Source organism: Jaculus jaculus, chromosome 20 (genome assembly GCF_020740685.1).
Source record: "Jaculus jaculus isolate mJacJac1 chromosome 20, mJacJac1.mat.Y.cur, whole genome shotgun sequence".
Lineage (NCBI taxonomy): Eukaryota > Metazoa > Chordata > Mammalia > Rodentia > Dipodidae > Jaculus > Jaculus jaculus.
Window position 1 is genome coordinate 28,108,377 of NC_059121.1, and position 127,138 is coordinate 28,235,514.

At 41.5% G+C, this 127,138-nt stretch overlaps 1 protein-coding gene across 3 annotated transcripts; it reads right to left on the reverse strand.

Moving 5' to 3' along the window:
• Nucleotides 1–2,039: 2,039 nt before the first annotated feature.
• Nucleotides 2,040–99,106, reverse strand: Nnt (nicotinamide nucleotide transhydrogenase). Of its 3 annotated transcripts, none has more exons than XM_004664954.2 (22): nt 98,804–99,106; nt 92,448–92,647; nt 85,839–86,068; nt 81,257–81,474; nt 80,175–80,262; nt 74,813–74,901; nt 68,909–69,096; nt 52,943–53,076; nt 52,317–52,508; nt 51,582–51,735; nt 48,193–48,354; nt 47,146–47,256; nt 46,092–46,237; nt 44,361–44,556; nt 41,847–42,080; nt 40,096–40,256; nt 37,568–37,747; nt 27,590–27,749; nt 26,748–26,829; nt 6,428–6,546; nt 5,041–5,156; nt 2,040–3,006 (listed from the first exon to the last, which is right to left on the reverse strand). In XM_004664954.2, exons 2-22 carry the CDS (start codon nt 92,596–92,598, stop codon nt 2,857–2,859), a joined length of 3,261 nt encoding a protein of 1,086 aa, XP_004665011.1. In that variant the 5' UTR covers nt 92,599–92,647; nt 98,804–99,106; the 3' UTR covers nt 2,040–2,856. The 3 variants fall into 3 exon arrangements, with proteins under 3 accessions (XP_004665011.1, XP_044994847.1, XP_044994846.1); XM_045138912.1 differs by lacking the exon at nt 98,804–99,106 and adding an exon at nt 98,708–98,727; XM_045138911.1 differs by lacking the exon at nt 98,804–99,106 and adding an exon at nt 95,600–95,857.
• Between the last annotated feature and the right edge of the window lie 28,032 nt (nt 99,107–127,138).

Sequence of the window (127,138 nt, forward strand, 5' to 3'; positions counted from 1 at the left end):
TCAGCTGTGTGAATTATCAGAAAAGAAGGAATAAAATAGGACGTGTGGAAGATCATTTTGTGGCTTCTAGATTTTGCCATAATTAATAATTGAAGACCATCAACCTTTTGAAGTACTTTTGTTGTTGCTGTTGCTGCTGCTGCTGTTATTTAGAAGGGGTTGTTGTATGTTTTGCTTATTTTGTTGAATGAGTCTCATTTAGCTCAGGTTAGCCTCAGATTTGTTAGGTAGCTGAGGCTACCTTGGACTCCTGATCTTCCTACCTTCACCTCCCAAGTGCTGGGCTTACACACATGAACCACTACTCCATGCTCCTTTTGGAGTAAGTAATCTATGGAATTATACACCTGAAAATTGTGTAAATAAATCTTCCAACTATCCTAAGAAATGAAGTTAAATAAAACCAACTATAGCATAAAATGTTGTTGCAGTTAACACAACTGGGTGGTTAAGGATGATAAGTTCTAAAGATTCAGTTAAGCTCAATAAAAAATTACATATAAGTTTACTAAAATGACAGAAATAAATAAACCCAAGTAAGATGATTTATTTGGCTTTTTCTAACTTAAAAAAATGATACCTTTTAAATTTTTTGAGAGTGTTACTTTGTAACCCAGGTTGGCTTGGAATTTATAATTGTATTGCCTCAGCCTTCTGGGTACTGGGATTACACCATGCACCATCAAGTCTGATATTGTGTAGCTGTGGCTCATTTTTCACACTGAAAGGAATACTGAAAGGTAGCTTAGTGGCCACAGCCCAATCTTGGGGTCCAGCTGCCCTCTTTGGATGAATACTAGGCATGGCCCTCAAGGTTAGCTTGAACAATTGCACCATCCTTTTACCCTTCGTAGAACTAAAAAGGAGCCAGACCCCTGTATCCCTTTCAGCCAAGTGAGTCCCCTATTCCATCTGGAAACTCCACAGCCAGTGAGGACACAGAGACAACTCCGGGTGTGTGAACAGTCGAACAATTTTATTTCTGCTGCTTTTGTGGCTCTCTGGAAGTGAGTTATATACAGCAGCAAAAGCATTTTCAAAGTCCTTGCTTCAATCTTTAACAATCCACTATCATTGATCAATTCACTGGGAAATAAAAAAGGATCACTACTGAACTATGTATGTCCAGATCTGCAATCTCCCCAGATTCAGAAAAATAAAGCTCCAACATTTGATTAGGCAAACAACAAAAATTTTCTTTTCAGCCTTGGTACTACTGACATCTCGAGCCTGTCACTCTGTGTTGGAAGCAGGAGTTTCCCAGTGCACTGTAGGGTGTTTCCTCTGCTGCCTTCCAGACATATCTGCTACTAACTCGAGAGAAGGAAACCAGCATACGTACACTGTTTAACTTCTCCTAACAGAGTTTCTGAGATATACTTCAACCCTGAGGTTACTAGCGACCATTACAAATTACATTTGTTATGTCTTATAAATGTAAATATTAATCTCTCTCATACAACAAAGCAAAAATTACTTAACAATTCACAGATATAGTGCACTATAAGTGCATTAAAAACTTGATAAAACATGAAATATTGTTGTAACTTAAAGACTTTGTATGAGTTAATAATTGTGTGTTTGGTTTTGTAGTAGTGGGGATGTAGCCCAGGGGCCCATGCATGTAAGCAATCATTCTACCAACAACTAGATCCCCAGTCGTCACCTGAGTTAATAATTGTTTTGAGAACTTAGCACCAAATTGATTATATATAGAGACAGATGCTCTAATTCTGCATCACCTGCAGGTATATTTAGAGCTTTGGGCACGGTAATAAAGTCACAAAGAAAATCTAGGCTTCTAGAAAAGGTACAATATTTTTACTAGTATAAAAGAGATAACTGAAAAAAACTATCAACATGTCTCTCAAACATCATAAAATTATATATTACCTCAAAACACACTGTGTTTTGAAAAAATATCAGTTCTTATAAATAACTATGACAGATCAATTCCATCTATCACATACCTCTCCTGCTGCTGAAGAGCAGAGCCACTCAGCTTTACCTCTTTGACACCACAGACAACTGCTACACCATTTGTGATCATCATAAGCTTGTTTATTAGTCAAAAGGCTGGTTCCATTCAAGTGTTTTGAATACAGGCCTACACATTATCAACTTTAAGAAGCTCTCCAATTAGAAACAGGGCTTTCAAAAATACAACTAATATTAATTTCCAGAACATGTTTCATTGAACATATGAAGCAAGTTATTGTCTCCAGCACCTCTGAAGTTTACCTACTCCTTCTATGTAAAATTGCTTCCAGCATCTCCTTTATGTATCAAAATAGAAGTGAGAAAATATATTCTTGAAATCTAAAATCTGAAGTACAGTCTGAAAAACGGAAACATATTTGATATGATCAACTCAGACTATTCTCAGAATGCAAGGGGACAGGTCAGGATTTGAGAAAAGTTTCAAATCAGTCAGATTTGCTTTTTCAGAGAAGAACTAAATGCAAGTGCCTGCAATGTTTATGCTATGTAATGTTTTTAGACCAAGGAAATAATATAAATCCTGAGATCCTAAACAGTAACCCCTGAAGTCATTTCTGGCTACTGAAAGGGAACTTAAAAATCCAATAGGATCACAACTAAAATAAGGCACTTTTTTCAGCTTTTGTAAAATACTTTCGCTTTTTGACACAAAAAATATACACAGATATTTAAATTTTTCAATTACTTTTTTAAATTGATGGCTCATTGCTTTTGAAAATCTCCCTTGAATTCCCAGGTTCTCTTTAGTGCTCCTCTTCTTCCAAGAACTTCCCTGTGGCACATGCACTCATACAATACTTGCATGTCCTACAACTGAAGAAGGCCTCCACGAGACACCAGATGGAGCGTCAGCATTTAGTTGGAATAAGACTCCCTAACTTTTGCCTGCAGGGCATCACATGTCTTCTTGGCATCCCCCAGGAGCATGGCTGTGTTAGGTTTGTAGAAGATTGGATTGTCCACTGCAGCATAGCCAACACCCAAGGATCTCTTCATGACAATGACCTAAGATCCAAAGATTAAACAGAATGTATTCAGCAGAACCAATCAAGACCTGTTTAGCATACAAACATTGCCCCTCCTTACTTTTGCTGTTGTTGTTTAACTTTACATACTTCTGTTTTTACTCTATTTGTATGATGTGTGAAAATATAAAAATTGTACATACTTATGGAGTGAAACATGATATCTTGATACATGTCTATACTCTACAATGTTTAAATCAGTTTAAACATGTCTTTTGCCTTCAATATATCATTTGTTTATGATGAAAATCGTCAAGCTACTTCCTCCTAGCTCTGTGAAATGCACAGAATTGACATACAGTCACTCAATTACACAATAGCACACCAGAACGTCTTTAACTGTGAACAAGGCATTTCCCACTACTAATTATTAAGCTCACACTTTAAATATAGCAGGAGTATTTTAAATGTATCATTATATTAGATTCATGTTCATTTTTAATCTGCATTCATGCCCTTAAGTCCATTAGAGAAAAGTTCATGTAACAAGTTTATCTTTACACAACGAAATTATAGTGACTCTTCATTGCACTTTACAATGACTATGATAATCAGAAAATAGCACCATTGGCTTATTTACCTTTCTATGAACAAGTTAACAAAAGTACAATTAGTGCATAAGCTTCCACAAATTCTAAAATAAACGTAGATAAGTGGGGAAGTGATATGATCCTTTTCTATCACTTAAAAATAGATCAGGGCTGGAGAGATGGCTTAGAGGTTAAGGCATTTGCCTGCAAAGCCTAAGGAACCAGATTTCATTCCCCAGTGCCCATATAAGCCAGATGCACAAGGTGGCACATGCATCTGGAGTTTGTTTGCAGTGGCTGGAGGCCCTGGTGTTCCCATTCACTCTACCTCTCTGTCTGTTTTTCTCTCTCTCTCTGACTCCCTCTCAAATAAATAAATAAAAATAATTTATATATATGTGTGTGTGTGTGTGTGTGTACATATATATATATCAGAAAGTTTTAGAACAAAACTGTGAGAAAAGCAATACAGATTTTCTCAAAACTCTAGCTAAGAACTAATAGGATGAATCTGCCAAGCACAATGAAAGGGGTAAACTGACCTAATAATAGTGATGTAATATGCATATATAATGACATTTATCATAGATACTGCTATCACACAAAAATGTCAAGTCAGTGCTTAATGAAATAAAAAGCCTTTGTGTAGTCTTCTAGAACATAGAATCAGTCTAAAAATGGAAGCAATGAAAATGTATTATTGCATCATTAGTTGAATAATGTATCCTGCATCCTTTCATACACTGACTACCGGTACTGTAATATCCATATACACATGAGCAAGCATAGTTCAAATCTACTTAGTCACCTCAAATAATTAGTTTTAAGCTCATAATTAAGGGGGAACGTTCCATACATTATGCCATTATAATTCTTAACAGGCAGACATGACTTGGGTGTGGTCAAGAGATGTGCCCTATTCTGGAGCTAAGCAGCATTTACAAGCCTTTGGCTTCTCCAAAATCTAGAAACTGGACTTTCTTAAGGGCAATATACATGAGCAAGGCCTCCTTTCTTGTGCTGTGTTATTATCTGGGTTTCTAAATCACCTTTCTGCTAGACACTCCATAACAAATACAAATACTCCTTCAAAAAACCTAAATTGAAAAAATGTGCTGGTCTTGGTATATGAAGGCGATGATACTGACTCACTGTCCCAGAGGGAAGCCATCTGCTTCCCTGGACTCCATCTGGAATTTGGCCAGACTCATTCCAAATGCTTGCAGCTCTTTTTTCAGCTGTGGTTACAGATTTTGTTAATCCATCTACATAATCTCATCTGGTTCTACTCATGACACGGCATTCACTCAGGTTCTCTTGTGGCCAGAGAAGAGACAGAAGCTGGGCACAGAGACCTGGCCCTTACCATGCTCCTACTTCTGGGCCTCCTAAAGGCATTTTTCTGCAAGTGACCGAAGAAAGTGGTATGCAACTGTTTCAGGATACTGATGACCATCAGATTAAAACACAAGTCTTAACTGTACCTGCTTGGATTTCCAGACCTCAAGGACAGGCATGCCTGCAATGATAGAGTTGGGATCTTCTTGAGCAGCTGAATTAACAGTGTCATTAGCACCAATTACAAGGACCAAATCTGTGTCTACAATTGAAAAAAAAAAAAAACAAGAAAAACAGAAGCATGATATACAATGGATCACTTTCACTTCTTTTTAAGAAAATTATAGTGACCTGACTATAAAAGTCAAAGCAAATGTTCATACAGTGCACACTTGTAACTTGTAAGTATAGCAGATAGGTTTATCAAAGATGTTAGCTCAGACAATGTCACACAGCTAAACACAAAACAAGTGCAGTAGATCCTGCACTGACCATCACCACCCTGACTGAAGTCTGCTTTGCTATGTTTCCCCACCCAATGGGTCTACCTAATCTGACTTTATAATTCTTTTATTAGCTCCAAATTATCTTACTATTCACATAACTTTATAAGATTTGCATCCATTTTCAACTCTTAAAATGACCAATTTAGATGCAATCTGATGTCTAAAAGACAATGGTCTCAAAGTCTGTACTGTATTAAAGTTGTGTCCATAATTCCTGGAACTGGCTGGTTTTACACATAATTTAACAACAGTAAAACTCAAAAAGAAGCATAAAATTAAAATGGCCCCAATTCTCTCTTTAAGGACTATAATTTAAATTAACTAAGGATGTTGCCAAAAATGCCATGTGCATCTAGACATACACACAGTTCCATTACTTTTTTTTCTAATAAACAGTGGGGGTTTTTTTGTTTTGTTTTGTTTTCAGTTTACAGTGGATAGTTGCCAAAGGGAATGGTCTAATTTTAACAAGCACGATCCTGGGCCAACACATCCACCCAAGTACAGCACCTTACCTTGTAAAGTCCCAGTACAGAAAGAGAGAGACTCATGAGGTGGGGAAGACAAGGAGAGAAGATGGAGAAGAACAAGAAGGAAAACAGAGAAGCTGGAAAACTGCCTCAAGACCGTGATTTGGTACAGTGTAAAACCGTAAGAACTCCAACAATGGCAAGAAACTGGCAACAAGAACTCATCAGAAGAAGCACTGCTAGTTCAAGGCTACAGGCCACTGCGAGTCAGGACCTGAAATCCAAAGGTAAATGTGCCCAGGCCTTGGGTTCACCTGTGCTCTAACCCCCAGGACCTCCACCACCCTTCCCTTCTCACAGAGGGACAAAATGAAACATGGTGCAGCTTATTCAGTAACAATATTCATTCACTCAATGTGGCAATATACCTACTGTGCACAGATCACTCTTCATCCTACCTGCCAGTCTTCACTAATCCCACAACTTATACTCTTAAGTTTGACATCATTTATACTCACTGAGAAGAGTTAAACTTTGCTGTCATCCCCATCACTTGCCTGGGAAATCCTGGTTGATTTCATCCATTTCCAGCACAACATCGTAGGGCACCCCTGCCTCAGCCAGAAGTACGTTGAGCTGACCAGGCATTCGGCCTGCAACTGGATGAATTCCAAACCTGGACATGAAACAAATGAACAGCTGGCCTTACTTGACAGGCCATAGCATACAGAGACCCCAGAATCCCCTCAAGGCCTGCACGCCTTGTTCTTGGCACCTCTGCTTTCTCCTAGCACGATCTGATCCCGCAAGCAGAATGGGAGCTAGTCAAGATGTACAGCCATTCTACAAAGGCTGAAGCTGCGATTCAGTGCCTCAGCACGCATACTCCACAGCTTCGTCATAAAAATAACCGTGCCATTTTGAAGCCTGACTCTTCCACATGTGTCTCAAGTAAGCTTTCAATAATATTAATAAATAATATCTCCTTACATTTAAAAGCATTGTGTTTTCTCATGACACTCTCGAATGAATCCTAATTAAAAAAAATTAACTAGGTGTTTCCCATGGAAAAACATAAACATTATTCCACTGAAAGTTGACTTTACATTCACCCTTAGCCTGTATATTAAAAGGTGGGGAAGTAAAATATTGTTATGTACATTATATTAAAGGTCTAACAGCCTTTCAGAGACTGACAGGAACATGACGCCACAGCTCAGAAACATTGAGTAGCACACGGAGCACTGGAAAGATAAGCTGCGCAGTAAAGTTCTGTCCTGGAGGCAGAGAAAACTGAAGCATCAAAATCTTTGCTCAACCACCAATATGCCATCTTTAGTTTGTTAACCCTATGTCTATTTATTGTTTGGTCTCTCAGCAATGGGCACAGCATGTGGTCCAAGGGAAAAGTTCATAAAAAGCGAGTGAGTGAATGAATTCAATGAAGAAATGCAATTTCTAGTATTTACGGGTTCATCCAAGCTCAGATTTAATATAATTGAAGCAGGATATAAAGACAGGAAAATTTATGATAACACAAAAAAGGGAAAGAGTCCTTCAGCCCATTGCCAGGTGAGACTCAAGAATTCCAACACAGAGCTACAAGAGACGGCTCAGTGGTTAAAGGCATTGGCTTGCAAAGCCTGCCTCCGCAGGTTCGATTCCCCAGCACCCATGTAAAACCAGGTGCACAAAGTGGTGCATGTGTCTGGAGTGTTCATTTTCATTGGCAACGGGCGCTGGCATACCCATCCCCCCCCTCTCTCTCATTCTCTCTCTCTCCCCCTTCCTCCCTTCCTTCTAGTTCCCTCCCTCCTCCCCTCCCTTCCTCCTTCTCTCCCTTCCTTTTTCTCTCCCTCCCTCATAAATAAATTTTTAAAAAGACTTCCACACAGCCATGTTTGCTGTGAAGGTTACCTACAGAGACAATATTACTTCTAGACAGAGATATTTCAAGTAAGAATGTTAAAATAGCAATGAACTCTCTTTAAGGCCTAAGTGTGTATATGGCCCTTCTCCTTTCCCAGGGGTAAGCCTGCAGTTTTCCAGAAATCTCACAAGAAACTCTTTTCACAATAAAAGACATGTCTAGACCCCCTTGTACAAATATTGTGGCGCATGGACTTATCTTACCATATTGCAATTCCATCCAAGGCACCATCAGAGCCATCCTATAATCTCATATATCAAAAAGAGAGGGGAAAGGAAAAACATTCTTACCAACTCTCTGAGATGTAACTTGAGAGCCACCAAAAGGGCATGGTTGTCTACTGTTAAGACAGGTAAGGGCAACTCCTTTGAGAAGTTCACATCCACACCAGGAATGTTTTATTCTTACCCTCTGTGCCTCTTTCTATTCACCTGCAAGCTTAAATCTTTATTAACTTTCTTCCTAAATTCCAACTGTGCCTCAAACTTCCCTGTCCTTGTATATTCTTTTCTGTAGCAAAATCAAGAACTCATCTTTATCTGAATGGAGGTCTTTGAAAGGAATTCCTCAGGCTGCTGCACTGTCCGTGGCATAATAACTAGAAACTTTCTCCTTTTGATCAGAAACTTTTAAAGTCTAGCCATTGGTGTATATGTGAATGTGTATCTCCACAGGCATGCTTGTGTGTCTATTCATTCATATATTGTATGTATCCACCTATATTAAGCCATATATACACATACATATTCAAAAACACATATTAAGTAAAATAAAAATCCCATCTCATTATTTTCCAAGAGTTGTTGCTTTGCCACCCAGAATCATGAGTCTACTCTCACATTCATAAGTAGACTCCCTTAAGCTGTCTCAAGGATGCCTGCTGAGCAAAACATCCTCTGTTCCTCAAACACTCCCCTGAATGACAGCACTCCTTGATCCATTGCCATCCCCATCCTTCTTTCTTTATTTTTTACTAAGTAGACAGTTTGTATGGACACATCATGTGTTAGTACCATCATGTCCCTCCTCCTTCCCCCATTCCACTGGGGCCATCCTCCGTGGGATTGCTGGGCTCGTGGGCTAGGAGGTGTGAGAGCATCAACCTGGTCTTTCTTGCTCATTGTCAATGTCTAGCGCAAGCCTTGGTCACCTAAAGTAAATACAATGTGCACTGGACGTCATCGACAGGCATAAGGCACAGTAAGAAAATCACATCCTCAGGACTGTCAGTGTATTAGCACGTACGGCTGCTGCAAAATGTTAATGGGGGTCACACAAGACTTCTGGTCTTTTGAGTCACCTTACTTTTTACATGAACTACAGCCAAGCCAGACTCTTGACTTTAAACCCCGGCCCTGTTAGAAAGGGACTAAAGAGCGAGGAACTGACTCCTTCCCAAAAGACATTAACGTGAGAGCCACAAAATGGCCATTTATTTAGCCCAGATAAGTGATATTGGTTTTCTACATCCTGTTAATAAAAAGCCTAAATTATTGGAGAACTTGTCCTTGAAAGGAGAAGACATCAAATGACAGGTCTTCCCTTTTATCAATCTCCCACTTAAACAATTTTCCACCAGACTTCACTGAATCTTCCAACAAAACCAATTTACACTTAAGAAAAACAGAAACCCTAGGATTACAAGAATAAAAACATTTTCTCTAACTAAAGGTTCAGTAGATAATCACTTTGTTTCATATTTTATCGAAACTTCTAAGAGAATGAATAGTTTTTATTATGAGAAAAAAATTAACTTTTCACTTCAACTTAATTAGTACATTATGTTTTTATATTAGAATAGGGTCTACAATCTTACCAATTATTTCACCTTATCCCTAATAATCTCCATCTAGAATTAGAATTTAGGGTAGCTGATTCAAACTTAGTACTAAGCTTTAGACGGAACTCATATTTAACAAAGAAGAGAGTGTGCATGAAAAAGACTACTGCATGTGTTTTATAATACTAACACTGGCTTTCTGTTTTTTAATATATCTTAATGATTTATTTATATTTATATTTATTTATACAGAGAAAGAGAGAATGGACACACCAGGGCCTCTAGCCATTGGAAGTACACTCTGTATCTGGCTTACCTGTGTACTGGGGAATCCAACCAGAGTACTTAAGTTTCACAGGCAAGTGTCTTAACTGCTAATCCATCTTTCCAGCCCCATGGCTTTCTTTTGAAGGAAGTCTACTACGCATCCCAGACTGGCCTCAAGCTCACAACCCTTCTGTCTCTGCCTCGTAAATGTCAGGATTACAGGTAGAAGCTATCATGCCCAGCCTAATACTAACTCTTTAAGACGTGTTTTATAGAGCATACAATATTATTCTGGTGAGTACTGAAGACAGGATTTTGTTGTCTGACTGACATGTAACCATGCATAATTTTGGATACAGTAAAAATACAAGTCTTCCCATCTTCAACAGTCTGATTTCTTAACTCCTCCCTCTCTCTCTCTCTCTCTTTCTCTCTTTCTCTCTCTCCATATATATATTATAAACATATATATTATATATGTATATATAATATGAATATATTATATACATATACAATATTATATATATACACATATATATATATAATTAAGTAGTTTGGTCCTGCATTTTAAGAGGTCATTTTGCTAATAGTTCAGGTTAACTATTAGCATGTGATGTTGGGCAAGTTATTTTCTCTACCTCAGCTTTCCCAAAGAATATCAATTAGCTAGGATTATAAGCCTATATCATACTAAGAGATATGGAATTTTTTTTTTTTAGCAAAAGCAAGCAACAGAGTGAGAGAATTGGCATACCAGGGCCTCAGCCTCTAAAATCAAACTCCAGATGCTTGTGCCACCTAGTAGGAAAGTGTAACCTTATACTTCTCTCACCTTTGTGTGTCTGGCTTACATGGGATCTGGAGAGTTGAACATGGGTCCTAAGGCTTCACAGGCAAGCACCTTAACTGCTAAGCCATCTCTCCAGTCCAGAATATAGAAAATTATATGTTAAAAATAATAGAGCTGGGCATGGTGGTGCACGCCTTTAATCCCAGCACTTGGGAGGCAGAGCTAGGCAGATCGCCATGAGTTCAAGGCCACCCTGAGACTACAGAGTTAATTCCAGGTCAGCCTGGACCAGAGTGAGACCCTACCTCAAAAATCCACAAAATAAAAAGTAAAAAAATAATAATAATAGGACCTGGAGTTGGGGATTTAGATCAGTGGATGAGCACTTGCCTAGCAAGCACAAGGCCTGAGGTTTGGTCCTCAGCACCAAAATAGAGAGAGAGAGAGAGAGAGAGCTGGGGAAATGGCCTAGTGGTTAAGGTGCTTGCCTGTGAAGTCTAAGGATCCTGGTTTGACTCCCCAGGACCCAAGTAAGCCAGGATCACAGGGAAGTGCATGCATCTGGAGTTCATTTGCAGTGACTAGAGGCCCTGGCATGCCTATTCTCTCTATCTGCCTCTTCCTCCCTCCCTTGCTCCCCCCATCTCAAATAAATAAAATAAAGTAAAATAAAAAGGAACTATTTATCTCTGTTGAAGGGATTAAATAAGGTGACAGGATGGGCATTTTGCTTTAAAAATGTATAATATTCTTTACAAGTAATTGAGAGCCTCAGAAAGTTTCTGTAGTGCTGCAAGCTATAATATTAAGTGATTTAATACTTCCATGGATGAATACATAAGGGGAAAGATACCTCTCATTATTCATCTAATCCACAAGGAAGTGAAGCATTTGCTTTATTAAGTGTCCTATAAGCCAGTTTGGTACCCATGCTCCAGAAGAAGGAGGAAGAAGAGGAAACACATTCTAAATTAAAAGAAAATTGGCATCAACTGGCTAGAAAATAAAATGGCAAAACTGTGATGTTTTTCAAATAAGACAGTGGCAAAAAATTTGGATAGCTTCTCTGTGAACCAGGGAAAGAAAGCTCATTAGCTAGAAGCATACCACCAGTCAGTACAAACAGATTCAAGAGTATTTTCTTTATAATGACTAAGGATGGCTGTCAGTGGATGATCAAGAAAGACATGACAGGTGAAAAAGCTTTTCTTCTATTTGCTTCTCAAATTATTCATGTGTGTTCTTTTGAGATGATGATAATAGTTTAGTCCTTTAATTTAAAATGGAAACCAAAATTTCTCCTAACATCTCCCAATTTTTCTAGTCATCAATAATTGTTTCTCATTTCTCCAAGGTCCTTCTTCCCACAACCTGATAGATGAGATTTAATACCAAGTACATGTATTAAACAACTCTTAGGTTCTTAGTTCCATATTGCTACTGTAACAAACTACCACAAATTCCATGCCTTCATACAACAAAAATTTGACACCATACAGTTCTGAAGGTCAGAAATCTAAAAGTCAGTCTCCCTAGAATAAGATGTCAAGGTACTGACAAGGCTTCATTCCTTCTGGAGACTCAAGGGGGAAATGCATTCCTTACCCTTTCTACCTTCTGTAGTAGGACAACCACTTCTGACAATGTGTCCACATCATTCCAGAGGCCGCCTTCCACTGTCACACTGCCTCCCTTGGCTCGAGTTTCCTGAACTTCAGGACCTTAGTGATTTTCTTGGATGAGCACAAATAACCCAGGGTCATTCTCCCTAGCTCTGAAACTCTCCCCAAAATCAAATCTACATAGTCTCTTTTCCTACAGAAAGCAGCATCTAATACATCCAGGATTTGACGGTAGGGGGCATGTACTATGCAGTCTACCACAAAACTCTCTTTCCAGTCCATGAATTAGGGTTTGTATTTTAGCTGATAGCCCAGTATGTACTCTGATTTACTTTTGGATTTTGATTTTATGTTCCTGGATTCCAGTACAGTATGCCTATGTGTGCATTCCTGTGTATGCGCCTGTTTGTGTGAGGTGCACTGTAGAGGGGGGGTGTATGCGGACCAGAGGACAACATTAGGTGATGATGTTTCTCAGGAACATTGTGCATCTCTTCAGCAATGATCTTACTGCCCTAGAGATCACCAAGGGACAAGAGTAGCTGACCAGTGACTCCGAAAGATGTACCCGTCTCTGCCTCCCCAGCACAGGGATTACAGGCATGCACCACCTGCCCAGGTTTCCCATTGGTTCTGGTATGGAACCCAATCCTCGTGTTTATACAGAAATCACTTGACCAGCTGAGCTATCTCCTCAGTCCACCAGCATTTTTTAAATTTAATCTTAATTTGCCTTTTTGTATTTAATACTGCCCTTGAAATCCTTAAATTAATTTATCTGGCTACAATCTTTATTCTTTAACAGAGAGGTTTGGGGCCAAGTTTAAAATCAAAGATCTCTAAATATGTTAGTTCTTATTCTAAAGTCTTGATTAGCTACAGACTGCATAAAGACAATGTTTCTGTTTGGCCAGTTATGAGGGATATATAATCACCAAGCTAAGCATTATTTTATACTGACTCTCCCAAAGGACAGATCATTTTATATCTGTTTGCATAATTATTCACTCCACCAAACTTAAAGGCTTTATGTTTGGAGTTAAATACATGTACGATTATTAAAAGAGAATACCAATGTTTTGAGAGAAATAACAGAACACACTCAAATTTGTAGAATACATATATATGCACAGTGTTGAGTCAACATGAGTTTATAACAATTCTGGCTCATGTAACTGGCTCATCTCCAAAGCATTTATTTAAATTAATTATATTAGACACAGGTTGGCCATGAGCAGCAATTTCCAAGAACTGACTGGCCAAAGCTCATCAAATGTTCCATCATCACATGAAGACTATCCAGAATTCTAACATGCAAAGACCACCAACCTTTTAGTTCTTCCCTTAAACCATGAAAATAATCCTCTACTATGTACATGCTTGAAAAACAGCCACTTATCCTTGACCACCAGCTTCAGCAGAAAGAAAATAACTACTAAACAGACCGCGGAGAAGATCTCTGGCCTCCCAGAACTCTACCTGCTCCTTATCACACCGCATCACCGCAAGCGGATGACAGGTCTGTGCTCCTCCACCAGGGAGCTTTCTGAAGATAAAAGCCTTTTCTTCTTAATCAGTTCCTATGGTCCCTGAAACTCTACATCAGTCCCGCAGTTAAGGGAAGAGAGAAAAGAAAGGAGTTTTAACAACACAGTGTTCCCATTAGGAAAACTAATTCATAAATATCCAATGTCTCATTCTATTCAAATATATTTTGGTAATATAAATGTTTTTCTGCATTTTTCAATTTAATGTATACTTTATAATGCTCATAGAATTCAAAGAAGTATGTAGTTTCACATTAAAACAAGTGTCAGTTTTATGGCAAAACGCTAGGTTGTTTTTCTAATTTTTACCTTGAAATTCCTGAAAGTATCAATCTAGCTCAACAAAAGCCAGAAGGTCTATGGACCTGCCCAGCATCAAAAAGGTAGAGAAATTAAACAGTCATGGTAGACTAAGGTCAATATTAATGAACACTGGATTCGCTGGGCATTTACTTGGTCATGACTAATACCCAAGCTCACATTTATACTGATAGAGTCAAATTTCATAAGGCTACTTTTAACCATTTAATAGATAATATTAGGCAAAAGGGTATTTGTGGCTTTACTTAACAGATATAACAAATCCTATCATTCAAGACAGGGTAATCTCTTCAATATTTTTTTCTTTTGTTTTCTTTTGCTAGTTTTCAACATAGGGTCTCATTCTAGCCCAGGTTGACCTGGAATTCACTATGTAGTCTCAGGATAACCTTGAGCTCATGGCGATCCTCCCACCTCTGCTGGGATTAAAGGCATGTGCCATCATGCCCAGCAAGTTCTTCAATATCATGAAGCAAGAAATCCTCCAGCACTTTGAGCTATTTCCATCTTTCAAATGTAAATATAATAGTCTTTTATGAAACATTATATAATAAAAAAGTGCAAGGCCCAGTTGCCAATTAAAATTGAACCCAGGCTTTTTGGAAATACAGAAGAGGGATAATCTACTCTAAAAAGGCAACCTGCTCTTCTAAGCATGTTTAACTAACAAAGAAAGACTGAAAACAAATGACAATACATGGAGCACCAAGTAACTGGTAGAATTAGAGAAAGGATAATTCAAAAGTATTTTTAAACCTTCTTTTACAACCAATGATGACATAAGCCCCATTCTTACAGTTTTTGAACCCTCACATTAGATTTCTAATACCACAGTTTTAAAGAGGGCACAGAAACATGAATTCCTATACTCACAGGCTCAGAGAAAATAGATCCTGGCCAGGGTGTAGTGCTGTGGCTATTCTTGGGCATGTAGGGCATTTAAACAATACAAAACACTCACCACTTGGGTCCTACCACAACTGTCCAAATATACTACATCTTCCTTTTGACACCGTGGAAATGTCCAGATCCAGTCCAACCATAACTGTTCTTAATGGCTTATGGAATTGTGTGTTCTAGTTCAGTGATTAGACAAAGAAACATCAGGGACGTTTGGGCCCCTTTCTAAAGCATTTACTGTTTTTCCCCCCATTTTGCACCTTCTTGCTATCTTACATACTAAAAAACCTCTAGACTTAAAAAAAATATATACCAACCATTGAGTTTTAAGTCCTTTGAGTCACTGTGTAAAACCTGTTTCTGTATTCAATACCTTTAGAAGAATATGAGGCAATGTATATTGGTAGCATTTTGGAATTCTCCCTTCAAACCCATTACTTTACATCTTCCTAAATATCCCTATTCTAACCTCTTAAGGGATTGATAAATTAAGAAAAAGAGGGCTGGAGAGATGGCTTAGGGATTAAAGCACTTACATGCAAAGCCTAAGGACCCAGGTTCAAATCCCCAGGACCCACATAAAGCCAGATACACAAGGTGACACATGTGACTGGAGTTCATTTGCAGCAGCTGGAAGCCCTGGCATGCCCATTCTCTCTCTCTCTCTCTCCTCTCTCTGCCTCTTTCTCAAATAAATAAATATTAAAAAGAAAGACACAGAAAAAATACAGTTGATTTGTTGACAGCCTACTTACTCCTCATGTTTGTAAACCATAAATATTTGTAAAACAATAAAAGTGTTGTTATGAACACTTGTAATTTGATGTTATCTCAGTATCTACTTTGTACATAGGGCTAACTGACAAATTCTAGAAGAAAAGTATAGTCATTTCCAACAGTTTCCAGCTTTCTGCCTCCTCTTCCCTCTGGTTAATCCAGTTACAGTGCTACACAGTGGCTCTTCAATACCCTTGTAGCCCCTACATTTCCGCTGGCTTTCTCTAAACTCACACATGAGAACACCTCATAGGATAACAGAGTTCTGCCCTGGATCTCAATAAAAATCTGGTCTTATTGGGCACAATGGTGCACGCCTTTAATCCCAGTACTCAGGGAACAGAGGTAGGAGCATCACTGTGCATTTGAGGCAACCCTGAGACTACAGAGTGAATCTCAGATAAGCCTGGGCTAGAGTGAGACACTACCTCAAAGAAAATGGGGGGAATCCGGACTTAGAGGCCTTCTCTTTCTGGAGCTCTTATGCTCCCCACCACCTCTACTCACTAGGACATTCCTCCCATCCAGTCCTCCTATTGCCCTTAATCTGCACCTCTCTCCTCCTCTTCTATGACGTGTGCATCCTGTCAAGCTGCCTGCTCCATCTGCTCTAACCAACACCCCAAAGCAAACTCTCCTTCCCGGGCTCACGTAAGGGGCCATCAGGCCAGGAATACACTGGCCAGACAAGAGCACAGGAGTATCTACTCATAAAAGAAGTACACATGACTGCAGACTGGACACACAAAAGGTTGTCTGTGCATGTAAGAAGCACACATGAACAAAGACACATTAGGTCATTCACCAGGAAGACAAAAGTGTCCCACAAAAGGTACACCTTAAACATCCATTACTATCTCCCCAGGAGTCCCCTGAGAACAGGGCTAGGAGAAAGCCACCCTTCTAACAGAAACTCCAAGGTCAGACTGGAGGAGAATCACAACACCTTAATGGTAAAGATAAACCTTAAAGGTCCTCCCTGTGTCTTTCCTGCTTCCTAGGACACAAAACAGGGAAAAAAAGCATTGAAATTACATAATTTATGTTTAGAGTGCTCTGTCACAAAACTAACGGGATATCACACTGTAAATACAATAGAGTCCCTCAAGGATTTTGAATTCTATATTTTCATGTGACAATAATCTGTTCTGAGGCAAGTCCATGGAGGAAAGATTTGGTTATAAGAATCAATATTTTTACACTGGTATTCATTTCACTTGTGGAAAGTAAGTTTCCTTGGTCTATCACATACTAGTCAAAATTTCTAGTTTTAGGCCCCTTAAAAGCATAAAGAAAGGGGTATTTTGATAGGGAAAGAGAGAGAGTGCACGTGAAACAGTGATAAAGAGAAAGGGCGAGCCACGTGTGTGCACCACCTTGTACGCATCTATCTCCTTGTTAACATGGGTTCTGAAGATCCTTAGGCTTCACAAGCAAGAGCCTTAACTTTCTTGCTAGTCCCAAGGGTGTCTTTTTAATAGCAAGTGTAGTGAATCAGTCTGAAATGAAACCTTCTAAAACCTAAGTCAATATGGTAAATGTTACTTAAATTTTCCTTAGTAGTGAAAAGGCCAGGATCAATTGGGTGGGGCTAGTCTACCATGTGAAGAGAAACATGCAATAGGAGAGATAAATCTTCCTGAGCACTTGCTGTCCACAAAAACTGGTCAGTGAGAGAGTTCATGGCATTAGTCTGTCTAACCAGGATTCTTAAGCAAACGTGTAAACGTGCAGCTTCCTATCACAATGAATGTCCTCAGAAGCAGAAGTTCAGAAATATTCATCATACAATTCCAAATGAAAAGAAACTCCTCATTTAACTTCCAACAGACAGGATTGGAAAATACTGTGTGCCTTTCTTCATCTGAAAGAGCTAAGTGCTGAACTGCTTGCTCCGCTGGTTCTAAAATCTGGTATCCATCCATGTTCTTCCCTTCTTCAGAAAAAAAAAAAAAAAATCTGCAAGTCAAAAGCTTACGAAAATGTCTCAGGGGCACAATTTTGCTAATACAGAATAATGGGCCTGCTCTATGAATGTGAATGAGGAAATGTTTGACAGGCTACAGTCACATTTTCCATCTGCCCATGTGTCATATAACACCGAGGCCGCTCACAGATATAAGAAGTCCTCCAGGGAGGCTCGGGCACAGAAAGGCAAAGCCTAACTCGTGTCTCTGAACTATCATAGCATGACACGGTCCCTCTATACTCCAAGTGACGGCGCTGACACATGGCCTTCCTACAACCGAACCAAATCCAGCTACCAAGCCCGGAATAGAAACTGCATGACAACAGACACCCGCTTTCTTTCCAAAACAATTAACAAGACCATGAACAATAATATCAGAGGGAAAACTAAAATTCAATTTGTGACTAATCTTGTAGGATATTATATTCTGGCATATTTTAGAGATGTAATGAAAATTTTACATAATTTCATCTCTCTGCCTGAATAACTTTAGTAATAGTGTTGAATGGCTCTTGAAACTCAATGCCTAATAAGCACCATAAAATGAAAATTATAAGCAAGATACAGAAGAATTTGAACATGAGATGAGGACTTTTATGTATACTTTAATGTTCACATGAGCCTCACTGAAGAAAATAAACTCCAAGAACTAGTACTTGAACTAGAAGACAAAAATCACCCTGGTCACAAATACTGACTTCATCCATGAGACAGGCGTTGGAAGGAATGAATCCCAGGGTAGTACTACTAGAAAAGACATTATTGAGCATCTAGCTTTTAACACAGACAGTCTTCACTACACTGATTCAGGGAGAGCAATGTAAAGGGGGAAAGACTGTCACTTTCGAAAGGATGTCACTGACATCCTGACATCACTCATCTGGGAGATTATTAGCAATCCTAATCAATATATCCATCATCGATGTGAGTGAATACACATACTCTCTTTGGTTTTCCTTTTGGCCACCAAAAGTTTCATTTATCTGCAAATTATACAAATAACCTCTCTTGCATCTCACCCTTCCTCCTCCTCCTGTGCTTTTCAGGAAGGCAAGCCCAGTGCAGGCCAGCATACCCCAATGAGAAAACCCAAAGGACCAGTGCTAATCCTTTACCAGATAGTGCCAACTGCAACTCTAAAATGCTGATCCAGTAATCTGTATGCCACTCTTCCTCTGTTTAACTAGCATGTGAACTGGAGGTTTAAAAATATGCCCCATTTAGGGACTCTGGAAGCTTATTACCAACCTCCCAATGCATATGAGATCCATAAAATTAAGAGATTTGGGGATGGGAACATGGTTGAGTGGTTAAAGCTCTGGCTTTCAGAGCCTAACAGCTTGGGATTCAATTCCCCAGTACTCACATGCATCTGGATTTCACCTGCAGTGACAGAAGGCCCTAGTGCACCCATTTTCTCTCTCTCCCACAAATAAATATTTTTTAAAAACATTAAGATATTTTAAAGTTGCATGACCCACAATCCCCATGGGGTTGACCTGCATCCCCAGTGAGGAAGGCCTCTTCAGGAAAGGGACAGGGAGGAGGAAAAGGATGGCTCAAACGTGATGTTTACATATAAAATATGTCCATATCTAATAATAAAAATAAATAAGTAAATTTTTAGAAAGATTTTAAAGTTTCCTTCACTTATATATCCCCGGAAGTAGAGCAGCACCGGCAACAAAGCACTATGTACTTATCTGTTCAAGGAACTGGTCATTAGCATGAACACTCATGTCTTCAAGAAAAATGTTAAAAACTCACACAAACCTTCCAGAATGCCGACTTATTTATCCAAACACTACCCTAGATCTGAGCTACTTTTCATTCTCTTCAGGTACATGCCTTTCTGCCTCATCTGCATGCCTTGGCTCTTCCTTCGCCCCAAAACAACAAATGCTAGAAGACTGACTGCTTATTAGAATCATATTTAATCCATGAAAACAGAAAAATCCAGTCAAAGGGACAAAACTTTCACCTTTTAGTGTGTTTTCAACAAAGTGATTTCTTAGTAAAATGAACATATATTTCAATCTGCAGGAGCCATGGCTCAGTCAGTAAACTGCTCGCTTGCAAGCCTAAAGCGGGTCCAACCGTCAGAACTCACATACAGCAGCTGCACTCCAGGTTCAATTCCCCAGTATCCACGTTAAAGCCAGATGCACAAAGTGACACATGCATCCAGAGTTCATTTGCAGCAGCAAGAGGCCCTGGCATGTTTCTCCCTCCACACCTCCCTCTTCCCACAAATAAATAAAAAGTATTTTGAAAATGTGAAGAGATAGCTGGGTGTGGTGGCACACGCCTTTAATCCCAGCACTTGGGAGGCAGAGGCAGGAGGACCGCTGTGAGTTCAAGGCCACCCTGAGACTACATAGTGACTTCCAGGTCACCCTGGGCTGGAGTGAGACCCTACTTCAGAAAAAAAAAAAAAAAAAGAAGAAAGAAAAGAAAAAAAAAATGTGAAGAGAACTTGAGCAGAATGACAACACCTGAGGATGTCCTCAAGCCTCTACATGCATGCACACATGTGACTGAGTACATGCATGTGCACATGTGACCAGGTACATACATGCACACACGTGACTGGGTATGTACATGTGCACATGTGACTGAGTACTCACATGCACACAAACACATGCACCAAAAAAAAAAGCCTATACCCACCTGATGCAAGACTGTAAAAATAGCATTAAATTGCAAATAAGGCCTGGAGAGATGGCTTAGTGGTTAAGTGCTAACCCATTAAGCCTAAGGACCCTGGTTCAAGGCTCAATTCCCCAGGACCCACATAAGCCAGAAGCACAAGGTGGTGCATGCATCTGGAGTATGTTTGCAGTGGCTGGAGGCCCTGGTGAGCCCATTCTCCCTCTCTCTCTCTCTCTCTCTCCTCTCTCTCTCTCTCTCTCTTTGTCTGACTGTCACTCTCAAATAAATAAAAAATTTTTTTAAATTTATAAAACTGCAGATAACATGCACAAGTTGATGTATTTTGATTAAGGACAAAACAGACACTTTTTTTTAATTTATTTATTTATTTATTTGAGAGTGACAGACACAGAGAGAAAGACAGATAGAGGGAGAGAGAGAGAATGGGCGCGCCAGGGCTTTCCAGCCTCTGCAAACGAACTCCAGACGCGTGCGCCCCCTTGTGCATCTGGCTAACGTGGGACCTGGGGAACCGAGCCTCGAACCAGGGTCCTTAGGCTTCACAGGCAAGCGCTTAACCGCTAAGCCATCTCTCCAGCCCCAAAACAGACACTTTTAAACCTGGAAATTTTTTCACGCTGTTAGCACAGAAAAATGCCCCCGGCAGTTAACTGCTTCTCTCCTTTGTACTCCTTCCCTGCTCCTATCGCAATTAACATACAGCCATTGTAAGTGGACTTCATTTGTTTATTTATAGAAGATTTTCTTCATAGCTAGACCACTTTCAATAAGAAATGGGTTTACACGGCCTTGAGTTCTCTGCATCTAGCAAAAAATTCTATTAATAACCTATCAACAGAGATAAAGTTGACCATTAACATGAAAGTAATACCATAACACCAGTTAGTCAATCAAAATAAAAAGTTAAAAAGAGCCAGGCATGGTGGCGCACGCCTTTAATCCAGCACTTGGGAGGCAGAGGTAGGAGGATCACCCACCACAAGGTCAAGGCCACCCTGAAACTACATAGTGAAATCCAGGACAGCCTAAGCTAGAGTGAGACCTTACCTTGAAAAAAAAAAAAAAGTTACAAACTATTTCCACAAACTCAAAAAGATTTATATGATAATCAAAACAAAGTGAAAAAAATCCAAGTTATTAATTGCAAATAAGAAAAAAACATACTTTTCTAAGATTTACTCATAGAAATGCTGTCCCTGCTTTATAATGAAAAGCTTGTCAAATAATCAGTTCAAAAGCTGATAAGTGGGCTGGAGAGATGGCTCAGCGGTTAAGCGCTTGCCTGTGAAGCCTAAGGACCCCAGTTCGAGGCTCGGTTCCCCAGGTCTCACGTTAGCCAGATGCACAAGGGGATGCACGCGTCTGGAGTTCGTTTGCAGAGGCTGGAAGCCCTGGCGCGCCCATTCTCTCTCTCTCCCTCTATCTGTCTTTCTCTCTGTGTCTGTCACTCTCAAATAATAAATAAATAAATAATTTTTTTTTAAAAAAGTTGATAAGTAAAGAAAAAAATCTGTGTTCTTAACTCCTACGATTTTTGTCATGAACCACTTTCAAGATCCAGCGTACATTAGGTAAGCAGCAAAGACCTTCTGAACAACTGAAAATCAGGGATGTGCTGACCAACAGACAAAGCCGAGGTTAGTGAACATTCATGACGTCAACATGCTGAAGTGAGTTCTTGTCATGAAATGTCATGCTCCTCGTAACATAATCTCGGACCCTTGTGAGCATTTTACGACTGTGGCCAAAGTAAAGGAAAACAGGAGAGTCTCTAATCAATCATGGGCCATGAAGCCCGACACACTTATGACAGATGCAAATTTTTCTTGGCACCACTTGGGCATAACTAATTGATGACAATCGTATGTCCATATTGGCATGTTTCCACAAGAAATGTGTGTGACTATGTCACCACATCTGGATGCTAGGCATGCTGGGGTCCTGAGGCGCAAAGACCTACTAAACCAGAGGCCTAGCAGCTGTGCTCAATGAACACTTTGGGCGCTCCACAGAGTGATGAAAGTCCTAAATTACCACAAACTGTAAATACAGATGTATTTCATTAAAATACGAGGTAACTGCTGCAGCCACCTCTCATCCAACCAGGCATCTGCCTTTAAAAAAGATATTCCATAGATATTCTTGATTTGTTTCAATGAAATTTTTATTTCCTCAATGAAAAGATGTTGTACACACAAAACCAATGTTTATGTGGTCATCTTTAAATTTTAAAAGTCTACACAAATACTAGGAAAGAAAAATATGACAGCCCCTAGTCATCATATTTGCAAGAATATTCCTCTTCTATTTATTTCATTTGATAACTTCTCACAAAGCCTATACTGAAAATACAATATATAAGAAAGGAAATAATATATAATTTACCTTTAATGGGAAAGACAGATAAATATAAATCAGTAGCTTTTCATAATTCAAGTAGAGAAATTAGGCTGCACAATAACTTTATTCTAATTCTGCATCATGAATTATCAACAAATTGGATTATTTTGAATATAGGATGGCAAAAATTATGTAAAACTATGAGAAACTCTTATGAACAGCTTTCTGTTCTATCAAGAAAATTACTTAAGGAAAAAAATTATCAAAGAAACTATTCACATATGTATAATGAGATCTCTCTTAAATCTTAAACTTTTCCTATGCAAAGTGATAGAAATCAACCCACAGAAATAGTTTGTATATGTGATCATGGATAAAATTCTGCAATGCCTAAGGACTCAAGTTCAATTCCCTAGTACCCATGTAAGCCAGATGCACACCAAAGTGGCCCATGCATCTGGAATTCATTTGCACTGACTATAGGCCCTGGCCTGCCTCCCTCCCTCTCTCTCTCTCCCCATCCTCTTCTCTCTTTCTCTCAAATTAATTAATTAATTAATTAATTAAAAGTTAAGAATCCCCTTATTCTATACATTTCCTTTTTAGGTAGTTTTCCCATCTCTTAGTCAGTCCATGCCCTGCCTTCTCTCGAGCTGCCCAATAGTCTTATTATGGTTTCAACTCCACATCCACTCTTCTGACACTGAACTGAGTATCTAAGCTGATCAGTGGGTAATAAGAGCAGCATGCCAAATCAAGAATTCCCTTTCCTGAGGATAACGAAGGCACGAGAGCCATCTTTCTCTGTTTTATTATGATTGCCATTCATCCCTTAAACAATCAGATGGTGATAGAAGGCATTACTAATACTTTATACTTTTTCACAAGTGGATTGAATAGTTTGTTTGGAGGAAAAATCATACAGGGTTCTTTAACACATTCTTTTCACTTGTCAGCCTGAAAATGTTCTTGAGTAACAAAACTATGACTCAAAAGAAAGCCTAGTCGCATAACCATTATGAAAATAGGAATAAATAACTGAAACAATTCCTTTTCTACTTCCATTAAAAAATGAGGTCAAGGGCTGGAGAGATGACTTAGCAGTTAGGGTGCCTGCTTGTGAAGCCTAAAGATGCAGGTTTGATTTCCCAGTACCCACATGAGTCAGATGCACATGGTGGGGCATGTGTCTGGAGTTCATTTGCAGTGGCTAGGGGCCCTAACATGTCTATTCTCTCCCTCCCACCACCCTCTATCCATAATAAATAAATAAGTAAACATCATTTAAAAAATGAGGTCAGGGTGACTGGGGAGATGGTCAAGATGGCGCCCGACTAACAACGCCACACCTCCTAAGTGGCTCCTAAGGAGAGAACTAGCCCATCACACCTCACTAGGGCCCTAGTTGAAACTAAGAGTAATTGGGGAAACAAGCAAGAGTGCTGCTTTCTTGGTGAACCTGGTACCAGTACAGGGTGAACGAGATAGACACAGAGAACACTCAACCCCTACCAAACTAGAGATCCAGAGACACAGAGGCTCCCAAGACCTCATCACTGAAGCAGACCTAAAATGAACCCAACATGGCTCAGGGAAATTCATAGAAGAGGGGGAGGAAAGATTGTTAGAGACACATGTTGGGACATTATGCACAGAGACATGACCTCTTGCCCATAACTGATGGCTACCCCCACAATGCATGACCCACACTCCCCAACAAGGAGGGTCCCTGCAGAGGGGGGAGACAGGGAGGAGGCTAACGATGGTACCAACATGACTGTATACCCACTGTGTACATAACTAATAAAAAAGGGGGGGCTAGAGAGATGGCTTAGTGGTTAAGACACTTGTCTGCAAAACCAAAGGATCCTAGTTCGACTCTCCCAGGACCCATGCAAGCCAAATGCACAAGGTGGTACATGCATCTGGAGTTCCTTTGCAATGGCTGGAGTCCCTGGTGAGCGCTCTCTCTCTCCCTCTCCCTCTGTCTCTCTCTCTCTAATAAATAAATAATTTTTTTTAAAAAAACAGAAGAAAAAAGACTCTGTCCCAAGGAACCAACATGGATGAGTGACAAAGAAAATCCAGTGTTGTTCTCTGGCCTCTGCCTGCGGGCGTCCAGAATGTGCACATCTGCTCACACGTGTGAGTACACCACAAATACTATATACCACATACCTGCATGTGCATATGCACAACACAAAACAACCTCTGAAGCAGGGGCGGAGGCAATGGCTCAGTGGGTAACAGCACTTGCTCCCTAGCATAATCTGAGTTCAGATCCTTGAGAGCCTTGAAAAGCCAGGCATGGCAGCACATGCCTGGAATCCCAGGATGCCTTCAGCGAGGTCAGAGGTGAAGACAGAAGACTCTCCGGAAGCTCAGCAGCCAGCTAGGCTGACAGGCGTGGTGGTGAACAACAGAGCAAGGTGGAAGGCAAGGGCCAAGACCCAAGGCTGCCTCACCTCCACGAGCAGCGTGGTCACACACAGAAAGCTGAAGTCAAGATCGTTCCTCAACTTCAACCTTAAATCCATCACTAAATGTTAAAATCTAAAATGTCCAGGAAATGATGATCCCACCACAAAATAGTACCTTGACTCTTCACAAGTATGTAGACAAATGCAAACTACGGACCTTAGGAAGGGATCAGGGAGACTTGAGAGACAAAAGGAAGGGTAGGAAACAGGAAAGGAAGAAGCAGGGCACAGCTGACACACACCACTCAGGTAACTCATCACCCGTCTCTTACTGTCAGAAATAGCTGGGACACTCAGGCCAAAGAACAAGGCTCTGCACCAAGGCTGACACTCTGAAAAGTTCTAGACCCATTGCTGGGCTTGTTTCCTTATCATCTGCAGCTAGAAAAAAAAAAGTGCAAAGTTGGCATCCTAAAAGAATTTTTATAATAGCCATTAAGAGCTGGGTGAACAAGCCAATTTCATGTGATAAGTTACTCCTTGTCTCTCTGACTTGTGGTGCCATGTAAAGGCATCTGCTAGGGACCTCCCCAAAGTGAGCAGTACTGATTCTACTAGGGAAGACTCCAGGGGTGCTTCCTTCCCTTCTTCTCTCTCTCTCTCCCCCCTAACAAACAGCCGAGCTCCAGAATGAGGACCCAAGAATGGGCAGAGCAGGTGTTGAGGACTGGGGTGGACAGCAAGTTCATCACCCAATGGCCCCGTTTTCAAGATTCTCATGGCCCAGGACCTAGGAGTGCAAAGTCTTCCACTTTTTTGCTGTACTTAATATCCTCTCAAGAGCAGAATCCAGTGTCCAAATTGCAAGTGTCAAGGACAGCTGTAATGCTAATTCAGAGTTGAAGAGGGACATAGCTTTAGAATAAAACCATTTTAATAGTCTTAATATTGTCAGCTTTCAGGCTAAATTGGCAGTGATGCACCTACAGGTGTGTTGCTAGAATTTACTTTTCAAGTGTCTTTGGAGGTCTTTGTTTTCAGCATGAACAGAAACCAAAAGAATACAACCTAATGTAGTTCAAGTTCTTTGCTTGACTTCTTTCCCTAAACCAAACCACAGAGAAACACAAACTCTGCTTCTGAATTTTCCCCATTAATAAACATCCTGGAATTTGGAACAATAACATCCCTCCCCCCTTTGTGAGGTGGTATTTCAATCTAGCCCAGGCTGACTGAGACGCCTTGAACTCACAGTAATCCTCCTACCTCTGCCTCCCAAGTACTGGGATTAAAGGCATGAGCCACCATGCCTGACTAACATTTCCTTTTTTAAAATAAGTCTATATTTAGATTCAACAAACATAGATATCCAATAGGCAATTGGGAAAAAACTAAGCAGAAAGTGGTTTACAGATTTTTTGTCAAATTAATTTCTCTACCTATGGTTACATTTTAAAATGTCAATTTGAAAAAGTTATCTTTTTATAAAGCCATCTACTTCCTTTTCTTCATGCCTAAATTCACACACTGCCAGTACTTACCTGACTTTTTTGCCTTGCTCAGTAAGCATCTTGACCAAATCAGCGATAGGATACTGAGCTTTGGCTGCACAGAGGCCGTAACCTGCAAGGAACATCAACAACAAAAAACATGGTTCTTATCTCTAAATCTTATCAATTACAACTTCTCACTTGATCAAAACCTATTTCTCATCAACATAGGCAGTAAATCAGCAGAACTAAGTGAAAGCAAATTTATAATCCGGATTTTTAAAATATTAGCCTGAATTTGGAACTCAAAATCTAATGGCCCTTCCTCAATCTTTTGTGGGTCTGAAGCTGCTAGGTGGCCCTGTCCACACACACACATATATTGCTGGGGCCATCTGTTCGCGCGCCCAGACTCACTGCTCCCATGGTGACCTCCTGACTTCATTATTTTTTTTCTTCCTCTAATTCCTTAAATTTTATTTTGTTGTTTTTTGTTTTTTGTTTTTTTTTTAGTTAGGGTCTCATTCTAGCCCAGGCTTACCATGAAATCACTCTGCAGTTCAAGGCTGGCCTCGAACTCACAGTGATCCTCCTACCTTTGCCTTCTCTACTGGCATTAAAGGCGTGAGTTTTCTCCTTCTCCTCCCCTCCACATGTATAGAAAAGTCACAGAAAGATGGCAAGAATCCACTGTGTCAACTGACAGACTACCCATGTGACCCAAAAATACTAACCTAAACAGAATTCTCAGTACTCTTGCTTACTAACCAGAGTTGCTACTGTTTCCATGGTATTGCTAAAACTTAGAATTCTACAATTTACCTTTTTCCTTTTATTTTAATGTAGTCAATTACAATAGCCATTATGGGTTGTTTGCTTGTACTTTTTATTACCTGGAGTAATAATAATGCTATTAGCTTCCCGAATCATGTCAATTGCATTGTCAAGGTTGATTTCTGTATGTGTGCCAGAAATTTCCATGGGTTTCCCACCAGCTGTTGATGTGGTACCATAGCCTCCAAGAATCACGTTAGGCAGAGAGCGATTCATCGCCTAAAGAACAAGATTATTGGCTATGAGAGTTTAATCGCTTAATTCCTTGAGAACACTGTAACTGTCATGTAGGTATTGAGGACACTGTGAATGTCATTGCGGGTAGTGTCCAGAACCATGTAAGGGAGTGCATTTAATCACTGGAAACATTGTAATGGAGCTGTCTTTTACACTTATTTCAAAAATTTGTAACAGAGACACCAGTTACTATTTTTCCTATCAAGTCAAATGCACACTAATATATTTCCAGCATAAAAAATTAAAAACAAACAATTTAATGAAAATTAGCAATAAAATTTAAAAATTAATGAAAAATTTAAATAAGACTATTTTCTGAATGCTGGTAAGCAACTTCTTTCCATATTTACATCATTTCACCAGGGTGAAAGAGAACCACCAGAAAAGGACAAGAATAAGAATGTTTACAAAGTGACTCTGCATCACTCGCAGTGAATTCTGCCATCAAAACCAAGCTACAAAGCAGCAACCAGCACAAAGCCAAATGATAGCATTACATTTCCTTTAGAATCCCACTGCCCTTTGCATTCAAGAAAGAAAAGTTAGCATTGACACTCTTATTTCCCAAATCTATTACAGTTCCATGAAATATGACAACTAAGTTGCCAAAGAGATGGATAGACTCATCATTAAAATTCTAAAATATATAACTTCCAAGGAGGTAGATGAATGAGGCTATATACTCTTAAACATTACACTAATAAAATAATTTCAGGAGAAAAATAAAAGAAAGGCATTTCTCATTCATTGTATATGTACTTATAAATCACCCAAGAATGTACCTTACAGATGCCACAGCTGAAAAACATGACAGTCAGTGTTCTACTTTTGAAAATAATTCATATAGATATCTGGTGGTGAGGTGGTAAAAGAAAAGGGGAAAAATTGATGTAACAAAACACATTTTACAAATTAAAATCACTTACTATACATGAATCAAAGCCTCTCACATGAGAACTGACCTCATCACTTCAGAAAAGATGCAAAAACATTTTGAGCCTATTTTAATTGTTGTAATAAACATATTATTGATCCATTTTGCCACATGAAAGCTTACAAGTATCAATATATTAGTTAAAAGATAACATTATATTTATAAATAGGCAAGAAAAGGACCTAAAGATCTTCAGTGATGTGCTACATCCAAGAAAAAAAGACACTGCCATCCACACAACAGTGGTTCAGCTAGTGACCATGGTGTGGAGACATTTATACATCCAAGGAAAAGACACTGCCATCCACACAACAGTGGTTCAGCTAGTGGCCATGGTGTGGAGACATTTATACATCCAAGGAAAAGACACTGCCATCCACACAACAGTGGTTCAGCTAGTGACCATGATGTGGTGACATTTATACATCCAAGGAAAAGACATCGCCATCCACACAACAGTGGTTCAGCTAGTGACCATGGCGTGGAGACATTTATACATCCAAGGAAAAGACACTGCCATCCACACAACAGTGGTTCAGCTAGTGACCATGGCGTGGAGACATTTATACATCCAAGGAAAAGACACTGCCATCCACACAACAGTGGTTCAGCTAGTGACCATGATGTGGTGACATTTATACATCCAAGGAAAAGACATCGCCATCCACACAACAGTGGTTCAGCTAGTGACCATGGCGTGGAGACATTTATACATCCAAGAAAGACGCTGCCATCCACGCAACAGTGGTTCAGCTAATGACCATGATGTGGAGACATTTATACATCCAAGGAAAAGACACTGCCATCCACACAAAAGTGGTTCAGCTAGTGACCATGATGTGGAGACATTTATACATCCAAGGAAGACGCTGCCATCCACACAACAGTGGTTCAGCTAGTGACCATGATGTGGTGACATTTATACATCCAAGGAAGATGCTGCCATCCACACAACAGTGGTTTAGCTAGTGACCATGGTGTTGAGACATTTATACATCCAAGGAAAAGACATCGCCATCCACACAACAGTGGTTTAGCTAGTGACCATGGTGTGGAGACATTTATACATCCAAGGAAAAGACACTGCCATCCACACAACAGTGGTTCAGCTAGTGGCCATGGTGTGGAGACATTTATACATCCAAGGAAAAGACACTGCCATCCATAGTGGTTCAGCCAGTGACCATGATGTGGAGACATTTATATGGCTTCTTACACATAACAGAGGAGACAGAATACAGAAAACAGCAGCAAAGATCCACAATTTAAAAACAGTGCATGTACCCAGAAGCCATAGACTGTTACTAAAAATATTCAGTGCCAGGGATGGGATACCTTCCAGTGAGCTGTTGGCCAGGGAGGTCCCTGATGCTCCCAAAACATTACAGACTATTGTCAAGGCTCTTTGTTGCCCACCAGGAATAGATGATAAGACCCTATTACTGAAGACTCCACATGCCTGGGCTGCAAGGTCACCAAGAAATCAAACTGGGAATGAGCTTTAAACCTTCTCCCAGTAGACTAGCTGACAGAAAGCTGAAAAAAGCTGCACTGCTTACAGCCTTATGGGAGACAGAAGCCATCAGTGGTAAAAACAGTGGACACTGCAAGCCTCAAGTTTGGAAGTTTGGCCAGCCAGGCCAAATGAGCCAACAGGTGCAATAATGGCATGTCTGTTATGGGGGAAACCAACTACTCTCTACTTGGACTGCAGACTTGCTCTATGGGAGGAAATACATGCCTAGTACTGAAAACCTAATCAAAAGCCTATGGTGGGGGAGGTCATGGGTATTAAGAGTGCAATGCCTCACTTTTAGAGAAGCTTCTCTTTTCGGATGGCAGTGACCCAAAAGACATCTTAGTGCTGAGAAGACCTAACAGAGGAATGTTCAGTACTGAAACATCTCTCACACCTTCCAAGGCTCAGGGTCCACTGTGGAAGAGATGGAAGAAAGAATTTAAGAGCCGAAGTAAGAGTAGAACTACTTACAATACAATCAACCTGACAGAAATTGACCTTGATGTCCATAACCTCACAGTGCATAGCACTATCTTCACAAGACCCTCATAATAGGAGGAAAAGACGATGACATCAAAATAAAAGAGAGATTAATGGAAAGCGGGAGAAGATCTGATGGAATGCAGATTTGTGAATGGGAAAGTGTGGGAGGGGAGGGGATTATCATGGTTTATTGTCTGTAAATATGGAAGCTGTCACTAAAAAGGAAAAAAACTGCATGTTGCAAAGACAATGGATCATAATGGGAGAATTTTATAGTACTATTATTTTAACCTAAACTTGTGTGAATGTAACTGCCACATTTCACAGAACTCAAATTCTGATAAATTAGTCTAAAATGATTACAAACAATTCAAATATGAATATATTTCATATATAATGAATTGGTAAGAGGGTAAGAGAAATTTTGAAATGGTAGGGTCTCACTCTAGTCCAAGCTGACCTGGAACTCACTCTGTAGTGCCAGGATGTTCTCAAACTCACAGTGGTCCTCCTACCTCTGCCTCCCACATGCTGGGATTGAAGGCATATGCCATCATGCCTGGCAATTTTTATTTTTTTTTTTTTTTTTTTTTTTTTTTTTTAGTTTTTCGAGGTAGGGTCTCAGTCTAGCCCAGGCTGACCTGGAATTCACTATGGAGTCTCAGGTTGGCCTCGAACTCACAGCAATCCTCCTACCTCTGCCTCCTGAGTGCTGGGATTAAAGACGTGCTCCACCACGCCCGGCCCAATTTTGATGATTTTAATGAAGTTCATGATCCCAATCTGATAGTCTTGAAATTCATAAGTGAAAACTGAAACAGCTATAACTAGCATTCACAAATTCAAGTTCTTATGTTCAGGAATCTTTTCCAGTTTTCAATTATATGTTTCTGAAATTCAGTTATCAAAACATATGTTCCAAAATAATTTTCTAAAATATTCTCTAAGGCCTGAAGAGATGGCTTCAGAGTGGTTAAAGTACTTGCCCGCAAAGCCTAAGGACTGATTTCAATTCCCCGGGATCCACATAAGCCAAATACACAAGGTGGTGCGTGCACCTGGGATGTGTTTGCAATAGCTGGAGGCCCTGTTGTGCCCATGCTCCTCTCTCTCCCTATCTCTCTCTCTCTCTCCCTCGCTCCCTCCCTCCCTCTTCCTCACTTTCTCCATCTCTCAAATAAAATAAGTAATATTTAAATATGTACATATACTCTGCCAAACTTTTGCCTTTAACTTTAAAAACTATTTTAGGCTGGGCATGGTGGCGCATGCCTTTAATCCCAGTTCGGGAGACAGAGGTAGGAAGATCACCATGACTTCGAGGCCACCCTGAGATTACATAGTGAATTCCAGATCAGCCTGGACTGCAGTGAGACCTTACATCCAAAAACTTAAAAAAAAAAAGCTATTTTTGATATTGAGATTCCTATCACAGATAACTTTTTTCAAATGGACAAAGAGGCTCCATTGCCCCACGATATAGTCCTGCAGAGGGACAGATGTATGAGGACACAGCCACATTATTCTAACTGGGCTTGCCTATAAAACTGAATGGCAAAGAAGGAAAGAATCTCTGAGGACATTTAATTAAAGTGGACTCACTTCTGATGGCAACTTAGTGGGAAAAGTAGGGAGTCCCACAGTAGTTTAACAATCAAAGTCTACTTGTTAAACACATATCCACAATTATATCACTATTATGCTAATTCCATGCAGACTCTTAAAAACCATATTACTTTTCATCTCTTAATTTACCATTGCAACATCATGTTCTCAACAAATATTAGAGCTTGTAGCTTTGTTTCTCTCTTTTTATTTTTTTGCTTGCTTAAGTGATTCATGAGCGTACCCCATAGTCACTGACCCACATATTGTGGGTTCCCAGATTCCAAGACCAAAAAAAAAAAAATTGCCACACTGCTCAAGACCAGTCCTTTTGAGCTAATGTCCTCTAATGAAATTTATGTTCTACATTAAAGAGATCATTTATTCACATAATTCCATAAGAAATAAGTCTGCAAACAAAGGAAAGGCCATAAAACAGAAAAAGCCAAAACAGTAATACTGACACCATTTACCGGCACCTCTCATGCCCGTGCTTCGTTTGTAGGTATTCCACAGAGTAAGAAGTAAGAAAGCTCTATTTGGCTTAGCTTCCCACTTCATTCTGCCTACTTTCACTTGAAAGCAAGCAGCAATAACTAGGATAAAGAAGTGTTATCTGGGCTGGAGAGATGGCTTAGCGGTTAAGCGCTTGCCTGTGAAGCCTAAGGACCCCGGTTCGAGGCTCGGTTCCCCAGGTCCCACGTTAGCCAGATGCACAAGGGGGCGCACGCGTCTGGAGTTCGTTTGCAGAGGCTGGAGGCCCTGGCGCACCCATTCTCTCTCTCTCCCTCTATCTGTCTTTCTCTCTGTGTCTGTCGCTCTCAAATAAATAAATAAATAAATAAAAAAGAAGTGTTATCTGAGCAATACTGCTGCGGCTCTGTGGACCTCGATCACCTGGGAAGCATGAGCAAGCAGGGAAGAACAAAGCCTTCAGGACTGTCCACTGCTGCTGGGCAAACAGCAAGTCATTGACAGGAGTTTGTTTTTTTAGACGCTGTCAACATTTTTCAGTTTTTATAACATGGGCTGTTGTGTAAGCACAGCATTGGGCTCAGCGGACACCCAAAGAAATCATTGTCAGAACAAAAATTCAATTTAGAGATTACTGGTTAAGTCACTTGGGGAGCAATCCACGCCTTCCCACACAATAAAACCACCCTGCTTTGGTTTGGACTTTCATGTTTCCATCAATAAATAATATGAAGATCAGCATACTGGTGCCGTGGTAACGCTCACATTACCTGCTACATAGGAAATGAGATAACAGAATGTTCACTTACTGTTTATTTTAGCCAACTATAAGTGAATTTGAATAAATAAAGCACTAGGTCAGGCTGCATAGACACAAAATACTTTAAAATACATTCTCTACAAAATGAGAACAATTCCTACTTTCAGGTTTATTGTGAGGATTAAGCAAATTAGTATTTGTAAAACATAAGCATAAGACTTTCAGCATTGCTCTAATGCCCAATTCTGAGTAGCTATTTAATAATTAGTGGTAGTATTATTATTGTTTATGAACTATTCTGAGCTTCTAAGCACGAGTCTTTAAAAATAGCAGTTTCCTATATAATAAAGAAGGACAAGGTATGACTCAAGGAAGGCTGAAGAAAAATTTAAATACACTAGGGAAATTTGGCATGAAGAATTTTACCTTCAATGTCTAACACTATTCCAGGCTTATTTTTCTATTGATTTCTTATTTCATAATAGCACATGGCAGTACAGGGTACAAAGAAAAAAGCATCCCACTCATCGGCCGAATCTTTGCGGAGGTCACTTTACCTATATCAAAAGCCAACAAAGACACCTCACACCCTCTCGCCAAGTAACTGTGCTTATAAAAATTTGGGCTGAAGGCAGGCTCGGTTCAGAGCTGTACTGGCTGAGCTGAACATCTGGGATGAGCCAGGCCACAGGCTCCAGCCCCAAGCAGACAGCGGTATTGTGGCTTCTGGATTGGAGGCCTGTGGATTTAGGCTTCGTCATAGAACAGGTGACAGCCAAGACCAAGGGGACCTGGCTCACCACACTTCAGGGTTACAAGCATGCTGACCTTCACCAAGGCTGCCTGGCGTACCTGGTATGGGTACCTGCTGTGTGGCGCGCAGAGGGCTCACGTTGCTGAAGACTGTGTCCCCCACAGGCGCTCAAATCCATCCACAGATATCCACGTGGTCCCCATCCCCACTCCTTTAATGGCACCTTCCTCACCAAGTCAGCCAAGCTGTCCTGTTTTAAAGGACTGGCCATCTACAAGGACTGAACATCTCCTGGGGACAGTGGTGAGCAACTGAAAACTTAAGAGGCTTGTCTGCTGGGTGGCTGAGCCCACGCCCTGGGCCTCTCCCTCACCCACAGCATCCAGACATTGACTGAGGAGTGACCAAACTTTGGGAAGACCTTCACCTACATCATGGAATGCGAGGCCCTGCCTACATGGTCATTGAGAGGGCCATGGATAAATCCACTGGCCATCTCACCCTGTACAATGCATCCCTGCTCGTGTCAGCCTCAGGTGGCACCTACTACTGACCATGGTGACTCCCCACCATGAGGCTGTGGGGGTCCAGTTACTCTGTGTGTATAGTGCAAACTAACTACATCAGTGAGGTAAGAAGTTGCACTTTATAAAAATTAGAAATAAAAAAGTAAATTCAAAAGTCAGAAATCTTAAGGCATAATCAAAGATATATAGGAACACTACAGCTAAAAAAAAAAAAAAGTTAAAAATAATAAATAAGGCGGGGCATGGTGGCACATGCGTTTAATCTCAACACTCGGGAGGCAGAGGTAGGAGGATCACCATGAGTTCAAGACCAGCCTGAGAATACATAGTTAATCACAGGTCAGCCTAGGCCAGACTAAGACCCTCAAAAAAAAAAAAAATGTAAGGGCTGGGGAGATGGCTTAGTGGTTAAGGCACTTGCCTGAGAAGCCTAAGGACCCAAGTTTGATTCCCTAGTACCTACATAAGCCAGATACACATGATGGCACATGCATATGGAGTTTGCTTGCAATAGTTAGAGGACCTGGTATGCCCATTCTCTCCCTCTCTCTCTCTTCTTTCTCTCTCTCTCTCTCACACACACACACACAAATAAGTAAATATAATTGAAATATATTTTTTAAATACTTTAAAATAATCACTTAAGAAACAAGAATACAAATGCAGGAAAACACCCATGATGACATTTCAAGTTCTTGATCCATGTCAACATACCAATAGCTTTGGTAAAATTCAAATTCTCAGGATGGAGAAATGGCTTAATGGTTAAGGTGTGTGCCTGCAAAGGCTAAGGACCCAGGGTCGATCCCCCAGTACCCACGAAAGCTAGATGCACATGATGGTACATACATCTGGATTTTCTCTCTCTCTCTCTCTCTCTCTCTCTCTCTCTCTCTCTCTCTCTCTCTCTCTCCCTCCCTCCCTCCCTCCCTCCCTCCCTCCTTCCCTCCTCCTCCTTTTTCTCCTCTTTCTCTCTCACAAATAAATAAAACATTAATAAAAAATTCAAATTCTCTGCTAGGTGTACTGGTACATGCTTGTAACTCCAGCACTCTGGAGGCTGAGGCAGGTGAATCCTAACTTTGAGGCGATCATGGATTACACAGTAAGATCTTGTCTAAAATGTAAATTAGGTACAATAATGCAAATCCTCACACTTAATTTTAAAAATCAGTTTTCCAGCAAATCACAAATTTAGCAATGAAAACCTACTGCCCCCTGCTGGTGCTTCATAGTCTCCAAATGAAACAAAAACCAAACCAAGTTAAAAGTTTATTTTTAGAGAAAACTCTCTCTAAAGAACAGTGTTCAGAGAGTATACAAAGGCCTTTCCAAAGTTTATGAACAACTTGAGATGTTTAACAATCTCATCTTGTTTTTACTTAGGCTATCAACATGTTTTTCAATATGACCAAAAAAGCTAAACCTGTTTTTATGACAAAAAGATAACTTCAGTAACTTCAGTGTTTACCTACAACGATATTTTTCAACTAACACAAGTAAAATGATGAGGGATAAGATACAGAGTTGTTAACTGTAAAAAGAATGAATTTTCTATCTCGTTATATATATCTATCTATCTACAGGTATGTATCAGTGTGAAATCCCATTATCATTTTACTTAAGTTTCACATTTGGATTTTAACAGTCATCCAAAACTATCATATAGGGAATAATATCTATAATTTTAACAAAATTTTCTAGTCTTTTGCCATTGAGGATTAAAAATAAAAAGGAAGCTAGTAAGTATTTATGTTGCTACCCTCTTTTGCTTTAATTTCATGGTTTTTTAAATTATGTTTACTTTATATAAAACATCAAAATAGGTATTTTCATAGATAACCAGAGGGCATATAAACTGGTAAAAGCTTTCTGGAAATATGGCAATAAGCATAAGAAATCCATAAAAAACAGCACAACCTTTTACTTCTAGGAGTCTTATCTTAAATGTCAGAAATGCCAAATATGTACCTATGTAAAAATAAATAAATAAAAAGTTGGATACCCTAAAATGTGCTACATGAGAGGTAAAATCAAATGAACTTGATGAAGAACAATAAAGGCCCTTATAAAATGATATTTTAAAAGCACAGCATTTGGCAGATTTTCTAAACTTGAATAGAATTAGAAGCGGCAGAACATACCTGCAATCTACCACTTAGAAAGAACAAGGCAAGAGGATCAAGAGTTCAGTCCAGTCAAGGTTACAAAGCAAGTTCCAGGCCAGCCTGGAATTACATAGGAAGAACCTGTCTCGTATTTAAATATATAATATATATAAAATGTTGAATGAAAAACTACAAAATGATCACACAAGTAAATACATAATGTAAATCACAAATGAAAAGTATTTTAAAAAAATTAGCTGGTTATCTTCAAATGCAGAAAGATATAAGAGGTGTTTTTTTTTTTACTTTTACTGAGTATTTTTTAAAGTCTTAGCAAGTTAGACATGAAAAGTTCTCAGATTTCTGCTGAAAAGAGATGAAAACAATCACTTTACTTTTACTATAAAGAGAAGATCATTTATTTTCTTTATACACACACATTTCTTTCTTTATTTTATTTATTTTTTTTTTTTCGAGGTAGGATCTCATTCTAGCCTTAGCTGACCTGGAATTCACTATGTAGTCTCAGGCTGGCCTTGAACTCACGGCAATCCTCCTACCTCTGCCTCCCAAGTGCTGGGATTAAAGGCGCGCCCCACCACGCCCAGCTCTTTTGTTTTCACCCAAGTTTCTTACCACACACATGATGTATGACAAGATGGCTCCGGAGGAGCCGATGAGCGCGCCCACGATGGTCAGGAGGTTGTTGTTGAGCAGGAAGCCCTCGGCGCACAGAGCCCAGCCTGAGTAACTGTTCAGCACGGTGATGACGACGGGCATGTCCGCACCCCCAATGGCAGCGGTCAAAGTCACACCCTGCGGCAGAAGCCAAAGCAGAACTGAAGTCACCAACACCAAAAACAAATCTCTGATACCCACTGTGTTGGTTCTTCGTCACTCCAGTCCCCCAGTCTGTGCACGTGAGCACCCCATCTAATGATCACCACGCCTCCGATCTGACCAACTCTCCCCGACACAACTGCGGACACGGACACTGCTCATACCTCCAAAAGAAAGCCCTCAGAAGCAGTTATGAGACTTGGGCACATCCTTGGGAAAATGCAGTGAAACTATATCCAAGCTCTTAATAGCTTTAGAATGAATCAGGTACTAAGTGGAGCAGCTAAAACTAAGGCTGTCAGGCCCCAGTCTCACTGACCCAAAGATCTGGACACAGGGGTTGGATGATGAAGACCACTGGAAAGTAACCCTTCAACAGAACAGGATAGCAGATTTTAGGAAGCCCCAAATTCTGTTTAAACACTACCCAAATCTTGGGCTGATACTTCAACTGTAGGCCAGACTATGAAACAATTCTGTTAAGGAAAGAATAACAACACTTTCAGCTGCTGTACCATAAGGGAGCCACAAGATGAACCACTTGAGTCTAACCAAGTTAGCTGCCTGCAAAACCAGATCAATCAATAATAAGTGGTTGTCAATTGGGATGGATGGGTACAACAGAATTCCAAGTGTCTATAAAACATCATTAACAAGGCTCATGATGCAATCCAAAATTATTAAACACAGAAGAGTAAAAAGGATAGTGAAGGAAAGATTTTTTGCTTATCATTTTATTTACACTTTTCTGATTTATTACTATTTGAATATAATCACATATAAATTACATAAGGCAAAAACAATTGCAATAAGTCCAAAAAGGTACTTGCTGTTATGAAGACATTTTCACATTGGCAATAAATACCTATTAACTACTTCTCAAAATAATAATTCTTGTAGTTCGACATTTTTATAATACAGGTTTGATTTGGGAATTTACTAAAAACCTTTTCTGCTTGAGTAAATTAAAAATACCAAAAGCCAGTCTCCTCCCCCTCCCCCTCTCTCTCTCCCTCCCTGCCTCTCCCTCTTTCTCTGTCAAATAAATGAAAAACTATATTTTAAAAAGACCTTAAAAGGGCCGGAGAGAAGGCTTACCAGCAGTTAAGGCGTTTGCCTGAAAAGCCAAAGGACCCAAGTTCAATGCCCCAGGACCCACGCTAGCCAGCTGCACACACATCTGGAGTTCATTTGCAGTGGCTGGAAGCCTGGCATGCCCATTCTTTCTCTCTCTCTCTCCCTTCTCCTCTCTCTCTCTCCCCTTCCCTCCCTCCCTCCCTCTTTTCTCTGTCAAGTAAATAAATGAAAATAAATAAATTTTTTAAATGCCAAAAGTATTTTTAATAAACAAAAATCATTAATATATAAGATAGAAGAAAAATCATCAGCATTCATGTAAAGATAAACTTTAAATTACTTTTTTACGTTTTCATTTACTAGAGAGAGAGAGAGAGAGAGAGAGAATGGATGTGTCCGGGCCTCTAGCCACTACAATCGAACTCCATACACATGTGTCACATGCACCTGGCTTACATGGGTTCTGGGGAACCAAACCTGAGTTCTTAGGTTTCATAACCTTAGCCACTAACCCATCTCTCCGGCCTGAATTTTAAGTTACTTTTTAGTGTCCTAAACTTTCTGTATTAAAATCATAACCAAACTTAGGATCACATAATAATATCATTTTTATACTCTAAATCTTACGCTTTTGAATCAAAAGATTTGGTATTTCATAAGCAATTAGTAGATATTTAACTTTGTGCTAGGCACAACAAATAATTTTGCTCAACTGAAAATATAAATTCTGTCTCAGTACAGAGTAGAAGAGCATAAAGAAATTAATAAATAACACAGAATGGCATGTAAAAACTTCCTACACTAATATACTAAGATATGAAACTAACAAGCACAAACATTCTGTTTACCTGCAACTATGGGAAAGGGAAAGGGAGAACGAACCTGTCACGATGAACTCCCTCACCAACGATGCAGTTTACCGACTGCATTTCATTTTACATAATTATTTGATGTGGCATCACAGGCAAAAGTCGTGGGCAGTGGCTATCTTATCTATAGCCTACAAACCCCAATACACGTTGTTGCCTCACTTTGGCCCAGGCTGGCCTGGAATTCACCATGGAGTCTCAGGGGGCCTCAACTCAAACAGCTCATCCTACCTCTGCCTCCCAAATGCTGGGACTAAAGGCACGCGCCACCACAGCCAGCGGAAACAGGATTTTTAGATCAGGAAAATTTAAGAAGTAGAAACAGGAACAGCCACAACCTCACAATAAATACGTGCTCTTCCATGTCCAGCTGCTTACCATGATGGCTGAGAGGGCAGAAACAGAGCCGAGACAAGTGATCCCAGTGGTGAAGCTTGGGTCAATCATAAAAGGGATTAGCCCACCCACACTGGCAGCCAGCAAGCCTGCATTGAGCACGTGCCTCCCAGGCAGCAGCAGAGGGGCGGATTTCAGGAGACCTAGGCCAAAGCACAGAATACCAGAATATATCTAAATGAAACACACACGCATGTGAAGAACCATACAAAACAAACATTAATGAGGACAAAAAAGTACAAAAGTATGGTTCAAGTTAATCGTTCTTCCTTCTACTTTTTTTTTTTAATTTTTTTATTTATTTATTTATTTATTTGAGAGCGACAGACACAGAGAGAAAGACAGATAGAGGGAGAGAATGAGAATGGGCGTGCCAGGGCTTCCAGCCTCTGCAAACGAACTGTGCGCCCCCTTGTGCATCTGGCTAACGTGGGACCTGGGGAACCGAGCCTCGAACCGGGGTCCTTAGGCTTCACAGGCAAGCGCTTAACCGCTAAGCCATCTCTCCAGCCCTTCCTTCTACTTTTGACAACATACTTTCTTTAATGTCACAAAATCTTACAAAGCAATTTTCCCCACATGAGCAACACCGAAGTTGTTAAGTGTGTGTTTTGTTTACTTGAAACTTCAATGCATTGCCATTTCTGAGTCCATCAACAGAACCCCAGGGAAAAGAATCCTTGTCTGTTAATTGTTTCTAAAGAAAAAACTTAAGAATGTTTTAGGCTTGAAGCTCATTTATGAGTTTTAAGTTCCCCACCTAATGACTTCATTACTGAGAGGCAAGATCATATTTTTATAAGTCAACAATTTAGTTTCTGTAAGGATCAATTTGCTTGTGAAAACACTGAAAGAAAAGAGGCCCTCTGGATATTTTCCCTCACTCCCATTTCCATGACTCACCACAGCAGCAGCAAAAGTTGCCAGGGCAGAGCACTAAAGCCCATACATGTTTTCAGAATGTTCTTTTTCCAAACTTACTCAACAAGCTGCTCTTATTCTAAGAAAGAGTGAATGCATTTCCCTAAACTCTACACAGACATCTCAAAGCCAAGCAGGAAGATGTAATTTTGTTCATATGTGTCATCAAGTAAAAACTAATGTCTACACAAATTTTTGAGGACTAATTTCTTACATTAGCTGTCTGTAGAACAAACAGGCCAAAGCTTTAACATTTCTCTTTTTTAATATTTTATTTATTTATTTATTTAAATTAGAGAAAGAGAGAGGGAGAGAGCATGGTTGTGCCAGGGCCTCTAGCCACTGCAAATGAACTCCAGGTATATGTGCCACCTTATGCATCTAGCTTACATGGGTCTTGGGGAATCAAACCTGGGTCCTTAAGCTTTGCAGACAAATGCCATAACTGCTAAGCCATCTCTCCAGCCTAGCTTTGATAGGTCTAACAATTAAACGGAATTATTTTATGCCGGGAGTGGTGGTGCATGCCTTTAATCCCAGCACTCGGAAGCCAGAGGTAGGAGGATCGCCTAAATTTCAGGCCACCCTGAGAATTCAGAGTGAATTCCAGGCCAGCCTAAACTAGAGTGAAACCCTACCTTGAAAAACAGGGAAAAAAGGAACTATCTTTACGGGGAGAAAATCAATGTATTATACATGTTTGAATGTTGTACAAATAACCTTCACCTAACAGTTCTGTGAAAGTGTTATCTAAAATTGAAATAAGCCCAAAATAATCTGTGTTTACCTCTATGTTTTATCAAATCACTTACCCTGTAACTTTCCATAGGCAACAAGAGACCCACTAAAGGTAACTCCACCAATGTAAGTGCCAAGGTAGGCCACAATCTTAGTGAGGTTTGCTGCTGCGTCCATAGCAAAATGTGGATATTCTACAATGTACTCGGCTATGCAAGTGAGTACAGCTGCCAAACCCACTAAACTATGGAAAGCAGCGACTAACTGAGGTAAATCGGAAATCTGGATCCGCTTGGCAATTGTCAGTCCTGTTGAAAAAATGAAGATCAAAGAGAAATTAAAACTCGACCGACAGAAACAACAATGACAAACACAACACTTAGTGTTTCCATCATTGTAAACAATGAACATTGCCTGGCTCCTGCTAGGGGCTAAATGTTCTACACAGAGCTACAGAGAAGGTAAAGACATACTCTTTTCCTCAGCACATCTAGCTAGCTTTAATGGACATGCAGCACTGGGGCACGCCTCTCCTTCAAACACTAACCAGGAGGTTTGCAGATTACTTAGAGTTCCAGGCAGATCTCCTCAGATTCTCCCCAGGTAACAAGTGCTTGCATCTATGCACATAATTAACAGCTTTCATAGCTACAGGTAGGTAAATAGAAGGAGTGGGGCTTAGAATACTGACTTAAGATCATGCCTATGGGATTTCCCATTACGAATGTACAGTACAACCATTTTCCTTCAAGTGTCTTCCTAGGAATTGCACAAAAGGAGCCTAGCTGCCCGCAGGAAGTATACAATGAAGCCTGCAGCTGGCATGCTGGGATTTAACAAACTACTCATGGAGGGGCATATAAATATGCATGTGGCATGAAGGTGCATGAAACACAACTTTCAAATAATCAGATGCACAGTACTGTTTATTCCCAGTTACAAGTAGATGATTGACTTCCATGAAACGCTTTGGTTGATTTTTGCTAAACTCATGCGTGTAGCAAACCTAGTGTCCACAACATCAAACATAAATACTGGTTAACATTTCATTTGCATTAGAAGTATAATGAGAAAACAGCCATTATGTCTATGGCATGTATATGTAAGATGGACGTGATAACTTTACTCATTTGACAGCCACGTAAAAAATGACTTCCTTCATTAAATCTGCTAACAGCTTTTTCAACAACAAGGAAACAATTTATCCTTTTTTTTTTTTTTTTGCTGCCCATAATGTAATCACTGTAGTCATGGTTTTTTTTCTTGGTTTTTGTTTGTTTGTTTTATTTTATTTTTTGAGGTAGGGTCTCACTCTAACCCAGGCTGACCTGAAATTCACTATGTTTTCTCAGGGTGGCCTCGAACTCATAGAGATCCTCCTACCTCTGCCTCCCGAGTACTGGGATTAAAGGTGTGTGCCACCACACCCATCTTAAGTTATTTTATGTTTAAGCTACATAATTAATATATTGTCCATCAACTTTTAGTGCTAGACAAGAAACAAGTAATACTGAAAGCCCAGATTTGTAGCATGTATTCATTTCCTTGCTGTCAATACCAGCAAAGACAATTTCAACCTGCCAATGTGACATCATTGAATGTGGAGTTGGGGAAAAGTGCATAATAGCTTACTATTACATTATAGTTACACCATACATATGAGATATAAATAAATTCAACAGTATACCTATTAAAGTCTAGTAAATCAATTATAAAGGTATTTGGCTTAGTATTATTACCTTTGTTTTCAATATAATTTAGTTGTACGTAATTTTTAAATAATGACTACATTTGAAAATCCACTCACAAAATGCCTGAAAATTTAACAACAGTTGCAGTAAGAATACCACTAAACAAGATTAAAACAATGACTTTTCTATTCAAGTATGCCATCTTCAAAATTCATGAAGCAGACTCTTCTACTGTTATTTATAATGAACAGAACAAATGATGAGCCAATATATAATACATACGTAAACATCTTAATCCTTCATTCTGGTACCAGCTAAGTAGGTAGCAAAGAAAAATAAGAACCAAGTGCCACAAGTTTTTTGCCTCACTCGAACTAAGTTGATACACTTTAGAATGCTTTCAAATGTTGGTACATGGGTGATAATTATATACACAATGATAAACATAATATTTGTTGAAACCATGTCTGTTAAGACAAGTTAATTCCTTCATCAATATTAGTCTCAAACAAAAACTTATATATAGAAGCTTAACTGCCAGAAAAGGTCTTACTTCTAACAAATTACTGTATAATTACACAGACACTAAATAACAAAGTTACAGTCAATAAAGGAGCACATACAGCAGTTCTACAGGTTTAATTGGGCCATGGTGTGTATTCATTACAGAATATGCTATATGGATTTTATCTCAGGAACAGTAAACCATACCTATAGGACAAGTATGCCATCAGGTTTGTATAAAGTACACTCTGCTCGAGGATAAAACTACCTGAAAGCACATTCCTCAAAATGTATGCCCATTGTTAACGATACATGACTATACCCTTAGCTCTCGAAGCCTAAGATACATGAAGGACGAGAGCTCATATGAAGGCAGAAACCGCACGCACTTACCAATGGCACCTCCCAATGCCATTGCTCCAGACATCTGAGCTAACAGTTCCGGATCTGGTCTGAGGCCCCCAAGAGTGGCTGCCAGGCCACCAGCAACTCCTATCATGCCCAGTGCATTGCCAAGACGAGCCGTTCCCTGTGTAGAAAGGCCAGCCAGGGCACTGACACAGCACAAGCCGGAGCCCAGGTACATGATCTTTTCAAAGGACAGAGAAGAGCAATTGTGAAAACCTTGAGTCTGCTGGATTAGAGAGGACAGCTCTTGTGCAGCATCATTCTCTAAGACAATGGAAGTTCACATAACAGACAGACCCAAGCTATTCTTTTAATATTTCAATATATTTTCCTACCCATTAGGAATGTTAACATTTTAAATACTATTGGTTCCCTCTGGATTTAACATCATGCACAAATACATATAAAGGTGTCTAAGTTTAATAGAGTGATTGCTGGGTCTGAAAATACTAAACCTGTCAAAATGCTCTAAAAGTGCCAACCCCTAACAACACAAGTGCCAGGAACCTGTGTGTTACTTATACTGTAAGCATCTCACAAAATCCACATTAAGAATCATTATCCTGGGGCTAGAGAGATGGCTTAGCGGTTAAGCACTTGCCTATGAAGCCTAAGGACCCCAGTTCAAGGCTCACTTGCCCAGGACCGATGTTAGCCAGATGCACAAGGGGGCACACATGTCTGGCATTCATTGGCAGAGGCTGGAGGCCCTGGCACACCCATTCTCTCCCTCCCTCTCTCTCCCTCTCTCTCTCTCTCTCTGTCTCCCTCCCTCTATCTCTCTCTCTCTCTCTCTCTCTCTCTCTCTCTCTCTCTCTCACCTGACACACCCATTCTCTCCCTCCCTCTCTCTCTCTCTCTCTCTCTCTCTCTCTCTCTCTCTCTCCCCACCTCCCTCCCTCCCTCTTTCTCTGTCTGTAGCTCTTAAATAAATAAATAAAAATAAACAAAACCTTTAAAAAAAAAAGAATCATTATCCTCATTTTACAAAAGGAAAAAAATCAAAGAAAGTTGCATAACTTCCTCAAAGTAAATGACCATTAAATAAGAAGTCTGTAATTCAGACATGGACCTCTCTGACTCCCTGCTTCAACTCCTCTCAAATGTAGTTTATCATTCCTGTAATACTACATGTTGGGAACACAGAATGAACCAAGAGAGGTGTCATATCACTGTCAGAGAGGTAATAGCCCAAGGACCATCACTGGAAAGGAATGGAAAACACATCATTAAGATAAAAGTTGAGGCTTTGTTACATTCAACCTGGGAACTTTCAAAGTTCAACATGATTATTTCCCTCTTACTACACAACTATAATTTTTAAATTATCTTTTTTAACAAATGAATTTGCCCAACAAATCCTATCAACAAGAGAGTATATGCTCAGCTAGTAGAGGAAGAAGGTATAAAAAGAGCTAATAGTACTTAATAACGAAAAGTTTACAAATCAATTACTTATGTACCCTTACAACAATCCAAACAGATGCATAAAGAGGGTATAATACCCTCTTAATTCTTTACATGGGAAAAGCTTAGGAACAAACAAGTCAGCCCCTGTCAGCAGGCAAATCTGTCCCTAGATCCTTCAGGTACAGAATCTGTTTGAACAAGATGTTTCCAGGTTGTAGATTCTTGATCGTTTGAATTTTGGTAATTTTGTTAAACCTAATAGGCAGGAGAACACGGTAGTGTTAATAACATCCAGAGTCCTCTTACTTGTTCAATGTTATAACCACTGTAGAGAGCAGCTAGATATCCACCCACAAAGGTACCAGCAGGGAGCAGATACAGGTAATTATATTCCGGAGGATCTGTGGGACGCTTGAACATGTCCAGCATTCTCTGAGTCACCAGAAAGCCACCTTATCAAAGGAAATACAAAGGTATCTCATTGAACAGCATTTTTTCAGAGTGCTACAATGTCTATATTTTAATCATCTAGAAATAAAAGTAACTTTAAGTAACATTTAGAACCTCACAATGAAAGTCATCCTATTATTAAAGCCAATCCATTAGAATGGGAGAAAGGGAAAAAACTAAACATATTCAGGAAGAAAATCTTCTGTCTGAATGCAGACTTCTGCATGACTAAAAGTAAACAGTCATTCAAACAATTTAAGACTATAAAGGATCAAAGATCAGAAGCCAGACATGATGGCCCATGCCTTTAATCTCAGGCTGAGGTAGGAGGATTACTGTGAGCTCTGTGAGTTCGAGGCCACTCTGAGAATACAAAGTGAATTCCAGGTCAGCCTGAACTAGAGTAAGACCCATCTCCAAAAACCAAAAAGGAAAAAGAAAAAAAGATCAAAGATCAGTATTTTTTCCTAATAGGTTATTCTGTCAGTCAAACTCTGTCATACATGATAAAGGAGAAAATGCTGTATAAACTGACACCAGGTTTCTTGGATACATTAACAAATGTTTAGCTATAAACATATATGAGCGATGGGATAGCCTTTCAGTTTTTGGTAATAACTTCAATAAAACAAAAAACTAAAATTTTATCTAAAATTACGCTCGTTTAGTGATGTCACGTGAAAGTGCTACATCAACATAATTCAAAACTTGCATTCCATTGCTTTCCAATTAGCTCACAGCAAGACATCATTGTGCTCATTTCTAACAATTACAGATAGAGGAAAATTTAATTTTCCTGCACACATGCTTTTAAAGGTATAGTTAAATTCTTAAACTTTAGATGAGTTGATATTTGCTCCTTATGTGTCCTTTAAAAACTGTATTCCAGGTTCTTTCCTCAGCATCCTACCTGCAATGTTGACTGAGGAAATGAACGTTGCAAGAGCAGCAAGACCCTGAGAAGTTGTACAAGGGTACAAATGTCCCCCCATCAATGCCAACCCGCCAACGGCAGTCAGACCTAGAAAGGAAATACAGTGTGATGAGTAAGTGTGGCCATATCTCCTAATCTGGCCTCCTGTATCTGTATTCAGAGGCATTCCCTATATCAACTAGCAGGCAGCTTTCTCCTGCCTTCCTTAAAATGATACAAGCAATGTTCCTGGTGAAAACTACTGACAACACACCTTCAGACCTTCCTCCTGTGGGCAAAAGGTTAACAACCCTTTCCTCTTTTGGCATAAGAATCTGACCTTTATTTAACTTTCTAGCTGTGTTTTTTCTCATAAAGAAATAAACCAACACTGTGACGGAAGCACTGCTTGTAACATGGATAGCTTGAACTGGACTAGAAATAATCACAAATACTTGAGGAGGATGCCCCAGCCTTGACCTTTCCTGAATATAGTACTTTATGCAACTGGTGGTGCTCCCTGAAGAGATTCTAGAAGCCATGCCTAAAACAACATTCTAAGAGCTATCCATGCACTCTGTTGCCTATCCAGTGTGGGGGTTACTCGCCACACATCTACCTGAACCATTGTTGGGGGCAAAAAGAGGAGTTCCTCAGGAACTCCAGGGTCTATCACTGACTGTTGCGGGGACTCTGACTAAGGAGAAATGCCTGACGCTACCCCTCAGCACAATGACTCCTCACCCCTAAATGTCAGGGTGAACCGGTGCCACATGTGGCCACCTGCAGCCCTTCTAGGGTGACACTTCAATGACTCCAAGAAGAGTCCCTAGAGGATGTGGCAACCAATTCTGTGAAACATTCCCTGGTTTCTACATCTCACCAGTAGGGTCCTTTCCTTCAAGGAATCCTACCTGGAAGGAGTATTAGTGGACCCACACCACTTGGAGTGGGAGCGGCTTTTTATACTGTTCGCTGAAAGCATTTCCAGAGCTGAAAGGCCTGTAACAACACAATTATGCATCCAACATGCAGAGAACAAACCTGAGATCGCATTAGTCACAGACATCAGCGGTGAGTGGAGGGCAGGGGTCACACCCCAGACAGTGTGGTACCCCACAATGCCAGCCAGGCCAAATGTGGTCACCATCTGAGAAAAGGCCAGACTGGGAGACAAAATGCCCAAACCCAGCATCCCAGTGAGACCTAGAGAAAAAGAGAGTATGTGAAATGGCACCCCATTCCTCAGAAAGACTAAAAGTTCAGTAAACCCACATATGAGCATGTGGAGCTGTCAGGATCTGACATTCTATTCCCCTGCCAGTAATGAGCAGCTTGTTGTAAACACATGTGACTGCCGAGAAGTAGGGGAGGGACAAAATCAACTTTCTGACCACCCCCCAGGTAAGTCCTAGAGATCTAGTGATGCTTAGGAGTCACCTTAGTAACGACTTGCACGTCTCCCTATGTGTAGCTTTGTCTTCTTCACTGCTTTAATGTTCAGTAACAACGCACATGTGTTTACACAAGCTTTTCCATTCGAGAATCACAGGCCTAACTAGACAGGAGCTGCAAAGCACTGCCTACTTGGGCAGGACATAACCTTTATAAGACAGGACTTTTATGAGGCCAATTTCATGTCACTCTCAGATTTGGCTGAAGAAGAGGGGTTTTAAAAGGGTAGGACAGATTTCATTCACCCCAGCAACTCCCCAAAACACATGGCTTCCACCCACCCGGGATTGAAGTTTTGCAATTGCTCCTGAATCTGGACTGGACGTACTGCTGGCCAGGGCAGTCAGCTCCAGCCTCAACACCAAGTCAGCAAACAGGGTTTTACAAAGAAGAAAAGTGCACAAATTAAATTAAGAATGTGCAGAATATAAGCAGTAAGTTCCAAACATCCATCTTTAATTATCGCCTCCGTAGTAGCATACATGTGCACATTATTCTGCCATAGCAGAAAGGGTTACAGAGTGATCAGTACAAGAGGAAGAGACTCAGCTACGGGGGAGCTGGAATTACCTTCCCAGACAAGGGACCTTGGTTCCTAGGCTGGAACTATAACTTTATAAGCAGCAGAACTGAAGGGACATCTACAAGTTGACATTAATTTTATTTTAAGTTATTTTATCATATTTATTTGAGAGAGAAAGAGGAAGAGACAGAGAGAATGGGCATGCCAGAGCCTATAGCCACTGCAAACAAACTCCATATGCATGTGCTACCTTGTTTATCTAGCTAGGGAATCAAGCCTGGGTCTCTGGGGTTCACAGCCTTAACCGCTAAACCATCTTTCCAGCCCTAATTTTATTTTAAATCATTTAGCAAGACTGAAGTTAATTTTTATTTTCCTACCCATATTCAGTATTTCCAAGGTTCTAACACATGGCTTGTTAACACAACTGGGTGGGGGGGAAGGAATGCCAGACACAATGTTTTGATGAGAGAAGCTGTACATGGTTGTGGTTAATCCTGTTTTCTTATGCCAGCGTGGCAGGTTCAAACCCTCACTTTGTTGCTTGCTAGCTGTGTGATCTTAGGCAAGCCGTTTAACCTCTCTGTCTTCATCTAGTAAAGAATATAACACTCTTCCCACCTTACTGAACTTCTGTAAGGTGTGAGCGGCTAAGGCGTGTGGTGTATGTAGCAGAATGCCTCATATTCACTAAATGCTGGCTCTTACTCCAATGATACTAGTTAAGGCAGCAACATTATCCTAACCCATAGTCCTTTGTACAGGGCATCAAAGATACCAATCATTTTACATATATGAAGGGCTTTTTAACGTTTTATTTGTTTTATGAGAGTGAGAAAGATGGAGAAAACTGGCACACCAGGACCTTTAGCCATTGCAATACAACTCCAGACATGTGTGCGACCTTGTGCGAATGCAGGACGTCACGCATGTGTCACCTCGTGCATCTGGTTCTAGGGAGTTTAACCTGGGTCCTTAGGCTTCGCAGGCAAGTGCCTTAACCACTAAGCCACCCCTCCAGCCCATGAAGAGCTTTTTGATCAAAAATTAGTTAGCTAGAAACACCTTGCCTTAATAAATATAACAGAGACCTAGAAAAAAAAAATTATCCCACATGCCTGGCTACATTTTCTTATGAATCTCAACCAGAAATGGAAATTCAGAAGCCTACTCAGAAAACTCCATGTGCAATATAATAATCTAGGTTCCTTTTCTTCAATAAGGAAGTGCAAGTCGGGACACTGCTCATCCACTCAGTGTCCACAAGCTTCTTGATGATTCTGCTGAGCCCTGCTCTTTAGTCAAGGAGAGTGACATCGCCTCACAGTATCTGCTTCCACAGGGGAGTCGGGAGAATGCTGAGCCTTCAAGAATCCTGTGTGCCTGACACTGCTCGTCTTCGTTCTTTATCGTTTTCTTTTGTTCTTACTGTGGCACTAAGCAGTCCTAAACATGTTTAACTTAGCCTATGAGAGAGAGGCCAATTTAAAATCAAATGCCCACATTTTAGCCTCTTATGATACATAGCCAGAATGAAAAATATTTCTCATTATTTTACAAAAATTCTTTGGTCTTTTCAGGGCTGGAGAGATTGCTTAGTGGTTAAGCACTTGCCTATGAAGCCTAAGGATCCCAGTTCAAGGCTTGATTCCCCAGTACCCAGGTAAGCCAGATGCAGAAGGGGTTGCATGTGTCTGGGGTTCATTTGCAGTGTCTGGAGGCCCTGATGTTCCCATTCTCTCTCCCTCCCTCCCTCCCTCCCTCCCTCCCTCCCTCCCTCTCTCTCTCTCTCTCTCTCTCTCTCCCTCCCTCCCTCTTGCTCTCTCTGTCTGTCACTCTCAAATAAATAAATAAATAAAAATCTCAAAAAATTTTTCTTTTGTCTTTTCACAAAGATTAATTATTGAAAAATCAAGAATTATGGTAACTCCAAAGAAAGAAGTCAAAATTAAATATTACAGTTTTAAGTAGGTAATTTAGAATGCTAGTCTAAAGTTCAAGGCTATAATTTATGTCATCATATTAGTCATTCTTCAAGGCAAACATCTGGTTCCTCAGTCTTACCCAATTATACAGATAACCACAACCAATGTTTTACAAAGAAAAAAGTATCTACATGCATTTATCCCTGGCACAACCTGATACTCTACACTACTCAAAAGACCTGATGCAGATGATATTAAAAACTATTAATGGCTGTATTCCATCACCTTTTCCCTTACGTGAATGTATGTTATTTCACATGCCTTTACTCCAGTACTTAGCACAATGCCTGTGTTATCTGGGTTAATCAATGCGGTCTCCAAGCCCAGAGGTGAGACAAATAAGATGGGAAAAGTCAGAAAATGCCACAAAATGCAAAGAAAACAAGAGCACTGCATTGACTAATTGTGAGAACTGGAGCACTCCATACACAGCTCAGTCAGAATGAAGTCCTGATAGAAGGGATATTCACCTGCTGTATACACAGACGCCGTCGTCATTGTTTTCCTGAATGGAGTAACAACGGCTGCTTTTTCAGCATCCAGCTCAGCCACTGTCTTCTGCTTTACTGGGGCTTCTTCAGGAATATTTTTTGGTGTTGGAGCTGGGAAAATCACATTGCCATCCTAACAAACATTAGAAAACAACGTTTTTAGTAACAGTCAACTTGGCATCTCAAAACCATTTACAGAAGACAGCTTATGTTTTTAAAAGAATCTGCTCTTTGAAATACAATTTTACATGACTATGTAAATTCATACAATTTATAAAGTGAATACATAAAATATATGTTTTATGTTTTTTATATGTATATAATTTATGTGTATCCAGGATACACATGGAGTATAGGTCAAATCTTCAAAAGTATGTATGTACAGAGGACATTAAATTTTTGCTTTATCTAATTGATTTGTTTGTTTTTGTTTTCCAAAAGCAATATATACCCTAAGATTAATATCAGGTCAACCTGAGCTACAGTGAAATCTTCCTTGAAAATCAAAAAAAAAAAAAAAAAAGCAATACATATTTTTCAGTGAGTCATTTGTACTTGTCTTTGAGATATATTTCTTTAAATCATACTGTATTTTTTAAAAAATTAGCACATAGACACTTTAGTAGACTATATCTCTATTCCAAAAACGGATTCTTACATGAACAGAAATTCTGAAACAAATGTACATAAAAAATACAAAGTGAGATTTCTTACCTTCATCACCACAGTTCCTCGAATGACATGACTCATTGTACCAAAGTCAAAGTCATCTTTCACTTCATAATAAAAATTTTCTTTGTCAGGGCTGATGGCCTTCAAGAGTTTGGTAATGTTATTGGAATACATAGTGCTGGCCTGAGTGGCCATACGGCTGGGGAGGTCTGTGTAGCCTATGTGAGTAACTCCCTAAATGAAAAAGTATACAGTTAAAAAGGCCTAAGTACCATATGATTTTATTCTTTCTTACTCAATTCCTATTCACAGTCAAGGCCTGGTTTAGAAATGCCAGATAGATAGATAGATAGATAGATAGATAGATAGACAGACAGACAGACAGACATACATACACACACAACACAAATACATATTTCACACAGACCTTTAACTACTGCATATTTTTAAATTTCAATCATTTCAGGTCTCGATTTCTCTGAACATTTAAAGATACACGTGATCTCACAGGGGACTAAGCATGCAGCTCCGTGGAAGAGTAAGAATATACACCAGACCCTGGATTTGATCCCCAACACAGTAAAAGAAACTTTTCTAAAGAAAGAAAAAACTCACAAATCATTATAGACATCAAAATTGGTGCCCAGGCGGATGCATTTTTGCTGTACCTTATGAATATAAAGTTCCCCCGGCTTAGTGGTTTCAAAATTTCCTCCGGCCTCAGCAGCTAAATCCACAACAACAGAACCTTCCTTCATTGACTCGATCATTTCTTTACTAAATAAAACAGGGGCTTTTTTACCTGATAAAACGAAAGAAGACAATACAAACTTATATTCTTCTAATTGCTACCGTTGTTTCTAAGTATTCAAGACTTTAATATCTGAAATTTTAACTCTCTTCAAGATACCCCTAAGGACCAGAACACAGGTGAGGTGGCTGCCCTCTTTAGAAAGGTGCGGGGGGAGGGGTTGAAAGCCAGTGTGCAGAGGGAGCCGGCTGGTGAGCAAGCTTCGCCACATATCCAACATGAGAAGCTCAGCTGTGCTCTTCCCAGCTGCCTTACATCCAGTGCCATTCACTAATTTTTTAATGCATAAAATATGCTATTACACAAACTACGTTCACCCAGATGAATAATTTACAAAGGTCACACATGTCAAGAGTACATTCAGTACTTACAAATTACAAAATAGAATATTTCCATTCATCTTAACAAAGGTCACCAGATTTTCCAACTCATTACCTATCTTAATTTAACACAGGATGACTTCTAAGAGAAATCAGAAAGTATCATGAAATAAAAGCTGTTGGATACAATGGCTCCAGAAGGTTGGGAACCACTCGAACCCTTTATCCACCTGCCGCTGCTGCCATCCGGGCCTCGTCTGAGGACATACAGAAGCATACACAGAAAAGGTCCCGTTCCCCGAGGCACGTTCTCCTCATGCATAGTTCACAGTGTAAACTCACAGTGTTCTGCAAATAGCCCCAAACAAACACATGAACCAGGAAAGAAAGGAAATAAACTTGTAAGATTAACTGGATGAAAGGAAAACGTTAAGAGCCTTACTATCTCTATTTCCTTTTTTTTAAGTTTTTAATTATGTCCTTACAGGCTTTTAATAAAAATACTATCAAATTTATACACGGAAGTCAATTACATCTTAAATGGGTATGATTACCTCGTTTTCAAACCACTTTATTGGGATGTATAAGAATCTGAAAGATGGCTTAGTGATTAAGGCACTTGCCTGCAAAGCCAAATAACCTAAGTTTGATTCCCCAGGACCCATGTAAGCTAGATGTACAAGGTGGCACATGTATCTGGAGTTTGTTTGCAGTGATGGGAGGTTCTGGTGCACCCATTCTCTCTCTCCCTCCCTCTCCCTCTCCCAGTCAATTAAATAAAATATAATTTTAAAAAAGAATCTGAGGGCTGGAGAGATGGCTTAGCGGTTAAGTGCTTGCCTGTGAAGCCTAAGGACCCCGGTTTGAGGCTCGGTTCCCTACGTCCCACGTTAGCCAGATGCACAAGGGGGTGCACGCATCTGGAGTTCGTTTGCAGAGGCTGAAAGCCCTGGCGCGCCCATTCTCTCTCTCTCCCTCTATCTGTCTTTCTCTCTGTGTCTGTCGCTCTCAAATAAATAAATAAATAATTTTAAAAAAAAAAGAATCTGAAAGGAAAAATAACTTTTGCAGTACATTGAGAGAAATTAAAAAGATACAAGTAAGCAGTCTGTGTGCTACCTCATTCTTTTTCCTGCAAGCTTCATGCTTCCAAGATAAAGTGCAAATCCTTAACACTGAAGGCCTCCCTCCCCACAGCTGAAGAGCTACTTCTAAATACACACTCATGACTGCCCCACAGGACCATCCACTCCAGCAACCCTGGAAGCTGTCAGATCATTTACTGCTCTCTGCTAAATCTCCACACAGGAGTAAGAATAAAAGACATGTTCCTCCAAAGAAACTTCTTAAAGTTCTCATAGCTGCACTAATTCGCAGAATTGTTTGGGAGTACTCTTCCCCACCTTGAATATGTCATTGAACCATGAAATTTCGAGATGCCGGCCACATACATGAAAGACTTCTCCCACAGGTGAAGCCCATCCGCCTCAGAGCTCTAGGGAGCACTGGCTGTGAATCATGGTAGCTGCGTCCTCTTAAGGGCAAATCTCAGATGCTAGACTGTGCCTCATCGGCCTCCCTATCCTCTTACCCTCAGCCACTTCTCTACGCCCTGGCCTCTCATTTGTTACAGATTTTCTTCCCATCTTATGTATACCCTCTACTCTCAGGATGGTGGGTTTGAAATGACCCTTTTGGGGCTGCAGAGATGGCTCAGTGGTTAAGCGCTTGCCTATGAAACCTAAGGACCCCAGTTCGAGGCTCAATTCCCCAAGACCCACATAAACCAGATACACAAGGTGGCGCATGCATCTGGAGTTCATTTGCAGAGGCTGGAGGCCCTGGTGCGCCCATTCTGTACCTATCTGCCTCTTTTTCTCTCTGTCCGTCACTCTTAAATAAATAAATAAACATAATCAATAAAATGACCCTTTTGGATGCAGGCTGACCCTGTCTAGCTTCTGTCTAAACCAACTTCAACTTCGTGGCCACCAATGTCACACATTTGATTTGGCATCTAATTTGTCCGTCACTAAGAATTCTGGATTTTTTTTCTTCTTCTAAAACAACTATATTAAAGATCGGTCCCTGAACTTGAAAGCTACCACGGGGCAAGACATTGTGTGGTCAAAACCATTTAGGCTCCTTAGAAAACATGAAACATATCCCCTATAATGCTACTTATTCAGTATGCACAAAAAAAGCTGCAATGGCCAACAAAACCTTTAAAAACACATATGAACATTTGTGTCTTAGATACAATTTAGGTGTTTTCTTCATATTACTGCTCTGAAATTCAGTCACTTTTGAAATCACAGCATGTTTTTTCACACTGAGCAATGGCTTAGTAGACAGACTGGAGGGTATCATTAGCATAATTTGAAAATCCAGGTGTACTGGCTTGCACCTACAATCCAAGTACTTGGAAGATTTCTAGAAGCAGGAAAATCAGGAGTTTAAGGTCAGCCTTAGTCAAAAAGGAATATAAACAGGAAGTCTGGATTAGCGATAGAGTTCATATATTTCAGATTGATGAACTACTGTATATGAAGCCCCCGGTTCAATCCCCGGTGCTACAAGAACACCACCACAGAACTCTCACAAGTCAAAAGCACGTAACGGCATCTATAAACAGGAACTTTGGATATGAAGCCCCCGGTTCAATCCCCGGTGCTACAAGAACACCACCACAGAACTCTCACAAGTCAAAAGCACGTAACGGCATAATACATGCTTACAATTCATATGTGCATGAGTGTTTTATGTAGATACATAAAATATCTTACATGTTGTATAACATGATAAACTCAGTCATATACCACTTAACAATATGATGTATATTTGAATGGTGAGACTAATTTCTTTTCCTCTCTGTGCTTTTGCTTATCTCCCAAATGTTCTAATTTTAAAATTAAGAAATCTCAGTAAGGGCTACAGGGAATACAACGACGGATAGAACAGTGCAGCTGCCTGGAAGTATTCACATGTGGATTGTGTTTTTTTTTTTTTTTCAAGTTCTGGAAAGTGCAGAGAATAAAATTGAAAACATAAGGGGAGAAATAGAGCCAAAAGAGAAGCAGGGTAGTAAGTAAAGTTCCAAGTGAGCAAATCCTCAAAAGACTGGGTCAGGAGGGAGAACGACTGAGAAGACAGTTTCAAAGCACTACCTACTCTAACAGCCCGAAATGGTGAACAGAAGTGCCTGGTGAACATGCTGTCACAAAACAAAAAGAACAAACAGAGTAAGATGATCAGTTAGATACTTGGAGAAAAATTTTCTACTCAAACTAAATACCACACTTTAAATTCTAGGTAGATCAGAATAGGTCAAAGAATCAATCCATAATGAGAAAGAGTGAAAAGAAACTCCTCTGTGAGTCTTAAGTTTGGAGAGGAATAAAGTACATATTCTAATCTTTAAGTATAAAGTGACAAAAAAATTTAAAAATCATAGAAATTTAAATAAAGCCAAAATGGAAAAAAAAAATCTTATATAAAAATGATGATAAAAACAAAGGACCAGGCCGGAGAAATGGCTTAGCAGTAAGCGCTTGCCTTGAAGCCTAAAGACCCCGGTTGGAGGCTCAATTCCCCAGGATCCACATTAGCCAGATGCACAAGGGGGCACATGTGTCTGGAGTTCGTTTGCAGTGGCTGGAGGCCCTGGCGTGCCCATTCTCTCTCTCTCTCTGCCTCTTTCTCTGTCTGTCACTTTCAAATAAATAAATAAACATAAAAAAAAAAAACAAGAAGAAAAAAAAAGGATCAAAGCTAAGTTTGGTGGCGCATGCCTTTAATCCAGCACTCAGAAGGCAGAGGTAGCAGGATGACAGTGAATTTGAGGCCAGCCTGAGACTACAGAGTAAATTCTAGGTCAGCCTGGGCTAGAATGAGACCCTACCTCAAGAAAATAAAGAAAGAAAGAGAGAGAGAGAAGGGAGGGAGGGAGGGAGGGAGGGAGGGAGGGAGGGAGGGAGGGAGGGAGGGAGGGAGGGAGGGAGGGGGGGGGAAAAGTGAGGGAGGGAGGGAGGGAGGGAGGGAGGGAGGGAGGAAGGAAGGAAGGAAGGAAGGAAGGAAGGAAGGAAGGAAGGAAGGAAGGAAGGAAGGAAGGAAGGAAGGAAGGAAAAAGGGAGGGAAGGAGGGAGGAAGGAAATGGATAATTCAAAAATTAGAAACAAATATATGAAAAAAGAAATGTTCACACTTAAGACAATCATAGAAATATAGGTATACAAAGTGGGGAAACTTTCTGGCCTCTCAAATTAACAGTTAAAAATCATTAATTCCAGCTGGGCATGGTGGCGCACACCTTTAATCCCAGCACTCAGGAGGCAGAGGTAGGAGGGTCGTCATGAGTTCGAGGCCACCCTGAAACTACATAGTGAATTCCAGGTCAGCCTGAGCTAGAGTGAAACCATACCTCAGAAAACCAAAAAAAATCATTAATTCCAGGGAAGTAAAAGGGATGACAGGGGAAGAGGGTTAAGAAGGTAAACTATGGGGTGATTATGGTCAAAGTACATTATATGCATGCATAGAAATGTCATAATGAAAATTATTACTTTGTATAATTTATATGTACTAATAATGTCATAATACTTAACACTGAAATGAAATAATTAGCTGGAAAATTTACTGACAAGAAAATCTTTAAAAACAGTTTATTGATGGTGCACAAATTGGCGAAATAACTGAGATTCACTCCTAAAGTCTGATTCATTTGAGAAGTAAATGAAAATTCAGACATGTTCTAAGAGCATTAATTTTAACTAACGAAAAGTGGAAATAAACTAAAAGCTCAACTTTGGGGCAACAGCTAAATATATTATGGCAGGTTTGAATAGGAAAATTTAGCAAAACTATTAAACTATATGGACAGATGTCTTAATGACTCCTCAAATTGCATCAAAGAGAAAAGTTTACCATGTAATACTAAGTGGGGGGGCAAAGATATACATCTTGATCTCAACATTATAAAAATGTATTGACAGCCAGGCATGGTGGCACACGCCTTTAATCCTAGCATTCAGGAGGCAGAGGTAGGAGGATGGCCATGAGTTCAAGGCCACCCAGAGACTACATAGTGAATTCCAGGTCAGCCTGGGCCAGAGAAAGACCCTACCTTGAAAAAAAAAAAATGTGTTGAAAAAAGGCTGAAAGCAAGTGATAAAATGTTGACAGTATGTCTTACTTAAGGAGTTTATTTCAACTCTAACAATAGCCATGTACCATTTTCTTAAAAATTGAAATAGCGAAGCATTTCTGCATGATCACAGCCAATTTCTCCCTTCAGTGAAGGATATAGTTTAAGATTTATTACTAGAAAAATCAGAATAACAGGAAAAGTATCGGGCCAGACTATTTATTTGCCAAACAAACAAGAAAAAAGCCTCTTGTAAAATTACTGCCTATCACAGGGCACAAGACACAAAAGAGAACAGCGACATAATGCAAGATGGAGAATGGGAAGACATGTACCCCACAGAAACAAACACATCCAACATTCACTGCAAATCCTTTCACATATGAAGACAAAGTCCTCAAAGGGATAAAACACAAAATAACAACTTCAGGTATTCTAAGACATAAGTGCATATGAGTTAATAACACAGAAAAGGGAGATCAGTGGCTTCAGATTTTTGCTTGTTGAAAGTATAGCTGGACTTTTCCATTTGAAACACAGCTCTTTAATTTTATCATTTATCTGAAAAAGACAGGATTTATTTTTTTAAAAATCCAAGACTATTACATTTCGTGGCATCACCCATCTTAAAAAAATAACTAGTACAGAAAGAATTAACAAGGAGAAGAAATTCTTTACATAGTTCTGGCACAATGTAAGCCGAGCAAAAGATTTAACATAATCATCATGAAATATTTCTTTCTCCTTTCTGGTTCAGGGACATTAACATCCCCTGTAAAGGTTATTCAGTTCCTTCCCATCTGGGATTATCTCCACACGTATGCCAAGGCTATGGTATGGTGAGACATGAGCCCTTGCAGACATCATACAATCGTTCACTCACTCACTCAGTCAGTAATTATTCTCTGACTCTCATGTGCAGATTCATCAACTGATCATGATTCAGGATGAGTAGAGTATAGGAATGTTACAGGTTAATCTCTATGTACAATACAAAGTAACAGTCGGCTGCGTTGGTGGTATAGTGGTGAGCATAGCTGCCTTCCAAAGTAACAGTCGGTTCAATAAACAACTTGAGTCATGTGTACCATTTCTTGATGTGTACACATATAGTTTTAATCCATAGAAAAACATTTGAAACAGACTATCACTGGGCCCAGGATGGCCTCAACTTCCCTATGTAGCTGAAGATGACCTTGAATGCCTGACCCTTCTGCCACCACCTTCCAAACACTGGTATTACAGGTGTACACGCATCAAGCACAAACTATATTCATTTTTAAGTGTTAATGAATTTATTCTTGCATAGTCATCATTTTCTCAATAAATCCACACTGAGAACATTAGGAGATACTAGAAATTACTAATTTCTGAAAATAGCATCAACAACTTACTGCTGTGTGGCAGAAGACTATATCCCTGGCTTCTCTACAATACTAAATTCAAAAGGAGTGATTTCACTTAAACTAAATACCAAAGGCTAAAGATTTACTGGAAAATTTTGTAATGTACCTCTGAATAAATCAAGCCTAACATGATCATCTGAAATAAATGAATTCTCAGATTCTATCTCATTGGGAAAAGATTCAAACCCTCAAAGAGAACTTTAATCACAGAGGGGGAGAGAGAAAGAGAGAGAAATTAAGAAGAAACCACTAAAATTCTTAAGAACAAAAAGACACTAAGATGAAATGGTTTGACCACAAGTTTTTATAATGATTCCAAAGAGCATTTAGAATTATTTACTGGAGTTATTCAATGGCATGTAATCATGGGGAAATTCCTAACTTCCTGGCCTGAAAAGCATCAAATTAGAGGCTCAAGAAAAACTTCCTGCTTTCACACAAGCATGATAGATTTAACAGCATACTAACAAACAGATTAATATAAATTATAGATTATATTTATCTAAAACTAAGACATATTTCTCCTGAAAAGTAGCAGTAGAGGAACTGGGGAGGTAAGCAAGAGTGCTCCGTTCTTAGTGAGCGGACCTGAGGAGATGAGCCACGCCTCCCGGCCCAGCTGAATCCACAGAGGAACTGGGGAGGTAAGCAAGAGTGCTCCGTTCTTAGTGACTCTCACATCACATCAGCACAAGCACGATGGAGATAGTCACTAAGGATGCTCAACACCTACCAAACCAGAGATCCAGAGACCCATCACTGAAGAAGACTTAAAATGCTCCCAGCATGGCTTAGGGAATTTTGTGGAAGAGGGGGCATAAAGATTGTTGGAGCCACAAGTTGGAACATTATGCACAAAGACATTGCCTCTCCTCCATAACTGACTGCTGACCCCACACTGCCTGACCCACATTCCCCATAGGGTTGACCTGCATCCCCAATCAAGAAGGACTCTTCAGAAAAAGGGCAGGGAGGAGGGAAATGATGTGTTGTTTACATACTAAATATGTCCAAAATTTAAAGAGAAATTATCTATTTCTCCTGGTATGTTTTTCAACATAATTGAGAGTGAAATAATCTGGAGAAGAGTTTCTTAAAATGGGTATCTTTAAGGAAATTCAGATAAAAATAAAGGGTCATGTTCTTCTCCCAAGAAAATCTATGCCAGACTGCTGTCTACTGGGTGTTGGGTACATGACTTCATGAGTAGAACCATAACCTCAGATAACATGTTCAGTGTCTCACATTATTCTTGAAACATCTGGACAACATCACATGGATCAGTAAGCATTTCAGCCTTCTAGCCATGCATACACAAAACATCACCAAGGGGGGAAAAAAAATATTTATCTTCTATATGCCCAGCCCTACGTTGAGTTGTTTTTATTCTTCATATATTCCTCAAAACACCTCTGCAAAGTATTCCATCCCCCATTTCAGAGACAAGGATTCTGATGTTCAAAGAGACAAATCAGCTGTTAAGTGGTGGATTTAAGTTTTGTGTCTCAATTTTCTTACTTTCAAGAGCTTTTATCTAATTTCTAATGAATATATTTAACTTAAACAGAAAAAAATTTAAAATGGAGAATAGAAAAGAAACTATTATATGCACACAAACCCACATTTATTTTGGGCTGCACTGGTTTTCCTGCTCAAATGCATATGTTGAAGCCCTAAGGCCCAGGACCTAAGACCATGAAGTAATTTGAAGATGAGGCTTTTAAACAAATGTTACAGTTAACTTGAAGCCTTAATCTGCTCTGACTGCCATCCTTAAAGAAGAAATGAGATACCAAAGAGACTCCACAAGTATACACAGGATGTGAAGACCAAGTGACCAGAAAGACACCAGGAATGCATACGGCACGTGGAGGCACAGTGACCAGAGAGACTCCAGGAATGCATACAGCACATGGAGACACAGTGACCAGAGAGACTCCAGGAATGCATACGGCACATGGAGACACAGTGACCAGAGAGACTCCAGGAATGCATACGGCACATGGAAAGACACAGCGACCAGACAGAGTCCAGGAATGCATACGGCACGCGGAGGCACAGCAACAAGAGAGACTCCAGGAATGCATACGGCACGTGGAGACACAGCGGCCAGAGAGACTCCAGGAATGCATACAGCATGTGGAGACACAGCGTCCAGAGAGAATCCAGGAATGCATACGGCACGTGGAGGCACAGTGACCAGAGAGAGTCCAGGAATGCATACAGCACGCGGAGACACAGTGACCAGAGAGACACCAGGAATGCATATGGCACATGGAGACACAGCATCCAGAGAGAGTCCAGGAATGCATGCAGCACGTGCAGACACAGCGTCCAGAGAGAGTCCAGGAATGCATATGGCACGCAGAGACACAGCGTCCAGAGAGAGTCCAGGAATGCATACGGCACGCGGAGACACAGCGACCAGAGAGACTCCAGGAATGCATGCAGCACGTGCAGACACAGTGACCAGAGAGAGTCCAGGAATGCATACGGCACGTGGAGACACAGCAGCACGCGGAGACACAGCGACCAGAGAGAGTCCAGGAATGCATACGGCACGTAGAGACACAGTGACAATTCACTTCAGAAGAAACCCACACTTCCAACACCATGTTCTTGAACTTTTAGACTTTAAAATTGTGAGAAGACAAGTTTCTACTATTTAAGCTACCAGGTCTGTTGTATTTTGTTATGGAGGTCTTAACCAACTAATAGAAACATCTCTTATTCCTGGGCACATAGCTAAGCAAGAATCACTGGCTTCCTTCGCAGGTGGATCTGACCATATGGCTAGTCTGAGCAAAAGAAGGGGGAGTGATAATGACGTGTGCCAGTAGCAGGAATCCCCACATTACTACTGGACGGAAACCTACCCTCTGAACAAGTAATTTTCTTTAAGACCTCAAAAGAGTTTCATACTCGGATTCATGTGATATAACAAATATTGTGGATTTAGCACCAGACTGCCTGAGACAAGAAAGCGCAGGACAAATGGAAGGAGGATGTGCCAAAGCACTTACGTTGGGAAATACTAGTAAGTCAGTGGTGGTTACCAGCACTGTCTACCGGAGAGAGCCTCAACTCCCAAGCCTGCTCAACTAAGGACCAGTCAGGAAGGAGAGTTCACTGCTTCCCTATCTTACAACACACTTTTGGAGAAATAACAGAGCAAACCAGAACATAACTCCATGCCGTAAATTTTCCAAACAGAACGTTTGTTAAAATTGGCCCAGCAACTCCCTAAGTGTGTCAAACACACCCTAAGAACTCAAGCCTGACAAATGGCAATGGTAAACTCCACAATTCTGGCATGTTCCGCTTGATGACAAGTTGCCCAGTCTGTGTTGAAAGCTACCAAGAGGTGTATAGGGAGCCTGTGGTTACCAGTGCTTAATGTTGCAACATAGACGCATTTCTCCCTGTCCTTAAAAATACTCAAAACAAATGAAACTGTGGAAGTAATCTTACAAAATTCTATACAGTCATAAAATACATTTAAGAACAAGAATTATAGGGATGAATCAGATAGTGTAACAACTATATGTCATTAAAGACATTTTTTTGTCCAAAATAGTATTGCCTCAACATCTGTGGGCAATGAAAATTTTAAAGGTTATATAGGATAAGGACTATTTGGAAAGAAGGAATTCAGTAGAGGGTAAGTAGCAGAGGGGAGATAAAGGAAGGTAGTGGAAGTGGGCTGTGACCATGGTATGTTGTATATATGTATGGAGGTCATCAATAAAAAGTTTAAAAAGTAATACTACCCTCCAAAAGTTGGGAGTCCTGACCTACAACAAATAGTTTGGGCCCTAAGATCATAATGTGTGCTGAAGAAAGAGAACGTGCTGAATGACAAACCTTCACTTTTGAAAAATTTACAGTTGTCAAAACAAGAGTATCTGTGTACAATTCCATAAATAGAGAGTTTCATTTATTACTGTATAGTCTTTTGCCTAAAAGGACATCTTTGCACATTATTGTGGAAAGTCGTGCTTGTGGAAACTTGTTACAGTCCTATGAAAGATGAATTCAAGGAAATAGGCATTACCACCTGAAAGTCTGAAAGTCTCCAGAGGAAACTTCCTTACAGCTTCCCTCAGTCATAGATAATTCCAAGGGTTGTGTGAGAGGGGTGTTTTACAGACTCTAACTTCCATAAACACAAAAAGTACTGATAACCTAACTGACATTGTGCCAAAAAACAGGTCCAATGGCCAGGTGTGGTGGTGCATGGCTTTAATCCCAGTACTTGAAAGGCAGAGGTAGGAGTGCTGTGAGTTCAAGGCCAACATGGGACTACAAATTGAATTCAAAGTCAGCCGGGGCATCCTACCTTGAAGAAAAGTAATAAAAACAGACCCAAGAATATGTTGTAGTTACCTTCTCATTGCTAGGACAAAAGAACCACCAAAAGCAGCTGACCGAGGAAAGTGTTTTAATTTTGGTTTACAGTCTCAAGGGAAGCTCCATGATGGCAGGAGAAAACATTACATGAACAGAGGCTGGACCTCATCTCTGCCAGAGCAGGTGGAAAACAGCAGAAGAGTGAGCCCAGTTCTGGCAAGGAGGAGCTGGCTACCAACAACCTCCTCCAGAAGGCTCCACCTCTCCAATTACCATCAGCTGGGAATCAAGCATTCAAACGGGTTTGCGACGGGGCATTTAAATCAAACCCCATTGTACATGTGGCCTAAAACATGATAATTTATAAGCAGGTAATGAATACTTCCTTCCTGACCAGATACTTCCCAGTTCCTGAATAGATCTTCTGCTACTTCCATATTGGGTCTCCTGCAAGGTCTAGCTAGCCACCGAAATGGCAGACTGGGCATGTGTCTAGTGTTGAATTATTTAAGAAAGCTAAGTTTCTGGTTTTAAATTAGCCTCTTCAATGTCCCTATTCAAAAGTGAGCCAAGGCAGCATTCTACCTCTCTTTAGCACTGGAAAAATAAAGAGGCATTATGCCAACCACATCCTAAGGAAAGCAGCCAGAATTATAAGTTCAACAACATTTACTTAGGCATTATTGTGCATAAAACTTTAGACTAAGCACTAACCAAGGCAGAGACAGATGGACATTCCTGCTGGACGCACAGGTTACAAGACAATGAAAGGGGCAGTGGCATTGGGCAGTGCAGAAGAAGTGGTCACTGCGTGGAGGAAGACTTCAAAAGGCATGGATGCGGCAGGACAGCATCCAAAGAGGAAATGCAACATATGCAAAGGGCGTGGTGCACCCTGTAATCCCAGCACTCGGGAGGCACAGGTAGGAGGATCACTGTGAGTTCGAGGCCACCCTGAGACTACATAGTGAATTCCAGGTCAGTCTGGACTAGAGTGAAACCCAATCTTGAAAAAACCAAAACAAATATATATATATATAAGCATGGAAGTATCATAGCCTATCTGAAGAGATAACAGTAGCCAGACTGCCTGAAGTAAGGCCCAGAAAGTAGTTCCAACATAAATTTGACCTGAAAACTGAATAACAAAAAAAAAAAAAATGAGAGGCAATATAAAGCCTTATAAATTATATAAATGATAAAAGGTAATTGGGGGAAAGGAGACTATGATCCAATTCTGATCAAATAACCAGCTTTCATCAAATGATGCTGGGAATTTGAATAGTCAAACACCTTCATCATTACTAAACAAAACTTCAGGCCTTGTAGTAGCTATCAGTCATTAAATGGGTAAGGACAAAACCTGGGGTGGGGAAGGAAGTGTAGGGGAGCTGTATGACCACGCAGTGATCTTGAGGTTTTTATTAGGTTATCATCAAGCAAGATTTTCAATAGGGTAGTTTCTGCCACAGCAAATCCAACATGAGCATCACAGTATGCTTAATTCTCACTGGAATTTTCATGAAATATTTCCCAAAACACTGTCACTGCAAAAGTACTGGGATTCCTCCTTGTTCCACCTCAATATTCCCCTACTTAACTTACTGAAAATCAACTTGATTCAGTCTCTTCCTGTTTAGATATTTTAAGTCTCCCTTTGGGGGTTCTAGATCATAAAGATACTGGAAAAAAATCACTTGTGTTAGCATCCTGGGCTCTACTAGATGGCAGAGATGGCTTATGCTTTAATGGTGGCTCTAAATGTCGGGAGCTAGACAGGAAGTTTGGGACCTCTCTTCAGCATGCAATACCACTAAGTGAGACTGTATATATCCTGAAGTTACTTGCACTAAATGAAATGCTCACCTTCAGCTCAACATAAACCCAGTAGAGAGTCTGAATAGCAGGCACTATAACCATTACCTCCATATATAACTGTTTTAGTGCATATATGACCTACACTTAAACACAAAGTCATTGTCCTTTCGAGCCTGACAGAGATAAACAATGAAAAGTTATCAAGTCCATAAAGGTGCTACCTGAAATTAACTACTTGCCTGTACCCCTCTTTCCACATATCTTGTCCAGGCAAGATCTTCACTTCTTCTATGAATCTTGGACAAAGAAATCTCAGCTTAGATAATTCTCACAGTTGACTTAATTTTTTTAATCTGCTCAAGAAAAACTTCAGAACAACTTCTGCTAGCCATACCAACTGCTGACTTGGGCAAACATTCAAGAAGGACATTGACCATACAGGTACAATGCCAAGGACACTGTTGGCCAAGAGGTGTCTGGACCTTTATATAATATGTAATTATTTAAATAATTCTTATGAATTCTCATATTTCAATTTCCAGTCCTCTGGGAATAGGAAAGGGCTTTAGAAAAAATCACGTTTTTCTTCATAATATTCTAAACACGTTCCCCCCTACACACTTTTTTTAATATTTTTTGTTCATTTTTTTTTTATTTATTTGAGAGCGACAGACACAGAGAGAAAGACAGAGGAAGAGGGAGAGAACGGGCGCGCCAGAGCTTCCAGCCCTTGCAAACAAACTCCAGACACGTGCGCCCCCTTGTGCATCTGGCTAACGTGGGACCTGGGGAACCGAGCCTCGAACCAGGGTCCTTAGGCTTCACAGGCAAGAGCTTAACCGCTAAGCCATCTCTCCAGCCCCACACTTTTTTTGATTGGTAAATAAGGGAAAGCCAGCCAGTCTTCTGAGAGTAGGCTGTGGATTGTATTGACCAAGAAATTTATTAAAGTTTAATATGAATATCATGGCTTCAAAAAATAAGAAAATCACAATGGAACAGAGTAACACAATTTCTTTAACTGGTCTTCAAGACAATCATACAATTTGACTTTCTACTAGTCTCTACTGACTAATGAACCCTACACAAACTAGAAGACAGGAGGAGGCGGGCCTAAAACGTCTTGAATTGCATTTCTCCTAACTTCATAACCAGTAATGATGAAATATACCACATCCAAATTGTCCCAAAGTTCTTTATTAAGAGTTTGACTTAACTAAAGCTAGTGAGCATTCTGTGCTTGTCATTTATTCCATGAATAAATGATTTAGCGCCCTCTACTGGCCACTTGTCATATCTCATATCTAACACCTCTCCCCTAGGTAGAGGTAAAATGGTCAGGTGGCCACACAGCAGATTTCCCAGTCCCCCCTTAGGAGCCTCTGTCACAAATGAAAGGAGAAATACTTAAGTGCTTTCCTGCCATGCCTGCACGTGACTTCCACCCTGGCTTACAGATTTCACAAATGCCACCCTGGGTTAAATGAAACACTCAGCCAAAGGGCTCATGTCTGCACTCAGACATTTCCATGGACTGTATAACCTTCTGCCCGGCTGCTTTTGAAATGGGCGCCCGAGCTCAAACTGAGGCCTCCTCAGGCCCTTGTGCTTGCATGGCAAGCATTCTTACCCACTGAGCCCTCTCCCCTGCCTGCATTTTCTACAGTGAAAATACAGTGCCTTCCATGTTCTGGAAGGAATTACAAAGAACAGTGTATAAAGTGCTGATACGCTGGCCAGTGCTTAGTCCAGCACAGAAGAGGCTGGAGACAGCTGTCAGTGAGAATTACTGCAACAACTTTCACCCTTGGGGGAATGAATACTCCTCCCACCCTTGATATTGCCATACTATAAATAACACTTCAGTAAACAATTTTGTCTCCTGGGGGGAAAAGAAAACACATCTTAAAGAAAATTTAAAAAAAAATCACCATTTATCAAGGACCTAAACAAAAGGCTCTAGGAATAGAACACCATACACAAAGGACTTGTGAACACCATCAAAGTACACTGAAAGAGTTGGGGTGATGGCGGGGCTGGTGATGTGCTTCCCATGCAAGTGCAAACAAGGGAGTGTGGGTCCCCAGCACCCACGTAATGCTGGCTAAGCAAGCTGGCTGCCAGTAATCTGTGTTCAAGAGGCAGAGACAAGGAATCCCTGAAGCAAGCTGCCTGCTAGACTAGCTGTGTCTCAGAGCACTGGGCTCAGGCGAGAGACCCCCATCTCATTAAGGAAAGGGGGTGATCCAGGAAGACCCCCAACATTAACCTCTGGCCTCCACATGCACGTGCACACATACACACACATACATGCCCATGGCCACACAAGCACAAACATGTATACACATGTACTTAGCACACATATACATTGAAAGAACACTAAAAGAAATCATACCAAGCTATTAGTAATGTATATTCAGGACTGTGATCGTTTGTGTTGTACTTTTTCATTTTATAGCGCTTTTATAATAAAAGTATTAATCTTGACTTAAAAGAAAATCAAAAGTAAACAAATGCTCACTCTCACTTGAAAATATAAAACTGGGCTGGAGAAATGGCTTAGCAGTTAAGGCACTTGCCTGAGAAGCCAGATGCACAAGGTGACGCATGTGCAAGGTCACATATGTGCATAAGGTGGCACAAGCCTCTGGAGTTTGATTACAGTGGCTGGAAGCCCTAGTGCACCAACTCACTCTCTCTATCTCTCTCTCTCTTTCCCCCTCTCCCCCCATCTGTCTCTGTCTCTGTCTCTCTGTCTCTCTGTCTCTCATCTGCCCACAGTGTACCTGGAATCAGGGCTGTGCTGATGAGGATGTCCACATCCTTGCACTGCTGTGCAAAGAGTTTCATTTCAGCCTCGATGAACTCTTTGGACATCTCTTTGGCATATCCTCCTTGGCCCTCACCCGACTCCTTCAGATCCACCTCCAAGGGCTCAGCACCAAGGGACTTGAATTGCTCCAAAGCTGCAGCTCTGAGTTATTGAAAGGAAATAGCAGCTATGTTAGGCCCCTAAAACATGAATCCGAATCTTCCTGTACATATACATTGAAGAAAAGTAAACCAAGACATCAACAGTAGTTGGAAAGCAGGAATTCAATAGAGACAAAAGAACATAACTGAAGTGTACTATGATTAAAATTATATTATGCTCACATACAAAAACCATCAATAAAAGTGTTTTCAATGGCTGGAAAGATGGCTTAGCAGTTAAACGCTTGCCTGTGAAGCCTAGGGACCCCGGTTCGAGGCTCAACTCCCCAGGACCCACGTTAGCCAGATGCACAAGGGGGCGCATGCGTCTGGAGTTCGTTTGCAATGGCTGGAGACCCTGGCACGCCCATTTTCTCTCTCTCTCTCTGCCTCTTTCTCTGTCTGTTGCTCTCAAATAAATAAATAAAAATAACAAAAAAAAATTTTTTTAAGGTGTTTTCAAGGGCTGGAGAGATGGCTTAACAGTTAAGTGCTTGCCTGTGAAGCCTAAGGACCCTGGTTCAAGGCTCAATTCCCCAGGACCCACGTTAGCCAGAGGCGCACACGTCTGGAGTTCATCAGCAGTGGCTGAAAACCCTGGTGCGCCCATTCCCTCCCTCTCTCCCTCTCTCTCTCTCTCTCTCTCTCTCTGTGTGTGTGTGTGTCTCTTTCTCTGTCACACTCAAATAAATAAATAAAAATGAACAAAAAAAATTTTTAAAGTGTTTTCAAAACAAAATAAGAGAGAAAAGCAAAGCCAAAAAAGTCAAAAGCTAAGAGTTTCTTTTGACAGTTCTGGCTGAACTATTTCAATTTTTTGTATGTATATATAATACTCATAATAATAAATTTTCAATACGAAAAACATGGAGAATTCAAATTTCTACTTTAAAAAAAAAAAAATTCAGCCAGAAGTGGTGGTGTACACCTTTAATCCCAGCACTCAGGAGGCAGAGGCAGGAGGATCGCTGCAAGTTCAAGACCAGCCTGAGATTACACAGTGAATTCCAAGGTCAGCCTGGGTTAGAACAAAACCCTACCTTGAAAAACAAAAGAAGAAAAATAAATCAAATTCCCAGCCCCTACTCAGGAATTCACTACGTAGTCTCAGGGTGGCCTCGAACTCACAGAAATCCTCCTACCTCTGCCTCCGAGTGCTGGGATGAAAGGTGTGCACCATCATGCCCAGCCAGAGCCATATTTGAATTTAGCAAGGGCAGCAGGTCATTCTCTTGGGGAAATTTGAGAAACCATGACCTGAGCCAATAAATCCCTAGCAACCATCATGTATTGGAATATGTATAAAAGGCAGGACATACGCCTGTCCACTGCTGACCACAAGACTCTGCTGGCCTGGGCAAGGCATCTCGTAGTCCAGAGTGCCTCTGCAGGTCAAGCTGCGGTCACAAGTGCAGAGGAAGAGCAGGGAGAACTTGGTCTTTGAAGTCATCAACAGATGGAGATGTGCGGTGAAGGGGACTCCCTCCCATAAGGTTTCACGTGGGAAAGATCCAGCTCTGTCTTACAGTTTAAGTCAATCTGAGTGGGTGTTTTCCTTTCTTGCAGCCATGGGTACATGGCTTTTTTTCAAGTTTCAGAAATACAGCTAAAGAGATGGCTCAGTGGTTAAAAGTGCTTGCCTGCAAAGCCTGACCATCTGGAGTTCAATTCCCCAATATCCACGTAAAGCCAGATGGTTTATGCATGTAGCGTTTATTTGCAGTTTAAAGAGGCCCTAGCAGAGTGAGCGGGGAGAGAAAATGGGCATGCCAGGGCCTCCAGCTGTGTCAACAAACTCCACGCTCATGTGCTACCTGGTGCATCTGGCTTACATGGGTCCTAGGGAATCAAACCTGGGTCTTTTGGCCTTGCAGGCAAGTGCCTCAGCTGCTAAGCCATCCCTCCAGCCTGGCCCGAGCATTTCCATTTTCATATTTTCCCCTCCCTCCTCTCTTTCTCTCTCTGCTTGCAAATAAACAGAAATAAATTTGAAGTTTCAGAATATCTACAAATAGCAATAAAAATAAGATCAATTAAGATCACATATATTATTATATACATCAAATGACATACAACATGAGGTACATATAGGTATCAAATGATCCTTGTTTTCTATTAAAAGGTGTGTAGACATTAGGGCATCTAGCTAGTAGAACTATAAAGTGTATTTTAATTTTCTTCCTTATACTTCTTTGTAGTTTTCAATGCATTACAAACAGAAATAGAAATGCTATATCAGAATCTTTGCTGTTACATTTTTGCCCACAAAATATCACATCATAAAAATATAGCAAAATATAAATTATATGTCTTTGACTCTAAGATTTCAGTTTTAGGAATTTATCCTAAGGAAATAATTAGGTATCTCTAAATATGTATATCCTTGAAGACAAATAAACAGATATAGATATATAAACAACATTACTTTATATACTTATGTACATGCATATACAACACTAATATATACCAAAAATGGCCATTTGGAGAGGACTCACTGAATCAGTGTGGAGGCTTCTCAAAAACCTAAAGACTGGGGCTGGAGAGATGGCTTAGCAGTTAAGGTGCTTGCCTGCAAAGCCTACGGACCCAGGTTCAATTCCTCAGTGCCCATGTAAAACTAGATGCACAAGGTGGCACATACATCTGGAGTTTGTTTGCAGTGGCTAGAGACCCTGGCATGCTTGATCGTGCCTCTCTCTCTCTCTCTTTCTCTCTCTCTCCATATATGTGCATATGTGTGTGTGTGTGTGTGTGTGTGTGTGTGTGTGTGTATGCTTCTTTCTCTTTCAAATAAAATGAATTTTGAAAAGCTAAGAATTGGACTACCACATGACTCTGCTTTACCATTCCCAGACATATACCCCACTGGCTCTGTATCTAATCAGAGACACTTGCACATCCATGTTCCCTGCTGCTCCATTCACAATAACGGGAAATGGAATCAACCTAGATGTTCATAAATTGATGACTAGATAATAAAAATAGGGTACATATGCCTATAGGTTTCTGCTCAGCTGTAAAGAGAAATTAAATTATGAAATTTGCAGAAAAATGGGGGAAACTGTGAGGTAACCCAAGCCCAAAAAGGCAAAAATCACCTGTTTTCTCTTATATGTGGACTGTAACTTTTAGAGCTTGCATGCATGTAAATTAAAGGGATGTGAAAGTGAGGATGGGTTGGAGACCATAAGAAGGGAAGAAGAGGTGACAAGAAGGGGGAGAAGGAAGCGCGTACTATAAAAGTGAAAGGAGGTTATGCTTGGAGGATCGCCGAGAGTTCAAGGCCACTCTTAGACTGCATAGTGAATTCCAGGTCAGCCTGAGCTAGACTGAGACCCTACCTCGAAAAAAAAAAAACATTATAATGAAGCCTAATTCTCTGTGTGCTAGAAGAAACCTTGTTCAGGTATCAAAACTTAATGCAATGCTGCACATATGACAGTTAAGCTCTACTGTCAACTTGACATCATTCTGTCTAAACAAGAATTAGTGATCAAGTATGTTTCTAACACATTTGTACTTCATATTTGCAACATGACCTCAAACCCTAGTCTTAAAATAGGGACTGGATTAATATACTATAATTCTTAAAGTAGTGTGATAACACTTTGGCCATCTCTTTCTTCATTTTATAGTTGTCTTTAAGATACTTAATACATTATAAATAAAGCACAGGTAAGAATGACAGTGGCCTAGCTGTCTATCCAGTTCACAATTTGATACAATGTTATCAACCCACTAAATTCTCATATCATTTATACTTGAATATTCTGTTTTCCAAAGATTCAAGGACTGTGGTGAACCTGGTCCCAGCACAAGGGTGAAGGAGATCGACACAGAGGACACTCCACTCCTACCAAACCAGAGATCCAGAGACACAGAGGCTCCCAAGAGCCCACCACTGAAGTAGACCTAAAACTAACCCAGTGTGGCTCGGAGAAATTCGCAGAAGAGGGGGTAGAAAGATTATTACAGCCACAAACTGGGACATTACTCACAAAGACACTGCTTCTTCCCCATAACTGATGGCTACCCCCACAATGCATGACCCACAATGCCCATGGGGATAACCAGCATCCCCAATGAGGAGGTCCCCTTCAGAGGGGACAGGGATGAGAATAAGGATGGTACTAATATGTGCTGTTTATATACTGAACATGTCCATAACTGAAAAAATAATAAATATGTATGTGTATATATAATTTAAAAAAGAGCCAGGCGTGGTGGCTCACGCCTTTAATTCCAGCACTCGGTAGGCAGAGGCAGGAGGATCACCATGTCAGTGTTACCATGTCCTGTTGTCAAAGTCAATGGACGACTGCAACAACCCAATAGAAGTCGTGTGATAAATGGCCCAGATCTTTCAGGAATGAAGGTATGGGTTACCCCTGCCGGTAAAGAACCAAGACCTGCCGAGGTGCTTGCTGAAGGTGGAGGAAATACAGAATGGGTAGTAGAAGAAGGCAGTTACAAACACCAGCTCAGGCCACGTGATTAGTTACAGAAACGAGGACTGTGATTGCAATGTTTCCGTCCTGCCTTGATAACAGAGTGTTTGTATCTACACCAATATTTAGATTATATCATTAGCTAACTGTTGAATTTATATTAGACCCATTGTATTAGAGACTAAGCTTGTGCTGGGGGGAAGATTTTGCAGTTCCGGTTGTACGTGGGATAGTTATGGGATGTTAGGAGGAATTATGAGCTTGTTACTGTTTTCATTTGGAAATTAAGTATGATGTAAGGAGACATGATTTGATACCAAGTTGACAAGGGGTGGACTTGTGATAGTTAAGGTGTTGTCAACTTGATCTGTTAGTAATCCACAGGCTGCTTCTAGGAAGGATCAACTAAAGGAGGAGGTCTTTCCCCCAGGGTGAGCCCTTCCCCCAGAGTGGGCAGCCCCGCTCAGAGGGGGACTTGATATAAGGAAGCTCTGGGTAGAAGAGTTCCCTTTTCCTTCCTTCCTTCCACTTGGCTGCCGGAGCTGCTCCCTACCTTCTAGCGTGGATTGAAGACCAGTGCGGACTAAAGACCAGCATCAACTGAAGACCCGCGTGGATCAAAACCCAGCGGCTCCTCAGGAAGCCTCCAGGCTTTCCGGCGCTATCTGCAGTGCTGGGTCGGGACTGCTGAGGCATCCAGCCACGTGGACTGAGCAGCTACCAGGTTCGGTGATTCTCGGGCCTGCAACTGCTATTGGACTACTGTGAGCTAATCCAATAAATTCCCTTTTTAAAATAATTCATTCTAGCAATTCTGTTCCTCTAGAGAACCCTGACTAATACAGTACCTAAAACATTCTGAAGAAAAATAGCACATGGTGAGGAAACACATTACAATCTCAGGACACATATAAGTCTGGCCCCATTGTAATCAACATAAAGTGATTGGTCAGGTTTTTAACTATTTTATTACTTGTGCTACAGTGAAGTTTCACCCACTGAGTCAACTACTAAAAGCAGAAGCATTTTCAAATGAAAAAGAGTTTACAGAGCAGCCTCAGTGAGCTATTACAGTTTGTAAGATCTAAGGAAAGTAATGGGCCCCATTTGGGAAAAAAAAAAAAAAGAAAGAAAGAAAGAAAAGAAAAGAAAAAAAAGAAAAAAAAGAAAGAAAAGAAAAGAAAAGAAAAGAAAAGAAAAGAAAAGAAAAGAAAAGAAAAGAAAAGAAAAGAAAAGCTGTTTTCAGTGGCTCACTAGTGAAGTCCTCACCTGGTGTCAAATCCTCGGACAATCGCACCCATGGCCTTCGCTGCTCCCGCAGAGGCGAGCCCCGCCACACCACCACCGACTATCAGGATCTGGGAGGGAGGAAAAAGCCCAGTCATGCATCAGTGGACTGTATAAAATCGCTAGCTAAGAGTCACCGGCGCCTGGCACATGGCTGCCACTCAATAGTGGTACTAATGGTGGTGCTTCCAGGCTTGCCCTCCTCAGTAGAACACACAGGCTCCCTTAGCTGGGCCACCAGCATTTTTTTAGAGTGTATCAAAAGAGGAACCCCTGCCAATGGCCAACAACCTCCCCTAAAAATAGCCTGACAATCAGCATCTCAGAATGAAAGTTCTGCAAGCGCAACCAGTGCACACCTGTTAAAGATTAACAGAGTCGCTCTAAGTGTACACAAGCTCATCCTACTAAAACGCTTAGGAGTCTCCCTTTCCCCTCCAATTCCAGGTTTTCTGTATTCATACAACACCAAACCATGTCTCAAAGGTGGGCACAACTTTGATGAAACATCTACCCCAACTCGTATTCTGAGCTCTAATGATTCTGGACATCTGCTAACCAAGGTCATCGCTCAGAACCATTTTGAATCATCTATACCTGAAAATGAAGCAATGTGACCAAACCTCCCTCACCACAGACAGGTCAGAGCCACAAGGAACTACAGTCCTGCCTGCCACACAGTAGTAGTGAGAAAGCAACGTGGTCTCTGGTCGGGAATGGGCTATCCTGAAAACACGAGTCCTATTGTCCACCCTACAGATGGTCTGCTGAAGGCAGCCACTTGTTCCTAAAAGGGAAAGAAAAGCCACCCACAGGAACAGTGAAGCTTGTAAACTCCCACCCATCCAGCAGACCCACATATCCGTCTGCCTTTTAAGAGATGGAGAGATTGCTCAGTGGTTAAAGTCAGTTGCATATAAAGCTTGCTGGCCTAGGTTCAGATCCCCAGCCAACCAAATAAAACTGGATGGTCATTCATTTGCAGCATCAGGAGACCCTGGCATACACACATCTTCCCCCACTCTCTTAAAAATATTTTAGGGTTGGAGAGATGGCTTAGTGGTTAAGGCACTTGCCTGCAAAGCCAAAGGACCTAGGTTCAATTCCCAGTACCCACATAAAGCCAGATGAACAAGGTGGTACATGCATCTGGAATTCATTTGCAGTGGCTCGAGGCCCTGTTGCACCAATTCTCTATCCACTTCTTTCTCTCTCCTCCTCAAATAAATAAATAAAATGTTTTTTAAAATATTTTAAAAGAACAGTAATATTATTTTTAAAGTATACACTAGTCAAATGCCTGAGGAATGCCTCAGAAACAACTGTTGTTTGTGTTGATGGCTTGTTCAGAGGAAGGCAAAAGCCAGACAAATGAAGACAGAAAGAGACCATAGGAAATAAGCAGGTCCTGAGCTCCAAAGCACCAGCCCTGTTCTATAGAAAAGTCCCACACTGCTAAAAAGAAAAAATAATAAAGTTACATATATGTCATAGAATCAAGAAACCACAAGGGAGAATGAGGCAGAAAGGTAGTGTGTTTAGGGCCAACACTGGCTACAAAGTGAGAGCATGTCTCAAAAGAAAAAACACAGTCAAGCGTAGTGGTGCATGCCTTTAACCTCGGTACTTAGGGGCAGAAGTAGGAGGATCACTATGAATTTGAGGCCACTCTGAGACTCCACAGTGAATTCCATGTCAGCATGGGCTACAAGACATTACCTCAAAAAAGAAAGAAAAAAGACAAAAAAAAAAGAAGAAGAACGAACAAAAGATAAGATCCAAAAAGAGAAAACTATGCCTACAGCTAGAGAAACATACTTTGTTAATTTTTTTACTGACAGCTTCTATACTTACAGACAAAAACCCTATTTTCTCCCCTGTCTTCCCCTTCATAACTCTGCTCTCCATCATATCCCCTCCCTCTCTACATTAGTCTTTTATTTTGATGTCGTTGTCTTGGAGAAACACATTTTAAGAGATCTATTGTACAGCAAGATAGTTGATGATAATATATTATGATATAGTCTGGAAAATGTAAACAGTACAAACTATCTGCTGTCACCACTAAAGTGATAATTGTGAGATAACACATGTTAGCCAGCTAGATTTAACTATCATACTGTATATACATATATGGATATAACTGTGTGTATATATGTGTATACACACACACACACACACACACACACACTTTTTTCACATCATGCTATACATAATAAAGTTACCCAATAGTGGCTGTCAATATAAAAAAATATTTAGCAAAAAGGGACATAGTAAAAGACCCAATAATTTAAAAAGAATTGCACATGAGTAAAGCAAAGTTAACTGCAACAGTAGAAATTCACCCCTGTAGCAAGAGGTGAAGGAAAAGACACAACTGGGACTGGAAAGATGGCTTAGCAGTTAAGGCGTTTGCCTGCAAAGCCAAAGGACCTCAGTTCAATGCCCCAGGACCCATGTAAGCCAGATGCACAAGGTAGTGCATGCATCTGGAGTTCATTTGCAGTGACTAGAGATCCTAGTAGGCCATTCTCTCTCTCTCTCTCTCTCTCTCTCTCTCTCTCTCTCTCTCTCTCTCTCTTTCTGTCTCTCTCTCCCTATAAATAATTAATTAAAATATTTTTAGCCAGGCATGGTGGCACACACCTTTAATCCCAGCAGTCGGGAGGCAGAGGTAGGAGGATCACCATGAGTTTTAGGCCACCCTGAGACTCCATAGTGAATTCCACATCAGCCTGGGCCAGAGTGAAACCCTACCTCGAAAAACCAAAAAATAAATAAATAAATAAAAATATTTTAAAATAAATATATAAAATTATCTCATATGTTTACCTAGAATATGTTTTCCACTTTCTTTTTTTTTTTTTTTTTTTTTTTTTGGTTTTTCGAAGTAGGGTCTCACTCTGGTCCAGGCTGACCTGGAATTAACTCTGTCATCTCAGGGTGGCCTTGAACTCATGGCAATCCTCCTACCTCTGCTTCCCGAGTGCTGGGATTAAAGGTGTGCGCCACTGTTTTCCACTTTCAATGTGACCTCCACTAGGATATAACTTTTGTATAGTAGGAATGTCATTTATACCTTCAGGCCATATTCTCAGCTCCTACTGTGCCTGGTTCATCATATATCCTCCACTGATTTTAGTTTATTGTACTATTATATTATTATACATTTATTCTGGATAAGAAAAACCCCTGTAGTAAAAATTTTAAATGTGGTGGCTCACAGTTTTAATCCCAGCACTTAGGAGGCTAAAGTAAGAGGATCACTCTGAGTTCAAGGCCAGCCTGAGCAACAAAGTGAGTTGCAGGTTAACCTGGGCCAGAGTGAGACTCTTACCAAATAAAGAAATAAGTAAATGAACAAATAAATGAAATATTATGGTTTATTCTGTTGCCATAAGATTAGGAATCCACAAACATTCTTCTTGGTCAGGTCACTCAGGTTGCTTCAAGGAGAATTAACTGAAGGAGGAAGTCCTTCCTCCAGAGTGGGTGGCCCTCCAGTGGTGGCCTACTTATAAGGAAGCTCTGAAAGGTCCCAGTCCCTGGTTCTGCCTGGATGCCTGTGCTATTCAGGGAAGTGCCTTTTACCTGGCTCTCTCCCCACCCTGGCCCTGGCTGTTCACTTGACTGTGCATCTAACCTGTTCTGCTATCCTTCATCAACACTTGAATCAAGTTTCATGAGCTGTACAATGTGGCCTGAAGACCAGCAGCTCTCCAGAAACCCTCCAGGCCCTCCTGTCAGGACTGGGGCTATTGAGGCATGCAGCTACGTGCACCGAATAGCTTGCAGGTTCCTTGTCTCTCAAGCCTGCAGCCAGCTATGGCTAGACTATCGTAAGCTAACCCAATAAATCCCCTTTTAGTATCAGCTCTATCCCTCTAGAGAACCCTGACTACTACACATGATAAGTAGAGAGCTAGTATCTACTACAATTTCAGGTAACTATTTCTTATGAATAACCAACATCTGGTAAATTCCAGGAAAATGTCACCTTTCCACCTTTGAAAATCTCAGACTCTACTTACATTATCTTTTGTTTCACTCTTTCATCCCATATCATAGCTTTCTTTTAAACCTGCATACATTTATAGAAATATTCTAATCAATACCAAGTAGTTGATTTGCACATTGATGCATTCAGTAAGTTTAAGAACTGAATCAAGTTTCTGGCCACCCTAAATACCAAAACATTTCCTTACAATTCTTAAAAAAACAGTCATAATTTAGTAAGTCATATGTTGTGAAATGTAATATTCCATATACCATATCCGTGTATTGTTTGCTTGTTCGTCTTACTAAGTTTTCTGGCTTCTATTTAAACAACCTACTATTCTCTTTCACCCAGTCTGTTTTTCAAAGCAGTACATGTAACTAGATTTCACAAATCTGCTACTAGATGTTTGCTTTTACCCAAGAGATGTGTAAGAATTCTTGAATTATGTAAGAGAATATGTGTAAGGCATTTAAGAGGAGGATGCACAAAGTAAATGCACACTAACAGACAGAAAATGTCCTTACTTAAAGTCCTGCCGCCTGTACCTAGTCTCGGGGTTAATATTATTTAAGTGGACCTTATATCAAAGAGTCACAACATAATCTCCTAATCTTGTGCTTACCGTGTCCCTGGTGATCACTACCTGAATCTCTCTCTCTCCTCACTCCTCCTCTTCTCTCCCTCTTATTCATCCTCTCCCTCTTCTCCCTCTGCACCAAGTTTCACCTCTGCCAAATATTCTGACTATACCACCTTCCATTTCCTGTTCTCTTGACCCAAAAAAGTGACAAGTGAAGAAACCAAAGCAGTCTTTTCTATGAACTATAATGTTATAATAGAATGTACTAGTATCTTGAAGCTTTTTTAAAAATAGTAATACTAGAGCTGGATATAGTGGCGCACACCTTTAATCCCAGCCCTTGGGAGGCAGAGGTAGGAGGACCGTTGTGAGTTCAAGGCCACCCTGAGACTCCAGGTCAGCCTGAGCTAGTGAGACCCTACCTTGAAAAACCAAAAAAAAAAAAAAAAAAAAGTAAGTAATAAGTAGGCCTAAAGACCAAATTTTCCAAAATCCCTTTAAGAATTCAAGATATTAATTCAAAAGCAGAAAGGAAATTAAGAGTAGAACTTCTAGAAAAGCCAAATTCATCTTTTTCCACAACCTCAAGTTTGGCTTTGAGGATCCACCATAAACTTGTGAGCACCACAAAAGTGACCAGTGAAAATAACATAAAACAAAGCTTTTAAAATAGTTGCATTTTACATAGTTGTTTTATATACAGCAACATATGCTCCTGTTTTGATTAATTTGCATTATCAAGGAACCTTAAATGTTGTCCATACCTTAGCTGGAGGAACTTTTCCAGCAGCTGTGATCTGACCAGTAAAAAACCGTCCAAAATGATTAGCTGCTAGGACAACAGCTTTATAACTGAAAAAAATAGATAATTCCATAAAAGATCACAGATTCATACATTATGTTATCAATTATACTTTGTCAAAGAAACACAACTGATGTTTATATAATAGGTTCTATATGCCAAGAGCATTTCTGGAGGTTGTCTATATACTCACCACACTTCAGTCAGAACAAGCCACTGAACAGGAACAATCGTTACATTTATTTCACAAATTGGGAAACCAAGACACAGAGATGAAAACTCTTGCCTATGGTCACTCAGCTAATAAATGGCAAAGCCAGAAGTCAGGTCCAGGCAGCCTGCCCGTGGAGGCAAACTCCTGTCCATGACGCTGCCTGGACCGATCATTACCAATACCACAGAAGGTCAGCCTGAGATATAAAAAGAAAAAAGGAAAAAAGCAAAACTGCTAACAATGCTGTTTTTTTAACTGAGACTCCATATCCTTCTAATTTTCCTTTTTACTTTACTATGTTGTCCAAAAAAAAAAAAATCGGTGACTATGTAGTACTTACAATAATGGGGAGGAGGACTCAAATAAAAAATTTGAGCTAAAATAAAGTAAGCTAAAATGCCTGTACACAGTAAAAATTCAAAGAACAATAACCAGAGGGCAAGTAGCACTACTAGATCTCTAATGGATGAAAAGTACAGGGTTTTTGAAACAAAGGAATTACATTTGTAGCCTTGGGAAGATTTCTTCATTCTTGGTTTCCTTGTCTATTAAGTGGAACAGCGTCTGTCTCTGAAGGTCATGAGACCAAATGAGTGAGTGCAGGAGAAGCCCGTGCTGGGATGCCTCGCACATAATAAGCGTCCATAAATATTCAGAATTTTAGCTACAGAAATGAATGACACAACAAAAGCGAATTTGTGCACTCTCAAAGGCTGCAATCTTCAGCTGGCATTACAAGGTAAAATGCTGGGAAGAGAAGGGGTACCATGTGAATGTTTGCATATTGTCACTGTGCATTTGTTAACAGAAACAGAAAAGAACAGACCTACCCAGCTATGTTGGCCATGGAGCTCAGAGCGTCATACCCCTGAGCAATGGTGACCCTTGGGACCTGGTCCATCGCCAGAACAGTGCTTTTTCTTTGAGACAGTTTACTTAGCAAGTCTGGATTTTGCGCTGGATAAATAAAACTAATCAGTGTTCCCGAGGCTTTTAAAAGGTCAGCTTCGTGAACCCCTAATGTCGGGTTCATCATAGGGGCGCGTACCTAAAAAGAAAGTCAAACCACTGGTAAAACCATACTTTCATTACAAACAGGACGGTCAGATAAGATACCTTTATTTAAACAATATTCTTGAAGACTATCTTTCATCAATAAATGTCACCCTAAGCAAGGTGAACTACACAGAGATGTGTGTTACCTATCCTCTAACCAAGAAAGAAAGAACACCAGGTCAGGTTGACAATTAACTACACAGTGCTGGAATAATATGGAGGTTTTACAACAAACCTGTTCTCCCAAAACTTACCACTCTGGCAAAATTAAGAGACATTAGACCAGAATGGCCATATTCAAGGAGGTAGGGACTTAAACAAGAAACATCAGAATTTTTGTTTTGTTTTCGGAGGTAAGGTCTCACTCTAGCCCAGGATGAATTGGAATTCACTCTGTAGTCTCAGGTAGTCTCAAATTCACAGCAATCCTTCTGCCTCTGCCTCCTGAGTGCTGGGGTTAAAGGTGTGTGCCACCACACCAAGCTAAGACATTAGAACTTTTAAAAAAGGAATCTTTGGGGCTGGAGAGATGGCTTAGCGGTTAAGTGCTTGCCTGGGAAGCCTAAGGACCCCTGATCAAGGCTCGATTCTCCAGGACCCATGTTAGCCAGATGCACAAGGGAGCACACGCATCTGGAGTTTGTTTGCAGTGGCTGGAGGCCCTGGCATGCCCATTCTCTCTGCCTCTTTCTCTCTCTGTCTGTCACTGTCAAATAAATAATTTTTTTAAAAAAGGGTTTTAAAGAAAAGGAAGCTTTTGTTTTATGTTCAAAGATTCAATCTTTGCTCATTTTGGCAAATATGACCATTAGGGATAAGGAGACATCAGCAGTGTTGTAAACTAAAGACTAGGTGATATAGGTTGGTAACACCTTAAAATGATAGATAGTAAAGAAAAAACTTCGAGATTACTATAAATGAGTACAATGAACAGAAGTAGGTCTACTGAATTGGGCTGAAACAAAAGCCATCAATATATTCTATCATATAAGGAAGTGTCATTCAATTTCATTAGCTCCCAGTTTTCAATAATGCTTTTGGACAAATAAACACAGAAAATGTAGCCTCTGGGATTCACATTTTAAATACAAACAAAAGTACTCATTCAGTCCCTTCCTGGCACCACATTTCATCTTACTTCACTTAGGAAATGCCTTTGCCTATGATTCCGTTTCAGGTACTGGGCTGGTAATGGATAAGAACCTAGGCTGAGTATTGACTTGTAACTCTTGGGGCAGGGAATGCGGTTCAGGGGTAGAGTACTTATCTGAGATGTGCAAGACCAGCCAACCTCCCCACCACACACACACACACACACACACACACACACACACACACACCCCAAATTGCCTTTTTCACAGTCTGTTTTTAATCTCCATAAAAATCTATAAAATGAGCCAGGTGTGGTGACATGCACCTTTGATACCAGCACTTTGGAAGCAGTGGTAGGATTGCCAAGAGTTTGTGGCCACCCTAAGACTACATAGGGAATTCCAAGTCAGCCTGGGCTAGAGCGAGACTTCACCTCAAAAAAATAAATCTATAAAATGAATTAAAAATTAGAGAACAACTCTGGAGCAGTTTATTGAGTCCTACCAAGTATCTGGCTGGGGCTCCAGGCATCTGAGTACAGTCAGGTCAGTCAAATGTGCTCTTGAGGGTGCGCTCCAGCATAGTAACAGGCATCTGAGCACAGTCGGGTCAGTCAAATGTGCTCCTGAGGGTGCGCTCCAGCATAGTAACAGGCATCTGAGCACAGTCGGGTCAGTCAAATGTGCTCCTGAGGGTGCGCTCCAGCATAGTAACAGGCATCTGAGCACAGTCGGGTCAGTCAAATGTGCTCCTGAGGGTGCGCTCCAGCATAGTAACAGGCGTCTGAGCACAGTCGGGTCAGTCAAATGTGCTCCTGAGGGTGCGCTCCAGCATAGTAACAGGCATCTGAGCACAGTCGGGTCAGTCAAATGTGCTCCTGAGGGTGCACTCCAGCATAGTAACAGGCTGGGTTCAAAAGAAAGGCCCCAAATAGTCAGTGGACACTAATATAATGTTACATTTTTATATTACAGAATTCTCAGCACAGCTTTAGCTTGCTCATATTCCTTATGGATCTCCAAAATGAACAGAATATTTCCCAACTTTACATATGCTCTTGTGCCCTTTTAAGAGGTACCTCAAAAAGATTTACCCTCTAAAACATAGACTAGAAAGAACTATACTTATTATTACAAGTATTTCTATAAAAAAGCTTTAGCTGAATTACATCTTATCCTCATACTAGAAACTTTACAAATAGGGCTGGAAGGATGGCTCAGTAGTTTAAAAACTAAAAATGTTTTTCCTTTTTTATTTTATTGAGAAAGAGAAAGAGGCAGAGAGAGGGAGAGAGAATGGGTACGCCAGGGCATCCAGCCACTACAAACTCCAGATGCATGTGCCACCTTGTGCATCTGACTAATGTGGGTCCTGGGGAATTGAACCTGGATCCTTTGGCTTGGCAGCCAAGCACCTTAAACACTAAGGCATCTCTCCAGCCCCTATGAATATTTTTCTACAGCTGGGTGTGGTGGTACACCTCTTTAATTTCAAATATTTTTCTATAGCAAAAATGATTTGTGCCGGGCATTGTGGCTCATGCCTTTAATCCCAGCACCTGGGAGGCAGAGATAGGAGGATCGCCATGAGTTTGAGGCCGCCTTGAGACTCCATAATGAATTCTGGGTGAGCCTGGGCTAGAGTGAGACCCTACCTCAAAAAAACAAAAAAAAAAAAAGTATTTGTATCTTCTTCAAAAATCACCATCTATGATGCTGTCAGATTCAGCAATAGAAACCATGCTTAGCACGCTCAGGGCCCTGGGTTCCCCTGGCTCAGGAAATAATTTATATATACATACACACACACACACACACACACACACACACACACACACACACGTCTTATCATGTTATTCAATGGACGTAAAGAGTCGAGGAGGTGATGACAAACTATGGGTTGATTCTTAGAAAGCAATATAGAAAAGCTTGTCTTTAAAAGCAAGTGAGGGCTGAAGAGATGGCTTAGCAGTCAAGGTGTTTGCCTGCAAAGCCAAAGGACCCAGGTTCAATTCCCCAGGGCCCAGGTAAGCCAGAGGCACAAGGGAGAGCATGCATCTGGAGTTCATTTGCAGTGGCTGCAGACCCTAGCATACCTATTCTCTCTATCTCTCCTCCTCCCTCTTTCTCTGTCTCAAATAAATAACTAAATAATAAAATATTAAAAGCAAGCGAGCTTACACTCATCTGGCAATCACACTGCTAAAATCCCCCCTCCTCTGTTTCCCTTGATTACCGGATATTAAAGATTCCAGTGTAATGCTTGGTTCAGTGACTAAATGTGCTGAACTCTTAATACAGTCTCTCCTACTGTATGTTTTTTAAGTTCACATTTTAAAGTTTTTTATCATATAAATTCTGCTCTACTGTACATCCAGACCTCCTTTTAAAGTAAGTCAGGGGCTAGAGAGATGCCTTAGTGGTTAAGGTGCTTGCCTGAAAAGCCAAAGGACCCAGGTTCAATTCCCCAGAACCCATGTAAGCCACATGTACAAGGTGGCACATGTGTCTGAGAGTGTCTGGAGGCCCTGGTGCACACATTCTCCCAATCTCTCTCTCTCTCTCTCAAAATAAAAATAAGATGGACATGGTAGCACATGCCTTTAATCTCAGCACTTGGGAGACTGAGGTAGGAGGATCCCTGTGAGATCGAGGCCAATCTGGGACTACATAGTGAATTCTAGGCCAGCCTGGGCTAGAGAGGCCCTACCTTGAAGAAGCAAAGAAAAAAATATAATAAGTTTTTAAAAATTCAAATAAAAATAAATAAAGTAAGTCAGGCTACTGGTAACTCAACTCAATATGCCTTTCTCACCAGGACAGTCATGCCCTCCCCAGCAATAGCACTGCATGAAAATCACTGCCTGCATGTATCAGACATTGTATGTTCAGTCCCAGGCTGGAATCCAGACCTTCTTCCCACCCCAGCATAAGCTACATAGTCATGTGGGAATTCTGTGTACAAGTGGACCATTTAACTCTCTCTTTCTTTCTCTCTCTCTCTCTGACTAATAAATAAATAAATAAATAAATAAATAAAATATTTTTTAAATAGGAAAAGTTGAAATGATTAATATTTAAGTTAATGGATAAGCTAACCACATTGTGTCAATGTGCCATGATAGCACAGTGCATAAATACAGACAATTATTATGTATCTGTTAAAAAATAATACTGAAAGAGTTATAGCCCCAGAGAAGATACTTATCAATGAAAATATTTCAGTCAGCATAATGTAAATGGAAGAGAGAAACTGAATAATTACTTTGACCACCAAGTCAGAAGCCAGCACTTCCTTTGTCCCTTGGATTTGGGCTCCTGCTGCTCTGTAGTGGTCATCTGAGAACTTGGAAGCTTCGCCTGCACCTGATTCCACTACAACATTAAAACCCTGCTTGACCAAGGCCTGCACACCAGCAGGAGACAAGGCCACTCGCTTCTCATTTTGGAAAATCTCCTTGGGGACTCCAACAGTTAGTTGCTTGTATGGAATACCTATAAATAAACAAAAACAAAAATTAAAATCACGTGTTTAGTAACAGATCTCAGGAAATGAAAATGGCTTACGATATCCTACATATAATTGCTACTGAAGATGATTCATTTACTTTTTTTGGAAGATGATAAATTTTTTGCCTGCTTTCCTAAAAGTTCTAAGTTTTTAATCAAATGGCCTTCTCTTCAAGGCATATGACAAGCTTAGTTTATTCACAGGGGGGGAAATGAGCTGAGAAGTTACAAAGCATGCTGACTTTGCTGTTTAAAAGAACTCTGGGATTTGAGGCTTCCTGTCCTGACCTTTAACAAAGACAGAAGTGATGTTTTGAAGAGCAGCACTACGCTAGATACACACAAAATTCCTTCCTGGGACAATTTGGCCACAGGCAATTTCTCACAGATTTTCAAGTGTTGTATCGTGGGGGAGGGTGAGGAGATGGATCAGCAGTCAAAGGCATTTGCTTGCAAAACCTGATGGCCTGGGTTAGATTCCCTAGTACCACCATAAAGCCACACACACAAGGTGACACATGAATCTGGAGGTCATTTGCAGTGGCAGGAGGCCCTAGTGCACACATTCTCTCCTTTCCTCTCTCTCTGAAATAAACCACTTTTTTAACTTGGTTTTTCAAGGTAGAGTCTTAATCTAGCCCAGGTTGACCTAAAATTCACTAGGTAGGCTCAGGGTGGCCTCAAACTCAGAGTGATCTTCCTTATTCTGCCTTCCAAGTGCTGGGACTAAAAGGCGTGCACCATCATGCCCGGCTTAAAAAAGTATTTTTTAAAAAGATTTCCAAGTGTTGTATTTTAAGACCCTATACACTTAGCAGCAACTGAAATGTCAAAGATCTAGCAACTATGTCAAAGATAATCACCTATAGTCTAGATATGACGAAAATCAGCAGCCACAGGAGAACTGGCTCCAGGACATTCTATGCTAGCCAGTGACTAACCATTCTAATTACACTCTCTCTCGGGTCGTCTGTATGGGACACTCCCAGAAATAGACAAGGAGGGTAGAACAGTTCCAAAATTATTTGTAAGCACAGCCACGAAATGATCAAGGGGAGGCCAGCAGCAACATCTTAAGCAAAGATCAGCCATCAAATCCGGAACACATTCCAGTGCTCCAAAGAAGTAGGTGAAGAATTTCCTAGGCTCCACTTCCTCCCAAAAATCTTCACAGTAAGGCCTCCTCACAAAACATAACCTATCTGTGATTCTGTTCCTTGCACCCCAAAAGAAATGAAACATATTTATATGCATGGTTCAGTCCAGCTTCATCTTAAGGCCATTACATTCTTCAGTTCTTTTGTTCACCATGTAGACATTAACACATGTTTTAAACAATATCCTCCTATAAAGGCTTTACAAAAATTTTTAAAAACCGGGCTGGAGAGATGGCTTAGCGGTTAAGTGCTTGCCTGGGAAGCCTAAGGACCCCAGTTCGAGGCTCGGTTCCCCAGGTCCCAAGTTAGCCAGATGCACAAGGGGGCGCACGCGTCTGGAGTTCGTTTGCAGAGGCTGGAAGCCCTGGCGCACCCATTCTCTCTCTCTCTATATATATATATCTGTCTTTCTCTCTGTGTCTGTCACTCTCAAATAAAGAAATTAAAAATTTTTTTTTAAAAATTTTAAAAACCTACTCTTACAACCAAATATATAATAAAATATTAAGGGCTGGAGAAATGGCTTAGCAGTTAAGCACTTGCCTGTGAAGCCTAAGGACCCAGGTTCGAGGCTCGGTTCCCCAGGACCCATGTAAGCCAGATGCACAAGGGGGCGCAAGCATCTGGAGTTCGTTTGCAGTGGCTGGAGGCCCTGGCGTGCCCATTCATTCTCTCTCCCTCTCCCTCTCCCTCTCCCTCTCCCTCTCTTTCTCTCTCTTCCTCCCTCTTTCTCTCTCTTTCTGTCATTCTCAAATAAATAAAATAAAACAAAAATTTTAAAAATATACATCAATCAAATCATGAATACAGAATAACTTAGACTGAGACCTTAGGGAAATTAAATCAACCTTAAAAAAATGCCTGAATTTGAACAGTCTTAAGATTCCCACACTAATTAAGCACTAGAAATTTACAGTAAGTCAGTGGCCAATAAATGCTTACTCACTATCTCAAGGAAAGACAGGACAGCAGAAGGTTAGCCAATATTTGCATTGGTGTGAAAAATTAAGTCATATATACACTTCTCTGGGGCTTTTTACCTTTATGACAACCTCAAAACTAAGCCATTCATTGCAAAAGTCAAGGAAGCTACCAATGATAGCCATAATCTTGTCCAAAAAAAAAAAACCTTAGAAGCCAACATGAAATGATTTTCACTGGCCAAATATGGCAATTTGAGAATCAAGAAGAATAACTGTTAAGGGCAATGGAGTAGAGTAAGACAAACCCAAAATTGAATCCATGCGTTCATGCTGAGTCTTATGAAATACGTACTTTGAAATTTCAATGGTCGACTTGTGAGAACATAGCAACAAGAGAGGCAGAATAAGTTTCCCAAAGATATCCATGTTTTAATCTCTAACACATCCAAATATATTACTACATGACACAAGGGAAATATGGTGACAGATAGAATCAAGACTGCTAATTAGCTGACCTAAGATGGGGAAAATGTCTTTGATTATCTGGAGAGCTCCTATGTCATCACAGCGCCTTTGAAGAAAGAGAGTCACAGTCAATGAACAATTTGAAGATGCTATGCTGATGCTTTGAAAATGAAGGAAGAAAGCTGGCAAACACAGGTACGCCTTCCAGAAGCTAGAAGTGGTGAGCAAACAGGTTCTCTCCTAGAGCTCCCAGGAGGGTTTCAGAAATGACAACACTTTGATTGAGACCCAGAGACATTCACTTTGGACTCTGACTTCCCGAAGTATAAAATAACTAAACCACTAGGTTAATGATTACTTGTTATAGCAGGAATAAGAAATGAACACATAAGAAAGCTAAGAGATTATTTAAAAGCTAGTAAATAATAGAAAAGAACATTTATTCCATCTTTCAGTACAATTTCAAGGTAACTAATAGAGAACTGTTTATAGAAAAAATTTCTATCAAGAAATGATGGAATATCATTATTTTGAGAGCCCTAATAGAATACATTTAGTTAATGACCATCAAACAAATAGCTGAATGAAAACAAACTGGTGGGAACTTCACATAAAATGCATCCCATTGACAACACCTGAAAACTGCAATGCAAGGGTGCAAAGCACTATTAGTGAAATACATTTGCCAAACAGATTTGATTGGGTCTCCTTATCAGCTACGTGATACAAGGAACAGAAACTGGTTAAACACGACCAGGGGTATTCAATCAGCCAACCTTAGAACACTCAAAATTCTACCAAGAGCCAGGTGTAGTGGCACAAGCTTTTAATCCCAGCACTTGGGATGCAGAGGTAGGAGAACTGCTGTGAATTCAAGGCCACCCTGAGACTACAGAGTGAATTCCAGGTCAGCCTGAGCTGGAGACCCTACCTTGAAAAGAAAAAAATTCTGCCAAGAAACAACTAAATCTTCAACAAGTAAAGTAAAGGAGAGAAGTGAAGGAACAGTGGACAGCAATGTAGTTGAGTGATAAAGTGCTTGTCTTGCATGCTGGACCTATGTTCAATTCCCCCACAAAAATTAAAAAGTAGAGGGGAGCCTATACATCAAGAGACATAACAAGCAAACACCTGTGTGAACTTTGGACCATTCTTTGATCAAGTTAACTGGAAAAATAAGAGAAAATTGATAAATGGCTAGAATGATTTTTTTTTTTTTGTCTTACTCCAGAGGCACTCACCACCTTATGCATCTGGCTTATGTGGGTTCTGGGAATTGAATCAAGGTCCTTTGGCTTTGCAGATAAGTATCTTAACTGATAAGCCATCTCTCCAGCCCTGGAATGATTTTTCATGCATTTCAATGTGGGAATGAAACCCTGGTTATATTAAGAAAAAAAAAACTTTCTTTAAGTACAAAAATTACCTATAAAATAATCAAAACTTAAGAAAATGAGTGACATAGAGATCTTGATCTTCTGGGATTTATTCATAAGACAGAACTCAATGTCCTCAACATGGTTACATTTTATTTTGTGCACAACTTTAATACTATATAATTTGACTTTCCAGAGTAGTTTACAAGAAAACATCTGAGGATAAAGTTAGCAGCTAATATCTGGCAATATTATGTATCATCTGAGAACACGAGGCAACGAAATCTATGCAAGGAATACAGACGAATTTAAAGTGCACAAGTTTAAGTGTACAAACAGCCCTACAAACTTAAAAAGTGGGGGAGCATTTTCACCCTGCTCCTCCACCTTGGTAACTGAATGCCTGTAAAGACTTCCTTACAAGTCCACATGCCTGAGGTCTGTCCAGGGTGACAGATGCAAGTGCTAGAGAAGTGATTAGGAGCAAAGCTAGCACAGAGCACGAGGCTGAGGAAGGGGCGCCTGTGAGCCCCTCTTCCTTTGGGCCTGTGTCCCAGAACAGAAGCAAGTTAAGCTTCCCTCAGAGAGGGACTGGAAAACTCCGCTCTTACTCTACATAAGCTGAGAAGACCACAGTGAATTCTGAAGAACAATGTAACATGACTGTGGTGGTTTTATCCTGCTGGCCCCCATAAATTTATGTGTTCTGAACGCCAGGTTCCCAGCTAATGGAGATTTGGGAATTAACACCTCCTGGAGGCAGTGTATTATAGGGGCTGGGCTTGTAGGTGTTATGGCCAGCTCCCCCTTGCTAGTGTTTGGCACACTCTCCTATTGCTGTTGTCCACTGATGTTGGTGAGGGGGTGATGTCCACCCTCTGCTCATGTCTTCATTTTCCCTGCCATCATGGAGCATCCCCTCGAATCTGGAAGCGTCATTTGCCTTGCCATCATGGAGCTTCCCCTCGAGTCTGTAAGCCAAAATAAACCTTTTTTCCCACACACTGCTCTTGGTTGGGTGATTTCTGCCAGCAATGTGAAACTGACTGCAACAATGACCTTACAATTTAGAACGATTATTCTCACCATCATATGCAGAACAGTCAATGTGAGGGCAGAAATGGAAAGCTCAGAAACCCCTGAGGAAACTGATGTGCCAGTCCATGACAGATGACAGTTTGGACCAAAGTGATGAAATGATGAGAAGACAATGGACTCTACATGTTGGGTTGACCTTCTTTAGTCTCTGTGCTGTTCTTCCTTGCTAGTCAGATGCTTGCCCTTGAAAATGTTAATTTCAGGGCTGGGGAGATGGCTTGGTGGGTAAGTGTGTTTGCCATCCCCTTATGAGAGCCTGAGTTCCGTTCCCTAACAACAACATAAACAAGTATCTGGGAATGGCTTCTGGCCTCTGCACACACACCTGCGGTGTGCCCATCTACACACCCACATGCATTCACCACACTACATCACACACACACACCCCACAATAGTACATACATGCACAAAGAAAAAAAAAACATGTTAATATCTACAAGGGGAAGGCTCAGTGGTAGAATGTTCCTTTACTTGTCTTTACTTACAAAGAATGAAAAAAGCAAAGGGTCTGGAACTGTACAGGTCACCTGTGGCTACCACCACCCACTGTGCCTAACTCAATGCAGATAGAATAATTCTAAGGATTCTGATCTGAACACTTGCAATGGAGTTGCTTTTTACTAAATGAGGAAGCAGTGATGAAGATCAATTAATACACTCAACCCGAGCTCCTGAGCAGAGGTGAGCTAGTATGCCACAGCTCCCCAGCACCGTCTAGGGCCAAGGGAGGACTATTAGCAGAAGTAGTTGCCATGAGCAAAAGGCTCACAGGTACGTTCCTATCATCTTCTCTGTTAAAAATAGCATTCAGAAAGGTCTATAAGTGGAAAATACAAGATAACACTCATTTGTTTTATTTTTTCCTATTTAAAATGATTGTTCCAAGCCTGCGGAGATGACCCAGCCAGTTAAAAGGTGCTTGCTTGCAAAGCATAATGGCCTGGGTTCACTTCCCAGTCCCACACAAAGCCAAATGCACTAAGGGCTGCTTGCCTCTGGAGTTCATTTGCAACAGCAAAAAGCCTGGGGGTACTAATATTTTCTCTATTTCTCTCTGTTATCTTGCTCTCTCTCAAATTTATTACTTAATTTAAAAGACTAAAGCCAGGCGTGGTGGCACACGCCTTTAATCCCAGCACTCAGGAGGCAGAGGTAGGAGGATCACCATGAGTTCGAGGCCACCCTAAGACTACATAGTGAATTTGTCCAGGTCAGCCTGGGCCAGAGTGAGACCCTACCTTGAAAAAAAAGATGATCACTCCCAAACAGCTGGTCATAAAACTGAATCACTTTTCCTTTTATCTGTCACCAAAGATATGAAGGACACGCTGAAATAAAACTTTACCTGGTTTTACAGGGGATTTACACCGCAGTGCCTGATGCGTGTGAAATGTTCGTAAGAAATTCGTCTTCCCAAGTAGAACCTTATGGGACCCCAAATTGTTAAGTACAGAGCATGAACAGCCGGTCACCACTGCTCTCAGTAGATTTGGCATGGTGTGATCTCCCGCCTTTCTCAATCGTCAATGGCTTGAAGGGAAATTGCTAAGAAGAAAGAAAAGAAAATGTTCATATGTCAGGAAAAAATTCCTTGCTTTTGCACATAAAAAATATATACAAGATAGTAATCCAAAGAACCTAGAATATAATACAAACATGCTGGCATCTATAAAGAATTTATTTGCCTAGTGCTTAACTATGAAGTCACATCTCACAAGAAAGTTACCTTCTAAGTAAACACGTACAGCAAAAAAATCACATATAATAAAAATCACCTTTCAAGTCCCTTAAATTATCCAAAACAACATGCAGTACAACAGTGAACCTCCATTTAGCAACAGGCTGTACAAAAAAGAAAACGGTCACCCTCTCCACTGTGGCAGGATGCCCACCTCAGCAGGCAAGATTTCCTGATCTGAGGCTCACTGAATAACACGAGATTCGTGTTTGCCACATGTGCCTCCCATCCAGAAAATTAAACCGGGCTGGAGGGGTGGCTTAGCGGTTAAGGTGCTTGCCTCAAAGCCAAAGGACCCAGGTTCGATTCCCCAGAACCCATGTTAGCCAGATGCACAAGGGGGCACATGCGTCTGGTGTTTGTTTGCAGTGGTCGGAGGCCCTGGCACACCCATTCTCTCTCTCTCCCTCTTTCTCTGTTAAACAAATAAGTAAATTATTTTAAAAAAGAAATTAAACATGCATGGAATATAACTCAGGAATATAACTCAGAAAAAAATAAAAAGGATGGTGGAAAAGCCCTGTGATATCTTTACCACATCAGCTTGTGCTTCCAGATGTGGGTATAACTGTGAACTCTTCTGAAAGTGCTTTTCCCAAGTGTTACTTTTTGCCAACAGAACAGGGCAGGATAAAGTGTCATTGGACTTTGCTGTTCATGATACATCATTGGCTATCCCCTCCCCTGCTGGGCAGATTCCCCAAGGGGTGCATGGTAGGCACTCCTACTATCCTCCAAAGCCTCCATGTTCCTTTAGTTGTCTTTACTTACAAAGAATGAAAAAAGCAAAGGGTCTGGAACTGTACAGGTCACCTGTGGCTACCACCACCCACTGTGCCTATTTAATTAATCAGTATTAGGTAGACAGTCACAGGGCCAGGCACCAGACCTCAGCAGACACCATACTCTGTTAGGCTCCAAAGGAAGAAGGACTTAGCTAGTATAATCTCAGAACTACTACCAAAGCTCCCTGAAGAAACTTCTTTAAAACATCACAAAATAGTCTGGCATTGTGGCACACGCCTTTAATCCCAGCACTTGGAAGGCAGAGGTAAGAGGATCACCATGAGTTTGAGGCCACCCTGAGACTACATAGTAAATTCCAGGCCAGCGTGGGCTAGAGCAAGACCCTACCTCAAAAAAGAAAAAAGAAGAAAACGTAGAAGAAGAGTGAGTAAGATATGTGCAAGCACTCAATTTAAAAATACGTGTAGCCAGGCGTGGTGGTGCACACCTTTAATCCCAGCACTCAGGCGGCAGAGGTAGGAGGATCACTGAGTTCGAGGCCACTTTGAGAATACATAGTGAATTCCAGGTCAGCTAGAGACCCTACCTTGAAAAAATCAACATATACCCATATATATGGCTGAAGAGATGGCTCAGCAATTAAGGCTCTTGCCTGCAGAGCCTCATGATCTAAACTTGATTCCCCAGTAGCCATATAGCCAGATGCATAAAGTGGTGCATACATCTGGAGTCCATTTGCAGCAGCTGAAAACCCTGGTAAACCCATTATCTCTGCTGTCTCTCTCTACTTGCAAATAAGTAAATAAATAAAAATTTTAAAATAAAAATACAAAAAGTATGTGGCCCATGCCTTCAATCCCAGCCCTCAGAAGGCAGAGGTAGTAGGGTGACTGTGAGTTCAAGGCCAGACTGAGACCCCGGTTCAATTCCCTGGTACCAATGTACAGCCCGATGCACAAAATGGCACCTGCATTTGGAGCACATTTGCAGCAGCTGCAGGTCTTGGTGCCTCTCCAGCTCTCTCGCGCGCGCCTCTTGTTTTTTTAAAAACAAACTGAGGAAGATGTAATGATATGTAAAGGTATTCTTGTTTTAAAAGAGTTTCTTATCTGACATTACTGCTATTCCTAATCTCCCTCCTCTGACTCTCTTAGATTATTCCAGCTCCCCAAGGACCACTATGCCCACTGGCTGACAAGACTTTACCAAGCTTCACCAGTGAATGAATGAACCTAACTCTAATAGGGCCCTGAACTGTCCAGGTCTGCCACTCCCTGGCTGTTGACCAGAACTCTCTGGGCCTCGTCCTGCTTATCCTTAAAAGTAGCAGGGAAAGCAGTCTACAGCCTTTTTAGGTTCTAGAAATTCTATTATCAGATGAGACGTTGCAGTGGTTTAAAGCTGAAGTCCTACATCATGGCTTGGAGTCTGAAATTTTTGTTCTCGTTTTTTTTTTGTTTGTTTTTTTTTTCTTGTTTTTGGTTTTTTTAGGTAGGTTCTCACTCTAGCTCAGGCTGACCAGGAATTCAGTATGTAGTCTCAGGGTGGCCTCAAACTCATGGCGACCCTCCGGCCTCTGCCTTCCCAGTGCTGGGATTAAAAGCGTGCACCACCACACCTGGCTTCTCCTGTCTTTGTTGAAAATAGTAACTTGATATTGAACAGATCCTGGACAGGAGCACCAGATACCAATAGGACCAAAACTTTCTCAAAAAATGACTACTATATCTACTTTATTGAAGAGATCAAGACAATTTATTGGCAAGAGAAATCCGCATATCTAACTCTAAATTAAATACAAATGGTTCTGAAACGTATTCAGAAAATGTATGAAACATCTTCTCACTGGCCAGTACATGTTTATTCAAAAAAATAATAGTAATACTGTCTCAATGGTCACCTTTTTCCCTATCTTCATTCCTACCAAAGCTCTCTGATGTGTTACTATCCATCTGCTTCTACAACTCTGAATAACTGGAAATTTTTACAACTCAAAATTAACAAGAACATACCTTTTTGTTAGAGAGAGAGACAGAATGGGCTCCCCGAGGCCTCCGCCACTGCAATCACACTCCAGACGTTTGCGCTAGGCAGTGGGCATTGTGACCTTGCACTTGCCTCACCTTTGTGCATCTGGCTTATGTGGGATCTGGAGAGTCAAACAGGTCCTTAGGCTTCACAGGCCAGAGCCTTAACTGCCAGGCCATCTCTCCAGCCTGAAGATATCTTTTGTAAAGTGGCATTCATGTGGCTGTTTAATATAAATTATAAGGATAATTATGTGCTTGAAATGTTTGTGGCAAAGGAGGGGTGTTGTAGATTGAATCTACAACCTCATATATGTTAGTCAAACATTCTACCACTGAGCCTTCCCCTTGTAGATATTAACATGCTTTTTTTGCTTTCTGCATGTATGTACTATTGTGGGGTATGTGTGTGTGATGTAGTGTGGTGAATGCATGTGGGCATGTAGATGGGCACACCGCAGGTGTGCATGCAGAGGCCAGAAGCCATTCCCAGATACTTGTTTATGTGATTGTTAGGGAACGGAACTCAGGCTCCCATAAGGGGATGGCAAACACACTTACCCACCAAGCCATCTCCCCAGCCCTGAAATTAACATTTTCAAGGGCAAGCATCTGACTAGCAAGGAAGAACAGCACAGAGACTAAACAAGGTCAACTGGATTGGGGCCCCCTTCTGCCTTATTGGCAGTATGACCTGGGCAAGTCACTTAATATCTCTGTAGCTGATTCCTCTTCTTTAAGATGAGAATAATCATAAACCCTGCTTCATAGGGCTATGAGGATTAAAAGAACAAAAAGTCCTGATTATAGAGTTGTAGAGAGAAGATTTTAAAACATAATATTCAGGCCGGGCGTGGTGGTGCACGCCTTTAATCCCAGCACTCGGAAGGCACTCGGAAGGCAGAGGTAGGAGGATCGCCATGAGTTCAAGGCCACCCTGAGACAATATAGTGAATTCCAGGTCAGCCTGAGCCAGAGTGAGACCCTACCTCCAAAAGAAAGAAAGAAAGAAAGAAAGGAAGGAAGGAAGGAAGGAAGGAAGGAAGGAAGGAAGGAAGGAAGGAAGGAAGGAAAAGAAAAATAATATCCTGGCCGGAGAGATTGCTTAGTGGTTAAGGTGCTTGCCTCTGACGCCTAAGGACCCACATTCAATTCCCCAGTACAAATGTTAAGCCAGGTGCACAAGTTGGCACATACATCTGGAGTTCACAGGCAATGGCTGGAAGCCCTAGTGTGGCCATTCTCTCCCTCCCTCTCCCTCTCCCTCTTTCTTTCTCTCTCTCTCTGCCTCTTTATGTCTCTCCCTCTCCCTCCCTCCCCCCCTCTCAAATAAATAAATTAAATAAATAAATACAAATACAATATCCTGATTAGCTGTTATATTCACTTTGGCAATCCCTCTGGCCCAGTGCACTGCACTGATTTTTTTTTTTTAACTAAATAATTAAGTCACTAGTGCTGTGTATCCTGAGGCCTGGGAACTTATTTAACACATTGTGCAGTTTAAGAAATTTTCCTTTGAAAATAAACGTTTATGTTGTCTGGGGAAAGCATATCCTATAGCCAAAAGTAGCAGCTGACAACATAATCCTAAACCATCCCTTCAATGCAGAAAAATGAACCCAGTGTGGTGGTTCATGGATGTAGTGTCAGCACTTGGGAGAATGAGACAGGAGATGCCCACCATTAAAGTCTAGCCTAGGCTACTTAGTGAGTTCCAAGCCAGCCAGGACTAAAGAGTGAGACCCTGTCTCAAAAAAAAAGCATTGTTGCAAATAAAAGGGATACCCTAAACCCTGGGGAAGGTGAGCTCCATCCCTCCATATGGTCTGTCTTGAAGATCCTGATAAACAGCCTCCTCATGATCGCCCTGCGTTCCAGGGCGAATAAAGGACACACGCAAGCATAAACAAGTCATGCTTTTTAAAGAACTACGCATACCAAACAAGGACACAATACCCGACAAGCTCAGCCTGGCAGGCGGCATGACCTGGTCCAAAGTCATGGGTGCCACAGCCCCTGTCACAGGTGCTGCCCCTCCCTCAGCAACCCAACTGCCACCGCCTGGCACAGGCTAGGGACCGCTATTTATAGACGGCGCTGGAAGCCCATTGGCTCGGCGCGCTGCAGTCCCGAGTCTGCACTGGACCCTGCTGGGTGCAGACCCCCGGCTGCGCCCCCTCCCCGCGGGCCCAGCCCCGCTCGGGCCCCACCACTTCCGGCCTGCGGTGCCCGGTCCCCGCAGGACACCTCGCGGGCACCCCCGGGGCCGCGCAGCCCCGGGGTGCACCATGCATGCCCAGCCCGGGCCCTCCCAGCCGCTGCCTGGGACCCCACCCCAGAAGCCATCGGACGGCCCCCGGCCCTCCCCGATGGGCACAGCCCTCGCCGGTTCCCAGGTCCACGTCGCCCCAAAGGGACACAAGAAACGGGGTGTCCGAGGCACTCGCCCTCGCCGGCGCGAGCCCGGCTGGGAAGTGGGGGGCCGCGCCCCTCCCCGTGTTTGGCGTCCTGGCCAGCTGGGCCCGCGTGCCCTCCCCGCGCGCGGCCGCGGGGCTCAGCCAGGCGGGGAGCCCGGGAGGAGGCCCCGAGGGCCGCCCGGAGCGCCTCGCCGGCCCGCGGACCGCGGCGACGCCTCCAACCCGGAAGAGCAGCCCGACCCCGCGCCTGAGGCACGTGACGCCCTGAGACCCCCCCCCACCTCACCCCCAACTTCCACGTCCACCCCCATCTCCACCTCCACCACGTCCACCCCCAGCCCACCACGTCCACCCCCATGTCCACCTCCACCACGTCCACCCTCACCCCCACGCCCACCCTCATCCCCTCCACCACGTCCACCCCCATCCCCTCCACCACGTCCACCCCCATCTCCACCTCCACCTCCACCACGTCCACCCCCATGTCCACCTCCACCCCCACCCCCAGTCCACCACGTTCACCCCCAGTCCTCCCCGTCCACCCCCAGTCCACCCCCAGTCCCCCACGTCCACCCCCAGTCCACCGCAGGGCTCCCGGCCCGCGCCCCTCCGCACGGCCGGCACCCCCTTTCCCAACCAGCGAGCCACCCGGCGCGCGGGACCGGCCACTCACCGGGGTCCTCGGGCTCCGTCCCCGCCCCCGCGCGGCCTGGACCCCGGCCCCGGCCCCGGGCCCCCCTTCGCTCCCGGGACGGCCCCGTCAACCCACCCGGAGCCAAAGGCTGCGGCCCGAGCGCTCGAGAGCCGACCCGTTTCCCTCGGGAGACGCGGGTTACGAAATGAGGCTTCCTCCCGGGAAGAGCGGAGCCCGGGCCACTCCGGCCGGACCTGCCCGGCTCTCTAGGAAAAGCGGGGAGCGGGTAACCCGAGAGGCCCGCGGCGGGGCGGAGGCGGGAGCGGAGTGGGGGCGTTGTTCTCCCTTGGGCGCGGGGAGGTGGGGTCAGATGCCTCGGAAGCTATGTCAGGGCCCGAAAGCGAACACCATCTGCGGAGAGGAAGCTCGGGGTTTCTGCCACACACCCAGCATCCGAAGCGCCCTTTTGAGCTTGAGCGGACTTTGTCAAAGTTCCCAGCCCGGCCTAGGCTGGTCTGGCAATATTAGTAAAGGATTCCAGAACACAATAGCCCAGCTGTTAGTTCACATATGTCTTGTTATTCTTACCAAAACTGGGTGAAACAGCATATAAAACTGTCCAAAGATGAATGATCAGGAACTGTGTCTGTAAAGTCACTTTTATTGTCACTTTAATTGAAATGTTTTACAGGCATAAGGCAAACTAGGTATGCATATCATTAAAAAAGAAATGGGGGGGGGGATCCTGGAGAGATGGCTTAGCGGTTAAGGCGCTTGCCTGCAAAGCCAAAGGATACAGGTTCAATTCCCCAGTACCCAAGTAAGCCGGCAGCACAAGGTGCACTGCACACGCATCTGGAGTTCATTTGCAGTGGCTGGACGTCCTGGTGCACTCATTCTCTTTCTATATCTGCCTGTCTTTGTGTCTCTCTTTCAAATAAATGAAAGAGAGAGAGAGAGAGAACAGAAAAACCCTTATTTTTTTAATTTTATTCTTATTTATTTATTTGAGAGTGACAGAGATAGAGGCAGAAAGGGAGAGAGAGAATGGGGCGCCAGGGCCTCCAGCCACTGCAAACGAATTCCAGACACGTGCGCCCCCTTGTGCATCTGGCTAACGTGGGTCCTGGAGAATCCAGCCTCGAACTGGGGCGCTTAGGCTTCACAGGCAAGCACTTAACTGCTAAGCCATCTCTCCAGCCCCCTTTACTTATTTTAAGAAAGTGCCTTTTGTTTAACCAGCACAAAAGGTCATTCAGCCAACAGACGCCCAAGTAAAACTCATACGTCCTGTTTTAAAATAGTAAGAACCTAAAGGTAAGTGCAACAGCAACATTAGAGACAAGTCAGAGATAGGACAGGTGGATTCTGGGTTGACACCCAGTACTCTAAAAACAATAATAATAACAAAGCTAAGCTCTTCTTGTAAAACAACACTTTGTAAAAGCTAATGGTTGCCTCCATCCCTTTCAGTTGAGGACAGTAGTGTTCCAAGGAACACTCGATCATGCTTGGAGACACTTTGGTTGCTGCAACTGCAGAGGGGAGGTTTCTACAGACCAGAGATGTGGCTAAGCACCCAATATCTCATAGGGCAGGACTCCCAAAAAGGAGTTCTCTGAACCCAAATGTCAATCATGTCAAGGCTAAGAAATTCCTACTTGGCGTTCAATAATGAAGGCTTTGGATTGAGTCATATGAGAAATCCACTTGAAAATGGTAAAGAGGAAGCATATGACAAATTCACTTCATTCTGTGCATTTGTGCAAATAATTCAGTTGAAAGCACTTGTCATTTGGAAGTCTGTATTACATTATTCATGGAGGAATTCCACAAAGAAAATGGAATTACAATACAGAGGTTTGCCTGGGAACTGCTCCTGAACCCTGAATGTTAGATACAGTTTCTGTAAAGCTTTCATATTCGTCATCAAGGAGTAAGGAGCACCTGGTGTTCTGGCTGCTTGCGCCTCCCTGGCTATCTTGGCTGCCAACTGCTCATCTTAGAATAGTGTGTCTCACAAAAATGCACGTTATCATTATAGACTGTTCTATTATTAGATATTTTACTCTAGATATGTTTTAAATTCAGTGTACACATGAAATTTCTGAAAAGTAGGAGACTTCAAGAACAACAAAGGATTTAAAAGTAATAATTCCAGGCTGGAGAGATGGCTTAGCAGTTAAGGTGCTTGCCTGCGAAGACTTAGAACGCACGTTCAAATCTCCAAGTCCAACATAGCCAGTGCAAAGTGACACAAGCGTGCAATGTCGCACGTGTGCACAAGGGGGCACACGCATCTGGACTTCATTCACAGAGGCTGAAAGGCCCTGGTGCGCTCGCTCTCTCTCTGTCTCTGTCTCTGTCTCTCTCTCCCTCTTGCTCTCACATTCTCAAAAATAAGACAATAAAAGATGTTAATTAAAAATATTTTTTAGGGCTGGAGAGATGGCTTAGCGGTTAAGCGCTTGCCTGTGAAGCCTAAGGACCCCGGTTCGGGGCTCGGTTCCCCAGGTCCTACATTAGCCAGATGCACAAGGGGGCGCACGTGTCTGGAGTTCGTTTGCAGAGGCTGGAAGCCCTGGCGCGCCCATTCTCTCTCTCTCCCTCTAGCTGTCTTTCTCTCTGTGTCTGTTGCTCTCAAATAAATAAATAAATAAAATTTTTAAAAAATATTTTTAAAGTAATATTTTCTATTTAGCCTTCTAATATATGAGAAGCACACAAAAAAATAAAACTTCAGACAAATTATCTGCTAGATAACTTAGCAGGTTAAAATAAGTGTGACATACCATTAAGATCTACTTTGAAGCCTAAAACCCAGAGGGGTGCCTAGCAGTCAAAACTGAGCATGTAGACCAAAGCTGAGAAGAAGTGCTACTGAACCCTGAACTCCAAACTCCAGCATCTACTTAAACCCAGGCACACAATGGGAAGGGAAAGCTGACTTATCTTTTCACCGAGTTATTGTATGAAACAGTTGCCGGCACTTAGTGGTTTGAAGCTCCTCTTGTGGAGATACAATGACTGTCCCCACAGGTGTGGTGGTACACATCTGCAATTCCAGCACTTTGAAGGCTCAGGCAGGAGGATGGCTGTGTGTTCGAGGTCAGCCTAAACTACATTGTGAGTACTAGACCAGCAAGTGCTATACGGCAAAACCCTGTATCAAAAGGAAAAAAAAAAGCCAAATGTGGTGGCGGGCACCTGTAATCCCAGAACTTGGGAGGTCAAGGTAGGAGGATCAATGTAAATTTGAGGCCAGCCTGAGATTACATAGTGAATTCCAGTGATTCTTAACTAACTGAATAGCTCCAATGAGATAGGATTCTTAGGACTGAGTAATGCTTAACTATGCACACACTTGGCGAGGTTTTTTTTTTTAATTTTCTTATTTATTTATTTGCAAGGAAAGAAAGAAAAGAGAGAGAGAGGGTGTGCAGGGTCTGTTGCCACTACAAACAAACTCCAGATGCACATGCCACTTTCTGTGGGTACTGGAGGATCGAACCCTTGGGTCATTAGGCTTTGCAGGCAACTTTCTTAACCGCTGAGCCATTTCTCCAGCCCCCTTGACAAGTTTTAAAGTTTGGAGTGTGGCTCAGAAGTAGAGCATCCAGAGAGAGAGAAAGAGAGAGAGAAAGACAGAGAGAGATACCTGTCTGTCTCTGGCTGGCAAATCAAGTGTGTGTATCTTAGGAAATAAATACTAATGAAGTAAATGAACTGAAGCTAGCCAAGATCAGTTGCAAGAGAACTGACCCTCAGCAGCCAATACAATGTTAGCTGACAATTTATTTACACTATTTAAATAAAATAGGTTTGCATTTGGAATTACTGTAAGCAACTATAAACCTGACATGGGCTGGAGAGATTGCTCACTGGTTAAAGGCATTTACTAGTAAAACTTGACAGGCTGGGATCAATTCCCCAATATTCAGGCAAAACCAGGCACACAAAGTGGTGCATGGGTCTGATGCATGCACGCAAATAAATCTTTAAAAATCTTTAGAAATGAATTAATAAAGGCTGGCGGAATGACTTAGTGGTTAAGGTGCTTGTCTGTGAAGCCTAAGGACCCAGGTTCAATTCACCAGTACCCACGTAAACCAGATGCAAAAGGTAGTGCGTGCATCTGGAGTTTTCCTTTGCAGTGGCTAGAGGCCCTGGTGTGCCCAAAGAAAGAAGAGGGGAAAAAAAGAATAAATAAAATGGGTATGGTAGTGCACACCTTTAATCCCAGCACTCAGGAGGAAAATGTAGGAGGATCGCTATGAGTTCAAGACCACTCTAAGACTACCTGATGAATTCCAGGTCCACCTAAGACCCTACCAAAAAAAAAAAAAAAAAAAACACAAGCAAACAAAAAAGAATAAAAACCTAACTTGCTTGTTGAGATGACCCCAGCTACTAGGGAGGCTGAGGCAGGAAAGAATCACTGGCACCTACAAGTTGGACACCAGCCTAGGCAACATAGCCAGACCATGTCTCTTTAAAAAAAAATTTATAGGTTTTCATTACAGGCCATTGCCGAGGCCCTTGGATTCCCACCAGGAACAGATGGTAAGACCCTATTGCTGAAGACTCCACATGCTTGGGCTGAGAAATCCTGCTGGAGCTGAGCTGAAAACCTCCTCCATGTAGACCAGCTGAGAGAAAGCTGGAAGAAGCCATGCTGCATGCTGTTCAATGGTACAGAGAAATCACCAGTGAAGATACTCAACAGTGGACACTGCAAGCCTTGTATTTCGCCAGCCGGGCCAAATGAGCCAATAGGTGCAATAGTGGCACATCTGTCATGGTGGAAACCAAATGCCCTCTAATTGGACTGGAAGCCCACTCAATGGGAGGGAATACATTCCTGATACTGGAAACCTAAAACAGGGGTAGTCATGAGCCCTAGGGGTGCAACGTCTGCTACTGTCTGGCTAAATGTATACACTATGCTCATCAAACTGCCCAGTAAGCACTTCTCTTAATGTTCATACCTATATATTAATGCAACTCTCACTTTTGATTGAGAACCTTCTCTAGTCAGATGGCAGTGACCTTGGGATGACTCAGAAGGCATCATGGTGCTGGGAAGAAGTTGCAGGAGTGCTCAGCACTGCAATATCTCTATCACACCTTCCAAGGCTCAGGGTCCATTGCAGAAGAGGTGGCGGAAAGCCTGTAAGAGCTAAAGGAAGGGTAGGACTCCCTACAATGGGCTCCTCCAGACAAAATGGCCTGTATATCCATGACCTCACAGTGCCTGAAACTACCTATACAAAGCCATCATAATAGGAGAAAAAGGATTCTTACACCTTGCCTCAACTCCAGAAACTCTTGGGAGAAATTAACTGGATGAGACCCTGGATCCCTATAACCACTGAGGAATTATCCCCCTTGTTCGACCTCCTAAGGGGCCTTGATCTTTCATCCCAAGTAATCCTAACGTCTGGGCAGAGACAAATCCTCCATAGAGTCCAGGAGGCCATAGATAACTCCAATTTCAAACGATTTGACCCTGATCTCCCTCTTTCCCTCTACCTTTTCCCTGGGGAGACCCTGATAACTGCCCTGCTGGCTCAAAAGGGCGAGCCTATTCAGTGGATGCACCTCTTGATCGATGGGGCCCCTAGGGTCTATTCTTTAAGTAATCAAGTAGCCGATTGTATCATTAAAGGAAGGGAAACTGCCAGTAGACTCTTTGGTATTGAGCCTCACTCCATCATTACCCCATATAAGATAACTGATTTCACTTGGCTTCAAAGAAATAATACAAGAGTCGCTATGGCACTTGAGGGGTTCCTGGGCACCATAGGCTGCCATTATGACCCTCATAAGTGGATGAGCTCTTTTTCCAGGTTGGAGTGGAGACTCCCCAGGCTTTTCCTACCTCAACCCAACCCTGACTTCTTCATTGCCTTTACAGATGGGGAACACTTGGGGGCTTCCCTGGTTGTGTATCCCCCCTTCAAATTGGGGGTCAAATCTGAGCTCATCAAGTCTAGCTCTCAGGAAATGAAGGGATTAGCACAGTACAAAGAGCTTTTTGCAGTTGTTCTGGCCCTGGATACCATTCAAGAGCTGTTCAACTAATTTTCTGACAGCCTCTATGTGGTAAATCTATTGCCCAATCTTATTGAAGCTCACATTAGACTTGATTCCAACCCTATATCCCCCCCTTAATGATCCAGGCTCGCACCCTACTCAAACAGAGAGTTCATCCTATCTTCATACAACACCTTTGAGGCCATCAGAATTTACCAGATTTCCTGTCCAAAGGAAACAGCTTGGCCAATCAATTGGCCTCTACGGCTCACTGTTACACTGTCTCAGAGGCTGCCCAATTTCATTCACTAACCCACACCAACTGGAGAGAGGCCTTAAACAAAGATTCCCCTAAATACCAAATAAAAATCTTAAAAAGATTATTAGGACATGCAAGTCTTGCCAACCCTTCCTCCAGGTTCCCCCCTCCAAACTTCCGGGAGTAATCCTCGGGACCTTCACCCCAACCATCTTTAGCAAATAGATGTTACTCATTATCCCCCCTTTGTAAAACTTAAATATATCTTCTTATCAGTTGATACTTTCTCCTGTGCCTGTTGGGCATCTGCACATGCTGGGGAGAAATCTAAACATGCCATTAGTCATATGCTTCAATGTTTTGCCACTCTTGGGCTGCCCAATCAAGTAAAAACAGATAATGGCCCCTGATTTGTAAGTCAAAACTTTACAAGTTTCCTCCAGACGTGGCAAATTACACATGCCACAGGTATTCCATATAACCCTCGAGGCCAAGCTATCATTGAAAGATATAACCAAACACTTAAATCACAATTACAAAAACAAAAGGGGGAATCACTGCCCCCCCATGATCAGCTAAAGAAAGCATTATTCACCTTAAATATTTTAAATTTTTCTAGAAATGAGAAAATGTCTCCATTTCAAAAACACTGGTCATCCTATGTCACATATAGCTTGATCAAGGTCAAATGGAGAGACCCATTGACTGTGGCCTGCAGAGGACCAAACCCACTCCTCACAGCAGAGAGAGGGTTTTGATGTGTCTTCCCTCAAGATGAAAAAAGACCCATTTGGATACCAGTGAGGGACCTAAAGTATTTACCCCAACAAGGGGACACTGACAATCACCCCTCCAGGGAGTGTTTCACCCTTGAGGATTGTTCCTCTGTTTTTTCCCCAGAAATGATTGGAGATGTGGATGCTATTGCTCTTCCTGATGCTGGCAACGCTCACTCCGCCCAGTGATGAAGGGTTTGGAAACCCACATAATGCCAGAGCTATCTTGGCCAAACAGATGGGAAAACCTTGTGAATGTCAGGGAGGAACACATAAAACACTTCCTTTTAATGGAAAACAAATCCAAAGGATTGACTGTGGTAACAAAATAGCATATAACTTCACTGATTTTTCTGGGAACCAATATCACTCCCGTACTAATACATGGGTATGCATAGAAAAACCCAAAGTTATACCTCAAGTGGACGGCAAGCCAGGGCCCTGCCCTTGCACCACTTCTTATGAGACAGTGCATTCTGCTTGCTGTACTATTGCACAGCAGAACACCAGCAATGGGACACCCTATTGGACTGGTGTTAGGACCAGAGTGGCCTCTGGAGGTGCTAGTGGGTGGGAGAAGATGACATGGGATACACCTCTGTACCCTGTTTTGGTGGGACAGGCCAGACAATTTGCTGGAACTTTCAACCCCCCATCGGCTATTCGGATGGAGGGGGAGTTCAAGACAAAGTTAGAGAACAACAGGTCAATAAAAAAATTGAACAAATTATTTTGACCCAGTACCCAGAGCTTAACTATCACCCCATAGCCCTCCCTGAGGACCAAGGAGACCTAAAACTCAGCCCCCTTACAAAGACCCTTTTACAATCAGTTTTGCCTTACTTAATCAAACAAACCTTTCTCTTGCAAAAGACTGCTGGCTCTGTCTCCGAGCGGGACCACCCCAGCCACTAGCAGTGGTTACTGATTATAACTCCACTACTCAAAAAGATTGCTCAGCTACATTCCCTATTCCTGTCCAGCTCCTTCCAATGTCCACTTCTAAAACTTGTATTTGGGCCTCACCTGCCCCTGACAATTCTATTGTGGACATGGGCCATATTGACCATTCCTTTTGTAACTCAAATACAACTCAGTCCAATGCCCAGCATTGCCCACCTCTTGAGATGGTCTTTGTTTGTGGGGGCAGGATGGCCTATGACTTTCTGCCCGCCCATTGGACAGGCCTTTGGGCCCCAGCCACCTTGATCCTAGATGTGGATATCATTCCTGGAGATGAAGCCCTCCCTATACTCTCTCTTGATTATATTAGAGGGAGACATAAGAGAGCTGTACAAATGATACCTTTACTTGTTGGGATGGGAATAACCACAGGCATGGCCACTGGGACAGCTGGGATGGGTATGGAAGCCCATCTCTACAAAAATCTCTCTCTCCAGTTGATTAGTGACATAAAAGCCATGTCCAGCACTATCTTGATATCCAACAACAGCTAGATTCCCTGACTGAGGCAGTCCTACAAAACAGGAGGGGACTAGACCTATTGACCACTGAAAAGGGAAGCATATGCTTGTTTTTATAGGAAAAATGCTGTTTCTACTCCAAAAGACCGGGAATCGTTCAAGACAAGATCAAAAGACTTCAATAGGACCTGGAGAAGAGATGGTGGGAACTCCAGAACAACCCACTGTGGACGGGCCTGCATGGCTTCTTACCCTACCTCTTCCCTCTGCTTGGGCCTCTTCTCCTTTTCCTTATCCTCACTGTTGGGCCTTGTGTAATTAACAAAATTACACAATTCATTCACAATTCACCAGTGGCTAGAGGCAATAAAACTCCATCAGGTTGAGATACATTACCACAGGCTGGCAACTCAGAAATTAAGTTCCTCAGATGACCCACTGCCACCTCCTCTGTCCTCCATGTGACCAATTACAGGTAAGATCTCAGACTGACTGAGACAACCTAAGGCAGGCCATGGAGTGGGTTCTCAGCAAGCTAAACACATGGTACCCAGTGATGGGTAAGATCCCCAGAGGGGGACAACCTAAGACAGGGGCCATGGTGACTAATGCTCTTACAAAAACAAAAGGGGGAGATGTTGGGCCTTGAAAGGCCCAGATGTGAGGCCTAGTGGAACTTCCTGAGCCTAGCTAAAGTTTGGCGACCTGCCTCTGGCCAGCTATGACTCAGCAGGGCGCCAAATAGCCTCTGGCCTGCTACTTCTGCATAGGAAATTAGAGTTCTCTCGTGCATACTTAGAACCAGTCATCTCAAAAGTCGCGGTATGCTATTGGCCCTTACACCTCACCCCATCCTAAAATCCTCACCCTCATTCTCAATGCTATATAAGCACCTGCCTGTTACAATAAAGTGAGATCCTGCTTGGACAAGACTCCCGGCTCGGTGTGTTCCTGGCCGTCGACAACCACCCTCCTCCTCAACCCCTTGGGAGGAACCAGTGGGCCTGGTCCTTCCTCAGCACTACCTAGTCCATTTTTAAATTTTAATTAGTTGTTTGATTTCTTATTAGATTATTGAGTTCTTGGTATATCCTGGATATTAATCCTCTATCAGATGTATAGCTGGCAAATATTTTCTCCCATTCTGTAGGTTGCCTCTTTGCTCTATTCATAGTGACCTTTGCTGTACAAAAGCTTTTTAATGAGGTCCCAGTGGTTGATTAATGGTTTTAGTGGGATTTTATTCAGAAAGTGTCAATATGTTGAAGCATTACCCCTACTTTTTCCTCTAGCAGTTTCAGAGTTTCCAGTCTGATATTTAGGTCCTTGATCCATTGGACTTAATTCTTTTTTAATATTTTATTTATTTATTACAGAGAAAGAGGGAGAGAGAGAGAGAGAGAAAGGCACACCAGGGCTTCTAGCCACTGCAAACGAACTCTAGACATGCACCACTATGAGAATTGAACCCAGGTAGTTAGGCTTCACAGGCATGCGCCTTAACCATAAGCCATCTCTCCAGCCCCTGGACTTAATTCTTCTGCATGGAAAGAGGTAAGGATCTAATTTCATCCTTCTACATACAGATATTCAGTTTTACCAGTACCATTTGCTGAAGAGGCTATCTTTTCCCCAGTGAGTATTTTTATCAAAGATCAAGTGGCTTTAGCTGCCCAGGCTGATATCTGGGTCCTATATTCTCTTCCATTGACCTACTGTCTGTTTTGGGGCCAGTACTATGCTTTTTTTTGTTACTATGACTCTGTAATATAGATGAAAATCGGGTATGGTGATACCAGTAGCCTTATTTTTGTTGCTCAAAATTGTTTTGGATATTCAAGGATATTTTGGGGCTTCCAAATGAATTTTAGAATTGTTTTCTCTATTTCCATGATTAATGGCATTGGAATTTTTGATGAGGATTGAGTTAAACATGTACATTGTTTTTGATAAAATTGACACTTTCACAATATTGATTCTTCCAATCCAAGAAAATGGGATGTCTTTCCATTTCCTAGGGTCTCCTGAAATTTCTGTCTTGAGTGTTTTAAACTTTTCATAGAGATCCTTCACTTGCTTGGTTAGGTTTATTCCAAGGTACTTTTTTTTTTTAGGCAATTGTGAATAGGAATGATTCCCCAATTCCATTAGCATGTTTGTTATTATATATGAAGGCTACTGATTTCTTTGTTTATTTTGTATCCTGCTATGTTGCTAAAGGTTTTTATAGCTCTAACAGTTTTCTGGCAGAACCTTTAGGGTCCATTATGTATAGAATCTTACCATCTACGAATAATGAGAATTTGATCTTTTCCTTTCCAATTTGTATCCCTTTTATATGTGTAGCTTGCCTTATTGCTATAGGCTAAGACTTCCAGTACTATATTAAACTATATTAAATAAAAGTGGGGACAGCAGACACCCTTGTCTTGTCCCTGAATTTAGTGAAAAAGTTTCAAGTGTTTCCCCATTTAGTATTATGTGGGCTGTAGGTTTGTCATAAATAGTCTTTTTTTTTTTAATTAACAACTTCCATGATTGTAAACAATATCCCATGTCAACCAATCACATACTTGCTACATTGAAAATTCCCCCTTTCTTTGTTTAAACCTAATAAATGCTCTTCCAAGATGCCATTTGGGGTTCTTGGATGGACCCACTGCATTGGTAAAGTCTGAAGCCCGAGTTTAAACCAGAAATAAAGCTCTTTGCTGTTGCGTACGTGTCTGACTCTCTTGGTGGTCTTTGGGGACTCCATGATCTGGGTATAACAGATCTCTCCTACTTCTCTGCTTAAATTACCACAGTTGGTAATTTCTTATGCACTTCACTTTTTAGTAGAAGAGTGTATTTTGCTGTTTTTTGTTTTGTTTTGTTTTGTTTTGTTTTGGCTTTTTCTCCCCTAGGCTGCTTTGGCATGGTTCCTATGCTGCCATATTAACTGGAAGATAAATAGTCTTTATTATGTCGAGATATGTTCCTTCTATTTCCAGTTTCTGTGGGACTTTTATCATGAAGCGGTGTTGTATTTTGTTGAATGCCTTTTTTGCATCTATTGAGATGATCATGTAATTTTTGTCCCTCAGTCCATTTACTGATTTGCGTATGTTGAACCATCCCTGTATCTCTGGGATAAAACCTACTTGGTTTGAGATGAATGCTATTTTTGATATATTCTTGTATTCTGTTTGACAATATCTTATTGAAAATTTTTGCATCTATGTTCATGAGGGAGATTGGTCTGTAGTTTTCTTTTTCTGTTCTGTCTTTGTCTTGTTTTGGTATCAGTGTGATGCTGGCTTTGTAGAAAGAGTGTGGTAGAATTCCTTCCATTTTTTTTTTTTCAAGGTAGAATTTCACACTAGCTCAGGCTGACCTGGAATTCACTATGTATTCACAGGGTGGCCTCGAACTCATGGCTATAATCCTACCTCTGCCTCCAGAGTGCTGGGATTAAAGGCATGTGCCACCATGCCTGACTTTCCTTTTCTATTTTATCGAAGTTTGAGAAGCATGAGTGTTAGTTCTTTGGTGAAGGTCTGGTAAAATTCATAACTGAATCCATCTGGGCCTGGACATTTTTTAGTTGGGTGACTTTTTTTTAAATAAATGTTTGGATCTTCATATTTGTTATAGGTCTATTTAAGTGGCTAATCTCATCTTGATTTAATTTTGGTAGGTAATATAAACTAAAGAAATCACCCACTTATTTCAGATTTTCGATCTTAGTGAGTATATGTTCTTAAAGTATGTCCTTATGATTTTCTTAATTTCTTTGTTGTCTAATATAATGATGCCTTTTTCATTTCTAATTTTATTAATTTGTGTCTCTTCTCTCTTTCTTTTGGTCAGATTTGCTAAGGGTTTATTAATCTTGTTTCTCCTTTCAAAAAACCAACTCTGTTTCGTTGATTCTTTGGAAATTTTTGTTTCTATTCCATTAATTTCTGCCCTAATCTTTATCATTTATTCCTATCTACTGAGTTTTGGTTTGCCTTGTTCTCTTTTTTCTCAATTTTTATTAACATTTTCCATGATTATAAAAAATATTCCCTGCTAATACCCTCCCTCCCACCCCCACTTTCCCCTTTGAAATTCCATCTCCATCATATCCCCTCCCCATCTCAATCAGTCTCTCTTTTATTTTGATGTCATGATCTTTCCCTCCTCTTTTGATGGTCTTGTGTAGGTAGTGCCAGGCACTATGAGGTCATGGATATCCAGGCCATTTTATGCCTGGAGGGAGCACGTTGTAAGGAGTCCTACCCTTCCTTTGGCTCTTACATTCTTTCTGCCACTCCTTCCGCATTAGACCCTGAGCCTGGGAAGGTGTGATCGAGAAGTTACTCAGTACTCCAGTCACTTCTTTCCAGCACTATGATGCCTTCTGAGTCATCCCAAGGTCACTGCCATCTGAAAAGAGAAGATTCTCTACCCAAAGTGAGAGTAGTGTTAATATAAGGGTATAAATATTAAGAAAAGTGCTTACTGGGCAGTTTTATAAACATAGTATATACATTTTTTCAGACATCAGCAGATGTTACACCCCTAGGGCTCATGACTGCCCCTGTTTTAAGTTTTCAGTATCAAGGATGTATTCCCTCCCATGGAGCAGGTCTCCAGTCCAATTGGAGGGCAGTTGGTTTCCACCATGACAGATGTGCCACTATTGCACCCGTTGGCTCATTTGGGCTGGCTGGCCAATTATAAGGCTTGCAGTGTCCACTGTTGAGTATCTTCACTGGTGGTATCTCTTCCTCCCATTGAACTACATGTAGAATGGCTTCTTCCAGCTTTCTGTCAGCTGGTATACATAGAGGAGATTAACAGCTCAGTTCCAGCCATATTTCTCAGTGGCCTTGCAGCCCAAGTATGTGTAGTCTTCAGCAATAGAGTCTTACCATCTATTCCTGGTGGGAAACCAAGGACCTCAGCAATGGCCTATAATGTTTTGGGGGCATCAGGGGCCTCCCTGGCCAACAACTCACTGGAGGTATCCCATCCCTGGCACTGAAAATTTTCTAACAACGATCTATGGCTCCTGAGTGTTCCATTGCCTTGTTCTTTTACCAAGGCCTTAAGGTGAAGCATTAAGTTGTTTACTTGCAACTTTTCTAATTTTTTTTAATTATTTATTTATTTATTTGAGAGCAACAGACACAGAGAGAAAGACAGATAGAGGGAGAGAGAGAGAATGGGTGCGCCAGGGCTTCCAGCCTCTGCAAACGAACTCCAGACGTGTGCGCCCCCTTGTGCATCTGGCTAACGTGGGACCTGGGGAACCGAGCCTCGAACCGGGGTCCTTAGGCTTCACAGTCAAGCTCTTAACTGCTAAGCCATCTCTCCAGCCCTCTTCTAATTTCTTAATATAGGCACTTAAAACCATAAATTTCCCTCTTAGGATTGACTGCCTTCATTGTGTCCCAAAGGTTTTGGCATTTTGTGTTCTCATTATCATTTGAATCTGTGAATTTTTTTATTTCATTCTTGATTTCTTCATTTAGTAATGTTTGTTTAGTTTCCATGTTTTTGTGTGTTCTCTATGGTGATTCTTGCTGTTGATTTGTAATTTAATCCCATTGTTATCAGATAGAATGCAAGGAATTGTTTCAATTTCTCTGTATTTGTTAAGGTTGTCTTTGTGTCCTAATATATGGTCTATTTTAGAGAATGTTCCATGTGCTGTTGAAAAGAATATGCATTCTGCAGTATTTGGATGAAATGTTCTGTAAATATCTGTAAGGTCCATTTGTTCTATGACCTCATTTAGTCCAGATGCATCTCTGTTTATTTTTTGCTGGGATGGCCTGTCAATTGATGAAAGTGGGATGTTGCAGTCACCTAATACAACTGTATTTGGTGTTATCTGTAACCTTACTTCTCATAGTGTTTGATAAAATTGAGAGCCCCCATGTTAGGTGCATATATGCTTAGGATTGTAATGTCCTTCTGTTGGAGTATTCTTTTAACCAATATAAAGTGACCTTTTTAATATTTCCTAACTAGTGTTGGTTTCAAGTCTACCCTGTCAGATATTAGATGTATTTATTCTTGACATCCTTCTTGCTTTGTAGTTCTTCCAGTTTTTCCTTTACTCTCTCGTGTATTAACTATTTAAACTATTATTTGAGTATGGTTTATTTTTTTGCCTGGTTGCTTTTCTTTCTCTTTCACATGGAGGATCCTTTCATGTACTTTGTTTGTTTGTGTGTTTGTTTTTGTTTTTTGAGGTAGGGTCTTGCTCTAGCCCAGTATGACCTCGAACTCATTATGTAGTCTCAGGGTGGCCTCAAACTCACAGTGATCCTCCTACCTCTGCCTCTCAAGTGCTGGGATTAAAGGCATGCAACACCCTACCCACCTATTTCAAGTATTTTTTTATAGATCTGGTTTAGTGCTAATATATTCCTTTGGCCTGTTTTTGTTGTGGAATGTCCTTATTTCTCCATCTATTTGGATGGATAGCTTTGCAAGATAAAGTAATCTTAGTTGATAGTTATCTTTCAGCACTTGGAATACATCATTCCAAGCCCTTCTGGATTTTAAAGTTTGCATTGAGTAATCTGCTGTGATCCTGATGGGCTTTCCTTTGCATGTGACTTGATTTTTCTATCTGCTTTCAATATATTTCCTTTGATTTGTGTTTTTGTAGCTTAATTATAATATAATGGTGAGAGGTTCTTTCCTGATTTTGTCTGGTGTTCTAAAGGTTTCTTGCATCTGCATTGGCATCACTGTCCCTATTAGGAGGGAGTTTTCCTCTATGATTTTGTTGAGAATACCTGTTATGCCTTTAGACTGAAATTCTTCTCCTTCTACAATGCCCTACTATGTTCTTGTCATAGTGTCAAGAATGTCTGGAAATTCCCATTCATGCCTTCCTATTTGTCTTTCTCTTGGTTGAACTGTATTAGATATGCCACCTGATCTTCTAGTTTAGATATTCTGTCCTCTCCTTGATCCATTCTATTGGTGAGACTTTCTACAGAGTTTTCTATTTGACTTATCCTGTTTTGCATTTCTAGTATTTCTGATTGGTATTTTTTCGTTATTTCTATTTCTGTGTTCATGTCTTGTATTGATCTCCTTATTTCATTAAGTTGGTTTCCTGGGTTCTCCTTATGAATTTGTTTTCTTTTTTGAATCCTTGGATTTCTTCTTTGATTTCCTTGAGTATAAATATAATCATTTTTTGAAATCTCTGTCAGGTATTTCATGTAAAACAGTCTCACTGGGGGTCTGGATTTTGTTTTTGTTTTCATAGGATTGTCTTGTCTTGACTTTTTGTGTTTATTATAATATGGAGATTTGTGTGTCATGAGTTAATTTAATGCTTGGGCTTTCTAATTATCTGCAGTGTTCTTAGCCATGTAAACCCAACTTTATATAGTTTCAGAGGAGGAGTTTAAGGCACCAAGTGTAGCTCTTATACTCCAAGAGAAATAGCAGAAGTGACCCTAGGTGTTAAGTTTGCCTGTTATTCAAGTATTCTAGTATACTGGATGCAGCAATTTACTGGAAAATTCTAAAATTCAACTGAGCAGTATACACATTCAATCCAAACCAGCATAGAGTATTTTTTGCAGTAGTGGGGATTAAAACAAGCAGATAATCTAATAAAGCCAAAGTCCCTAAGGGTGTGTGTTGTTCCACATCCTTAATCCTGTCAACTGTGAGGTTGAAATTTCTGGTCTGAAATAGGTACTTGGTCAGCCTGGGGACGAGTCATACCCTGCCCCCAATAATGACAGAAGAAAAAGACAAAGGCCCTACAAATCAGGGAACATCAAAGGCAACAACAGTCAACACCAAAATACAGCTTATTTGAGAAGGGTAAAGCCAACCAAGAATATATAACACATAACCTGCCCTGACATGGAAGGAGAGATTAGCACTTCCAGTGCAGACCTATGCACCTGCCTTCCTGTAAGTAGGCTGTTACTTTTTGGGATGGCCTCCAGTCTCACCCATGCTGAGTGCCCACCTCAATCTGTCTCTGAGGAATTGTGGATATAGTGCTCTGCTCCACTGTGCTGAATACCATTCGGCTGGGGGTCAATGAGTTCTCAGGAGGCTCACGGGTTGCAGGATGGGAGGCTGTGCAAGATGCTTGGAGTTGTGCCCGAGCTGCTCAGCTGGTCCATTTGGGTTCTCCTTTAGGTTTCTTGACTTTGCGAGGAGGTTTTCTGAGTCAGTTTTTCATTGTTAACCACTAACCCATATCTCCAGCCCCAGGATGGGGTGTGTGTGTGTGTGTGTGCATGCGTGCGCACTCGTGTGTACATGTGTGTGTGGAGGCTAGAGGACACTCTCAGGTGCTATTCCTCAGAAACACTGATTTAAGTTGAGTGTGTGTGTGTGTGCGCGCACACTCGTGTATACTCATGTGTATGTGTGTGTGGAGGCTACAGAATGCCCTCGGGTGCTGAGTACAGAAACATTGTTTGGATTTTTGTTGTTGTTGTTGTTATTGTTGCTTTATTTTATTTTGAGGTAGGGTCTCACTCTAGTCCAGGCTGACCTGGAATTCACTAAGTAGTCTCAGTGTGGCCTCGAACTCACAGTGATCCTCCTACCTCTGCCTCTGCCTCTGGAGTGTTAGGATTAAAGGCATGCACCACCAAGCCCGGCTAGAAACATCGTTTTTTATTGAGACAACGTATCTCCTTGGCCTGGAGCTCTCCGATCAGCTAGCCTGGCTGGCCAGTGAGCTCCAGGGATTCTTACGTCACCGCTGTTCCAGCACTGGGGTTGAAAGTGCCATAAAGGCTTTAGAGGGTGAGCTGAGAGACCTTCATACTCATGAGGCAAACACTTCAACAACTTTTCTCCAGCTCTTGTTCTGTTTTGAGACAAGGTCTCCCTAGGTAGACTTGGCAGGCATGGAATTCATCATAGCACTTCTCCTGTCTCAACCTGCTAAGAGCTGGGATTATAGGTATGTACTACCATGTTCCACTTTTAATTTTTTTTTTTTTTTGAGAGCGACAGACACAGAGAGAAAGACAGATAGAGGGAGAGAGAGAGAGAATGGGGCGCGCCAGGGCTTCCAGCCTCTGCAAACGAACTCCAGACACGTGCGCCCCCTTGTGCATCTGGCTAACGTGGGACCTGGGGAACCGAGCCTCGAACCGGGGTCCTTAGGCTTCACAGGCAAGCGCTTAACCGCTAAGCCATCTCTCCAGCCCCCATGTTCCACTTTTAAACAGCCTTTGAAACATCACTTTGCAGGTCTTTTGTATGCTAGACATTACCCACAACAGAACAGTAGAATAAAATAAAAGGATTTCCCACCACTATTGGTTTTTGTCAGTTTTATCATTCTTCTGTCTCTTTCTGCTTCCAAAGCCATTCACTCTCCTTGCCTTTATTACTGAAATGTACAGATGTCTCAAAGTTCCCTTGGCTTTCTGTCCTAACACTAATGTTTTCTCTGTGGCAATTCAATGTCACCTGTGCAAGACAACTCCCAAAGCTCGGTTTATAGCCCAGACCGCATTCCTTAGCTCTCATGTGGCCAACTGCCTGCTGACCACTGCCACTGAGATTTCCATATGTACCTCATGTCCAACATGACTAAATTCCCTTCCATTTCCCTCTTTCTAATCATAACAAATACTTGCCGTTTCAGCAGCATGAAGCTGTTGCACGCTTCCCAATTGTTCTATGTGCTTTTGCTTCCCTCTGAAATGTCCCTGTCCTCCCTCTCCTGTGCAGACTTGTGCTCAATCCTCAAGGTCTAGCTTTTGTCTCCCTCTGTGAAGCAGGACACAGTCTAAGAACTCTTACTTCCTCAAGTTCAGTACACTGCTTGACACCCAGCAAATGCCAAGTAGAGGCTACATAAATAAGAGACTGCTATGGAGGAAAGATAGATTGTAATCCTGTACCTAAGTCTCCTTGGGAAAGTTAACTAGAAAGGCACTTGCTTGCAAAGCCTGTTGGCCTGGTTTCAATTCCCCTGTACCCATATAAAACTAGATGCACAAACTGGCATATACATCTGCAATTTATTGCAGTGGCAAGAGGCCCTTCCATTCATTCATTCTCTCTCTCTGCCTAAGTAAAAATATTTTTAAAAATATGGAGACAATATTGTACAGGTTGTTGGGTGGGAGAATTTGTACAAAGGAAAAAAAGAGTTCATGAAAAAACATAGCTGAGTCTGGGAAATCAGATTTGGAAATACATGCCCAAGTGTCTTTAGCAAGAAACAAAAGTAATTCAATAAAGGAAAGAGTGAAATGAAATGAAACATTTACTTTACAATAAATACCACTGTTGTATTGCAAGTTCCTCCAAATTAAAACACTTCATCCTGGGGGTAGGCCCTTAGGAAGTTCCAACTGCCAAATTAAAGAATAGGCTCTTTAAGACTGGGGAAGTTTGGAAGCTCATTAAGGCTCAGGAAGTTAAAGAATACACAGGATATAAATACCTCACAAGTCCCCGGAAGTTCCTGAAATGTACAGCTAGTAACAGGCCCAAAGGGAATAAAGAGAGAATATGTCAGAGCCAATGAACAAATCAACTTGAGTCTAGGAACTAAAATCCAAAAAGCCCTGACTTCCAAAATGACAAAAACCAGGGATGGAGTGGTGGCCCAGCAGTTAAAGCTCTTACTACACAGCGACAAAAACCCTTGCTTAATGGTGACCATTAGCGGATGTCAGTTGGCCTACACAGAGTAACCGATCTTTTGTCTAATACCTCAGCCTATCAGAAGCTGCCAGTGTAATTCAAAGTAACCAATCCTTTGTCTAGCTCATCAGTCTATCAAAAGCCTCAATAATCATTCACAATAACCAATCCAATCCATCCCAATCTGATACCTAATTTGCATTCCCCAAGGTATTAAAGAACCGAGTTCCAAGCCCTTAGGCTACTATCTCCTGACCTCTTCCAGTTCAGTTGCTGTTCTGTATTTATCTTCTGCCTTGCTTTCGTGTTTTCTTTTAACTTGTTATTCCTCCCCCAACAAACTAGAAAGCCAATGGCTTGAAGAGTGTTCATGAATGTTAAATATTAGGTGTTCTAACTCCTAAGATAAACTCATCCAGAACTGACAAAGGCTGGCCCTCAAAATGGGTAACATATTCAAGTTGGACTTTGATGGAATTACTTTCATCTAATTTTGATGCTCTATGTGGGGGTGAATAGATGTCTGTTGACCTATCTCCAGGAAAAGCTGAATGCAATAACTATTAAAACAAATGGAGACAGTGAAGGGGACCCCAACCTGGGTCTCAGTTTACATATTAATTCAGACTGGAATAGAGAATCAAATGTGAAACCATAAAACTTTGAGGGAAAAAAAATTCCAGGGTCTAAGATTAGCCTTAACACCAAAATAATTGGTAAAGAAAATGAATTTTTAGTATTTTATTTTTATTTGCTTATTTATTTGACAGAGAAAGAGGGAGAGAATGGGCATGCCAGGGCCTCCAGCCACTGCAACTGAACTCCAGATGCATGCACCCTCCTGTGCATCTGACTGACATGGGTCCTGGGGAATCAAACCTGGGTTCCTTGGCTTTGCGAGCAAACACCTCAATGCTAAGCCATCCCTCCAGCCCTTACCTTTCCTTCTTTATAAAAATCATTTTCGGGCTGGAGGGATGGCTTAATGGTTAAGGCACTTTCCTGCAAAGGCAAAGGACCCCCAGGACCCACATAAGCCAGATGCACATGGCACGTGCATGAGGGGTTCCCTTGCAGTGGCTGGATGCCCTGACATGCCCATTTTATCTCTCTCAGTCTGTCTCTCCCTCCCTCCTTTTTTGTCTCAAGTAAAAAAAATATTTTTTAAAAATGAATCTACCTTAGAAAGTTGAACTGTCAAAAAATTAAATAGGGAGCTGGAGAGACAGCTTAGCAGTTAAGGTATTGGCCTAAGAACCCAGGTCCGATTACCCAGTGCCCATGTAAGCCAGATGCACAAGGCGGTGCATGCATCTGGAATTTGCAATGGCTAGAGGCCCCGGTGTGCCCATTCTCTCTATCTGCTCTTTCTCCCTCCCTGCCTCCTCCCCTCAAGTAACCTTGTAGCCAGGATCAGCCCCGTGGCCCTGCAGTCCAGCTCTGGGCTTTCAGCAGGATGCCAACTTGGTTCCTTAATATCTTGTCTGAACACTGCAGTGACTCTCTTGACATCTCTAATCTCTGCTTCTGCCTCCAGTAAGGCCTCTGACTCCTCCAATTCTTCTGCGACCTCTGCAACCCTTCTGAATTCATTGCTTAGCCTACATACATATGCATGTATATACATGTGGATGTATGCATGTATTTACTGTGTGATGTAAAATGTGAGCTCTGAGAGTTAATATTAGTAAGTAAGGTTGGAACAAAAGAATCTGTGATTGCCAGTGGCCAGCTATCAAGGGAAATGAACACTACTTTCCAAATTGTAGCCAATGAAACTGACATGACTTGTAGATTGTTTTTCAATAAATTCTTACTTGTGGAAACACGTAAACATGTCTGCTATGCTCACAACAGTGGGAGGGCAATGATCATTCAGTAAACTCTGTATTATTACCTATTTGATTTCTGCACTTAACTTAAGGATTTATTTTATTCACTAACAGGCTGTCAACATGTAACAGGATGTCTGGCTTCATTAAACAATCAATGTAAGACTTCTTTTAAAAAAAAAATTAAGGGCTGGAGAGATGGCTTAGCGGTTAAGCGCTTGCCTGTGAAGCCTAAGGACCCCGTTTTGAGGCTCGGTTCCCCAGGTCCCACGTTAGCCAGATGCACAAGGGGGCGCACGCGTCTGGAGTTCGTTTGCAGAGGCTGGAAGCCCTGGCGCGCCCATTCTCTCTCTTCCTCTATCTGTCTTTCTCTCTGTGTCTGTCGCTCTCAAATAAATAAATTAATTAATTAATTAATTAAAAAAAATTAAGCTGGAGACTGGAGAGATGGCTTAGAGGCAAAGCGCTTGCCTGTGAAGCCTAAGGACCCCAATTCAAGACTCAGTTCCCCAGGATCCACGTAAACCAGATGCACAAGGTGGCACATGCATCTGGAGTTTGTTTGCAGTGGCTGGAGGCCCTGGCACACCCATTCTCTCTCTATCTGTCTCTTTCTCTCTCTGCCTGTCACTCTCAAATAAATAAATAAAAATAAACAACAACAACAAAAAAAATTTAAGCTGGGTGTGGCAGCACACGCCTTTAATCCCAGCACTACGGAGGCAGAGGTAGTAGGATCGCTGTGAGTTCAAGGCCACCCTGAGACTATATATAGTGAATTCCAGGTCAGCCTGGGTTAGAGCGAGACCCTACCTTGAAAAAACAACAAGAAAAATTACTTGTTTATTTGTGTGTGTGTGTGAGTGTGTGCATGTGTGTGCGCGTGCGCGTGCGCATGGGAGAGAGGGTCTCTTGCCACTACAAATGAATGAATGTTCAGCTTTACTCATGTTGGGAAAGCATTCCAAAAAGAATAAGGAAGTCTCACCACTGCAAATGAATGCCGATCTGGCTTTATGGGGGTGGCTGGGGAATTGAACTCACGCCAGCAGACTTTGCAAGCAAGCACCTTTAAGAGCAGAGCCATCTCCCTAGCCTCTGAATAGTTCTTTTTAAAAAATGAAGAAGTAGGGGCTGACGAGATGGCTTAGTGGTTAAGCGCTTGCCTGTGTAAGCCTAAGGACCCCAGTTTGAGGCTCGATTTCCCCAGGACCCACGTTAGCCAGATGGACAAGGTCGCGCATGCATCTGGAGTTCATTTGTAGTGGCTGGAGGCCCTGGCACACCCATTCTCTCTCACGGGCGTGCGCACTCGCTCTCAAATAAATAAATAAATATAAGCAAAAAAGAAAAAAAAGAGAGAGAAAGTAGCTGGGCGTGGTTGTGCATGCCTTTAATCCCAGCACTCAGATGCAGAAGTAGGGGGATCACCGTGAGTGCGAGGCCACCCTGAGACTACATAGTGAATTCCAGGTCAGCCTGAGCTAGAGTGAAACCCTACCTCAAAAAACCAAAAAGAAAGAAAGAAAGAAGGAAGGAAGGAAGGAAGGAAGGAAGGAAGGAAGGAAGGAAGGAAGGAAGGAAGGAAGGAAAGAAAAAGTGCATCTGGAGAGATTGCTCAGCAGCTAACACACTTGCCTGTAAGCCAAACATCCTCCATTTGACTCCCCAGGACCCACGTAAGCCAGATGCACAAGGTGGTGCAGCATCTAGAGTTTGTCTGCAGTTTCTGGGGACCTGGCATCATGTCCACACACATTCTCTCTCTCTCTCTCTCTCTCTCTCTCTCTCTCTCTCTCTCACTCTCTCTCTCCCTGTCTCTCTCTTCCCTTGCAAATAAATAAAAAAATACTTTTAAATTTTTGAAAAAAAAACAAGCAAAAAGTATGAGCACCCTTAGATGCTAAAGTGGAAAGAAGATACTGACTTTTGACCACATAGCAACAGAAGATCAGCAAGTAGACTAAACCAGGAAAATAGGGAAACAGAACATGCCAGAAGCAAAAGGCCTCTTGCTTGATATTCCGGTTCCTTCGTGCAAAATTTGGACTCTGCTGACCATCTGATTAATGAGTATTTCCAACTATTACATTACCTCACTGCTGGCCAGCAAGCACTCAGTTCAATTAGTTGAATCTCTAAAATTTTCAACTCCTATATGGCGTGCGCTGATTACCACCTTATTTCTTGGCCTCTGACTTCTGGTCCCCTTCCTTCTTCAATCCTCAATCTAGCCTCAACCACAATCAGCTTTTCACCCCTTCTGCCTCAGCAGCATAATGCAAATATATTTCTACCAAAAGGCTTCTCAATTTCTAGTCAGGTTGTCATGAAATAGTATGTTATCCCTATAAATAAATCCCTTTTATCTAATCTCAGCTGGGCCTCTGTACCAACGTCAATGAGCACTCCCCTTCCTAAAATCTATATTATTCCAAGTATAATATCATTGAAATGCCTACTTATAAATTTATAGGGATAAATATATGTCAAAGGAAATGGAATGTTTGCATTGGTGTGATCTATTTACTCTGCAATCAAAATGCAGCATAGCACTTAAGCTTTGGAGTCTACTTAGGACCGGGCTACCCACTAATCCTGTGATCTTAGGCAAGTTAACGTCTCTGAACCTCAGTGTATTCATTATTTTTCTCAACACTGTGATCAGATACCTGACAGAAGCAACCTAAGGGAGGAAGGCATTGTTTTGGCTCATAGCATGGGTCCATCATGGGTGGGGAAAGCATGGTGGGGTGCAAGGCAAGGGGAGCGAGTTCCTGGGCTCCTCCTATCACAGTGGACTGGGAAACAGAGAACTCAGGCCAGAGGTAGGGCTGCTCATCGCTCCAGTGATGTACACCCAGCACACAGGTCCCATATACCAAAGATTCTACAGCCTCTTGAAACAGTGCCACCAGCTGGAAACCAAGTGTTCAAACCCACGAGCCTGTGGGAGCACTTCACTTTCAAGCCATAATGCTTGGTATTTTCATATCAAAAATAGAAAATGGTTTATTTTTCTTCCTGAATGGCTAGACAAAATGGCATCCCAAGGGAAGCACTGGCTCTACAGTCACATCTTCCAGTTCCACCACCAGTATCATAGGCAAAGGCAGCCCTACAGAGTAATTGGGAGCAAGTAGAGATTGGTGTTATTAAATATAATCAAACATGATCAAGAAAAAGGATAAGAATATAACGTCCTTCAGGGAGTGATTCTGGTTGTAGACCACCTTGAACTTGCCAACTGCTTTCTGTCCCCCAGCACAAAGAGGATAATTCTAATTGATGGAACCCACTATCAGATGTGGAGCCTGAACCATGTGGTCAGTGACCATCTGCATGTGGGAGGTACCAGTCAATGGCTCATGCTGTACCCCAAACACTTCTGGATCCTCAGTTCATTCACAGCATGCCTTTGAAGAATCTGTTAGTTTTTTTTCCTCAATTTTTATTAACATTTTCCATGATTATAAAAAATATCCCATGGTGTTACCCTACCTCCCCCCACTTTCCCCTTTGAAATTCCATTCTCTATCATATCCCCTCCCCATCTCAATCAGTCTCTCTTTTATATTTATGTCATGATCTTTTCCTCCTCTTATGATGGTCTTGTGTAGGTAGGTAGATCATGGATATCCAGGCCATTTTGTGTGTGGAGGGAGCACGTTGTAAGGAGTCCTACCATTCCTTTGGCTCTTACATTCTTTCTGCTACCTCTTCCACATTAGACCCTGAGCCTTGGAAGGTATGATCGAGATGTTACTCAGTACTCCAGTCACTTCTTTCCAGCACTATGATGCCTTCTGAGTCATCCCAAGGTCACTGCCATCTGAAAAGAGAAAATTCTCTACCCAAAGTGACAGTAGCGTTAATATAAGGGTATAAACCGGGTGTAGTGGCACACACCTTTAATCCCAGCACTTGGGAGGCAGAGGTAGGAGGATCACCGTGAGTTCGAGGCCACCCTGAGGCTACATAGTTAATTCCAGGTCAGCCTGGGCCACAGTGAGACCCTACCTCAAAAAAACAAAACAACAAAAAAAAAAAAAATATATATATATATATATATATATATGATGTATATATGTATAAATATTAAGAGAAGTGCTTACTGCGAAATTTGATAAGCATAGTATATACATTATTCCAGACATCAGCAGACGTTACACCCCTAGGGCTCATGACTACCCCTGTTTTAAGTTTTCAGTATCAGGGATGTGTTTCCCCCTCATGGAGTGGGCCTCCAGTCCAATTGGAGGGCAGTTGGTTTCCACCATGACAGATGTGCCTCTATTGCACCTGTTGGCTCATTTGGGCTGGCTGGCCAATTAGAAGGCTTGCAGTGTCCACTGTTGAGTATCTTCACTGGTGGTATCTCTTTCTCCCATTGAACTACATATAGAATGGCTTTTTTCAGCTTTCTGTCAGCTGGTCTACATGGAGGAGGTTGTCAGCTCAGTTCCAGCAGGATTTCTCAGTGTCATTTTTCTTGTGACCTTCCCCCCATAACACCCTTATGGAAGTTTGGAAGTTGATAGAGAAGGACTTTTTTCCCTGAAGCATTAAGAAAGGCAAATATCACCTTTGAGCACATTTTAAGAAGTACCCATTGTAATTAAAAATTCACATCTGAGCTGGGTGTGGTGGCCCATGCCTTTAATCCCAACACTTGGGAGGCAGAGGTAGGATGATCACCATGAGTTTGAGGCCACCCAGAGATTACATAGTGAGTTCCAGGTCAGCCTGGACTAGAGTGAGACCCTACCTTGAAAAACCAATACACACACACACACACACACACATCTGAGCCGGGCATGGTGGCTCATGCCTTTAATCTCAGCACTGGGGAGTCAGAGGTAGGAGGATCTCTGTGAGTTCAAGGCCACCCTGAGCTACAACTAGAGTGAGACCCTACCTTGAAAAACAAACAAAAAGAAAGCAGCCCTTTGAGGAAGGATCCACAGTTGCAATGAGCAGGACCCGCATGAGTCGTACAGTAAATAGCAGCGTCAGCAGCCTCACCAGCAAGAGAATATGCACAGTTCCAGAGGGGAGGAGAACCCACCTTCCCTGAGGAGAAGCTGTTCAAACTTTTCAACACGCCACCCAAATCCCCACCAGGATGGATTCATACTCATTGCCAGCCAGATTAACACTTACTGTGAGAACTTCAAGCTCACTGTCCAGAAGGTAGGCAAACTCTTCACGGCCCTGCCTCTTCAGAAGGCCCACAATTAAGAAAAGGAAGTTTTTCGGGTGGGAAGACAGCTCAGTGGATTAAGCATTCACTAGTCAAGATTGAGTCACTAAATTCAATCCCCAGGCCCCAGGTAAAAACCTGAAAACCATACAGGGTTTCTGTAATCCCACCATGGCTTACCCTCATGGCAAGAGGGGAGGTAGAAATAAGAGAATTTCCCAGGAGCTCACAGCGAGCACAGCAGAGAATCCAGAAAGAAAAAATGACACACAAATAAATGCTAACTTTTTTAAAAGAAAAAAAGGAGTTAATGTGAACTCTTGGGATTATGCCAAGGTCCAGAAAATGTATTTCCATATTGAAATGGAATGATTTCTTTAACGTTGCCACTCTTTGGCTGCAGTGTCTTTCTAGCCAATAATAAATTAACATCTTTTAATTAAGTTATTTTTTTCATACTTCAAAGGTTTTATTAGGTAAATTAACATCTTGATTAATTGTTCACTTAGCTTTTAAAAAATGCAGTGTGTTCCCACTTTATAGGGTTGTGTTGAAGGTTAAATGAGATAATACATGGAATGTATTTACTTGAAACATAAGTACCAAATATTAGCTATAATCATTATTGTCAAGTCCTCTCAATGCACAATTTAGACAGATAGTAAAATTATAATAAGATTGCTCAGTGGACATATATTACATCTCTAGAGGTAGTTACTTAATCACTTGCTTAATGACTTAAGGAAAGAAACATCCAATGTAGGGAATGAAGTGCCCAGTCAAAGGTACACTTTCTTTTTGTATCCAGGCAGGGTCTTACTCCAGCTCAGGATAATGTGAAATCCATGCTGTGGTCCAGGTTGATCTCTAATTCATCCCCCATCCTCCTAGCTCAGCCTCCCAAGCAATGAGATTATAGGTATGAGCCATCACATTGGTCTGGAAGGTATACCTTCATGAACTCTTTAGAATCCTATTGGACATCTCAGCAACATGAGATACTCATGCTCTATCCCTAGCCTTCTGTTTTGTTTTGTTTTTAAACATTTATTTATTTATTTGCAAGCAGAGAGAAAGGGAGTGAGAATGGGTGTGGCAGGACCTCCACCTGCTGAAAATGAACTCTAGACGCACACGCCACTCTGTGCATCGGGCTTTATGTGGGTACTAGGGAATTGAACCCAGGTTGTTAAGCTGTGCAGGCAAGTTCCTTAACTGCTGAGCCATGTCTCCAGGCCAAACCTTGTTTTTTACTGGCTTCTCTAGGTTTAGTTCTATGTAAATAGATAAAATGAATTTTTCTCTTTCAAACAAGCTATTAAATTTGGTGGGTCTCTTTTCTTTATATTCTTATCACGTGCCATCTCATTGTTTTCTTTTAAAAATTTTAAATTTTTATTATTTATTTATTTGAGAGAGAGGCAGAGGAAGGAGGAGAAAGAACAGAGGAAAAGAAGAAGGAAAGAACAGAAATGCCAAGGCCTACAACCCCTGCAGATGAACTCCACACAAGCTCCAGACACGTGTGCTACACTGTATGTCTGTCTCATGAGGGTGCTGGGGAATTGAACCTGGGTTCTCTGGCTTTGTAGGAAAGTGCCTTAACCACTAAGACATCTCTCTAGTCCTCACCTCATTTCTTCTTGCAATGTCAGCTCCCAAATTTCCAACTCACACAATACTCCTCTGAGTTCTTAACACTTAACTGTCTACCCAATCTACCCAACAACTGGGTTTGGATGTTCCAGTTATCAATGGAGTTTCCAAAATTAAATTAAACTTTCTATGTCCCTGAACCTGCTCATTTTTGGCATTCCCTGTTTGGCTGGGGCACTAATCTATAGTCCTGGGAATTATCCTTATCTGTGACCTCTCATTACTGCCTCACACAATCAGTCAGCTCGTTCCTGAACATCTGTTAAATTTGGCCCTTCTTTCGAATTCACTGCCACGGCCTTACTTGCCATATTCCTCTCCAGAATCTCCATAATGACCACCAAGCAAGTCTCCCAGATTCTAGTCTCATATGTCTCACACCTATCAGTCTCACGCTCCTGCTTTATCCTTAGCACCTGGAACTGTCTGGCACAAAGTAGCCATGCAAACAATATTTGCAGACTGAATGAACAAGTGAATAAACAAATTTTTGTCCTCATAAAGTTTACAGTACACAGAGAGATGAATATCACACAAGTATCATCAGATATTGGCCAGACCTCAAGCAGCATTCCTAACCACCTGAGTTTGTGTCTCTTCGGTAGTATAGAGCCTTGATCCAGATGCAAGTCTCAAGTGTTAA

Coding starts and splice junctions, on each gene's coding strand:
- Nnt (XM_004664954.2), bottom strand. CDS start 92,598: ATGCCAAATCTACTGAGAGCAGTGGTGACCGGCTGTTCATGCTCTGTA. Junction 53,077..68,908: donor CAGCACAGCCCTGATTCCAG/GTACACTGTGGG, acceptor TCGTTTTATCAG/GTAAAAAAGCCCCTGTTTTA. Junction 44,557..46,091: donor GTGGTTATAACATTGAACAA/GTAAGAGGACTC, acceptor TCCTTTGAAAAG/ATCATGTACCTGGGCTCCGG.